Genomic DNA, 144179 nt, shown 5'->3' on the forward strand with positions numbered 1-144179 from the left:
AGCGGGCTCGAGCGTGATGCCGCTAGTTACTCTGAGGTGTCGGCTGTAACATACAGCTGACAACCGCATCGTATGGAGCGGGTTCACTCCGTGAGCCCGCTCCATATTTCCCCTACCCGACTTTGGCGTATGGATAGGTCAAATGTCGGGAAGGGGTTAATAGGCTGCAGCGGTGGTGTACGGTCAACATGATGTCACCGCTATATAAAAACACAGAACAGATCTGACGGGAGCCCCCAGAGCAGGAACGTCTGGGAAGAGAGAGGTAAGTAGAAGTTATTTTTTTTTCATTTTAACTCCTCCTGCTGCTTCAACAAAATGTTTAATTTGTATTCCGGACAACCACTTTAAAGGCCTTTGAAATAGTTTTTTGTTTTTTTAAAATAAATCAGTGTGTTTTGTGCAACTTTCTAAATAAATATTTTTTATTAAAAACAATTTTTACTTTTTGAGATACAGCTGCTTTGTTTTCTGTATACAGAGCAGCCGTATCTAGCGCTGAGACCCGAATCCGTCAGGCCAGTGGGACTGACTGGTTCAGTGTCAGCAGGTCCAGTGTCTCTGACATGCAGGATCCACCTGTTATTGATCACATCTAAGTTATGAACCGTCGACACGCAGGACCCGCTGACACTGAACCCGTCAGTCCCACTGACCTGACGGACTCAGGTCTCAGTGCGAGATACGGCTGCAATGTATACAGAATACAGAACAGCTGTATCTCAAAAAGTAAAAATAGTTTAATAAGGCTCCGGAACCCTTGCACAACGGAGGCAAACGCAAACCATTTGCACCGGATCCATGACCATTGAAATCAATGGTGATACGAACGTAAACCTATGGTTTCTGTTTGTTTCAGTCAGGGCCGTTCTGACGGAAAGCTCAGATGGAACGCCTGATCGGAGCCCTGACGCAGATGTGAATGAAGCCTTAAATGTAATTACAAAGTTGCACCAAACACACTAATTTTTATTAAAAAAAATTTTTTTTTTTCAAAGGTGTACTTGGCTTTTCACGTAATCTGAACAGGGTTTAAAAGGGCAACAAATGGTAAATGTGCACTATGAAGACACGGAATTCTGTGCCCATTTGACATTTATTAACACTTCAGTGCCACCATGGTGCCCATTTGCCACTTATCGCCCCTTTAGCGTCCTTCTGTTTGGTGGCCTCTTGATGCCGATTTGCCATTTATTGCCCCTGTAGCCTTTAGAAACTTTTGTTACAGAAGAACAATAACGGGGCAACAAAATGGCAAATGGGCATCAAGGGGGCACTGAATAGAAGGACACTAAAGGGGCAATAAATGGCAAATGGGCACCAAGGTGGCACTGAATCCTCTGTCCATTTGCCATTATTGCCCTGTTTAGAACCCCATCAGTTCCCACATTCAAACAAAGTTCAGTCAGCGACTTACCTGCTGGGCTTCTGGCAAACACTGCCTGCTGGAGCCGCCCTGGAGAAATGTTCCCTCGTGTCTCCACCAGCCCTCGAAACGCACAGGAAGCACGGTATCTCCTCCCTGTCTTGCGTCCTGAATGATGTCATCACGCCTGTCTCGTAATTCAGGACGCAGGACAGGGTGAGCGGTGGCCAGGGCGCGGTGCAGCCAGTATGAGATCGCTGCACCTGACCCGCTTGCGCCCAGAGTAGTGGCCATGGCGTGGGGCTTGTACTCCCAGTGGCGCCCCCTTAGAGTGCGGCGGGCGGCGCCATGTGCGACCGCACTGGTCGCACGTACCGAAGGCCGGCCATGCCAGAGAGTTGAAGATTGTAATATTGAATCACACGTTTCTCTGACCTGCCTCATCACCCACCCGAGTAGCTCATTTTCGCTGGTAGTAGTTACTGTTCTACACGTATTGATTTTATTTATTTCTTTATGCTACTGACGATATGTTTTGCTTACCGTTTGTCTCTTTCCCCGTGTCTCCCCCTCTCCTTAATCCACCTTTCGCACTAATGTATGAGATGACCTTATTTATCCTGTGGACGCCATTAGTGGATGAGTATCTAGAAGATCTACTGATCATGACACCTGACACTTTCATCAGTACTTACTCACCCCCCTACATATACAACCAGGGTTAAATTTGTTACACTTAGGCTGGGTTCACACGAGCATGTTACGTCCGTAAAGGACGGAACGTATTTCAGACGCAAGTCCCGGACAGAACACACTGCAGGGAGCCGGGCTCCTAGCATCATACTTATGTACGACGCTAGGAGTCCCTGCCTCGCTGCGGGACAACTGTCCCGTACAGTAATCATGTTTTCAGTACGGGACAGTAGTTCCACGGAGAGGCAGGGACTCCTAGTGTCGTACATAATTATGATGCTAGGAGCCTGGCTCCCTGCAGTGTTTGGTCCGGGACTTGCGGCCGAAATACGTTCCGTCCTTTACGGACGTAACATGCTCGTGTGAACCCAGCCTTAATGTAAAGGGCCTCAACTCCAATGTGAAATGTCATATAGTCCTTAGACAATTGAAATCTCTTGGGGCGGATGTTGCCTTATTGCAGGAAACTCATCTAGACTCCACCGGCTCATTGCATTTTGCTCAGGGGACTTATCCTGTTGTGTATTCTGCCTCCTCAGGCCGTAAAAAAGGCAGGGGTTGCCATTCTAATATCCCGTACATGTCCACTCCAGATCCATACATCACAGCTGGACCCTTATGGTAGATATATTATTTTGGAGGGGACTCTATCTGGCCAACTTATTGTCCTCTGTAATGTTTACTCCCCTAACAGATCCCAACCAGCCTTTCCACACAAGGTCCTCTCCAAACTACACCTCTCTGTCTTTCGAGGGACGTGTCTCACGCAGTAGCCCATCCCCCACTCTTACTGGACTCTCTACCGGCAAATGATTAGAGAGCATCACCTTTATGACCTGTGGCGAGTTGCTCATCCAGACGATAAGTCCTACACCTTCTCACACACTCACAACACCCATACTCGCCTGGACTATTTTTCTGGTAATATCCCTGTCATCCGCATACTCCACTCAGCAATTATTGGCCCTATATCCTTGTCAGACCATGCACTTGTCTCAGTAAACTTGCAAGTCGGTAGGCCCCCAACAAGATCATGTCACTGGCTTCTAATGAATTATTAGTTAAAACCCCCATCCTCAGAGATGAACTGGGCACTCATCTATGAGACTTCTACGAACACGACGACGGTTCGGTCAAATCTATCTCCATCCTCTGGGAAGCCCATAAGGCTGTACTACGAGGATATTGCATGGCTATGGGCTCCGGATTAAAAAAAGGACTCCAAGGCAAAACGGGATGCACTTAAAAGAATTTCCAAACTGGAAAGGGCAATTGGGGGATCGCCCGGCTGTGGTGACCCTGTGGAGGCTCATTGGAGCTCGGGCCCAGCTTAAAGATATCGACAGAGTGGAAAAATCACCCATCCCTCAAACTTTCTTACATTCTCACATCACATTGATTCCTAAACCAGGCAAGGACCACGCAGATTATGCTAATTATAGACCCATAGCTGTCTTGAACTTGAACCTTAAAATCTTCACTCGCCTCCTAGCAAATAGACTTAATGTCTGGCTTACCTCTTTGATACAGAAGACCAGGTGGGTTTTGTCCCCCTTAGGCAGGGAGGAGACAGCACGAGGAGGATTCTTGATCTTATGGACACCCTGAACAAGCAGGAAGAATCAGCGATCCTTCTCAGCCTTGACGCTGAGAAGGCGTTTGATCGCCTGGGGTGGTCATTCCTGTTTGAAACTATGAGTACATATGAGATTTCCGGTCCCTTCCTGGCAGCTCTGCGTGGTCTTTACTCTAACCCGATGGCGGCTATTAAGCTCCCACATTCCACCTCTCCTCCCTTCCAGATATGGAATGGTACGCATCAAGGCTGCCCATAATCACCACTCCTATTTGTGCTCTGTATTGAGCCTCTTGCAGCTCAGATACGTCAATCCTTAGATATTGCAGGGAGTTCGATACACGAAAGTTTAACCCCTTAGTGACCAGCCCATTTTAGGCCTTAATGACCAAGCTATTTTATTAGTTTTTCTATAGTCGCATTCAAAGAGCTATAACGTTCTTATTTTTTCGTCTACATAGCTGTATGAGGACTTGTTTTTTGCGGGATTAGTTGTGCTTTTTAATGGCACCATTTTTGGGTACATATAATATTTATATTAACTTTTATTAACCTTTTTGGGGGGGATTATAAAAAAAACCTGAAATTCCGCCATTGTTCTATGCGTTTTTAAATTGACGCCGTTCACTATTCGACGTAAATAACATGTTACCTTTATTCTATGGGTCGGTACGATTACGGCGATACCACATATGTAGAGGTTTTTTTATGTTTTACGACTTTTGCACAATAAAAACACTTTTGAACTAAAATTATTTGCTTTTGCATCGTCGCTTTCCAAGAGCCGTCATTTTTTTATTTTTCCATCAATGTAGTGATTTTTTGGGCTTGTTTTCTGCGGGACAAGACGTAGTTTTGAATGGTACTGTTTTGGGGTGCATGGGACTTATTGATTCATTTTTATTATGACTTTTTTGGGGGGCAATGGAAAAAAAATTGCAATTTCGCCATGGTTTTTTGCGTTTTTTTTTTATGGTGTTCACTTTGCGGTTTAAATTACATATTAACTTTATTAATGGAGTCATTACGGTCGTGGCGATACCACATATGTGTACATTTTTTATTTTTTTACACTTTTACTAAATAAAACCACTTTTTATGGAAAAAAATGGTTTTATTTATTTTTTTACTGTACTTTTTATTAATAATATTTATTTCACTTTGATAACTGATTTTATTAGTCCCACTAGGGGACTTTACTGTGCGATGTTCCGATCGCTGCTATAATGCTCTGGTATACTTCGTATACCAGAGCATTATTGCCTGTCAGTGTAAATCTGACAGGCAATCTGTTAGGACGTGCCTCCGGCGCGTCCTAACAGGAATATGTCCAGGGCAGACCTGGGGGCTTTTATCAAGCCCCCGGCTGCCATGACACCCCATCGGAGACCCGCAATTAAATTCGCGGGCCGCCGATGGGTGACAGAGGGAGCGCACTCCCTCTGTAAACAAAGTTAAATGCCGCGGTCGCTATTGACGGCGGCATTTAACGGGCTAAACGGCCGCGATCGAAGTAAACTTCGATCGCGGGCGTTGGAGCAGGAGCTCAGCTGTCATCAGACAGCAGAGCCCCGGCTCCTGCCTGCACGGGAGACCCGTGCAGGACTTAGACTAGGCTGACGTGAAAAGGCGTCAGCCTTGCCTAAAGCCCATTAGTGACCGACGTAAAAAGGCGTATTAGTGGTCACTAAGGGGTTAAAGGTCTCACTATTTGCAGATGATGTCCTCCTGACTATTACAAAACTTCACATCTCTTTACCTACCCTCACTGACGTCCTCCATAAGTATGGGAAACTATCGGACTATAAAACAAACAGAGCCAAAACTGATGCACTCCCTATTAATGTCCCTCCAGCTTCTCAAACAAAACTACAATTATCACTGGAAAGACATATCCTTGACCTATCTAGGGGTCCAACTCACCTCCTCATACACTTCAGCTTACAAGGCCAACTTTCCTCCTCTTTTTGCAGAATTACGTAGACATATGGCCAGGTGGGGCTCTCTCCCAGTGTCCTTCTTTGCGAGCATCACGGCAGTCAAGATTCCCCTGCTTCCTAAACTGCTGTACTTCTTTAATATGCTGCCTGAGGTGGTACCCATGAGGGAATTGAGGGCATTGCAGTCTTCCATCCTCAGACTCATATGGCACTCTGGTAGGCACAGAATCCCTAAATCTGTATTACTCTCTAGTAAATCTACTGGAGGGCTATCGGTCCCTGATATTGTGAAGTATTACTAGGCTGCTCATCTCCATCGCATCCATTTTTGGGCGTCCCTTTGGGCATACAACAAGTGGACTGAAATAAAGAAGCTATGGATGGCCCCGATTCATCCTATGTTATGGGGTGACCCCCTATTCCTGCCTTCATCTACTCTTTTGGGTCCCATGCGCTTTCAGAGGGAAATTTGGAAGGTGTGCAAGAAATGCTTCCACTTGGCGTGGAATGTCCGCAATGGACTTCCATGTTATATACCCTTACTATACCAGGGGGTACCACCACACAGATGGTCTAACTTTGGGCTGGGGCAGATATCTTCCACCTGGCTGATATGGTTTATCCCCTTACACTAGATATACACCCATTTTCTTACCTCCAACAGCACCATAATGTCCCTTTTTCTGCATTTTTTCACGATCTGCAAATTAGACACTACATGCAACAAACCTTCGGACCCACTCGGTTCACTGTGCCTACTAGCTTTGAAAAATTATGTCGCCGCAAGAACACAACTAGGGTTCTTAGATCCATCCCTTATCATTGTGGCAGATAATCTGGTCAAAAGAAGCTAAAACTTCTCTTTATACAACGTACAAAGACAATCAATATAAAATCCTTATGTTCTGGTATCACACCCCTGCCCTTTTACATAGCTTCAACCCGAATATCCCATCAGATTGTTGGCGATCCCGAAGTCAGTTTCATATTTTTTGGGACTGCCCCCTTGTGCAGCAGTTCTTGTTGGAGGTTAGGAATCTGACTCCCCTGGATACTCTACATTATTTACTAAATGTCCCTCCCCGGTCAATGGGGAAACAGTTAGCTTGACTATTCCAACGCTTTCGCACAGCAGCTAAAACCATGATTGCGTGGAAATGGAGACAAATTACACCTCCCTCCAACACTAATTTGCTGACTAAGATTAGAGAGATCAGCACTATGGAACATATGACTGCCTCACTTTAACTCTTTGGACCAATTGAAATTAAATTTGGGACCCTTTGGACATATACTGGCTACCATTATCCTCGGGATAGTCCCTTGACTGACAACTTGGAGGCCTCTGTCCACATTTAGCCCATCATTCCCCCTTTCCCTTCCTATTGTCTCCCCCCCCCCCCCTTGTCTGGTTTGATTTTCCGGATGTGATCTGATCGAATACCGTTTGTTATGCATTTTTACTCACTTGTAGCATGTGTATTTTGTATTGAGAGTCCGATTTGATTTTCACGTCTGCCGATTTGGCATTTCTGTACGGTTTGCATGCCCGTACAACTTTATGTTTTGTATGTGTCTTCAATAAAAACAGTTGAAACCAAAGTGCTTTATTAGAAAAAAGTTAAACATTTTTAGCCCTCATACAGCTGCATCGGCAGATAAATAAAAAAGTTATGTTGACGAAAAGACAAATTATTTTGAAAAACAAATAAATTTGTTTTTACCGTGTAAAAGTAGTAAAACATAAAAAAAAAAAAAACAAAACTAAATAAATTTGGAATTGCCGCAATTGTAAAGACCCGCTGAATATAGTTGTTATTTATACCACACGGTAAACAGCAAAGATTTAGGACGCAAAAAATGTATGACGAGATAGACGTTTTTTTTTTATTCCCCCAGCACAAACAGTTAATAAAAGTTAATCAAATTATATGTACCCCAAAACGGTGCTATTAAAAAATAGAATATAAAATAAAAAGTCCTCATACATCTATGTCATTGCAAAAATAAAAAAGTTATAGCTCTTTGAATGCGACGTAATGTGAAAAACGTCAAAAATAGCTTGGTCGTTAAAGAGGCTCTGTCACTAGATTATAAGTGCCCTATCTCCTACATAATGTGATTGGCGCTGTAATGTAGATAACAGCAGTGGTTTTTATTTTGAAAAACGATCATTTTTGAGCAAGTTATGAGCTAGTTTAGATTTATGCTAACTAGTGATTGGTCAGCGTCATACACTTCTCATTGTTCCAGCCCAGCTTCTTTCACTGCACAACACAATCACACTGGGCTGGAACAATGAGAAGAGTATGACACTGATTGGTCAGCGTCATACACTCCTCTCAACAACGCCCAGTTGGTCATTAAGAAACTAATTAGCATAAATCTAAAATTGCTTATAACTTGCTCAAAAATGTTTTTCAAAATAAAAACCACTGCTATTATCTACATTACAGCGCCGATCAGATTATGTAGGAGAGAGGGCATTTATAATCTGGTGACAGAGCCTCTTTAAAGGGGTTGCTCAGTAGTTTAAGCCTACAGTACGTTCACATCTGTGCTAAGTTTTCCATACCTTTGTTTCGTCATAGGAATAGGAGAACGGAAGAATTGAAGTGCCATTGCATCACAGACATGAACGGTTGCCTGACGGAACTTATTGACTTTAACCCCTTAGTGACCAGCCTATTTTAGAGCCTCTGTCACCAGATTATAAGTGCCCTATCTCCTACATAATCTGATCGGCGCTGTAATGTAGATAATAGCAGTGGTTTTTATTTTGAAAAACTATTTTTTAGCAAGTTATGAGCAATTTTAAATTTATGCTAATTCGTTTCTTAATGACCAACTGGGCGTTGTAGAGAGGAGTGTATGAAGCTCACCAATCAGTGACCAATTAGTGTCATACTCTTCTCATTGTTCCATCCCATTGTTACAGCGTGATTGTGCAGTGAAAGAAGCTGGGCTGGAACAATGAGAAGTGTATGACACTGATTGGTCAGCCTCATACACTTCTCTCCACAACGCCCAGTTGGTCAAAAGTAAAAACACGCCCAGCTGTCTATTAAGAAACAAATTAGCATAAATCTAAAATTGCTCATAACTTGCTCAAAAATTATCGTTTTTCAAAATAAAAACCACTGTTCTCTACATTACAGCGCCGATCAGATTATGTAGGAGATAGGGCATTTATAATCTGGTGACAGAGCCTCTTTAGCTAGAAGTTTTTGATACATTTTGGGAAATACCATGCTTGCCCACTAGATGTCACTGTAAAGCCAAACAGGTTTTACTTAGGCTAAATTCACACTTGTCATGTATAACCTGTTACTCATAACAATCCATTTTACATTGACACCAATGATATATATATATAACCCATCCATTACACGTTTGGTTTTTTTGAACGGAGTAAAAGTTCTGTACTCTGCACTTTTATCTCAGTCAAAAAAATGGATGACTAACATAATGGACGCAAATAAAAATCCCACTAATTTCAATGAGGTTTAACGGATTCACATGTATTCTTATTCTGATCTAAAAACGGATCAGAGTAACGGGTTATAGAATGCAAGTGTGAACTTAGCCTAAATAGGGAAAAAAAAAAAAAGAAGTCGGTAACAAAAAAAGATTGATTACTTACCGGTGATCGGTTTTTCAAGAACCTATGACAGCACCCCTGGAGAGACGTCCCATCCGCTGGACAGGAAACCGGAGTATATAAAAAGAGACACACCTTTCCACACACCCAGTCTTTAGAAAGAACTCAGGATGAGAAATAGATTAGTTTATATTGTTGTTTGTTTTTTTTTGCACCACCCTAGTGAAATTCCCTTGCACCTTTATATATACAATATTTACAATGAATCCCTTTGAATTTAGGTTAGCGATCTACCTTATCAGGGCTCATCTGCCACAAACCATAGGGAGGGTAACAGCGGGGTGCTGTCATAGGTTCTTGAAAAACCGATTACCGGTAAGTAATCGATCTTTTACCCTTTCCCCTATGACAGCACCCCTGGAGATGTAAAATAGAAATCAGTATTTTTAGGGTGGGACCACAGCTTGTAGCACCTTTCTGCCAAAGGCCAAGTCAGAGGCTGTATGCAGTTGTAATCGGTAGTGCTTGAAAAAGGTGTGAGGAGAACTCCATGTGGCCGCCTTACATATTTGGTCTAAAGATGCCTCTGCTCTCCCTGCCCACGAAGTGGACACAGCCCTGGTGGAGTGAGTTCCGAAAAACTCTGGGGGTTTGAGCTTCTGATTTATGTAGGCTAATTGTATGGCCTGCTTAATCCACCTCGCTATAGTGGCTTTACTGGCTGCCGAACCCTTGTTATGACCCTGAAAATAAACAAACAAATTTCCTGAGAATCTTAGATCCTGGGTAATCTTTAGGTACCGGACTGCCTAGTCTTCTTACGTCTAGGCAGTTAAACTGTTCGCTCTGATTTTTTGGGGAATCACAAAAGGAGGGAAGAACAATTTCTTGGTCTAAGTGAAAAGGAGAGACCACTTTAGGAAGGAATGCTGGTAAGGTTTTTAGGATGACTATCATCTAGCAGTAGAGTATGTGGAGGAAAGGCAGAGAGGGCATGAATCTCGCTCACTCTACGGGCTGATGTAATGGCTAACAAGAATGCCATTTTGAGTGTCAGCATTTTCAAGGAGAGTGTCTATTGGTTCAAATGGTGGATTTATCATAGCCTAGAGAACGAGATTTAAGTCCCAGGGAGGAACTGGGGATCTTATCTGGGGTTTAAGTCTGCAGGAAGCAGTTAGGAATCTTTTGATCCAGGGGTGTTCTGCTAATTTAGAATTAAAAAAGGAACTTAAAGCAGAAATCTGAACCTTTAATGTACTAGGCCGAAGGTTTTTATTTAATCCTGCCTGGAGGAAATCCAATATTAAAGGAATATCTGGTTTGGTTAAAGGATTAATATCCTTGCCTGCAAAATTAAAGAATGCTTTCCATGACCTCAGATATATTTTTGAGGTAATCGGTTTCCTACTAGCTAGTAGGGTGGAGATGACCGATTCTGAGAATCCTCTTTGCCTAAGGATTACCCTTTCAGTTTCCAGGCTGTCAGATGGAGTTTCTGAATGTCGGGGTGTATTACTGGGCCCTGATATGTTCGGGAGAACCCATGGTTGGTCTGAAGACATTTTCCTCAACCACGTGTACAATGGTCTCTTTGGCCAGAAGGGGGGCTATTAATATCACACTGGCCTTGTCTTCAGACTCTTCAGAGATAATGTTGTCTAAACATTTCTGACAGAGCCTTTTATTATAGGCTGATGCTAGTTTCTTTTTACATATAGCACATTCCTGGTTGTGGGCCTTAGCCTGTTTTTTTCTAGGACAATCCCTGGCCTAAACATATGTACAGAAGAAAGGGGAACAGTATTTAGTAAGGAAGAGTTTTTTTTTTAATCTTACCGCATATTCCTGGCGTCCTCAAGTACCGGACTGGAGGATTTGGCATCCAAGCGGTCAGTGCGTCCTGGTGCTTCTCCTGCCGTTTGCATAATGAAGGAAGAAGACTGGAGACCGAAGCTCCTGCTGTTTCAGGCCTAAATAGGACATGGATTGGCTGGGAGGCCCTCAGCTCCGGACGCTGGAGCACCTCCTCCCCGCATGGGTCACCGGAACCAACGCCTCCTGGAGTGTTGGACGCCTCACCCTGCCGGAAGGGACGCGTCGCGACGACCGGAAGTCTCCGCAAATGCGCTGGAAGCCGCCAACACTGGGCATCGTCCAGCCCAGAGAGCCGAACGTGACCCCGGGAAACCGCTCCCCGCCAGAGGAAGGAGCACAGTGTGGACCTTAAACCACCTCCAAGGAGACTTACACCTTCCAGAGCACACCTAGTGAAGATAAGGTAAGACCTTGCTAGGGGGTCTACAACCCCGGGAGAAGTGTTTTTCCTCAGGACAATCCTTCCATCCGGAGGACAGGAAACCTGACTGGGTGTGTGGACAGGTGTGTCCCTTTTTATTTTCTCAGGTTTCCTGTCCAGCGTATGGGACGTCTCTCCAGGGGTGCTGTCATAGGTGAAAGGGTAAATGAAAATACATCTAATTGCTTAAAAAGTAAAGTATATTCAAAACACCATTATTTTCGGTCACGACTGTGGGGTATGTAGACCCACTGGGCCGCTCTGCCGTAGCGGAGTAGCAGCTGAGCAAAGAAGAGTCAAAGATAGTCTATAAGACAGGAGTACCTGTATAGAAGTCTTGGCAGACACCTGACACAGATGTAGTGTAGTTGTCTGGACCCTCAGGCCGGCACTTGTACCGATGGTGAACCCGACTCCGGCACTAGACTTCGCACTGGAACTAAACACAATTACTGGATATGGGAAAACAGGACACAGCTAAGGAACCATTTGCAGAACAAACATGGGAAGACACAACATCGCTCAGGCAAGGAGGAAGTGGGCAGTCATTTTTAAAGCCCAGGGTGAGTTGGGATTGGAGAGAGACAATATTGCTGTTGCGCGTGCTGGCCCTTTAAGACCGAGAACGAGCGCACCCTAGGGGAAACAGTGGTGAGATACAGTCGCGTGTGCCGGCGTATCCAGGGAGGGATACGCCGGCAAGCTGAGTGTCCTGCAGTCGGGGATGCTGGCGGTCAGCGACCGTGGGCATTACATTTTCATTGTTCGGTCCTCCTGGCTGAACAGCCTGGAATAATTCAATAACTAGAGAGTCATAGCAGGGTATACTTTTATTTAACATTTTCATCATATCACATTCAAACATAAAGCTAGTTATGTTACAAACCTAATTTGAAATTATGTCCTTGTGTAGTGTTAGAAAAAAAATGAAGAAAGCTGAAAGGAGTTTACCAGTCAGTATGTGAAGAAAGCTTAAACAGGCTCTGTCACCACATTATAAGTGCCCTATCTCATACATAAGGAGATCGGTGCTGTAATGTAGGTGACAGCAGTGCATTTTTAAAAAAAAAAACGATTTTTACTTTATTAGCGATTTTCGATTTATGCCAATGAGTTGCTTAATGCCCAAGTGGGCGTATTTTTACTTTAGACCAAGTGGGCGTTGTACAGGGGAGTGTATGACGCTGACCAATCAGCGTCATTCACACCTCTCCATTCATTTACTCAGCACATAGGGATCCTGCTAGATCCTTATGTGCGGTCTTATACTAACACATTAACAATACTGAAGTGTTTAGACAGTGAATAGACATTCCACGGGATGTCTATTCACAATCTCTGCACTTCGTTACTGTTTCTATGGTAGTTACAGCAGAGGAAGCGTGATCTCGTTGTAACCTGTCATTGCATAATGAAAAGTTAAGCAACTCTCTAGTATAATTTGTGTTCCAATGACTTGCTATTTTTAAGATTTCTGCTTTCTGCCAATAACTAGAACCCTTGCTTCCATTCATTTAGTGGCTGAAAAATGGTTCTGATCATGTACTGCTCACACCAGTTGCATGCATGAGCGTATCCTGTTGTGTCAGTTGGACATGATCAGGACAGGTCTTAAATCTCTGGATTTAAACAAAATGGATTCCAATCTTTGACAATATGAGGAATGTAAACAAAGGATTTCAGAACTTTTACAATAATTGAAGTGCAAATTTACATTTCAGAAAACTTGGGGCCAATAGCTATAAACTATAATATACAGTCTGTAATATAGCTTCATTACCTATTTTACCTTATTTCACTACTGGACAGATGTGCTACAAAATGCTGTGATTAGATAGTGGATACTGACCACATACAGTATTCTGAAATCAGGTTCAGTACATGCTTCCCCTAGGCTGCCCAGGAGATCAATTGATCCTAAAGCTGCATCCTTTGTCAGATATCACATAGCAAGCTGCCGTGACAGAGGAACCATCTCAACAGCACCAGGGAGAAATGGAAAAGAGCCTAAAGTGGTGATAGGGTAGGAAGAAGTGGACTTCTTCAGTGTGAGCAGGGGTTGCGGCTTGCATGACTGAAAGGAAATATCCATTGGGCTCATTTATTTTCCTGAGCTGCCATGAAAAAGCAGACTTCAGAGCCACATGAAAAATAAAGAGTTTATTTTATTATTATTTTTTGGTGTGTCCAGGTTCTCTATACCCTATCTAAAAGTTTTAGGCCTCTTGCACACGAACGTGCTTTTGCGGCCGCAATTCCCCCGAAAATCCACGGGAGAATTGCGGCCCCATCCATTCCTATGGGGCCATGCATACGACCGTGGTTTTCACGGTCCGTGCATGGCCCAGGAGCCCGCACCGCAGAAAGAACGGACATGTCTTATTACAGCCGTGTTCTGCGGTCCGGGCTCACTGAAAATACCGGCAGCGGCCATGTGCAAGGCCCACAATTTGCGGGCGGCTCGCGGCTGTCACTCCGTTGTCGGCCGACCCGAAAATCACGGCCGTGCACATGGCTACGGTCGTGTGCATGAGGCCTTAGAGTGGAATGCTGAACCTTTATTTACATAAACAAAAAAAACTGACTGCACTTTTATCTTCTAAAATATCATATCAGTGGCTCTTTCAGAATGGCAAATTACACAAGAAGTAAAAATAATCACTTAAAAAAACAAAGCTCGATATTGCAACACTTCAAACCACTGCAGTAGCTCTGCAATGTTCTACAGTATATATTGCTATACGTTTAATTTGTAAACAAAAAAACCCCAAAGCTTATTCACGTTGGATTTCCAAACCCACCCATCGTTAGTTCCAAAGTGAGTACTCACAGGCCAATACCAACTGCACATAAAACAAAATACAGCAATGCATTAAAGTAAAAGTGGGTTAAGTGCAAATACGGTAATGTCGGAAAAAAAACCCACCAACTGTCCATATGAGATCGTAGGAGGAAAAAAAAAAAACCAAAAAAAAACCCTTCAGTAGTGTTTTTGCTGCAGACATAGATCATGAACCCACTTTATACAGCACCATATTAATGAAATAAAAACGTTGGCTCTTTATATCCAAAAAGCTTGAAATCTCCTTCAAATCGGTCATAAAGACGTTTGATGTCCCTCTTGGATACTTTGGAAAAGTAATATTCCACCTTTGACTGGTTGTATTTTGTGATTCCTGGCGGTATAGTGGGGTAAGACACCAGTTTATCAATCCTGGCTTCCCTTAAGATGTATGGTGCATCCTCTTCAAGAGTCTCATGATGCCCAATGACATTGTAATCAATTTCACAAGGGGCACAAAGTTCCACATAAGTTACCCAGTGAATTATATGGTCCCCAAACTGGAGATCTAGAAACTTGTGGTTTGGATCACCAAGGTATCGTACAAAGTCTTGGAACTGCAGACCTCCCTGGGTTTCTGTGCGATTTTTCCTGTACTTGCGGATAATAACTGGAGCAATGTTATGCTTGTACCACGGCTCAAAACGGGGGTTGTGCATAAACTTATCTTTATAGGCAGAAATTAGTCTCTCAAAGGGATCTCGGACAATAAAAAACTTGAAATAAGAATTCAGCCTGAGAACAAATGGAATAAAAAAAACAAAAAACAGTTAATGATATCATTGAAGACAAGTGACGAGATACATTTTATCTTGTACAGAAAACACCATTTCTAGCGGTGTGTGTTAGACAATGCCAGAGTAAGTTTTGATGGCTGCCTAGTAACAAGTGCCAATAGCAGCAGGTGACAACATTATCTATTTTCTGTAAAGATTGAGTAGTGACACCTAGTATAGAATAGAATTTCTAGTAGAGTGTATTCAATCGCACAAGTAGCACTTCCAGAGCTGAACTGTGGATAGTCAGATAAGTAACTTTTTTTTTTTTTTACAAGAACCCTGAAAGGCCCGGAGTCAGGAAACACACAGTATAATATAGCTTGTAATGTCCATGAGATATTACTAGTTTTACTCGATGCTACCATGCAGGGGTGAATCTAGCCCGTCTGCCGCCTGAGGCGAACTATAAAAAGGCGCCCCCCCCTAAATCTATCGGAGTTTTCTCATTCCTAGCTTTACACATCGAACACGCAATATATACATTTTTTAAATAGGAAAACATTTGATGTTTATTTGTTAGGCCCTGTTTACACCGAGTATTTTGACGAGTTTTTGGGCACGGAAACCGCTCCACAAAACTCGTCAAAAACCGGCCGAAAATGCCTCCCGAGAAAGAAGGGACAAGCCCTATCTTCGCACGTTTACACCTCTGACCTCCTATTGACATCAATGGGAGGCAGAGAAAGGGTATTTTGCTGAGTTTTTTGCCCGTAGCACTCAATGGCCGTGAGTGAAAAACGCGGTAATCGCTGCAAACGAAGTGCAGGAAGGACAAAATCTGCCTCAAAATCCCAAACAGAATTTTGAGGCAGAATTTTCCTCTTGCAAAAAACTCAGTGTGAACATAGCCTTAAAGTGCTGTTTGAAGTATGGAAAATATTTAACGAATTATTCTTACTGCCAATCAGTGCAGTGCAAATAGTCCGGTCTGCCCTGCACTGCCCCATATCTTTCCTCGGCAGCCAGTCTCATTTGCGGCGTCACTCTCTGCAATTACATTGAGGCCAGACCAGGACGGATCGCGCTTAGCGCCGTTTTGAAGCGGCACGTCCTGGGCTGGTTTCTTTGCTCTACCTGCTGTATTGTAGTGGTCTGCCTGTGCTGACTTGATGCCAGTGGTGGATTAATATGATCTTAGGCCTTGGGCTGTACACAGGTTATGGGCCCACATCTCACACGTAAGTATCACCTACATGTCAAAGTACATCAAATGCCACTCTGCAGACTGTCTCTTAGCCTGATCATCTGCTGCCACACTAACACTTCCCCACAGCCCCCACCACAGTAATTTACATAGATTGTAACACCAACATTACCAATAATACCCGATACTGTTACTGAATAATACCCCCAAACTGTTACTGAATAATAACCCCATACTGTTACTGAATAATACCTCCATACTGTTACTGAATAATACCCCCATACTGTTACTGAATAATACCCCCATACTGTTACTGAATAATACGCCCATACTGTTACTGAATAATATCCACATACTGTTACTGAATAATACCCCCATACTGTTACTGAATAATACCCCCATACTGTTACTGAATAATACCCCCATACTGTTACTGAATAATACATTTATACTGTTACTGAATAATACCCCCATACTGTTACTGAATAATACCCCCATACTGTCACTGAATAATACCCCCATACTGTTACTGAATAATACCCCCATACTGTTACTGAATAATACCCCCATACTGTCACTGAATAATACCCCCATACTGTCACTGAATAATACCCCCATACTGTTACTGAATAATACCCCCATACTGTTACTGAATAATACCCCCATACTGTTACTGAATAATACCCCCATACTGTCACTGAATAATACCCCCATACTGTTACTGAATAATACCTCCATACAGTTACTGAATAATACCTCCATACTGTTACTGAATAATACCCCCATACTGTTACTGAATTATACCCCCATACTTTTACTGAATACCCCCATACTGTTACTGAATAATACCCCATACTGTTACTAATACCCCCATACTGTTACTGAATAATACCCCCATACTGTTACTGAATACCACCCCCATAATGTTACTGAATAATACCCCCATACGGTTACTGAATAATACATTTATACTGTTACTGAATAATACCTCCATACAGTTACTGAATAATACCCCCATACTGTTACTAATACATTTATACTGTTACTGAATAATACCCCCATACTGTTACTGAATAATATCTCCATACGGTTACTGAATAATACCTCCATACTGTTACTAAATAATACCCCCATACGGTTACTGAATAATACCTCCATACTGTTACTGAATAATTCCCCCATACTGTTACTGAATAATACCCCATACAGTTACTGAATAATACCCCCATACTGTTACTGAATAATACCCCCATACTGTTACTGAATAATACCCCCATACTGTTACTGAATAATACCCCCATAATGTTACTGAATAATACATTTATACTGTTACTGAATACCTCCATACTGTTACTGAATAATACCCCCATACTGTTACTGAATACCCCCATAATGTTACTGAATAATACATTTATACTGTTACTGAATAATACCCCCATACTGTTACTGAATTATACCCCCATACTGTTACTGAATAATACCCCCATACTGTTACTGAATAATACCTCCATACTGTTACTGAATAATACCCCCATACTGTTACTGAATAATACCCCATACTGTTACTAATACCCCCATACTGTTACTGAATAATACCCCCATACTGTTACTGAATAATACCCCCATAATGTTACTGAATAATACCCCCATACGGTTACTGAATAATACATTTATACGGTTACTGAATAATACCTCCATACAGTTACTGAATACCCCCCCCCCATACTGTTACTGAATAATACCCCCATAATGTTACTGAATAATACATTTATACTGTTACTGAATAATACCTCCATACTGTTACTGAATAATACCCCCATACTGTTACTGAATAATACCTCCATACTGTTACTGAATAATACCCCCATACTGTTACTGAATAATACCCCCATAATGTTACTGAATAATACATTTATACTGTTACTGAATAATACCTCCATACGGTTACTGAATAATACCTCCATACTGTTACTGAATAATACATTTATACTGTTACTGAATAATACCCCCATACTGTTACTGAATAATACCCCCATACTGTCACTGAATAATACCCCCATATTGTTACTGAATAATACCCCCATACTGTTACTGAATAATACCCCCATACTGTCACTGAATAATACCCCCATACTGTTACTGAATAATACCCCCATACTGTTACTGAATAATACCCCCATACTGTTACTGAATAATACCCCCATACTGTTACTGAATAATACCCCCATACGGTCACTGAATAATACCCCCATACTGTTACTGAATAATACCTCCATACAGTTACTGAATAATACCTCCATACTGTTACTGAATAATACCCCCATACTGTTACTGAATAATACCCCCATACTGTTACTGAATTATACCCCCATACTGTTACTGAATTATACCCCCATACTTTTACTGAATACCCCCATACTGTTACTGAATAATACCCCATACTGTTACTAATACCCCATACTGTTACTGAATAATACCCCCATACTGTTACTGAATACCACCCCCATAATGTTACTGAATAATACCCCCATACGGTTACTGAATAATACATTTATACTGTTACTGAATAATACCTCCATACAGTTACTGAATAATACCCCCATACTGTTACTAATACATTTATACTGTTACTGAATAATATCTCCATACTGTTACTGAATAATACCTCCATACTGTTACTAAATAATACCCCCATACGGTTACTGAATAATACCTCCATACTGTTACTGAATAATTCCCCCATACTGTTACTGAATAATACCCCATACAGTTACTGAATAATACCCCCATACTGTTACTGAATAATACCCCCATACTGTTACTGAATAATACCCCCATACAGTTACTGAATAATACCCCCATACTGTTACTGAATAATACCCCCATAATGTTACTGAATAATACATTTATACTGTTACTGAATACCTCCATACTGTTACTGAATAATACCCCCATACTGTTACTGAATACCCCCATAATGTTACTGAATAATACATTTATACTGTTACTGAATAATACCCCCATACGGTTACTGAATTATACCCCCATACTGTTACTGAATAATACCCCCATACTGTTACTGAATAATACCTCCATACTGTTACTGAATAATACCCCCATACTGTTACTGAATAATACCCCATACTGTTACTAATACCCCCATACTGTTACTGAATAATACCCCCATACTGTTACTGAATAATACCCCCATAATGTTACTGAATAATACATTTATACGGTTACTGAATAATACCTCCATACAGTTACTGAATACCCCCCCCATACTGTTACTGAATAATACATTTATACTGTTACTGAATAATACCTCCATACTGTTACTGAATAATACCCCCATACTGTTACTGAATAATACCTCCATACTGTTACTGAATAATACCCCCATACTGTTACTGAATAATACCCCCATAATGTTACTGAATAATACATTTATACTGTTACTGAATAATACCTCCATACGGTTACTGAATAAAACTACCAAACCATGATCACATATTACTACAACATTGTGTCAGAAAAAAGTTATATCGAGTGACTATTGTGGCAAATTTAAGTTTTTTTAATTTTTATACTGCTTTTTTTTGGTAGGTTCCGCTGGAGCGTTTGGACTACGTCGTAGATTCATTGGACTACTCCGATGATCTACTTTTTAAAAAAAAATTAAATGGTGAAAGAGGGTTGCATGGGGGAGTTTAGATTTCAATAAAAGCTTTTCTTGTCTGTTTTTTTTAATACTTTATTATGGCTTTAGTAATGGCTGCTGTCTGATTGAGAGCGTCCATTACTAAGAAGGGGCTTAGTGTTAGCCAGTAAAAAGGCTATCACTAACCCCTATTATTACCCCGGTTCTCACTGCCGCGAGGGGAGTACGATCCAGTACCCGACCATCTGAAGCGACAGTAAGGCAGCAGGGCGGTCACAGGCTGGTTTTACCAGGCTGGGAAGGGATAAAAAATAAATAAATAACGTGGCCCTTCCCACGCTGGTGATGCTAGGCTGCAACTGCTTTATTGTATCTGGCTGGTTGTGAAAAATAGCGGGAACCCCACGTCTTTTAAAAAAAATAAATAGAAAATAAAATTACGTGAGACCCCCTCCATTTTTCATAACCAGCCAGATACAATAAAGCAGCAGCAGCAGCCTAGCATTACCAGGGTGGGACGGGCCATGGTTTTTGGCCATTCCGAGCCTGATAGTACCAGCCTGCAGCCACGCCAGTACCCGCCCTTCTCTTCAGACGGTCAGGTGCTGGATCGTACCCAGCTCTTCCCGGTACTCCTGGTGGCGGTGGGTACCGGGGTAATAATAGGGGTTAGTGCTAGCCTTATTACTGGCTAACACTAAGCCCCTTCTTAGTAATGGACGCTCTCAGACAGCTGCCATTACTAAGGCGGTAATGAAGTATTAAAAAACAGAGACATAAAGAAATGTATTTTATTGAAATGACAACTCTTCCACACAATCCACTTTAACCATTTTATTAAAAAAAAAAAAAAAAGAAATAAAGCACAAAGCTTAAATCAGCGAAGTAGTCCAACGAATCTACGACGTAGTCCAAATGGTCCAGCGGAACCTGCAAAACAAAAATTAGCAGTATGAAAAATAAAGTTGGCTGCCCCCACAATAGTACAAACATATGAATAAATAGTTACCTTCGGGAACATATTCAAATAATTAGAAAAATTAGGCCCATAAAATAAAACATATCAAATATAAAAAAAAAAAAATTAGAACACCTTTCTTTTAAAGAGAACCTTTCACGTCCCCATACTTGTGCAGCATGTAATGGGGAGGGCTGCACAAACTCTGGGGCACTTTACATTTTTTTCTTAGCCTCCTTCGTTATTTAGACATCAGTGCTGTAATATTTGGCGCCCGATATTTAAATAACCCCATGAACTGTCAATGGGAAGGTAATTGGCAAGGGGGCGTGTAACATCGCTGTGACACTGTCCAGTCAGCTACGTTCAGCGTTACAGCAAGAGCTGGAGAGCGCATGCACGTGCAGCTCCGCCACCACTAAGGAACACAAGAGGAGAAGAAGAGTGTGAATTCTTCTGTTCCATGGCATCGGAGCTGTGCACGCACGCACGCTCTCACTCTTTAGCTCTCGGCAGACAAGGACGACAAGACTGATCTCTCACCTGAGATCACAGTCTTGTACTTGCCTGCCGAGAGCTGAAGAGTGAGAGCGTGCGTGCGCACATGATCTCCTGTCTCCAGCTCATGCTGTTGATATTGTCCATAGCGGATTGGGCAGTGTCACAGCGATGTTACACGTCCCCTTGCCAATTACCGCCCGGGTTATTTAAATATCGGGCACCAAATATTACAGCACCGATATCTAAGTAAGTAAAGAGGGTAGGAAAAAATATATAAAGTGCCCCAGAGTTTGTGCAGCCCTCCCCATTACATGCTGCACTCAAATGCAAATCTGTGGGCAGGTGAAAGATTCTCTTTTAAAAGTGTAACAACTTTTTAAAAAACTTTTGACATGTCAGAAATTTTGATCATTGGGGTCCGAGCACTGAGACCCTCCACTAGTCGCTAAAACGAAGCAGCAGAAGTGCTCGGGTGAGCGGTGTGCCGCTTCAATTCTGTTTGGCTTTCCTTGGAGTAGTGTACGGGCTCAATAGAAAGTCTAGGAGTCCGTACACCGCTCACTCGGCTGAAAGTCGATCATAAATGAAGCGGCACAGCGCTCACCCGAGCACTTCTGCTGCTTCGTTTTAGCGATCGGTGGGGGCCTCAGTGCTCGGTCCCCCACCAATGAAAACTTCTGACAGGTCAGTATGATATATAAAGATATCTATTAATGCGATTGGTGCAAGTTTTAATTACTTTTTATTGAAAATGATTTGCACTTTTTGAGATACAGCTGCTTTGTATCCTGTATACAGAGCAGCTGTATATAGCGCTGAGACCTGAATCCATTAGGTCGCCCATTACCAATCACATCTAAGTTATGAACTTAGATGTGATCAGTAACAGCTCGATCCTGCAGAACTCGCCGACACTGAATCAGTCAGTCCCGCTGACCTGACGGATACAGGATACAGCGCTATATACATTATATAATATATTTATTTTAATTAGCGGGGGCAGGTTTATGGGGAAGGATTAGGGCCTGTTCACATCAGCGTTGGCTTTCCGTTCCGGGGTTCGTGGGAGGTTTCCGTCGGGTGAACCCCGCAACGGAAAGTCAAACAAACCACAGCTTCCGTTTCAGTCACCATTGAAATCAATGGTGACGGAAACATTGCTAATGGTTTCCGTTCGTCACCATTCCGGCAGGTTTCCGTTTTTGTGACGGAATCAATAGCGCAGTCGACTGCGCTAATGGTGACGGAAACGGAATCTGTGGTTTCAGTTTGACTTTCCGTTGCGGGGGTACCTCCGACAGAACCCCAGAACAGAAAACCAACGCTGATGTGAACAGGCCATAAGGCTTCTTTCACACTAGCATTAACCCGTTAGTGACCGGCCCATAGTCCTTTTACGTCGGTCACTAACGGGCCTTATTCCGATGCCATAGACTTTTTACGTTGCGGCATCGGAATAAGTAAACAGAGCAGGGAGCTGTCAAATCTCCCTGCTCTCAGCTGCCAGAGGTAGCTGAGGGCTGGGGGCGTCCCTGCTCTGCAGTGTGAGATCGATATTAGTATCGATCTCACACGTTTAACCGCTCAGATGCGGTGCACAATAGCGAGCACCGCATCTGAGTGGTTTTGGAGAGAGGGAGGGAGCTCCCTTTCTCTCCCACCGATACGATCGCCGAGTGTCTGTGTCTCCCATGGCAGCCGGGGGCCTATTAAAGGCCCCCAGATCTGCCGGTGGTGAATGCCTGCTAGATCATGCCGCAGGCATGACCTAGCAGATGCCTGTCCGTTTTAAACGGACAGGCAGTAATACACTGCAATACGAAAGTATTGCAGTGTATTATAAATGTGATCGCAGAATCGCATATTAAAAGTCCCCTAGTGGGACTAGTAAAAAAGTAAAAGAAAAGTTTAATAAAGTTAATTAAAAAAAAGTTTGAAAAAAAAAAAGAAAAACCCAGCTTTTCCCCTTACAAAATGCTTTACTATTAAAAAAAACAAAATAAAAAGTTAAAAAATTACACACATTTGGTATCGCCGCATCCGTAACGACCCAGACTATAAATCTATTACATGATTTAACCCGCACGGTGAACGCCGTAAAAAAAAATAAAAAACTATGGAAAAATTGCTGTTTTCTGTGAATCCTGACTTTAAAAAAATGTGATAAAAAGTGATCAAAAAGTCGCATCTACTCCAAAATGGTACCAATAAAAACTACAAGTCTTCCCGCAAAAAAAAAGGCCTCATACAACCGCATCGGCGAAAAAAATAAAAACGTTACGGCTCTTCAAATATGGAGACACAAAAACAAATAATTTTGAAAAAAAAGCGTTTTTACTGTGTAAAAGTAGTAAAACATACAAAACTATACAAAATTTGGTATCGTTGCAATCGTAACAACCCGCTGAATAAATTTATTGTGTTATTTATATCACATGGTAAACGGCGTAGATTTAAGACGCGAAAAAGAGTGGCGAAATTTCAGGTTTTTTTCTATTTCCCCCCCAAAAAAAGTTAATCAATAAATAATATGTACCTCAAAATGGTGCTATTAAAAAATACAACTTGTCCCGCAAAAAACAAGACCTTATACAGCTATGTCGACCCAAAAATAAAAAGAAGGTTATAGCTCTTGGAATGAGACGATGGAAAAACCTAAAATTTTTTAAAATAGGCAGGTCATTAAGGGGTTAATATACGTTTACCTCTCTTCCGTCAGAGGAAGAGAGGATTGATACGTTAAACGGAAAGCAACGGTTCCATTAGAATTACCATTGCTTTCAATGGTAATTCTTTTGTATCAGTTGCTTTCCGTTTGTCTCCGTTCGCTAAGTTTCCGTTTTTTTTAAAGGAAACAAAAGTGCAGTCTGCAGAACTTTTATTTCCGTTCAAAAGAACGGAAACCTAGCGAACGGAGACAAATGGAAAGCAACTGATACAAAAGAATTACCATTGAAAGCAATGGTAATTCTAATGGAGCCGTTGCTTTCCGTTTAACGTATCGATCCTCTCTTCCTCTGACGGAAGAGAGGTAAACTTATATTAATGCTAGTGTGAACAAAGCCCAATATAAGTAAGATAATAGTTTAAAAAAAAAAAAAAAAACCCCAGCTGGGATTTGAACCAGCAACCTTCTATACGTAAGGAAGACAAGCTGACCACTACACTATAGAAGCCGTCATAATCAATGCCTGTGAAACTGTAGTAGTTGAGGGTTTATCAGTCTATCCTGTCTGTCTGCTGCGTGTGGGTGGTGACTGGTCAGAGATTGTCAGATTGGCTGCCGCAGCTGCTGCATGCAGTGTGTACTGGGAGTGACTGTGAGACCCAGTCACAGCCTCGCTTGTAGCTTTCCCACGCTAATTATGCACAGGAGAGCTACAAAGCCCTTATACTGCGCTCAGCTTCCTGCCCCTGCCAGGAGTATACTGCAAGGGGGGGGGGGTCTGGGAGTTTTACTGGACAGCAGAGGGCTCTATAGGGGGGAATTATCCCCCCACCATAGGGCCATGACTAGTTACTATACTGAAAGGTTAGGGGGGGGTCTGAGCATCTGATTGACTGCTCTAAAGGGTGGGGGGGCAAAATCCCCCCTATAGAGCACTCTGCAGTAAGTCAGACGCTCCCCCACCCACACTAATCCTTCCATTATAGTGATGTGAGGGCTCTATGGGGTGGATTATTCCAGCCCCATAGAGCCCTTTGCTGTCGGTAAAATGCCCAGACTCCCCCTTGCAGTATACTCACGTCACGGGTCCCGGTCCCAGCAAGGCAGGAACTTACCTTGTGCTTCTCGTCGCTCGACCGCTCCTCCTGCAGACTTGCTCCTCTCTGGCTGCATGTGCTGTGTACAGCGTCAGATAGGAGGAGTGTTGCAGACGTTTGGCACGTCTGCTATGTGCGTCTGCATGGCCCCTCCCCCAGGTCCAGTCCGTCCCGGGCTGAAAATGCCGCCCCCCAAGTTTGGGTAGGTGGTGCCGCCTGAGGCTGTCGGCTCACCTAGCCTCATGGCAGGTGCGGCACTGCTACCATCAGAGGGTAGCATCACTCATTACACAATGCAGGACAATCCATGATGTGTATGGGGGCATTCTGACCACTCAACCACAGCAGCGTAGCTACAGGGGGTCGCAGCAGTCGCAATTGCACCCGGGCCCCCCCCTCACCACATCTACCCACAGTTACTGTAGTAACTGCGGCCTATGTAATAGACTACACGGTAGAGCTGGGCAATTATGACCTAACTCAAAACCACGATTAACGGAACATGTAACCTCGATTAAGTTCATGAACAATTTAGGCCACACCCCCTATTTGCATGCTACGCCATTGAATTAATATTTATCCCGAGCCTGCTGTATACTACTGTATGTATATATATATATATATATATATATATATATATATATATGTCCCCTGACACTGCCCCTCACAGTATAATGCCCCTATAGCTGCCCTCCACAGTATTAAGCCCCCCAGAGCTTCCCCCACACCATATAATTCCCCCCATAACTCCCATCCACACTATATAATGCCCCCATAACTGCCCTCCACACAGTACAATGCCGCCCATAACTGCCCTCCACAGTACAATGCCCCCCATAACTGCCCTCCATACAGTATAATGCGCCCATAACTCCCATCCACACTGTATAATGCCCCCATAACCGACTTCCACGCAGTATAATGCCCCTATAGCTGCCCTCACACAGTAGAATACCCCTCATAGCGGACCCCACAACTGTACCATAGCTGCCCTCCACACAGTATAAAGCCCCCCATAGCTGCCCCCACGTTGTATAATGCCCCTATAGCTGCCCCACACAGCCCCAATAGTGCCTGATAAAAAAAATAATAATATACATACTCACCTAAGGCCGTTCCAACAAGTGGAGGAGATCCCTCTGGTCTGTGCTGCTCGGCGTAGATAGGCACGATGACGTCACTGCCACGCACCCAGCGATACATAGTGAATGGAAGACCAGGGACCTTACGGTTCCCTGCTCTAATTTTGCTTTCAACTGTACCTGCATGCTGAAGATGCAGATACAGTTTAAACCGGGAAAAAATTATTAATAAACCCGAAATTCGCAAGACGACAATTAGTTGCGTTGAATTTCGGTTTGTTTTTTTATCGATTAGTTGAGCAGTGCTACTACACAGTCCCGTTACTACAGTAATAGTATAGTGAACCACCGTACTCCTGAGTCAAGTCCAGGCGCATCGCTTAGTCCTGACACTTTTCAGCGTCACGACATTATGTGGACCACGCACGCCGTGACGCTGATTGACGTCATGACCCGCACTGCGCCTGTAGCCGAAGAGGACCCGATTCAGGAGCGAGGAGGTTAAGTATAAGAATACTGTCTGTTGGGGCCCTGTATCTAAGCCTATCGTGTATGATATGGTCAGCTGCGGAGCTATAGGGGCAGGAGTCGAAGATATACGGTCTCGTGTATGTATGTGACATATATATATATATATATATATATATATATATGTCACATAAATATACAAACACCTCTCATATATATATATATATATATATATATATATATATATAATTAATTTGTTGTATTTTGTATGTTCTTTATGCATGGCCAAACGATTGGACCAATCTGCACCAAATTTGGCACATAAGTAAATCACCCGCTTCCGAAGGTTAACACCGGGTTTCAGCTCTCTAGGACCTACCGTTCTCTACATAGTCACAAAATCTAATATGACACCACTGGCTTCCACAGCAAGGACCTTCCTCCATATCAGGTGATCTATATTAGCCAATAGAACCTTGCAGTTCCTTTATTCTTAGCCTCACTCACACACCGTTTTAGACCAGGTTTCCATAACAACCAAACCATTTTTTCATTACTCTACGTGTTACTTGCTGTAAATGAACTACACCTATACTGGATTTGAGCATTCTCATGAATTGAAACACTTTCAGACCAGTCATGCCTCCAAAAAGGAACCCTGCACTTGGACTTTATTGGATATGTAGGCTTCATATCAGTAGGAAGTTTTTAACCACACACACAAACAGCAAATAGACCAGTGTAAAGCCGTGTAACTCTGCTATTCTATATTATAAAAGTGAATGTCTGTCTGTCTGTCCTCTATAGGCATAATTTGGCACATAGGTATATTGTGTTTTCGTAAATGTCCCAACTTGCCGTTGTTCTCGGTTACCAGCAATTATAGCAAATGTCTGCTTGTTGTCCTCTATAGGCAGCCGAACATCTGAACTATTTGACCCCAAATTTGTCACATAGGTACATCGGATGTTCAGGAAGGTTTTCGCAAAGGTCCCAACCTTGCTGTTGTTCTCGGTTATTAGCCATTATCACATGATCACGATCCAATACTATAAAAGCGAACACAGACATTCGCTTTTATAGTAAAGATGTTTTTATCTGGCAGTAGCAGGTAGTGAACTTTAAAAGATAATCCTAGATGGGAAGGTACAGGGGAGCGGTTACCCATAGCAATCAGATTACTGATGGCTGGGAGGAAAGCTGCAGAGATTCCTCTTGCCCAACTGATCAAATGAGTTATACTGCTGCTCGAGCTGCTGAAACTCCTCAGCAAACACTGGCTCTCTCAGCAACAGATCAGACAGGTGGCTCTCTGAAGCGCAGAGACTCCTGCCCGACCCAGGCGAGAAAAAAAGCTGATGGAGCATATCATGTTCAGCGTGCTAAAGAGTAGGCTTTCATGCATGATGCGGTTTTCAATTATGATCCAACCATAGTCTATGGCCAACTGGTAATAAAACTGCCAATGCTATTAATCGACAGGCTCTGTCACAGTCTTAGGACTCCATTTCCTACCAGTTGTTGGGTAGCTGTTCGGTATTTAGGAAGATAAAATTGAAATAAACAGTGTGTAACTGCCAGAGTATATCGGGCTACAAATTTCCCTGTAAACCAAGAAAATATGAGGGCATGGATTGGTCTCCTGGGCACCCTTGTAACAAATCCAATGAAGACACAGGCAGACATCACGCAGTGGAAAATGATTCTAATAATAAAACAACAAAATTACAAATACACCCTATATTAAAGTTGACTCTAAATAAAGAAATACCCTGTCCAGAATGTTTTAGTGTGGATTTCCACACTATGTATATAGTTACATAAGCGTACATACCTACCTACCGACGCTCATTATATTAAACTCACCCATTACGTATAGACCTATATGCGCGCATTCAGTATACTAAGCGTGCTCAGCCCATTTAGTTAGGCTGTCGACTGTGAGAAGGGTGTTAGAACCAAACTCAGTACATAAATACAACACCAGAACCAAGCTCGGTACATATATACAGCCCCAGAACCAAGCTCAGTACATATATACTCACCAGAACTAAGCTCAGTACATATATACAACACCAGAACCAAGCTCGGTTCTGGTGTTGTATATATGTACTGAGCTCGGTTCTGGTGAGTATATATGTACTGAGCTTTGTTCTGGTGCAGTATATATGTAATGAGCTTGGTTCTGGTGAGTATTTATGTAGAGAGCTTTGTTCTGGTGCTGTATATATGTACCGAGTTTGGTTCTGGTGCTGTATAGAAGTACTGAGCTTGGTTCTAGTGCTGTATTTATGTAATGAGCTTGGTTCTGGTGTTGTATATATGTACGGAGCTTGGTTCTGGAGTTATATACATCATAACAACCAATCTCAATACGTATAAAAACCACCAAAGAGAAGCTCATAACATATATATATATATATATATGTTATGAGCTTCTCTTTGGTGGTGTTTATACGTATTGAGATTGGTTGTTATGATGTATATAATTCCAGAATCAAACTCAGTACAGAGATCATTTGCAAATTCAGTTTAACCCCTGTCATAAGTTTGTACAGCATAAAACTACAGCTCCCAGTATAGCCAGAATGATGGTAAGGATATGCTGCGAGTTGTTGTTTTACAAAAAAAGAACCATAGTACTGATCAGTCACAAGGAGAATAATCATTTAGATTTAGTGACTCACCGGTGACTACTTCTCAGATTGGAGTCTCTCTTTCTCTTTTCTTTGGTCCTCTATGATAACTTCTCTCGGCCACAACCCATTTGACCAGCTCCTGCGGTAGACTATTCCATAGATTCACAGTAAAGAAGGCTTGTCGCCTCTGCAGGTTGAACCTTTCTTTTCCCAGACGGAGGGAGTGTCCCATTGTTTTTTGAGGGGGTTTTACATGGAACAGGATTTCACCATATTTTTTGTATGTGCCATTCATATATTTATATAAGTTAATCATGTCCCCCCTTAGGTTAAGGCAAAAAAAATAAGTTTACTCCTGATCCCAAGTGGTGGTCAGACTGGATCCAAAGAATTATATACATTAACATTCAATGATACAGTTCTAAGAAATTATCTAATCATTTCTTGAAGCCATTAACGGTTTCTGCTAAAACCAGTTCCTGAGGTGACCATTCCACAGCTTCGTTTTTCTTAGTTACGCTGGATTCACCCAGTGTTTTGAGAGGCGTTATTTTGTGCAGCAGACATTATAATAAATTCTATATTTAAATATACAAAAAACGACACACTCTGAAAGTATAGTTTTTTTTAACCCTTTAGGCGTTTCATCAATCTTAACTCATTTTTTTCATTAACACCGCATGTGTTAACAGAAAAAAACTCAATATTTATTTCCCAAATTCTGCAGTTTTCAAAAGTATCCCATATAGGGCCCCAGTGTGCACGACAAACACAGGCCTCAGAAACGAAGGAGCACTTTGTGGTGTTCGGTGCCTCCTTTTTAACCCCTTCAGGGCTGAGCCTGTTTTGGCCTTGAGGACGAAGCCGATTTTTTCAAATCTGACATGTGTTACCTTATGTAGTAATAACTTGGGAATGCTTTTACCTATCCAAGTGATTCTGGGATGGTTTTCTCGTGACATATTGTACTTTAGGTTAGTAAAAAAATTTGGTCGATAAATTCAGTATTTATTTGTGAAAAACACCAACATTTTGAGAAAATTAGCATTTTTCTAAATTTAAATGTATCTGCTTGTAAAACAGATAGTAATACCACACAAAATAGTTACTAGTTAACATTTCCCATACGTCTACTTTACGTTTGCATAGTTTTTTTAAACATTATTTTATTTTTCTAGGACGTTACAAGGCTTAGAACTTTAGCAGCAAAAGGCTATTTCCAGTTCAGTTCTGAAGTGGCTTTGAGGGCCTTATATATTAGATGGACCCCATAAGTCACCCCATTTTAAAAACTGCACCCCCCGCAAAGTATTCAAAACGGCATTCAGAAAGTTTAAGGCTATGTTCACACGGGGTCTTTTGCCGAGTTTTTTGACGCGGAAACCGCGTCGCAAAACTCGGCAGAAACGGCCCGAGAACGCCTCCCATTGATTTCAATGGGAGGCGTCGGCGTCTTTTTCCCGCGAGCAGTAAAACTGCCTCGCGGGAAAAAGAAGCGACATGCCCTATCTTCGGGCGCTTCCGCCTCCGACCTCCCATTGACTTCAATGGGAGGCAGGAGAAAGCGTATATCTCGCTGTTTTATGCCCGCGGCGCTCAATGGCCGCGGGCGAAAAACGGCGCGATAATTGCTGTTCACACGGAGTATTTTGGGGGAGGAATATCTGCCTCAAAATTCCGTTTGGAACTTTGAGGCAGATATTCCTCCCCCAAAATACTCCGTGTGAACATAGCCTAACCCTTTAGGCGTTTCACAGGAATTAAAGCAACGTAGAAGGGATATTACATTTTTTTTTTTGCCAAAATTAATTTGTAATGCATTTTTTTCTGTAATAAAGTTTTACCAGAGAAACGCAACTCTATTTATTGCCCAGATTCTGCAGTTTTTCTAAAATAACCCACGTGGCCCTAGTGGGCTAATGGACTGAAACACGAGCCTCAGAAGCACCTAGTGGATTTTGGCGCCTCCTTTTTCTAGAATAGAACGGTGAACGCCAAAAAGAACGTTTTAACATTTTTACGGCGTTCCCCGTGCAAGTTAAATAATGGTATATTGTAATAGTTCGGACTTTTACGGGACGTAGCGATACCAACTTTGTTTATTTTATACATCACTCTAGAGGAAAAATGGGAAAAGGTTTTTTTTTGGACTTTAAAACTTTTTTTACTATTTCAAATTGTTTTTACACCTTTGATTAGTCCCCCTAGGAGTCGTGAACCAGCTGGTACACTACACTGCAATACAAATGTATTTCAGTATATTGTCATTTTTACAGGTTCCTGTTGATTAGTCCCGGGTATCAGCTGTAATACAAAGCTGACAGCCGCAGCATATGGAGCTTCTTAGCGCATGAGCCTGTTCCATACATCACCACCTGCACCACGACATGCTATTAAGTTGCGGTGCGCGAAAGGGTTAATGCGCAGCAGATGGTGCAAAGAGAAAATTACAATTTTCCACTGATATGCCATTTTAGTGCACAATATGTTGTGCCCAGTTTGTGCCACTGAAGACAAATACCTCATAAAATGTTAACTGGATTCTCCTGGGTATGGCGATGACATATATGTGGACGTAAACTGGTGTTTGGGCACACTGCAGGGCTTAGAAGGGAGGAAGCGCTAGTTCGCTTTTGGAGCACAGATTTAGCTTGCCAGTTGTTCGGTTTGGAGTTTTACTGGTTATTCAGTTTATAACATGGGGGCATATGTAACCTGTGCAGAATACATTGGCACAATAAAATGTAACCTGTGCAGAGTACATTGGCACAATAAAATCACTTTTTTATTTTATTATTTTTTGTGTCACCATATTCTGTGAGCCATAACTTATTTTTCAGACAAAAAAAAAGCTGTTTTTTGCAGCACGGGTTGTAGTTTTTATTGGTACTATTTTGGGGTACATCACTTTTTATTCTATATTTTGGGAGGGGTGGTGACCAAAAATAGTGATTCTGGCATTGTTTTTTTAGTAATTATTTATTTGCAGTGTCCACTGTGCGGAAAATAATATAGTTTGGGTCATTACGAATGCGGGGATACCAAATATGTATACTTTTTCATTATAATAAAAGACTTATTATAGGAAAAAAATAATTTTTTGTTTTTGTAACTTTTATAAAATATATTTTTATGAACTTTTTTTAAGCTTTTTTTTTGTCCCGCTAGGGGACTTGAAGACTTGCAGCACGGATTACACTACCTACGCAGTGTAATGTATTCCAACTGTCAGTTTGACACCGACAGTGACACTGCCGATATGCTACAATCGGTCACCGTGTCTAAGGGGTTAATTTCCAAAATCAGCAGCGATGGGCCGCTGATCGGCAAGTGGGAGAGCAGGGCAGACACCCTGCACAGTTAGCCACCGGTGCGGTGTAGTGTCATGCGGCGGTTAACTGTAAAGCTCCAGACGTAACTGCACGTCAAAGTGCCCGAACTAAGTGCTCACCTTGATGTGCAGTTACGCTAAGGTGCAGAAAAGGGTTAAGAATTTTTTTCAATAAAATGTAGATTTTTATCTTTTTCGCAAGGAATAAATGAGAAAAAGCACCCCAAAACAATTTTTCCTGAGTACAGCAATACCCCATATGTTGTCATAAACAGCTTTTAGAAAAAACACCACAGGTATCGGAAGGGAAGGAGCGACATTTGACTTTTGAAGTTCAAATTTTGCTGGATTGGTTTTTGGGTGCCATGTTACATTTGAAAAGAACTTAAAAGGGACCAAAACAGTGGAAACCCCCCAAAAGAGACTCCACCCCTCAAAGAAATTATTTAGGAGTGTAGTGAGCATTTTGACCCCACAGCTCTTTTGCTGAATGTGAATTGGGACAAAAATGAAAATCCAGATATTTCCTCCAAAAATTGTAGGCTTTCATTCCCACAGGGCATAAAAAAAAAAAGGAGAAAAAGCACTACAACATTTGTAAAGCAATTGCTCCTGAGTACATAAATACTCCATATGTGTTTATAAACTGCTGTTTGGTCACAAGGCAGGGCTAAGAAGGGAAGGAGCACCATTTGGCATGCAGATTTTGCAGGATTTGTTTTTGAGTGCCAGGTCGCATTTGCAGAGCCCCTGAGGTACCAGTACAGAGAAAACCCGGAGAAGTGACTCAAGTTTGGAAACTACACACCTCAAGGCAGTCAGTGTTTTGAGCCCACAGGTGTTTAATGTTTTTTATTAAAATTAGGCAGTGAAAAAAAATATATATTTTTTTTATATATATTTTTTTTTTATCAAACATGTAGTTTTAGCTCCCAATTTTTCATTTTCATAATGGTTAATAGGAGAACCCCCCCCACCCCCGATACTCTTACCTAATTTCTCTCTAATACGGCAATGCCTGACATCTGGCTCTAAACTGCAATTTAGGCACTGGCCAGGGCTCAGAAGGAAAAGAGTGCCATTTGGCGCAGATGTTGCTAGATTGGTGATGGGTGTTATTGTCGCATTTGCACGGCTCCCTAATGTAACAGTGTACAGTGCAAACCCTCGAGATGTGACCCCATTTTGGAAGGCATTTATGAAGAGATGCAGTGAGAATTTTGACCCCAAGGGTTTATTTTTATTTTTTTTACTAGAAATGAATGTGCAGCAGATGGTGCAAAGTGAAAATTTTTCCACAGATCTGTTCTTTCAGTGCCCAACTTGCGCCACTATGAAAAGACCGCTCCATAATTATTATGCTGTTTCTCCTGGTTTTAGATACACGTGGCCCTAATGTTTTGCCTTGACATACAACAGGCCTCCAGAGTGAAAGAGCACGATACGCATTTGAGGCCCAATTCGGCCATTTACACAGCATTGTCCCACAATTGCAGGACACAGAGGTCAAATAGTAAAACAATCCCCCAAAGAAGTGACCCCATATTGGAAACTACACCCCATAAAGCATTTATCAAGGGTTGTAGTGAGCATTTTGACTCCACAGGTGTTTTGCAGAAATTAATGTGCAGCGGATGGTGAAAAATGAAAACTGCAATTTTCGCCTGATAATGCAGTTTTAGTGCACAATTTGTCGTGCCAGGCTTGCACCACTGGAGATAAATACCTCACACTGTTAAGTAGCTTCTCCCGGGTATGACAATGCCATATATGTGGACATATCTGCTGCTTGATCACACTGTAGGGCTTAGAAGGGAGGGAGTGTATTTGGCTTTTAAAGCACGGAGTTTGCTTGGCAGTACTTTTGTTTTGGGTTTTACTGGTATTTCAGTTTATAATGTAGGGGCAAAGGTAAGTTCATGAGTACATCAGGGCATAATAAGAAGGTATAATAATGTGGTAAATAAAAAATAATCCATAGATGTGTGGCCAGTGTCGCTATGATAAATGGTGTCCAATCTCATCCCCGTTTTGGAACACACTTTGCACCTTATATGTTGCCATATTCTGAGAGCCATAACCTCCCTCCCAATCCACTTGTCTCCGTCATTTCTCTATATTAAAAAAAAACAAAAAAGACACATTTTGTTTTTAAACTAATTTTTTAAATGTAGTTTTAAAAATATATAAAATACACAACAAACATGCAGCACCAACAAATACCCCCAAAAAATAATTCATCAAGACATAATATGGTGAAAATTGTATATACGTATATTGTACAATAAAAAGAAATGTGAGAGAGGGGAATCGGAGCTGCGCCCCAGCATATGGCTGTTGACCAGATGATGGTCAGAGGGTGGTGGTGCTGCTGTAGCCGATGGTGGAGTAAGACCATAATATTGCCCTTGATGGCGGTGGGAAGCGTAGCCCCTGTATATTTTCCGCGTCAAAAAAAACACACCAAGAAACTCTGAACACGTCCTTAGCGTGCTCGGTTAGGCCACTTATGATTCCACAGAGCCACCACTGTTCCAAGGCAGTGAAGACCGCTGTCTCATCATTTGGCAGTGTTACCACCTCGATGACAGTACAAAGTGCTGCATGCGTCCACAGAACCCTTTCTTTTGACACCTGTCAGACAAGGTGCCAAACTCTGCAGATATCAGTAGATTCCTCCTGCCATTTCAGGTACTCTAGTACCCTAGAGTACACTTCTTCTGTCCTAGTGAGGGTGGTCATATTCCTTCTGCAATTGGGGACACGGACACAGACACAGTTCAGAGGATAAGCAGGGTCGTCTGTCCCTACTATTTCAATGGGTGTGTCTGCAGAGGTAAAAATACCTGCCCCTCTATGGTCTGCTTCTCCCATTCTTCTACGTTGTCTGTCATTCTAAAAAAAGAGAAATATTAATTATAATTCTCTTTATGATAATATAGCAAATCATAAAGAAATATTATTGTGTATTGTGCCTGTAACATCTTCCCATTAGATTCACAAAGCCCCAGGCTGCCATGACAACCCTATCGAGTCGTCTAAGGGATACTATGTCGGCTAAGGGATACGATCAGGGGCCTCAGGGAGCAGCCGCTGTCTAGCACCACAGATAGCACGCTCTCTCTCGGATCATGGGCACTACCGGTGGGTGTCGGCTGTAGCAGCCGGCACCAGACGTGTATTACACTCCTGTGCTCGCGCTATATTCCCCCTCCCGGCTTGAAACGTTCATTTGTGGTGGATGTTGGAAATGGGTTTAACATTTTAGTGACCAGCCTATTTTGTGGCTTAACCCTTTCACACACCCATAGATGCTATTATGGCCGGGTGCGGGGGGTGATGTATGGAGCGCACTCCATAGGCTGTGGGTGTCAGCTGTGTTACAGCTGACACCCGGGACTAACTGCCAGCAAAAGTGATCGCGCTGTTCCTGGCTGTTTAACCCCTCAAATATTGCAGTCAATCGCGACCGCAGCATCTGAGGAATTTAAAAGAGGGGGGCGGCCCCCGACAGCTCATCACCCCCTCGCAACAAGATGGGGGGGTGACAATTGTTGTCATGACAGCCCAGGGGCCTAATGAAGGCCCCCAGGACTGCCTTCACTCTGCCTGTTAAAAAAAAAAAAAAAAAAAAAAAGTTCAAAATACCCCCCTATTCCCATTTTTCACGGAATGTAATGTAAAAAAAAAAAAAAGTAAAACAAAATTGGTATTGCTGCGTCCATAAAAGTCTGAACTACTACAATATAGCGTTATTTAATATAAAACGCCAAAATCTTTTTTTTGTCAACTTCGCTTTAAAAAAAAAAAAAAAAAAAAAAAATTGATAAAAAGTGACCGAAAAGTTGTACCAGAAAATGGTACCAATAAAAACTACAGCTCGTCACGCAAAAAATAAGCCGTCACACCGCTCAACAAAACAAAAAATTACGAAAATTAAAAATCAAAAATGGCTCAGTCCTGAAGCGGTTAATGATCAAGCAATTGTTTTTATTTATTTTTTACTTTTTCAGTATTACATTCTAAGAGTCATAACTTATTTATACATAGCTGTACCAGGGGTTTTCTTTTTTGGTGGGGTGAATTACAATCTCTGTAAAAATACAATTATAGAAATACAAAATGTATCTAGTTTAGTTACGTTTGATTCATTTTTTCCAATAAAAAAAATAAAATAAAAAAGGTGCAGGACTTTACACTTGGTCGACATAAAAAGGTTATGTACTAAGGCCCGTCAGTGACCGCCATGATTTGCGTTTTGGTGGTCAATAATGAGTAAGAACTAAAGATAAAAACTACTTACAGGTGCAGAGCGAAGACATCTTTCTGGATCATCATCCGTTAGGTACAGATGTATTGCCTTTTTTGCTGGCCCTTCCCCTTATACGTCAGTTCATTCTGGAACTAATCCCGGCAGCTCCTCTAATGGGTCTCGACGTCATCCACTGGAACAAAAAAACATTGCAAGAATGACATATCGCAGCATAGGGAAAAGTGGCTATTTATATTATCTACATGATATTATGGACCACATAGCAGCATTTGGTAAAGGGGCTCTTTGGGGGCAGTGGCAGCTCTATTAGGGCTACATGGCAGCAATACGTAAAGGGACAGTTTCTGCTACCATCATCTCTGAGGGTCACAGTGACGAGTGCGAATACAGGAGCCAGTTCCATCTCTATCAGAGACTCATGGCAGCAATAGGGATTACTTTTGCTATTTTAAAACATATAGCTAATGTTGAACTTACCAATTTTTGATCACTCCCTTGACCTCCTTTTGTCCCACAAAGCAGGGAACATGCCATGAGCCATTTCTTCCAATGCATAGTCTTTTGTTGCCCAGTCATGGTAGGAATTGGCCCTATTGTTCCATAACTCCGGCTTCTCTTGAACCAGGAATAGGAGTCTTTCCACGTCCATCGCGCGGGGCATGCCTGGCTGGCACTTTTTAGAGCAAGGGGCTGGAGATCTCTTCCTCTGGCAGTACTTACAGCTTTTCTTTCAGCATCTCATAGCGAACCCATCATTAAAAAAACGTCTGATTCTTTTCACAGACCCATTGACCTGAATGGACGAGCCGAATGCAAGAATCGGTCCAAAATAGTGCATGAAAAATCGGACGTAAACATCACTCATCTGAATAGGGCATTACATGAGGCAATTAGTAATTCTCTGTAGATATGCATAAATATTTCTAAAATGCTACAATAACTATTATGTCATGGTAACTGCATCGTTCGCGCTCCATGACATAATAGTATGTCATGGATGAAACACTGCGCCGTTCGCGCCAGGCGCGTTCATGAGCTGTGATAGCTGCTGTTTCCGACAGCAGGCTATCACAGCTCAGTGTGCAGGGACCGATCGCGGTGGTCCCCTCCGATTAACCAGTCAGAAGCCGCGTTCAATAGCGATCGCGGCTTCTCAGGGGTTAAACCGCCATAGACGGCCCGCCACATAATAGTGGGCGGCGATGGCTACTATGGCAACCAGAGTCCTAACAATGGACTCAGGCTACGCCATCTACGGAAGCCTAGTGGGTCCTGACAGAGTCAGGACCTACTATGCTTGCTGTCAGTGAGTAGCTGACAGCTCTAATACACTGCACTATGCATGTAGTGCAGTGTATTAGAATTGCGACCAGGGCCTCCTGCTCTCAAGTTCCCTAGTGGGACAAAGTAAAAAAAAGTTACAAAAAAAGTTGTGTAAAAATAAGAAAATAAAAGGTTTTAAGAGTAACAAAAGTAAAAATCCCCCTTTTTCCCTTATCAGTTCTTTATGATTATTAAAAAAGTATAAAACAAATAAACTATACATAATTGGTCTCGCTGCGTCCGTAACTGCCTGAACTACAAAATTATTTTTATCCCACACTGTGAAGCCATAAAAGAACATTCTAATAATCCATACCAGAATCACAATTTTTTGGTCACTTCATCTCCCAAAAAATAGAATAAAAAGAGATCAAAAAGTCACATGTACCTAAAAATGGTATTGATCGCACGTCTTTCTTGATGGAAAAAAAAAAAAAAAAAGTTATGGCTCTTAGAATAAGGCAACTTCAAAAGTAAATGATTTTTTTTATAAATAGTATTTTATCGTGCAAACATTAAACGTGTAAGACATTTAAAAAAACTATAAACATATGGTATCGCCGTAATCGTATCGCCTCGCAAAATAAAGTGAATATGTAATTTATAGCGCACGGTGATCACTGTAAAAAAATAATAATAATAGAATCTGTTTTTTTAGTCACTATGCCTCTTAAAAATAAAATAAAAACCGATCAAAAAGTCGCATGCACCCCCATGAAAACTATAATGAATTCCTCAAGGGGTCTAGTTTCCAAAATGTTCAAGGAAAGACCGCATGTGCAAAAGCATACAAATACCAAGCTATCAATGAATGTGTAGGAATAAAATGTAACTTTTATTAGGTCTAACTATAAGGACAATAATGGGACATACGTGTAATTTAAAAAGTAGCCAAAGAAGATCAGCAAGGAATAGTATACGGAGGAACGTAAACGAGATGAGTGAAACGAGTGCAACTAAGCACAGGTGTAACAGACCAGCGGCAGTCGTACATTTGAACGCTGACAGTTGCAGTAAAATTGCTGGCCTAACATTGAATTAAAAGCACTAAAGCCCCCCCCCCCCCGACATGTTTCGCTACACACGTAGCGTCCTCAGGGGTATAATTATACGTGTGTAGCGAAACATGTCGGGAGGGCTTTAGTGCTTTTAATTTAATGTTAGGCCAGCAATTTAACTGCAACCGTCAGCGTTTGAATGTACGACTGCCGCTGGTCTGTTATACCTGTGCTTAGTTGCACTCGTTTACGTTTCTCCATATACTATTCCTTGCTGGTCTACTTTTAAATTACACGTATGTCCCATTATTGTCCTTTTAGTTAGACCTAATAAAAGTTACATTTTATTCCTACACATTCATTGATAGCTTGGAAAGCTGGGTATTTGTATGCTTTTGCACATGTGGTCTTTCCTTGAATGTTTAATGCCCGCCAACTATCAGGGTCACTTCGGAGTTTATATAGTTTCCAAAATGGGGTCACTTTTAAGGGGTTTCCCCTATACTGGTACCTCAGAAGCTCTGCAAATGTGACATGGCGCCCAGAAACCAATCCAGCAAAATTTACACGTCAAATAGCACTCCTGCCATTCTGAGCCCTGCCGTTTGTCCAACCAGCAGTTTATGACACATATGGGGTATTGCCGTTATCGGGAGAAATTGCTTTACAAATGTTGGGGTGCTTTTTCTCCTTTATGCCTTGTCAAAATTAAAAACTTGTACCTTTTATCAAAAAAATTAGATTTTCAAATGCACAGCCTAATTCCACAAATTGCAGCAAAAAACCTGCGGGATCGAAATACTCACTATACCCCTCGATAAGTTCCCCGAGGGGTGTAGTTTGCCAAATAGGGTAACTTTTGGGGGGTTTCCACTGTTTTGGCACCACACGTCCTCTTCAAACCGGACATGGTGCCTAATAAAAAGGAGGCCTCAAAATCCACTAGGTGCACCTTTGCTTCGGTGGCCGGTGCTTCAGTCCATTACTGCACTAAGGCCACATGTGAGATATTTCTCAAAACTGCAGAATCTGGGCAATAAATATGGAGTTGCGTTTTTCTGGTAAAACCTTCTGTTTTACAGAAAAAAACAACTGGAATAAAATGGATTTTCTGACAAAAAATTTAATTTGTAAATTTCACCTCTGATTTGCTTTAAATTCCTGTGAAACATCTAAAAGGTTAATAAACTTTATAAATGCTACTTTGAATACTTTGAGGGGTCTAGTTTCTAAAATGGGGTATTTTATGGGTGTTTCTAATATATAAGCCCCTCAAAGCCACTTCAGATCTGAACAGGTACCTAAAAAAAAAAAAAAAGTGGCTTTTGACATTTTAGTCAAAATATAAGAAATTGCTGCTTATGTTCTAAGCCATGTAACGTCCTAGAAAAATAAAAGAATGTTCAAAAAACCATGCAAATATAAAAGTAGACATATGGGAAATGTGAACTAGTAACTATTTTGGGTGGTATAACCATCTGTTTTACAAGCAGATGCATTTGAATTCAGAAAAATGATATTTTTATCACATTTTCTCAAAATTTTGCAATTTTTCACAAATAAACACTGAATATATCGACCAAATTTTACCACTATCACAAAAAGCCCAATGTCTCACGAAAAAACCATCTCAGAATCGCTTGGATAGGTATAAGCAGTCTGAAGTTATTGCCACATAAATTGAAATAGGTCAGATTTGAAAAATGGGCTCTGAGCCTTAAAGGGAACCTGTCACCAGCATTTCACCTATTAAACCAGCAATACCAGGTGGTAGTGGGTGAAAAATCATTTCTATATAACCTATAATTCTCTTCTTAGACGGCTCTGTAGCTTTAGTATTCAGTTTTTTAGTGTTCCCACACTGTATGCTAATGAGCATAAAAGAGTCAAATCTTCGTTTGAAAAGAGTCATATCTTCATTCCTCAAGTCTTTCAGAGTTTGCCCCGCCTCCTTACTTTTGATTGGCAGCTCCTCGCCTTCCCCCAGCACACAACATCCCACGCTTGTGCATTGATGTCCTCTTCTGGGGTGTGCGCACAATGGGACACCGGATTATTACGATAAAAGGTGCGAAATGTTTGCGGACCGTTATTTACAGTCGGAGGAGGAGTTTAGGAGAGGGGATAACGGTAAAGAACTTTTGATAGCAGCGGCCAGTGAGGGATAAGTAAAGTTCAATAGGTGAAATGTTGGTGACAGGTTCCCTTTAAGGCCCAAACTAGGCTGCGTCCTTAAGGGGTTAATTTTAAGGAATTGCACACACATCAATTCCCAAATATATATTGGAGTGTAGCTGCCAAAATAAAAGCTTTGATTTTTTTCTTTAATTTAAAAAAATTTTGAACAATTTTGCATGCTTGAAATGGCTGTCAATGTATTGCCTGTGCAGTTGCCATACCTCTCCTGCACATCTGCCATACTGTATGAAGATAGCCTAGGAAGACCATTCTTATCATGGTCATGAACCACATTTTCTGGAATATCCTCAATCGATGAAAATGCCCCTGCAAAAACAATGTAAATTTAATAGCATATTGAGGAATGAAAATTGCGAGTAGTATTTAATTATTTTTCTTATTTTATTGCAAGATCAGGCACATGGCCAGGTTTAAAAAGCAAAAATTATATTTCATCACGAGGCCGCTTAGATTCTAATTATTGAGATTTCAGAATGTAAATTTTTTTTTTATTAAAAAGGAAAATTACAATCTTAACATTTCGCAGGTTCCAATAGGTCACCAGTGAGAAGCCTTAAAAAATAATAATAAAAGGAGGCCATTAGGGTACCCATGAAAGTCTAAGACCATACCACACCACTGTGCGCCTCCATATTTTTCATATGGAGGCACAGTTTTCCTTTTGTCGAGTTCCATTCCATCACATCCTGTATTACATGGCTACTCCCTCCTAGAAGCATTTTCTCTATGATGAACTAGCGTAAAACTAAGGTGAGGTAAGTAGGCACACAGAGTACCTACAACTACATGGTACGATGAAGTAAAGACTCCGCACAGACTGTGCATACGGCTCTGCCGTGTGCATGAAGCCATAAAGTGTCTTACTCGCTTTTTATTTTAGTTGGGCCTACGACATTTTGGGGCAGATTTATTAAACTGGAGCAGGGGTATTAGTGAAGATTAATCAAACTCCAGCTTTTATTTTTCTAATACACTTTGAAAAATGAAAAGCAGTGAACTAATTTGCTGCTATAGTCAACTGCCCCATTTTCGCTACCAGTAGTTGTGATAATATCCCCCATTGTTTCCAGATACTGTATTTTCCACTCTGGAAGGAGTTGCAGGGAGAGGTAATCAGCATTTGACAATTTCTTACCCAGGAAGATTTGTGTCATGGCGTTTTACGGTTACATTGCAGTTACCTTAAATAACAGGAAGTACAAAGCCCTTACAATGTAAAAGTAACGGACATCTATATTGCAATTTTATTTTTTTTTCATTCAAATCAACTGATTAAAATAGTGAAGATGCTGATCTTGGATGTATGAATATAGAAAAGTATTCAAATGTGTATGAATTACCGTTTAAAACAATGAGAACCTTTTTCCACTGGGTATTTCCTACTTTGGGGGTCTGACAAAACAAGATCTTGCGCTTATCAGAGACAAAGATTCGATCCAGCACAAACTTGGAAATGACAGAATGAGTAAAGTTCCCGCGTGACCCATTCCTGCATAAACTTCCGAGTAGCTCCAGTCGCTCCTTGTGGATGAGATCGATGTGGCTCAAATTTTTAAACGTTTCCATTGTTGGCTGAAATGAAAGATTATACATACAAATTTTAAGTATACGCCAACAAGAATTACATTATTTTGGTGCAGTGGCAGGGCGATTAATCAGATCACTTTGCCCTTAAGGCCTCTGACAATTCTGTTTTTTAACAAAATCGTTGAATCTATTTTATTTTTGTGGCGCCGTCGCGACATGCTGCAGGAAGAAGTTCCTCTCAGCCGCCTCGTCATCTGCCTGGTCTGACAAGCTGCACCATTTTGCCCCTGCTTCTCCACGGAACTGCTGTTCTGTACTGAACTAAATGATAGAGCACAGAACAGCAGTTCGATGGGGAAGCAGGGACTCCTCGTATAAAGCCACACCGCCCCGTAGATACTACCCCTTTGTATCTCTTGTATAGATCGCAACCACCCCACTTCACAGAGCAACCACCCTTGCAGATCACACCACCCCCCCCCCCCCCTCCACACACAGATCGCGCCACTGTAGTTCCCAATAGGAGCTGTATCCCCGGTCAAAGCATCGGCAAACTCTGGCCAGGGATTCAACTCCTAGTGGCAACTACAGTGGCTCCATCTACAAGAAGGATGGGGGGGGTTCTGCGAACTGCGAGGGAGTGGGGGTGCATGGCACTATATGGGGGTGGCATTGTGTCATTTTGTGGGCACTGCGTCACTTTCTACATGGGCAGCGTGGTGTTTTCAGGGGTATGGGACATAAAAAAATACCCCTGACAAAGAGATTCCATTTGGAGACACTGATGCAAAATGGACATGAAAAACTGACAATTGATGGGTCTTTAACGGCCATTTTTTTTCACAGTCGTGTGACTGCAGCCTAAATTATTATGATGGCAGGAGTCCCTTTCACATATACCATGGTCAGTAAGGGAAATCCGTCTGAGACAAGGAACGTTTTTCACAGTCGTGTGAATCCAGCCTTAATGTGATTTATTTAACAACCCATTGTGGAGCTGGTACTGCACAGGGTCCTGCTCAGACACTATAATGTAATCTATCCCCCAAGTGCTCGATGCCGTCTGCCTGGCCCTGATGAAATTTACACGGTCTCGTCTGCAATGACGGAGACCGGCAGGGGTGGTGACGGGCAGAGGGGGATGTTAGTGCACGCAGTGCATAATTAATTATAGATCCTGTTCCCAGCCGGGGAACCTAGAAGTTCTAATCAATTAGATAGACATTTTTCTGATAAAAAAAAAGTATTCGCAGAAGTTAAAAGTTGTTACGTACAATTATAGCAGTATATGTTTAAAAAAAATAAAAAAATATTATATATATATATATATATATATATATATATATATATATATATATATATATATATATACACACATACAAAAGAAAATAAATTTATTAAATTAATCTCTTGGTATTACTGTTAAGTAAAACAGAAAAAAAAATAAAAAAATCAAATTTTATACACACACACACACACATTTATTTTCGCTCTATACACACACACACAGTTTTGTGTAAAAGTTTTAGGCAGTTGTGGACAAATGCTGCAAAGTAAAAATGCTTTCAAAAATAGAAGTGTTAAGTTTTGATTTTTTCAATTAAAAGAATGCAAATTGAATGAACAGAAGGAGAAATCTAAATTAGATCAATATTTGGTGTGATCACCCTTTGCCTTCAAAACAGCATCAATCCTTCTAGCTACACTTGCAAAGTCATGAGATTTGTAGGATTATAGTCAGATGTATGAATAACCAATTATACCAAATAGGTGAGAATGATCATCGTTTCCATTTGTAGGTTGAAACAGTCACTAACTGTAACAGAAACAGCTGTGCAGGAGGCTTTAAACTGAGTGAGGAACAGCCGGACTCTGCTACAAAGGTGAGGTTGTGAAAGATAGTTTCACGTCACAGGCCCACCATGGCAAGACTGAGCACTGCAACAAGACAACACTGCATCAGCAAGGTCTCTCCCAGGCAAAGATTTCAAAGCAGACTGGGGTTTTAAGATGTGCTGTTCAAGCGCTTTTGTACAAGCACAAAGAAACAAGCAATGTTGAGTACTGAAGACGCAGTGGTCGGCCAAGGAAACAGTGCAGCAGATCAAAGACACATCATGCTTACCTTCCTTCAAAATCGGAAGATGTCCAGCAGTGCCATCAGCTGAGAACTGGCAGAAACAAGTGGGACCCAAGTACACCCATCTACTGTTCAGAGAAGACTGGCCAGAAGTGGCCTTCATGGAAGAATTGCGCCCAAAAAGCCATACCTTAGACATAGAAACAAAGCCAAGCGACTCAACTATGCACGAAAACATAGGAACTGGGCTGCAGAAAAATGGCAGCAGGTGCTCTGGACTGAGTCGTCAAAATTTGAAATATTTGGCTGTAACAGAAGACAGTTTGTTCGCCGAAGAGCAGTACAATAATGAGTGTCTGCAGGCAACAGTGAAGCATGGTGGAGGTTCCTTGCAAGTTTAGGGCTGCATTTCAGCAAATGGAGTTGGGGGATTTGGTCAGAATTAATGGTGTCCTCAATGCTGAGAAATACAGGCAAATACTTATTCATCACGCAATACCATCAGAGAGGCATCTGATCGGCTGCAAATTTATTCTGAAGGAGGACAGCGACCCCAAACATACAATCATTGTCATTCGGAACGATCTTCAGCATAAAGAAAAAGGAGCCCTGAGAGTGAGGATATGCCCCCCCCCCCCCCATCTCAACATCATCGAGTCTGTCTGGGATTGCATGAAGAGACAGAAGGATTTAAAAAAAACCTACATCCACAGAAGATCTGTGGCTAGATGTTTGGAACATCCTCCCTGCCAAGTTCCTTCAAAAATGGCATACAAGTCTACCTAGAGGAATTGATGCGGTTTTGAAGGCATACGGTGGTCACATCAAATATTGATTTGATTTCGATTCCTCTTCTGTTCACCTTTTTTTTTTTAATCAAATAAAATACAAACTATTGACAATTCTATTTTTGAAGCATTTAAAAAGTCCAAATCTCAATTCAGTATAACATATTAATTTGTTGCATGAGATCTCAACAAATAAGTAAGATGCGTTCACAGAAACACACTGGGGAAGATTTATTAAGACTAGTTTCATACGCCAGTCTTAATAAAAAAAGATTGCTGAAGTAAGATGCACCTGATTTATTGCAACAGACACCTTATTAAATTAGGCACATCTCTGGTGGTCTGTGCGTAGCTTTCCGATATAATCTATAGTAAATTTGTCATGTCACACACCCCTTTACTAAGCCACAGCCACTTTCTGGGAAAGTGGTGTGCGCGGCACAAGTGCCACAACAGTAATATTTTTTTTGCGCAAATTGACTATTCTAAGCTTGAAAACTGGTGTAAGACGTATGGTAAATTCCTCCTTCTGAATCAGCTCAATCCGGTCTCCTTTATACAGCCAGAGTTAAAAAGAGACCTCCGAGAGGAAAATAGAACAAGCATGAATGCACATTAAAAAAAGTGTTATTAGTTATATGGCTAGATGTTATAATGGCATGGTCTGTCAGGTGCAGTGTCGTCATGGAGTCCTTGTGCAGATGTGTCTCTTTCTATAAAATAAGTCTGATCAATTGAACGTTAAATGGTCACTAACTTTTCAACAAACTTTGCATAAATCAGCGAATATCTTATGAAAAATTACTCTCTCCACTTATCAGGCTTCTTTCTTCTCTCACTCCCCCCCCCCCCCACCCCACCCCACCTCCTAACTGTTCACTCACTCGGAAAAAGCAGTAAATTCAATCTCCTCGAGACAAAACAGACTATCGACTCACTCGTAATGTCCTCCATGCTGCTGCTTCTATATATGCAATAAATAGAGATTGAAGAGCAGGATTCTCCTCTTCTATATTTATGTAGTGTATAGAAGACATGATAGCACTTAGGCTTCACCCACTAGCTCAGAGAAAATTGAGAATTACAGATCGAGCCTGCAGAGGGGAAAACTGCTAAATAATGCAGTTACAAGTCATATAAAGAAATCGTGTTATTCTTCACGCAAACACATGTGACAACTTATTCGGAAAAGTCACCTGAAAAGGATCTACATCCGGTTTAAAAAAAAAAGAAAAAAAAAAAGGCTTAAAACAGTTTTTTTTATTTCTTTATCTTTTACGACTAATATTTCCTCAGCTTTCCATTTGCCTTACCAGTTGGCTGCGCTATGGACTAAAAAAAAAAAAATATAAAAAATTAAACCTTATGGAACAGAGACAAACTGAAACCATTAGCAACAGAGGCATTACCATTGAAGACAATGGTAATACAAACAGAAAGCTATGGTTTTCGGTTCATGGGTTCCCCCGACGGAAAAGTCTGACGGGACCCGCGAACGTAGCGCAGACGCAGATGTGAACAAAGCCTTATCAATGTTTAATTTTTTCCCCCATAAATCAAGTAAATATAAGAAACTTAGTAATAGATCATATTAGAAAAAAAAAAAATGCCTCCCCTACACTGATCATTTCAATGGAGAATTCACTTGTAAAATTCCTATTCAGTGAGGCAAATTCGGCGATTGTTTTTTGCATTTTTTAAACTTACACCTTCACTAAGCGGCGTAAATAATGTATTACCTTTATTCTATTGGTTAGTACAATTATAGCAATACCAAATATGTATATATTTATTTATTTTTTTACTTTAGTTGGACTACTTTTGCACATTAAAAACAATTATGTTTTTGTCAAAAGCCATGACTTCTGTATTTTTCTGTCGATGTAGCCGCATGTGGGCTTGTTTTTTTTTTACGAGATAAGATGTCGTTTTGACTTCCGGTTCCGGCGCTTGCATGTGAGGACACACGAGTGTGAGCGCTCCTGCCTTAGATCCACTTAGCACTTGCTCAGACCTTACCAATTAACGCAGGGACACCAGATTCTACTCTCCTGTAGCACGGAAGTATATCCTGTGGGTATATGGACAGATTAGTTCATATCATGGGAAAATCCAGTGCACAGAACAAGTCCAGCCGCGCGGCCCACCAGACAGCCATCACGGTGGATGAATCTTCTCTGCAAACTACTCCGGATAAGTCTGAAGCTCCTCAACCTTCACCGGCCTCAACGTCTGGTGAGTCTACACTGAATATAGACTATAAACAATTGGCGATTCAAGTAGCACAGCTAATCTCCCCGGATCTACAAGAATCCCTGTCTAAAACGGTTACCACTTTCCTGTCTCAATTGCATGACACGGTAACGAAGCAGGGGGAGCGTATAGATACACTCGAGGTAGCCATGCACCACGTGGATACAGCTTTTATGGATCTCTGCCAATTAGTCCAAGACACGAGACTAGACAATCAAAAACTCTGGGATAGAGTAGAAGACCTAGAAAATAGGTCGCGCAGAAATAATCTACGTATAGTAGGTTTGCCAGAGACAGTGTTTTGGCGAAGGATCTCCGGCGTTTTTGCGAGTCAGACTTACCGGAAGCTCTGGGAATCCGCCAAACCTGCAAAGTGGAACGGGCTCATAGAGTCGGTCCTGACCTGCGATCCGCAGAAAAGGGGTACACAGGTGACGAGACCTCGCCCTCGCCAAGTCATTGTTCAGTATTTAGACTACTCTGACAGAACGGCCTTGCTGAAGGCCTTTAAAAGTAGACGTGACGGTCTGGATTATAAAAGGGCACCGCATTTTGGTCTTCGGTGATTTCTCAGCGGAAGTCACGAAAAAACGTCGAGCTCGCTCACAAATTTGCTCAGCACTATACAAGCGCCGTGTCAAATTTGCCTTATTGTACCCGGCAGTTCTCAAGGTCGCTAATACAGATGGTTCATACGACACCTTTTCTTCCCCGGAAGCGGTGGCTGCCATCTTGAAATCCGCACCTCCTGAATGCTCTTCTCCGCATGATCCGACTGATGACCCGCGCGAACTGTCCAGAGATGACACTTCCCAGTCAGATGGATTTTCTTTCTCGGCTCCTAAGCCACAGAGGATTAAGAATCTCCAGCAGCAACTCACTTGAAAGACTCTCCTATTCTGAGGCTCAAGAAATCAGAAGCGACCAGGACTTCTACATGATATCCTTTTTGATTATATGGGTCCATATTGCTCTGTATTTCAAGATATTTGTTCGTGCTATATTTGCTTTGCTTCCTGGTTGTTGTGACATCTTAGGTGACATTTGATGGATGATTTCTCCTTTGTTATCACCTTCCGTGCTTGATCACTCACCATTGCATTCATACCAGTGACTCAGTTGGGAGCTGCTTTTCTACGGCGATGTTGAGATAGTTGTGTCTTTACATGTGGGAAAAAAGTGAAGTCGCACGACACAAATACATGGTTGGTACAATTGTACATCAATTGTGCTATATTTCTGCTGTTGGTTGCAAATTTGGGTATGTATTATTGGTTAAGGGGAGGGGGGTTTGCTTTTAGACATTCACATTGATAAGCTACTTATGTCAACTGTTTATGAGAATTGTATCATGGAATGTTAAGGGACTCAAGTCACCCCATAAGCGTATGATGGTACTGCGCCATCTTAAAAGATTAAAGACAGACATTGCGCTTCTACAGGAAAAGCATCTCACAGAGTTAGAATATCACCGTATGCAAAAACTGTGGGTAGGCCAGGTGTATGGATCCCCTGCCCAGCACTCTAAGGCGGGAGTTCTGATACTCCTTGGTAAGAATCTTCCCTATTCAGTCACGGGTACTACATCTGATTCAGACGGGAGATGGGTAAATATACGCCTCACCGACCCATCAGACTCTATTAGTCTATATAACGTGTATGGCCCTAATGTCCATAGTCCCCCCTTTTTCCAGACGTTAAAGGGAATGTGTTGCCAGAAAAACATGTTTTTTAAAAAAAAAATTAAACATTTAGTGTGTGGGTGATTAAACATTGTTCAAATTTTTTTTATTTTTTTCACGAGTCAGGAAATATTATAAATTAATTCTAATTTATAACATTTCCCATTTCTGGTCACTAGATGGAGCTATTCCCAAAATTGCAGCATTGCAAAATTGGGTAAAAAGCCCTCGCTCTAGTGAGCTCTCAGCATCCCCCCCCCCCTCCTTTATCCTGGCTAGTGCCGGGATAAACGAGGGGTTTGAACGGTCAAACCTCCTACACTGTGTGTCGCCATTTTTTGAGCTAACACACAGTGTAGTAGGTTTACATACAGTAGTAAACACACACAAACACGAACATACATTGAAATCTCTTACCTGCTCCTGCCGCCGCGGCTCCCTCCGGCCCGTCCGCTCCGTCTGCTGCCGCTGGTCCAAGTGCACAAGTCCGGAAGCCGCGACCGGAAGTAGTAATATTACGGTCCGGCCGCGACTTCCGGTCCACAGGAAAATGGCGCCGGACGGCGCCAATTTCAAATTGGACTGTGTGGGAGCGGCGCATGCGCAGTTCCCACACAGATGCCGTACACACAAGTGAATGGGACGTGAGCCGTTCGCAGTCCCTATGGGACTGTGGCTGCCGTATTCCATGTCTGTATGTGTCGTTAATCGACACATACAGAAATTGAACAAAAAAATGGCAGCCCCCATAGGGAAGAAAAAGTGTAAAAATAAGAAAAAGTAAAACACAAACACACAAATAAATATAAACGTTTTTAATAAAGCACTAACATCTTTAACATATAAAAAAAATAATTTGTGATGACACTGTTCCTTTAAGTGCTGTGCTTACAGCTGATTCTGTACCATCTAAACTCTTGGGCGGAGACTTGAATGTAGTCTTACAACCTGCAGAAGATAGGAGTAATCCTCACAAACCATCTCTTCTCACAGGGCTAACTAAGGAAACCACACTACAATCTTTCCTCTCAGACACCGGTTTAGATGATTCCTGGCAGTTACATCATCCTGATGGCAGGGAATATTCGCACTATTCACACTCTCAGCAATCATGGTCACGCATTGACTATACTTTAGTATCAACCCCTCTCCTTCAGCGGGTGCATCAGTGCGATATTGAGCCTATGGTTATTTCAGACCATTCCCCGGAGTTGCTTGATATACACGACTGCTTTCCAAGGGGCACGGATATTTTGTGGCTGTTCCCTAGTAATTTGGCATCGGATGAAGCGTTCCAAGCTTTACTCAAAGACTGGTGGTTGGACTTTGAGTCTACCAATGGAGCTCATTCACAAGATTCTCAGTTATTTTGGGACACCTCAAAAGTGGTCATGAGAGGGCAGCTTATCGCATATGTCTCAAAAGTCAAAAATCAGACTAAAAAGAAAATTGAGGAGTTTGGTCTTGCTCTAAGACGAACCTACACCCGTTTTCAAGTTAATCCAACTCCTTCATACAAAGAAGCCTGGCAGAAAGCAAAGGGGGATTATGAACTGTGGTTGGACAAAAGGGGAAAAACTGAAACGGTCTGCTTTTGAAGCTAAAATGGTTCGATATGGTAATAAAGCGGGGAGGTTACTGGCACGTTTGTCCAAACCTACGGGATCACAGTTTCATATTACCACTTTGAAGGATAAAACTGGAACCTCACAGTCACACCCAAAGCAAGTTAACTCCATCTTAAGACAATTTTATGAGGATTTATATGCTAGACAAAACGTACAGTCCGACATCGCTACCTACCGCCATAGAGTCCCTGCATCTTCCCAAACTCACAGGAGGAGGAACAGATACTCCTAAATTCTCCAATTACGGAGCTAAAGCTGAAATCTTGCATAAATTCCCTGAAACTACAGAAAGCCTCAGGCCCGGATGGATACGCTAGCGAATATTTCAAGGTCCTGAGGGATCAGATTACACCTTGCTTACTCCGTTTATATAATGGATATTTGTCAGGACAAACAATTCCCGCAGCCTCCAATGTTGCATACATAAAAGGTCATTCCAAAGCCTGGAAAAGACCCAGAACTAGCTTCCTCATATCGCCCGATTTCTTTAATTAACTCCGACTTAAAATTAAATTTCTAAACTTATGGCGGATAGATTAGCCACTATACTACCTAGATTAATCTCACCAAGTCAAGTTTGTTTTGTAAAAGGCCGCTTCGCGGTGTCCAATATTCGGAAAATACTTAATGTCCTTGATGACATTAAGGTCAATCCTTCTGCACACTCAAACCCAGCTATCCTTACTATTGATGCTGAAAAAGCTTTTGACATGGTTAATTGGGATTGGCTGGGAAGAACGCTGGACTCTATGTTCATACTGGGACCCTTTCGATCCTTTATTGGTGCCCTATATTCGGCTCCGTCCGCAAAAATATATACTCCAGGATTTCTTTCCTCGTCCATCTCATTGTCTAGAGTTAATATTCCTGACCTTCGCAGCTACAATTTAGCACGTCATGGCCTTGGTTGGCTACAAGGTTCGAATTTCTACTCCAACTACGCCCTTGAGGAGGGGGTGGTGGCTCCACTGCATTTGTCTTCTATAATACATACTTCTATTGGGAACATAGCTCCGGCAGTTAAACACTGTATATTATTTAGAGATACCATTATGGCTTGGAAGTCTATTGGATCCCTTCTTGGCCTCCCTCAACACATCTCGAAACATATGAATCTATGGGGGCATCCAGAGTTCCCTCAGGGGAGGGAGAACTCACTTCCGTGAAATGAACTTGCTGGGGATCTCCAAGCTTAGCCACTTACTGCACTCTACTGAAAACCACTATACGACTTTCCAAGAGTTGCAAGCCTTAAAAAAATCTTTCCTCACGACATCACCTAGCCTATTGCCAATTAATGTCTTTTTTTAGGTCGAAGTTGCACAATGTAGTTCCTGAATGTTCTAAGAATCTCTTAGATACCTTGATTATGACTCCCCCAGTTAAATCCTCTTTATCCTTTCTATACTACACTCTGCGAGAAACAATGGCCAGAGCTAACCACTTCCACAATGTTCAAAACGTGGAGTAAGGAGATTCCTCAACAAGATCTTACCCAACAGATTTTAGGGGGGTGGGCACGGGTACGTAAAGCAGTTGTTTGTGAACATTGGAGAGAGCGACACTAAGTTCATTCACAGGGCTATATATGGTTTTGACATTCCCCCTCATCCAGACTTTCCTGATAGACTTGTGGCGTGTCCACGTTGTCACACACCCAAGACTAATCTGTTTCATGGTTTGTGGACTTGACCCAAACTGTTTACATATTGGAGTGAGATTTCGGGGGTTATTATGGAGACATGGGGGATATCACTTGCGGTGCAGCCGTTACCTCTTTTGTTTCAGGTCTTCCCTGCTGCTCAGCACGTTCCTGACGTACTTCATGCCTTTCTTCTGGTGCCAAAAGATCCCTGCTTGCTCTTTGGCTTAAGCCACAGCTACCCTCAATCCTTGGTTATTTCTCAGTTGAAAAAAAATAGGAATTAGACCTACCGGTAATAGTATTTCCAGGAATCCATCATGACAGCACCACAGGAGGTTGCCCTATTGACCTCTGTAGGGACAGGAAGACAGAGGTTAAAAGGCCCCTCCCACCACCCACTTGCCAGTGTTTTTCAATTACTACACCAGGATGGATGCAACCCTATTTTATTTCTAGGGATAATAACTGACATGTTAATTGCACAAATCAGAATTTCAATAAAGGGAGGGAATGTAAGGGTGCGGTCATGATGGATTCCTGGAAATACAATTACCGGTAGGTCTAATTCCTATTTTCCAGTACATCCCTCATGACAGCACCACAGGAGCAATACCAAATTATAATGCTCAGGGCGGGACTACGGATTGGAGGACTTTCCGTCCAAAACTTAAATCCGTATCCGACAGAACATCTAGCCTATAATGTTTGCAAAACGTATGATGGCTTGACCAAGTGGCAGCTCTGCAGATTTGGTCCATAAAGGCTTCTCTTCTTTCTGCCCAGGATGCCGAAACTGCCCTCGTTGAATGGGCTCTGATGCCTTGTGGGGCACATAGTCCTTGGGACTTTATAGGCTTCTTGTATGGTAGTTTTTACCCATTTCGCTAGAGAGCCTTTTGAGGCTTTCTTTCCTCTATTCTTTCCCCCAAACAGGACAAATACATTTTTATCTAGTCTCCAGGAGGAGGTTCTATCCAGATACTGAAGAATTGTTCGCCTGACATCCAGGCAATGGAATTTTTCTTCTTGTTGGTTTTTTGGATCTGGATAAAAGGAAGGTAGAATTATTTCTGGTTCTCTATGGAAAGCAGTAGATACCTTTGGAATAAATGAAGGATCCAGCTTTAGAATGATCTTATTCTCTTGTACTTTTAGGTAGGGTTCTATGACCGACAGAGATTGGATTTCTCCAATCCTTCTTGCTGAAGTAATAGCGACTAAGAATGCAGCTTTTAGAGTTAAAAAATGCATACTAATGGTGTCGAGTGGCTCAAAGGGGGGATCACAAAGAGTGGTTAACACTACATGCAAATCCCAGGTAGGAACGGATTTCTTTAGGGAAGGTTTCAGTTTAGAGACCGCTTGAGTGAATCTTCTGATCCACCGATGTTCAGCCAAGGGAGTGTTAAAAAAAATTACCTAAGGCTGAAATCTGCACTTTTAAAAAAGGTACTAGGGCTAAGCCCTTTTTTGAATCCCGATTGTAAAAAATCTAGGATTTTCGCGATGTTGGGAGAAAAGGGGTCTGGTCCTGGGTCTCCATACCAGGAATAGAATGTCTTCCAAATTTTTTGAGGCAACTTCTTTATGACTTGATAAGATAGTTGAAATTACCTCATCTGACAGACCGTGGTTTCTCAAGATCTGCCTTTCAGGATCCAGGCTGACAATTTCAGAGTTTCTAGTCCCTGAAAGAATAAGGGACCCTGGGAGAGAAGATTCTCCTTGACTGGGAGCATGATAAGGTCTTCCAATGCTAGGTATTTTAAGATTGGAAAACCAGCTTCTTTTTGGCCAATAGGGAAGAATAATGATGAGCTTTGTCAAATCTTCCTGGATTTTTCTTAATACCATTGGTATTAGAGGAAACGGAGGAAAGGCATAGGCCAGATCCATGTCCCAGGGTTGGGACAATGCATCTACTCCCAATGGGTTGTCTCTGAGATTTAGGGAGAAGAATGTCTCTACTTGTGAGTTTTTCCTTGTGGCAAACAGGTCTATTTGTGGATAACCCCATCTTCGGGTTAAGGACAGAAAGACTTCCCTGTTTAGGGACCATTCTCCAGACTCCATCTTGAATTTTCGATATTTCACCCACTTGTTCAGGACCTTCAGGTTGATTATTGTCCTGTAGGAACCGTTTGGTTTTTTGACTAAGAAGATTTTTGAATAGTGGCCTTTGAATTTTTCGTTGTGGGGAACTGGAGTAATGGCTCTCAATTTGAGTAGTTTCTGGACGTCCCGGATAAGGATCTGATGAAGGTCTTTTGCTTGGTACTGGGTTATTAGAAATTTCTCTGGAGGAATATTCTATTTTGTACCCTTCTTCTATGATCTTTAGAACCCAGGGGTTCTGGGTTATTCCCGTCCATTTGGGATAAAATTGTAGGAGTCTTCCCCCCACGCTCTTGGCATCATTGCTTTGAGGGCTGAAATGAATTATTGGGGTTAAGGAGATATCCTCGACCTCTTCTTCCTTTGGGGTAACTCCAGCGACCGGACTTCCCTTTCCCGCCGTAGTTCTGCAAGATAGGTTCCCTCTGTTGGCGAAACCTTGCAAACTGAGGGGGTTTTTTTGGTTTCTCTTCAGGAAACCCCTTTTTCCTATCTGCTGCATCCTCCAGCATGTTATCCAGGAGAGGAACGAACATCAGAGACCCTGTAAACGGGATAGAACATAATTTGTTCTTGGACTTCGTATCTCCTGACCACATTTTGAGCCATAATGCTCTTCTAGAAGCATTTGACAGAGCCCCATTCCTGGCAGGAAATCGAATAGATTCCGCTGAAGCGTCTACCAAGAATCCGGTTGCCATCTTTAGTAAGGGTAGAGATTCTAATAGGTCTTGTCGTGATGTCTTCATCATCAAATGGGTCTCCAGCTGGTTTAACCATATAAACATTGCTCTTGCTACTGATGTGGCCGCGATATTAGTCGAGATCAAAGCAGAGGAAGATTCTCACGCTCTTTTCAGTAGCCCGTCTGCCTTTCAGTCCATGGCATCCTTCAACTGAGAGGAATCTTCAAATGGGATTGCGCTTTATTTTAGCAACCCTGGCTACTGGGACATCTACTTTTGGGATGTCATCCCAAGGTTTAGTGTCTTCTGGATCAGAGAGAAGTCTGTTTTTAAACTCTCTTGAAATGAACAGTCATTTTTCTGAATCTTCCCATTCAGTTGTCACCATTCTTTTGAGATTTTCGTTTACCGGAAAAACCTTTGTTTTCTTTTCCGTTAGACCTCCAAACATCTCATCCTGGATGGTATGTGGTTGGTCTTCTTCGGGAATATCCATGGTTTCCCGTATTGCCTGGATTAAAGGTATCAGACATCTTGGAAGAGAAGAATTTTTTTTTCTCTTGAGTGGATGAAGTTGAAGGCAAGAGTTCCTCTCCTTCTTGTAACTCACCCTCCGATAGGTAATAACACTCCTGCTCCGAGTCAGACCCCTGAGAAGGAGGACACTATTTTTGATCCACTTCAATCCGTGGTCTTTTTTCCCGGGAGTGTGAGCGAGTTTCTTGAGGAGGGGCGAGGGAGGCTACTGACTGACTCACTTCTTCACGAATCATAGCCCTAAGTTCAGACAAACGTTGGTTGTTCCTCTTTTAGTATTTTTGCAATACAATCCAGACACAATTGTTTCCTATGTGACTCTGGCAATTTTTTTTCACAAGTCGCACATTTTTTAACCTTCTTTTTATCAGTTTGTCTCTGAGAGGAATCTTTATCCTAGAGAAAACAGAAGGTAGGTAAAGTATGGTGTGCATACATAAGGAGTCATAACCCTTACCCCAAGGGTGAGACTCACGTGACCCTGGGACATATCTGGAGTTCCGTCAGGACGAGGAAGTTCCATACCGCGACAGGTAGCAGGCAATGCAATATTCAATCCACAAAATCAATCCAAGTTAGAGGTAACAGCTCTAACTACATACCTGTGCGTGTCCCTTTAAATGCAGGCGTTTTGAATTTCCCGCCTTCCAAGATGGCCGCGGACCGGAAGTAGCTAGACGTCATTTCCGGTCGCGGCTATTCGTTGAGGTGCAGCCGCACATAGCCGGCGACTGAGGCTTGCTATGCGGCGCAGCGAGGATACCCTGACGGTGCGTCCAAACCTATGGAGCTGCCGGTCCCCGTCTGGTCACGCAGCCCGGCCGAAGCCTGCTTGGGAATCCCGATCCCCACACCCTACCGGAACCCTGCCTAGGATTCCTCCGGTAGGTGTCTTAGGTTGGGAGCTAAGGGACCTCTCGTTAGAGGGGTGTTAGTCTAGGCTTTAGGGGGGAAGAGAAGGGGGGAGTACACAGACCCCCGATCTTGCCCCCTGCCCGAGTTTTTTTTCCCCTACAGCAACACAGGAGCGACGTATCTCTGCTCCTGACCCTGTAGGGACAGGAAGAACACTGGCAAGTGGATGGTGGGAGGGGCCTTTTAACACCTCTGTCTTCCTGTCCCTACAGAGGTCAATAGGGCAACCTCCTGTGGTGCTGTCATGAGGGATGTACTGGAAATATATATATATATATATATATATATATATATATATATATATATATGGATCGGCTAGATATTGAACGAACAGCGGAATCCTGTTCCTCGAAGTTTTTAAAAAAAATGGAAAGTTTTTATATGTAAACATTTCCAGCCCAATGAAATTAAAGATCTGATGACACCGTTCTACTATACTTCTTGGTACTTGACGAGGGCTGTGGCGGGGACGTTGGGAGTACTGAAGAGATGACTCAGTCAGTATTTGAGGGCTGAGCTGCCTCGGGGGCGATTTGGATTTGGGTTAATTTTGCTTCTATGTACCTGAATTTTTCTTTATGTCCATTTTGATCTATATATATCTCGATATTGCATTTATCGGATGTCAGGGGGGGAGAGGGGGGTTTCAAGTTGTTAACTATGTCAAACTATTCTGTATGGTTTCCGCGAAATTCTATTGCCGCTTTGACGTTTTTGACTAACCCAATTGTAATGTCCAATATAATGTCATGCATTTGGTTTTGTTTTTCTATGTTGGAAAATAAATAAAAAATAAAAAAATCGTCGTTTTTATTGGTACCATTTTGGGGCACATGGGACTTACCGATTCATTTCATTTTTTACTTCATCCCGTTAAAAAATAAATACAATTTTATATATCCCCTTAGTGTCTAAGCCTGTTTTGGCCTTGTGGACACAGCCGATTTTTGCAAATCTGACATGTGTCACTTTATGTGGTAATAACTCCAGAATGCTTTTGCCTATCCAAGCGATTCTGAGATTGTTTTCTCGTGACATGTTGCACTTTATGATACTGAAAAAATGTAGTCGTTAAATTCAATATTTATTTGTCAAAAACACCAAAATTTAGAGAAAATTTGCACAAATCTGCATTTTTCTAAATTGTAATGTATCTTCTTGTAAAACAGATCGTAATACCACACAAAATATTTACTAGTTAACATTTCCTATGTCTACTTTATGTTTGCATCGTTTTATGAACGTGCTTTTATTTTTCTAGGACGTTACAAGGCTTAGAACTTTAGCTGAAATTTCTCGCATTTTCAAGAAAATTTCAAAAGGCTATTTTTTCAGGGACCAGTTCAGTTCTGAAGTGGCTTTGAGGGCCTTATATATTAGAAACCCCCAATAAACCACCCCATTTTAAAAACTGCACCCCTCAAAGTATTCAAAACAGCATTCAGAAATTATTTTAACCCTTTAGGCATTTCACAGGAAATAAAGCAAAGTAGAGGTTTACGAAATTCATTTGTAATACAGTTTTGTCTGTAACACAGAAGGTTTTACCAGAGAAATGCAACTCAATATTTATTGCCCAGATTCTGCAATTTTTAGAAATATCCCACATGTGGCCCTAGTGTGGTAATAGACTAAAGCACCGGCCTGAGAAGCAAAGAAGCACCTGGTGGATTTTGGGGCCTCCTTTTTTTAGGAATATATTTTAGGCACCATGTCAGGTTTGAGGAGGTCTTGTGGTGCCAAAACAGTGGAAACCCCCCAAAAGTGACCCCATTTTGGAAACTACATCCCTCAAGGAATTTTTTAAGAGGTATAGTTAGCATTTTTAGCCCACAGATTTTTGCTAAATTTATTGGAACTGGTCTGTGAAAATGAAACTCTACTTTTTTTCTGAAAAAACATACGATGTTTTAGTTTTTACAAGGAATAAAAGGAGAAAAAGCACCCCAACATTTGTAAAGCAATGTCTCCCGATTACGGAAATACCCCATATGTGGTAATAAACTGCTGTTTGGACCCACGGCAGGGCTCAGAAGGGAACGAGGGCCATTTGGATTTTGGAGCGCAGATTTTGCTGGATTGGTTTTCGGTGCCATGTCGTGTTTGCAAAGCCCTGGAGGGACCATAACAGTGGAAACTCCCCAAAAGTGACCCCATTTTGGAAACTACACCCTCAAGGAATTTTTCTAGGGGTATAGTTAGCATTTTGACCCTACACGGTTTTTGCTGAATTTATGGGAATTATGCCATGAAATTGAAAATCAAAATTTTTTCTAATAAGATGTAGTTTTAGCTCAGATTTTTTCCATTTTTACAACAGACAAAGGAGAAAAAACACCCCAATATTTGTAAAGCAAACTCTTCTGAGCACAGCAATACTCCATATGTGGTAATAAACTGCTGTTTGGACACATGGCGGAAGTTAGAAAAGACGGAGCGCCATTTGACTTTTGGAGCTCAAGTTTTGCTGGAATGGTTTGCGGCCCCATGTCACATTTGCAAAGCCACTGAGGGGCCAAAATAGTGCAAACCCGGCAAAAGTGACACCATTTGGGAAACTATACCCCTCGTGGAATTTATCTAGCGGTATAGTGAGAATTTTGACCCCACAGTTTTTTTGCTGAATTATTGGGATTATGCAGTGAAAATGAAAATCTACATTCTTTCCACTAAAATGTTGAATTGTTTTCATTTTCACAAGGAATAAAGGAGAAAAAGCACCCCAACAATTGTAAAGCAATGTCTCCCGAGTCTGGCAATACCCCATATGTGGTCATAAACTGCTGCTTGGATACACCGCAGGGCTCAGAATGGCAGGAGTGCTACTTGGCATGTAGATTTTGGTTGATTGTTTTTTGGGCGCCATGTCGCATTTGCAGAGCCCCTGAGGTACCCGTACAGTAGAAACCCTTGAGAAGTGACTCCATTTTGGAAACTTTACCCCTCAGGGTAATCATCTAGGGGTGTACTGAGCATTTTGATCCCACAGGTGTTTCATAGATTGTATTAGAATGAGGCAGTGAAAATGAAAAATTATTTTTTTTCCCAAAAATATGTAGTTTTGCACCCATTTTTTTTTCCCACAAGGGGTAATAGGAGAAAAAACAACACATAATTTGTTACCCAATTTCTCCAGAGTACAGCAATACCCCATGTGTGGCCCTAAACTGCTGTTTGGGCACATTGCAGAGCTCAAAATGGAAGGAGTGCAATTGGGCTTTTAGAGTGCAGATTTTGCTGGACTGGTGTACAGGCGCCATGTCGCATTTGCAGAGCTCCCTTAGGTACCAGAGTAGAGAGTAAAACCATGAGAAGTGACCCCATTTGGTAAACTACACCCCTCAAGGCATTTATCATTTGCCTGGACACATGACAGGGTTTAGGAGTGAAAGGCGCATGTGAGGCCTATTTTGGTGATTTTTGCAGCATTAGCCCACAATGGCAGAGCTCTGGGGTCAAATAGTAAAACAAACCCCCAAGTAGTGACCCCCATTTTGGAAACTGCACCCCTGAAGGCATTTTGACCACACAGGTTTTTTTTTCTATTAGAAATGAATGCTCAGTGGACGGTGTAAAGTGAAAATTGCAATTTACGGCGTTCGCCATGCGCTATTAATGACAATTTTAATTTATTCTGCGGGTTGGTACGATTACGGCGATACCATATGTATATAGTTTTTCTTACGCTTTGCAGCGTCTGCACGATAAAATCACTTGTTTAAAATAATTTATTTTTGGTGTCACCATATTCTGAGAGCGATAACTTTTTTATTTTTCCGTCAAAAAAGCGGTGGGAGGGCTTGTTTCTTGCGGGACGGGCTGCAGTTTTTAATGGTATAATTTTGGGGCACATGCAAATTTTAGATCCCTTTTTTTATTCTGTTTTGCGAGGGGTAGCGACTAACAAACAGATTCTGGAATAGTTTTTTTTATTTACGATGTTCACCGTACGGGTAAAATAGCGTGATATTTTTATAGTTTGGGTCGTTACGGATGCGGGGATACCACATATGTGTACTTTTTTTTATGTTTTTTGGTTTTTCCTATAATAAAAGACTTATAGGAAAAAAGGCTGTTAGTGTTTTTTAACATGAAACGTATTTTTTTTAACTTTTTTACAACATTTTTATTAACTTGTTTTAACTTTTTCTTTTGTCCCACTAGGGAACTTGAAGGCATGAAGCCCTGATCGCTATTCTAATACACTGCACTACCTACATAGTGCAGTGTATTAGAGCCGTCAGCTATTCACTGACAGCGAGACTATTAGGCTTCGCCTCCCGACAGGGCCTAATAGCCTTCCGTACTAGGAAGCGATTGTTAGGCTACGGTTGCCATAGCAACCATCGGAACACCCGCGGGTGCCAATGGTTGTCATTAGCAACCATAGGGTACGATCTAATCACTTAGATGAAGCCAAAGCTGCATCTAAGCGGTTAATCGGCCGGATCGGAGCCTAGCTCCGGTCCTGGCCGTTAGGGCACGATGTCAGCTGTGACCAACAGCTGACACCCGCGCCCGTGGCAACCATCGTGGTTGCCGACAGGCTACAAGACACTTCGATGCATCGATCGCGTTACAGCGGGTTGTTGCACAGCCGATACCCGGCGGTGATAGCCCTGCTCAGCTTCTGAGCCAGCGCCATCACATACACTACGTCATGGAACTGTGATTGGTCAGTCTGCTTTGACTGACCAATCACAGCGATCGCCGGCAGGAGACCGCTGTGAATGGTCCCCTGCAGTCTTACTGTGCCGATCAACTGTCATAAACAGTTGACAGCACAGTTCTGTCACCTTGTCCTTTGACAGGTTGACAGTTTTTAGCCAGGACGCACCGGTACGTCCCGGTGCGTTAAGGGGATATATATATTATATATATATCCGCCATTTTTTTTGTTTGAATAATGTGTTAACTTTATTGTTCGGGACATTACAATCACGGCGATACCATATATGTATACTTTTAATTGTAACCCTTTTACTAAATAAAACCCCTTGATGGCGATTGGACAACCCCATTACACAATCATAAGAAATTGATCTATCCTCAGGATAGGCTATGAATATCTGGCGCTTATGCGAGTGCTTCTTCACCTTCATTTATTACCTGCTTGTAATATTGTGTATCGTCACTACAAGTGTCGGCGACTCACCGTACGGTCTTCTCTTATTCAAGTAAATGGGAGAAGGCTGTAAAACTGAACCGCCGCTACATGTGTGTCGGCGATTCACAGCACAAGCAGTGACAGTATCCTGAGGATATGCCATCAATTTCTTATGACTGGATAACCCCTTCGATCGCTGATATAATGCTTTGGTATATACAGAATAGCGAAGCATTATTGCCTATCAGTGTAAGGCTTTATTTATACTAACGAGAGTAAACTCTGACGTGAAAAACCCTCACCCACACTCGTAGACTAGAGTCGATTGAAGAATTCGTGAAATCGGACAAAAATAGGACGTCCTATTTTTTTTATGGGTTGTTCACATGGTCCGTTAAAATAACGGCCGGTAGAACAGCCCCATTGAAGTACATGAAGCCGTGTGACCGCCATTAAAAAAAACGGACGATACTTAGTTTTGTCTAAATAAAGCCTAAAACTGACAGGTAATCTATGAAGACCTTACTCACATAATCGTGTCCAATTTGCGTCTGCAAAAAAACAGACCGTGTTTCCAGACCGTGTCATCCATTTTTCTCCTGTGCAAGCACTTATTGGTTCACTTTTTCCTGCTTTTCTTTAGCAACTGATCCATAGACTTCAATGGGTGGGTCTGGACTGCAAAAATGGACCAGAATAGGGCAGGCTGTGAATTTTTTTGCAATGGACACAAGATTGGTTGAAAAACAAAGGGGGTGAATAGCCCCGTTGACACGCATGGGTCAGTATGCTGTCCGTTGTTAAAACAGACAGCATACGAACTAGAAATACGTTTGTATGAATAAGGGCCTGTTCACATCACCGTTCGCCTTCCGTTTCGGGGGGTTCTGTCGGGTGAACCCCGCAACGGAGAGTGAAAGCACAGCTTCCGTTTCAGTCACCATAGATCTCAATGGTGACGGAAACATCGCTAATGGTTTCCGTTCGTCACCATTCTGGCAGGTTTCCGGTTTTCCGACGGAATAGCGGAGTACGCCATCGATTCCGTCGCAAACCGGAAACCTGCCAGAATGGTGACGAACGGAAACCATTGGCGATGTTTCCGTCACCATTGAGATCAATGGTGACTGAAACGGAAGCGGTGCTTTCACTTTCACTTTCCGTTGCGGGGTTCACCCGACAGAAACCTCCAACAGAACCCCCCAGAACGGAAAGCGAACGGTGATGTGAACAGGCCCTAAGGCTTTAGGCCATATCTCTGTAGGGCGTAATAGACATACAGCCATGGTAGGCCTTGATGGGGGGGTTTGCGGCCGCTAATAGACGGCCAGCTACCTATGGGCAACAGAGTGAGCCTCCTTGTTTTGTCAAACAACTTAAATGCCGCGTTTGCTATTGCCCGACGAACTTGAAGGGTTATACGGCTAGGATTGAATTTATCTGTTGGTCAATGAACATAAGGAAGTATTTATTAAAATACACTATCAATTTATTCTTATGTCGATTTAGCCGCTTGTCCTCCTGGGGTTTATGCTGCACTCTAAGGAGTAACTTGAGCAATGCATCCAGGTGCCCTGCAGCAGGGTTGTCTTTACTGAATACAATTATTAGTGATGCAGAGCACACTTGGCAAATATTTCAGATGATTCATAGGGTGCTACCAAAGATATTTTATGAAAGTGCAGCAAAGGAAAATTTCTGTGTATCTCATTTTTGCTTGTCTTATATTTTATACAATATAATTTAGCAAAATGTATTAAGATCATTTATTTCTTAAAAGGAAAAAAAAACACATTCTTCCCATGTTAGTAAATGTTTACAGTCTTGTCTCAGCTGCAGAGGCACACCATCTGCCAGACGATATGATAAGATTAAGTCTGATCTTATTGAGGGGAAAAAAAGCCACAGACATGTAGCAAGCAGAACATATTGCTGAGCCTCCGAAGATTTGCTGCAGCGCTGACCTCTTATTGGATCCACATGTTCTCAGCACTAGCTGTTCAAATGGTACCAGCCATATGTATCAGGAAAATATGAATGAGCTTCAGTGTTAAGACTATAATCCCCTGAGAGTTTGGTCCCCTCCGTCTAAATACTGACCATAGACATTAGAATAACTAACAAATTGACATTAACACCTTAGCGGACAGAAGAGGTCAGGAGTTAGATATGCATGTTGAAAAACAATAGAATAAAAAAAAACAAAAAACCTGTATTTCTAGATCTGTCAAACTGAACCTACAGTCCTTAATTGTCAGTCCATAGTGTTTCTAGAGTCCTTGGTATTCATCAGCTGCAGGCTCCCCCTGCAGGTCATGAATACAGAGGACTCCTAGCTCATAGCATGATGCAACTAATAAAGTGTACATTTCACAAAAAGTACACCCCAGGCACATATAACAGACATCACAAAAGTCAGCTTGTCTGCCACTACTTGATTCTGCTGTCACAACATTAAAAAGACTTTAAAAAAAAAAGGCTAGTTTAAAAAATGTAGACATGAACTACATGACTTAATTTGTAATTTAGATGCGTTTTCTGGTTTGGGCAATCTCCGCTCATATTTGCCACCTCAAAAGAAACTGACAATGGAAGATCTTGCTGCTGAAAACCTCCATGATCAGCTAATATTGGCTGCAAGAAAAATAAAACAGAGACATTTATGACATATCCGCAGGATATAGACAGAAGATATCAGCAGCACATCCAGCAATAGAACAAGATGGACCAAGTTTTAATCCCAACTTTGGGGGGGGGGGGGGGTTTGCTCGCAGTAGGTAATCCTAGTCATGGGGAAATAGTAGATCCAAATAAAGAAACGGAAACCGCAGCACTCCAATAGAAAAATAAGAATCCTTTATTCACCAAAGCATCACCTGCAACATTTCAACCCTCACATGAGCACTTCTATTGGAGTGATGCGGGTTCCATCTCTGGCTTTTGAGCTCACCCTACCTCTGGCCACTTACTGATAAATGTCCCTTATGGGAAAACCCATTTAACCTCTTTGCGCACCACGACATAACACGTCGTGGTGTGGGGGGTGAAGTATGGGGAGGGCTGATGCGCTGAGCCCGCTCCATACGCTGCGGGTGTCAGCCGTTTCTGGTTGTTTAACGCCTTAGATGCTGCGGCCCCCTCTGACAGCCCATCGCCCGCCTGAGACGCGATTGCGGGGTGCCGATGAAGGCACCCAGATCTGCCAATTTTTTGCCGCTCTTAAGAGAAGCCTGTATAAATGACAATATACTGCAATACATTAGTCTATGGAGAAAGATGTGATCACAGCGCAACACAGCAAGCCAGCTGATAGAAGCTTGGGGGATGGTGCGGATAAGTGCTCCATCGTCACCCCCCAGCCATCATGGCCGCATACACTCGATACCTACCTGACCCGGGATGGCTGCGCTGCCTCATATACCACTGTTGTGCCCACAACATGGCTTCTTGCCTCAGGCACCTTTGTCTATAGACGGCTATTCACCTATTCTCAGCTTCACGCCTGTACATCCCAGGTCCCTGGGCTCTCCTGGCCCTCTCCACATTCTCCATGAGTTGAACGCATGTCCTTGTCGAACGGGCGACAGGGCTGCGGCTCCTACCAGTAATCTTCACCATTAAGCCTCGCCCACTGATCGTGGATCCAGCTATGACCCAATTCTACAGGCCTCCTTACTACAGCTTCATATGCTGCACTTCACATCAGTTTCTTCCTCCTAGGAAAACCGCCATTTTGCCACCTTCATCCCTACCCCAATGTCCTCCTAACCCACCTTGGGCTTCCCTAGGCGCTCCTGCATGGTTGCCACGCTCCACCAGAAGATTGTCTACCACCTCAAACTGCTCAGATTATGGACCTCCACCAGGGGATTTTTCGACTTATGTTAAATAGTTATTTACCAAAGATGACTTTCATCTTCGCATCTCTGAAGTTAAAAAGGCATGCAGGGCCGAAATAACGATTCTCCGCTTGCATGTTATACATGTTGTGAAAAAGGGAGGAACCTCAAGGAGAAGGACCACAAAGAGCCAGATCTGTAATTCACCACCTACAATCGACTATGGCCTCTCAAACTGTTATGATAAATGATCTTCAACGCAACGTTGAGGACTTGGACAATAGGGGGAAACTACAAAACATCAGAGTATTTGAGATACACAAAGCACCAGGAGATGAGAATGTTAATCTGATCCTACAGACAATCTTGCATCGTGCAGTGTGCAGTATAAAACTATGGGAGGCCATCCCAGGGACATAGTATGCTGTGTAATATAATTTTTGCTAAAAGAGCAAATTATGATGAAAATTTGACCTTTGCAACATATCGACTACCAAGAAACACAGGTACAACTCTTACAGGACCTTTCTTGGCTCACACTCCAGCGACAGACCACGAGACACTGTAATATTTCCTACACCTGGACTTGCCTTAACCCTGACAGCACAGGAGGAGGGCAGATTGTTTTGCCTCCATTCACCTGCAGATCTTGCTCCGTTCTGTGATTTCTTCCATTAGACTCTTCTACAACTCGCACAGCCTCCACTTCTGGATTCAACATGGATCCTGATCTGCTCACCCAAGCGTAGACTACTCCCCTTCGACTGGGTCCAGGACCTTCCACCATCAAGCTCTACTGAGGTGACTAATATTGGTTGGTACACACGGGAGTTTATAATATAGGCCTCATCTCGCCTTCTAATTGTGCCAACCTCCCGACAGCGTTAGAGCCCTTTTACACTGGCCAAACGAGCGTTAACAGAACTCTCGTTCCCGATAAGTGCCGTGTAAACAGGGAAATGATCGGCCGATGAACAAGCACATGCTGGCGACATGATAGAAATGTATGGGGACGAGTGATCTTAGTAACGAGCGCTCGCCCAAGAACTAGCTCCTTCTGAAAGAAGCAAACGAGCGGGACGATCAACGAGCCGTCTCGTTGATCGCCGCTCGTTTACACTGCTCGTGTCGGGAAGTGTAAAAGTACCCTATGTTTCATTCCCCCAGGTGTTAGCCTCACCTGCGCGCACGCACGCACCCCTGCAACCACCATCACACCCTACTCTTCATAAGGTATTCACTTTGCTGGTTCTTTCCCATCACCTCTGGCCATGGTTAGGTTTTTATCCCTTAATGTTAAAGAACTTGTGACGATTGCCGATCTCAGGTCACGTCACAAGGGTGAACTACACTACTGAGTTTATTAATTTACCTCATAAATCCACGCCCACCTACTCTAGATGACAGGATTATGCTAAATTACTCCCGTAGTTTCCAACACCCCAATAATTTATACCACAGTATGCTACCACCACCTATACTTATCTAGGCAATAGGGGCCTATGTCTCTATGTTCCCTTAACACCAGTTCCTATAACACAGGTTATCTAAATGGAACATAAAATACAGGTAACGTTCCTCACCTTCGGAAGATTAAGTTCTGTAAGACTACAAGGAAGAGACTTATAAATATTTCAAATTTAATACACAATAGTGCAGTGAAATACAAAAAAAATAGGTGGCAGATTAAAGGATGAAAAATATACATACAGTTACAATGCAATCAAACAGTTTATGAAAATAAAAAAGGGATAAAAGAAACAGAACAAAACCTTACTGATGTACAGCGGCGATATCCTGGCTGTGGGGACAGCTGAAAATACGGGCAGTCACTCCAACCGAGATATGGATCCCCAAGGACTGACACCGACCCTCACTTCTCATGGCATTTTAAACTCAGTTTTTCCCTCCAGTTCACTGGCTGGTGATGTCACTGAGAGGAGGCTGTTCATATGATAATGAAGCTTACTCCTCCCATTACACAGTTGTATTTCTATAGAGAAACATAAAAGTGGTCATGTGTCCTTGCAGGAATCCCTTAGAAATATAATATTACCTGCATTCACCTGTGCAGGCATTTACCAGCCAGGAAATATCAAACACCACTATAATAGGCCCATGTTTTTAGCCAATAGCCAATCCCAGGTAGTTCCTCTGAGTGTAGGGAATCTGAATTTGACGTATGTGTGAGGGCTATTTCCCCTGATCATAGATAGCTATGTGGGTTACTAAAAATATCAATTATGATGGGGTTTGCCTTGATGTATCATACTTTCTTTGAACATAAGCCATTGTCACATGTTTCTCCTGGTCCACAGGCAGACACACCACAGGCATCCATTTGCATAGCTTTAGATGTTGGGTCAGGACGTTTGGGCAATTACCTCCAGCCCTGGTGACAAATTCTTAATCAGCACATCTTGCACCTTGGTGAGGAAAGGGCCAATTAAACATTTGTCAGACAGTGGACATCCTTTGATGGCCAAAGATCTGCATTTCTTATGTAAATCAGAAGTATCTTCTGGTCAGAAGGAGTTATGAACGGACCTCCTAATAACCTACTTTTGATGATATTACCTATAACACAACAGAACTCAACTCCAGTACGGAGCGGTTTGGCTCTCCAGGAGTTCCACCTGTTGAAGCTGGATAAAGTCTATCTTTAAGAAACCTACATAAATAACAACGGCTCTTTCATGTTTACCAAACTTTGGAATCCCCACCGCTTATATGGCCAATGCAAATAACAAAACTTCAAGGATGGCTATACATATTGCTAGGTCTTGCCCTTTTCAGATGTTTCGTAATGAAACCGATATACAGGATCGCTTTATTGTATCTACAGGGTACCCTTGATAGACTTTCCATTGACATGTGTAATATGTATGCCCCCAATTCCTGTCAGCGCACCTTCTTAAAAGTCGTTCTTCATAAATAGTCTACCCTACAAAGTCCCGCGTTTTTGATTAAGGAGGGAATTTTAATATGCACTTTTCTGAAGTCAGAATCGGACTCCTTCACATTGGCCTCTGCCTCACAATCCCTTTCCGAGCCCTGGTACACACACCCTTTATGATCTCTGTTGAGTCGATAACCCGATTGCCAGAGCATACTCTTTCTTCTCCCATCCCCACTCTCGCATAGACTACTTCTTCGGTAACATCCCTACACTACAAGCCCTTGCTTAGGCAGATTTTAGGCGGGATTCACACGACCGGGTCGCGTCCGAGCCCGAGTGCCGGCCGGTAAAATCGGCCATTCTGCCCGGCCGGTTTGCATAAAGTTATGCATCCGTGCCGGGCCGGGCAGATCCGGACAGTGACATCAGCAGCAACTCCTGAAGGGGAATCCCCATGTGTTCGGGGATTCCGCTTCAGGAGTTTCCCCTGATGTCACTGCCCAGATATGGACAGAGACATCAAGCGCTCTGTCCAGGAGCGGAATCCCCGAACACACGGGGATTCCGCTCCTTCAAGGAGCTAAAGTGCGACTAGCACATAGCAGAGCGGGGAGATACCTCCCCGCTCTGCTATAGTGGCGTCGCTACAGTAGTAGTAGCAGCAGCTGCTAGCGGCGCCATCAAAGGTGTCGCCGGGCCAGGGCGCTTTTAAAACAAGCAGGAGAAGGGAGCCAGCGCAGCGCTCCCTCCACCTGCTGTACAGCCCGGCCCTGCCACACCGTGTACAGCGATGCCATTCGTCAGAATGGCATCAACTCCTCCTCCTCACATGCACTCTGCGCTGTGAGGAGGAGATAGAGCGCAAGAGCCGGAAAACCCGGCCGTCACTCGGGACACATCCCGGTGATGGCCGGGTATTACCCGGCCCCATAGACTTCTATGGGAGCCGGGCGGCCGGGTACCCGGGCGAAAATAGAGCATGTCCTATTTTTTGACGGGCGGTTTTCCCGGCCGTCAAAAAATCGGTCGTGTGAATAGCCCCATTAGGGGTCTATTATTCCTAATGCAGCCGGGTGCCGGCCGATTTATGAACGGCCGGCACCCGGCCGGGAAACCCTGTCGTGTGAATGAGGCCTTAGTCTTATCACTGATGTCCTCCTAACTCTCACAAATCCCCTGATCTTACTACCTAGTCTTCACCAAAGCCTTGACGGATACAGCATCCACTAATGATTCTGAAACGGAGGCCCTGCCTTTTAACATCTCTAGACCTCTTTTGTTCCTTAGACTCTGTTCACCTCTGTGTTAAATTTTTCCATTGAAAAACCGGAGTGGCTGGGTTTGCGTTATTCTTCTAGTGAAAATAGACTGAATCTGTGATGGAAAGCCCTAACAGAGCCTCCGATACCGATGGGAATAGAGCCTTACAAACATTGTTCTGCTATGCATGTAAACTCTCCTCAAATACCTTGGGGGTAAGAATTACTTCTTCCTATTCCTCCCTTTTCCCTGCAAATATTTTCCTCATTCCAGAGAGGTACAATCACTGTTAGAGAAGTGAAAATGCCTCCCACTATCCCTTCTAGCAGCACTTAAAATGTCTATTCTCTCTAAGTACCTATACGGGTATGTTCACACGGCAGCGTCCGATACGGCTGAAATTACGGAGCTGTTTTCAGGAGAAAACAGCTCCTGCATTTCAGACGTAATTGCTCGTACTCGCGTTTTGCGAGGCGTCAATTACGGGCGTAATTTGGAGCTGTTCTTCATTGGATTCAATGAAAAACGGCTCAAATTACGCCCCAAGAAGTGTCCTGCACTTCTTTGCCGAGGCAGTCATTTTACGCGTCGTCTTTTGACAGCGACGTGTAAAATTAAAGGTCGTCGGCACAGTACATCGGCAAACCCATTGAAAGCAATGGGCAGATGTTTGCCGACATATTGAAGCCGTCTTTTCAGGCGTAATTCGAGGCGTAAAACGCCTGAAAATAAGTCGTGTGAACCCAGCCTACCTGTTCAAAATACTCCTGATTAAAGTCTCACAGACGCACCTGCATGCTAACCAGTCTACCTTCATTTTTTTTCTTTCTACTAAAGAGGTGAGAAGATGAGCCGTCTATTTTTTTTTGTCCCTTCAATTTTGCTGATTATGTAGATATATGCATGTTGACATAGGCCTAAGTGGATTGCATGAATGGCCTGAACTTTTATCTCTAAGGAGAAGGGACACATGGGGAAAACACAGTTGTGCCACAGCAAAAAAAAAAAAACTACACATTTGCCATTTGTTGGGTGATTTTCATTTCCCCATTGAAGTCAATGGTGGAAAATCTGCAACAAATGCGTAACTATGACGCAGAATAAATTGACATGCTGCAAATTTTCGTATCTGCACCGCAGGTCAATTTCTCCAGCATGTGGGTTGACATTTCTTAAACGTCATCCACTTTTCTGCTACTGTAATATGCTGTGCATAATAGGGCCGCAAATCCGAACGGAAAATCCATATCAATTACGCTACGTGTTAACTTAGTCTTACAGGCAAGATTCTACCAAGCGAGAAACAAAACTAAAAATAAAAAAAACTTTCAACAGGCTGCAAAAATGTGGTGTGAACCAAGCCTTAATCCAATTTGTCATGACTTATGAGATTCTGCTCGTTTCAGCGTTTTTTTTTGCATTAGATTCAACAGCAGTGAAAAATACATAAAGAGCGTTAAATCAACAAACAGCAGTTCAAAGGAATTTTGAGGCCCAGTTCACACAGTTTTTTGAGGCAGAAACTGCGACATAATCAGCGCCAGAAAAGCCCGAAACCGCCTCCCATTTCAAATAGCCAATAACAAGACCTGAAACACACAGGATTGGGAGCAAGAATTACCTGAACAAGTCATGCTCTGGTCAAAAATGGCATCTCTAGCAAAGCCAGAAAATCCAGATTTGACTGAAGATGAAGTAGAGTTATAGGAATAAAATTATGAAAGCCCGAAATGACTAACTTTATTTTTTTACCTGTACATACCTGGCTATTGATCTGGAACTTTCCTACTTCCGTCACTGTAATCTTCTCCAGTTCAGGTAAAATGGTCAGCGATCCCTGCCTTATTCCATACCCTTGTTATTACAGGCAAGTGTGAAGAAAAAAAACAAAGAAAAAAAAACACCATAGATTATCAAGGCAAATGGTAAAAAAAAAAAAAAAAAAAAAAAAAAGACTATGCAAAAAACGTTCTAAGATCCTGCCTAATAAGTTTTATAGGTTAAAAAAAAATTAGAACAAAAAACAAAACGCTTCGGTAAATGCTCCTACTGAAGTAAACTAAACGGCAAAGTAAGAATTGGAGATATATACTTTAGGAAATAGTAGTCTGTAATGATTAAAATAGTAGTAGAAGTAATAATTAAAAAAAGTAACAAATAGCAAATGATGGTACATTTAACCCCTTCCCACTTTGGCCACTTTTGACCTTCCTGACAGAGCCTCATTTTTCAAATCTGACATGTTTCAATTTGTGATAACTTCGGAATGCTTTTTCCTGTCCAAGCGATTCTGAGATTGTTTTCTCGTGACACATTGGACTTTGTTACTGGCAAAATTAGTAGTTTTCTAAATTTAAATGTATCTGCTTGTAAGATAGGCAGTTATACCACACAAAATTGTTGCTAATTAACATCCCCCTCATGTCTACTTTAGATTGGCATAGTTTTTTGAACATCCTTTTTTTTCTAGGACGTTACGAGGCTTTGAACTTTAGTAGCAATTTCTCACATTTTCAAGAAAATTTCAAAAGGCTATTTTTACAGGGGCCAGTTCAGTTCTGAAGTGGTTTTGAGGGCCTTATATATTAGAAACCCCGAATAAGTCACCCCATTTTAAAAACGTCACCTCTCAAAGTATTCAGAACAGCATTTAGAAAATTTCTTAACCCTTTTAGATGTTTCACAGGATTTATAGCAAAGTAGAGGTGAAATTTACAAATCTTTTTTTTTGGTAGAAGTTCATTTTTAATCCATTTTTTTTGTAACACAAGGTATTACCAGAAAAATGCCACTCAATATTCATTGTCCATGTTCTGCAGATTTAGGAAATATCCCACATGTTGCCCTAATGTGGTAATAGATTTTGGGGTCTTCTTTTTATTAGAAGAGAGGGAGGGGAAGGGGAAGGGGAGCAAGAGAGGGAGGGAGAGAGGGAGGGGAAGGGGAAGGGGAGAAAGAGAGGGAGGGAGAGAGGGAGGGGAAGGGGAGCGAGAGGGAGGGGAAGGGGAAGGGGAGAAAGAGAGGGAGGGGAAGGGGAAGGGGAGAAAGAGAGGGAGGGGAAGGGGAAGGGGAGAAAGAGAGGGAGGGGAAGGGGAAGGGGAGAAAGAGAGGGAGGGGAAGGGGAAGGGGAAGGGGAGAAAGAGAGGGAGGGGAAGGGGAAGGGGAGAAAGAGAGGGAGGGGAAGGGGAAGGGGAGAAAGAGAGGGAGGGGAAGGGGAAGGGGAGAAAGAGAGGGAGGGGAAGGGGAAGGGGAGAAAGAGAGGGAGGGGAAGGGGAAGGGGAGAAAGAGAGGGAGGGGAAGGGGAAGGGGAGAAAGAGAGGGAGGGGAAGGGGAAGGGGAGAAAGAGAGGGAGGGGAAGGGGAAGGGGAGAAAGAGAGGGAGGGGAAGGGGAAGGGGAGAAAGAGAGGGAGGGGAAGGGGAAGGGGAGAAAGAGAGGGAGGGGAAGGGGAAGGGGAGAAAGAGAGGGAGGGGAAGGGGAAGGGGAGAAAGAGAGGGAGGGGAAGGGGAAGGGGAAGGGGAGAAAGAGAGGGAGGGGAAGGGGAAGGGGAAGGGGAGAAAGAGAGGGAGGGGAAGGGGAAGGGGAGAAAGAGAGGGAGGGGAAGGGGAAGGGGAGAAAGAGAGGGAGGGGAAGGGGAGAAAGAGAGGGAGGGGAAGGGGAGAAAGAGAGGGAGGGGAAGGGGAGAAAGAGAGGGAGGGGAAGGGGAGAAAGAGAGGGAGGGGAAGGGGAGAAAGAGAGGGAGGGGAAGGGGAGAAAGAGAGGGAGGGGAAGGGGAGAAAGAGAGGGAGGGGAAGGGGAGAAAGAGAGGGAGGGGAAGAGAGACTACTGCTGCATCTAGTAAGGGTTTGAAGCTCACCATATTGCTGGATTCACAGCTACACTGATCATTAAGGCCTTATTCACATGGACGTGTCCCTTTTGCGCCGCACAAAAGGTCCGTGTCATCAGCATATGATGCGTGGCTGCGTGATTTTTTGCGCAGCCGGCATCATTATGACACTCTGGTTTTATGTTTACAAACAGAAAAGCACGTGGTGCTTCTCTGTTTTCATTCATTTATTTATTTTACTGCTGTTGCGCGAATCACGCGCGGCACCCGGAAGTGCTTCCGTGTGCTGAGCGCGATTTGCACTAACCCATTGACTTCAATGGGTGCGTGCAGCGCGAAACACGGGCAAATATAGGACGTCATGAGTTTTACGCAGCGCACATACGCTGCGTGAAATTCACTGACAGTCTGAACGCCCACATTCATTAAAGGTCCGTGCGACGCGCGCACGGAAGTATAACACGTTCGTGTGAATAAGGCCTAATGCTGTATCATTTCCTCCATCCTGCTGAATCTAAAGGGTGTGCTAGAGAGATAGAGCTGGATCTTCTCTCTTCTCTGTGTGCAGTGTATGGAATACATCATAGCAGTTAGGCCCCCCTCTGAAGCAGAGCTCAGGCAAAACGGACAAATACCGATGAAGCCTGCAGAGGGGAAAACTGCTTATAAATGCAGGATATAAGGCATATAAATGCCAGATATAGTCATGTACACACACACACACACGATAGCTTATTCAGAAGTTTCACCTGAAACGATAGGTACGCTTTAAAGGAACAGTGTCATCACAAAAAAATTTTTAATATGTTAAAGATGTTAGTGCTTTATTAAAAACGTTTGGATTAATTTGTGTGTTTGTGTGTTACTTTTTCTTATTTTTACACTTTTTCTTCCCTATGGGGGCTGCCATTTTTTTTTCCATTTCTGTATGTGTCGATTAACGACACATACAGACATGGAATACGGCAGCCACAGTCCCATAGGGACTGCGAACGGGTCCCGTCCCATCCACTTCTGTGTACGCCGTCTGTGTGGGAACTGCACATGCGCCGCTCCCACACAGTCCAATTTGAAATGCGCGCCGTCCGGCGCCATTTTCCTGTGGACCGGAAGTCGCGGCCGGACAGTAATATTACTACTTCCGGTCGCGGCTTCCGGACTTGTGCACTTGGACCAGCGGCAGCAGACGGAGCGGACGGGCCGGAGGGAGCCGCGGCGGCAGGAGCAGGTAAGAGATTTCTATGTATGTTCGTGTTTGTGTGTGTTTACTACTGTATGTAAACCTACTACACTGTGTGTTAGCTCAAAAAATGGCGACACACAGTGTAGGAGGTTAGACCGTTCAATCCCCTCGTTTATCCCGGCACTAGCCAGGATAAAGGAGGGGGGGGGATGCTGAGAGCTCACTAGAGCGAGGGATTTTTTCCCAATTTTGCAGCAAAAAGCAATGTGGTTGCTTTACCACATGCAAAGCTGCAATTTTGGGAATAGCTCCATCTAGTGACCAGCACTGGGAAATATTATAAATTAGAATCTAATTTATAATATTTCCTGACTCGTGAAAAAAATTTGAACAATGTTTAATCACCTACACACTAAATGTTTAATTAAAAAAAAAAAAAAAAAAACATGTTTTGCTGGCAACACATTCCCTTTAACTACCTCAGCCGTCCTGAGTATTGTTGCTGACAATATGCATCCCTTTGTGGCCAGTGTCTTCTACTTACCCTCGGGGCTTCTCATTGTGACGTTGATGAACTTGCTTGCAACCATAAGCATAAACAGGACCCAGAAGCATGCAAGAAGCATCAGCCAACGATGGTGCATGATGTCAAGTGACAGCCATAAATCCACTACAGATTCCTGAAAAACATTGATATGTCACTTTTAGAACATCAGCCGTATGGTTAGGTCCTTTAACTTAAAATTAGAATCTAGTTACAGTTGAACCTAGCTAGGCTTGACGAACGTCTAAACATATCCCAAAGAAAACACCTTTGTGCAGAAAAAAAAAAAGTGCTACTCTCGCTACCAGTACATTTAGGCTTCATTCACAGTTTGGCGTTTTACACTGTATTAATAAATGCACTTTTAAAAGCGTTCTTTTTAAATATTACTGCGTTTATGGTATTTATTGTGGCATTTTTCATTTACTACATGCTTCCCCAACCCCCTCGTGGATACTGTATATGAACAGACTTTGTTTAAGACCACAAAACTTATCTTTAAGAATATCTGCATGTTCAGAAAACTTGATTTTTTATAAAGACATATCAAAGGTTTTAAACGGTGGGGGCCCTGAAATGAAGGTGCAGAAGATCTCAGCTAAGTGCCCTGCATCTCTGGCTGTGATTGGTGCTCCCCGTCGGGGTATGTTCACACGGCAGCGTCCGTAACGGCTGAAATTACGGGGCTGTTTTCAGGAGAAAACAGCACCGTAATTTCAGCCGTATTGGCATGTTGAGGTGCTTTTTGCTGCGTCCATTACGGACGTTAAATGGAGCTGTTTTTCTATGGAGTCCATGGAAAACTGCTCCATTTACGTCTGAAGAAGTGACAGGCACTTCTTTGACGCAGGTGTCTTTTTTACGCCCCGCCTTTTGAAAGCGGGGCGTAAAAAAAAAGACCGTCTGCACAGCACATCGTAAGACCCATTCTAATGAATGGGCAGATGTTTGCCGACGCTATTGAGCCGAAATTTTGCACGTAATTCGGGACAAAAACGCCCGAATTACGTCCGTAAATAGTGTGTGTGCGCACATACCCTCAGTCTTAAAACTGCTCACAGGAACATTCTAGGCGAGCCATCTTCAGCCTAACCAGGAGCGGGGATGAATAATAAACCTTAATAGGGGTATTCCCATCTTGGACATTTATGCCATATCCACAGGACATGCCATAAATGTCCGAAAGATGCGGGTCCCACCCCTGTAACCAACACCTACCTCTAGAACGTCTGGCCCCCGACCCCTGTCCTACCATCTCTCGCTGTTGATGGGCTTCGGCCACTGGGTACGAGGTAGCTGGGTTTCGCTACACTGTTTCAGGAACTTCCATAGAAGTGACTAGAAATTACAGAAACAGCATAGCACATTGAGCTACGCTGTTTCCGTAACCCAGGAGCTACAGAAACAGTGTTCTCTTCTTTGGAAGTTCCAGAAATAGCGTACAAAAACGCCCTCGGCTGTTTTTTGAAAAAATGGCCACATTGTAACTCCGTGGCAGGAGCCCAGCAACAGTGGGAGAAGGTAGGACAAGGACCAGGGGGACCCACGCTAGAGGTAGGTGCAGTTCCCAGAGGTGCGATCCACATCTATTGGACATTTACGGCATATCCTGGTGTGAAACACCTTTAAGAAACTAAAGAATACAACGAACAGGGATGAAAGGGCTGTTCATACCTTGATTTTCTTGAAAATCACAGCAAAACAGGATATCACCATGCTGTGTGAATACACCCTTAGGCTGGGTTCAGAAAGGCTTTTTCTCTACGTTTTAAATCACATGTAAGAAAAGACTGCAATTTAAGGCTACCGTCACACCTGCATTGTGACATTCCACTGTTCTGCTCCATCAGAGGAGTGAAATAAGGGAGTAACGAAAGCAACAGTCAACAACGGACACCGCCGGCGGAACCCATTGACTTTAATAGGTTCCATTGGGGTGTCCGTGATTTTACCGGACACAATAGCGAAGCATGCTGTGCTATTGTCTCCGGTAATCCCTGCCGGATCTGTGACGGAGACCCTTAACGGAGCTTCCAACGCAGATGTGAACGAAGCCCAAACCGGTTTTTTTTTTTCTAACTTTGTGTTTTTAATGGCTTTTTTTTGTTGTTTTTTCTTACTTGTGACATTTTATTCAAGCGTTACAAAGCAAAAAACTGCAAAACACTGTGTAGACATTTTCATATTAGACTACGAACTTTCAATTATCTGGCCATGGCCTTTTAGTGAAAAAAACAAACAACGTTGTGAAAGTTATTTGTTTTGTCATTTGAAACAAATTAGTATTAACGAACAAAAGAATATCATGGTATGTCGTGCTATTTCTCCCCTACCTCCTTTTATTTATTTTTTAATTCAGTGTATCAACAGGAGTAGTTTTTGTTCTGGTTCTTTACATGATTTTGGCAATCATGGCAAAGAAGAATCTTTTTTGTAAGGAAAAACAACAATAAAAACACTCATAGAAATATACCCTAAACCTAATCACATCTGCGTTGTGGCTTCCGTTCTCACGTATCCGTCAGAGGACCGAAAGAACGGAAGTTAACGTTTCCGTACTACGGTATTGCTTCCGTCAAAACAACAGAACCCTTGCACAACGGAGACGGAAACAGTACACAGCAAATACGCAAAAGCTGCATGTTTTACTGCGGGCCAATCCGCCGCATAAAATTACGCATACGCGATTCCTCCATGAGCATCCATTATGGTTTCCGACACTTTCGACTATAAGAAGAGCCTGACTACACATTTAATTCAGAGATATACAGGGTTAAACCTACACCTCATAAATATAAAATTAATCAGGGCAGGTGCCGAGCAGCCATTATATTAGTTAGAAAGGTGTAACACCCTGTGATCCAGGGCTTAGTCTTGTACCTGACACAGGCTCGCACTAAAATCACGACATACCTAAGAACACATCCACATAGGAAAGCTTTTCGCATTTTACCTACTGCTGTCAACGCTCTCACCTACCTTACAGCTGTGCCCACATGTAGCATCATGATAAGGCAGCGGGCAGGAGGTTCCCTCACGGACAGAACATGTAACTAGCTGAGATGAAAGATAGCTGTGGTTTGATGATGTCACGGTCATGTGACCAGGCTCAGACGTAGCATCACGGTATCATGTGACCGCTCCGTATTACGAGCCAAGAGAATGTGGCGGGAGAATCAAGTGAAGTGATTCGTGTGGCGTCATTATTGCTATCTGCTATCTGTAATGTGGAAAGCGGGTGCGGATGAAAAGCTTCGTATTGCAGGGTTCGCTGGTCCAGTTATGTGCTTGAGAAAAGAAAACTTTCTTGCACTCATATTTCTAAATGTCATTGTAGCTGCACTCAAGTTCGTCTATTCAATGTATGCGATTCTCATACATATCACATAGGGGCTTTCTCCGTTGTGTGCGTGTCACATACTGACCTGAGCAGGGAGAGTCTCTGTCCGGTACATTGCACAGTGAGGCCAGGGCATATACCAACTTGTTCAATTCACTAAATGTTGTAGAAAAAGAGGGAGGGGATTTAAAAAAAAAAAATAATAATAATCTTTATGAATGAGGGCTAAATTAAAAAAAAGGTAGGTTCTGGAAAATCCCTTGAAATGTCTTCCTCAGTTGCTACTTGTTGCAGCAGTGCATTATAACAAAGCGCCAATTCATAGTTTGTTGCCAAGGAGCAACTGAGAGAATTTGAAATGGCTTTGGAAATCTATCGGAAATGCAGCCTAAAATTTTTGCATTACATTTAGGTGCTCATGCACACTTGCAGAGTCCGCACGGCTCCTTTACTACCAAGCCTAACAGCATCCGACAAACTCTGAGTGTAGGTGATATTCTCCCCTAGAAGCCATGCCAACGATTTTCTCCTGTCGGATTTGTACGGGATCCACATGTACCTCTATTAACCCCTTCCCGCCGCAGCCACTTTAGGATCAAACGACAGAGCCTCATTTTTAAAATCTGACGTGTCACTTTATGTGGTAATATCTTCGGAATGCTTTTACCTATCCAAGCGATTCTGAGATTGTTTTCTCGTGACATATTGTACTTTATTTAGTGAAAAAATTTGGTCGATAAATTCAATATTTTTTTTTTGAGAAAATTTGCATTTTTCTAAATTCAAATGTATCTGCCTGTAAGACAGATAGTAATACCAAACAAAATAGTGACTAGTTTATGTCTACTTTATATTGGCATAATTTTTTTTGAACATCCTTTTATTTTTCTAGGATGTTACAAGGCTTATAAGTTTAGCAGCAGTTTCTCATATTTTCAAGAAAATTTCAAAAGCCTATTTTTTTTAGGGAACAGTTCAGATCTGAAGTGGTTTTGAGGGCCTTATATATTAGGAACCCCCACAAATCACCCCATTTTAAAAACTGCACCCCTTAAAGTTTTTAATACAGCATTTAGAAAGTTTCTTAACCCTTTATGCATTTCACAGGAATTAAAGCAAAGTGGAAGGGAAATTTGCAAATTTTTTTTTTTTTTTTTTACAGAAATTCCATTTTAATCCATTTTTCCTGTAATACTGAAGGTTTTTACCAGAGAAACACAACTGAATATTTATTGCTCGGATTCTGCAGTTTTTAGAAATATCCCACATGCGGCCCTAGTGCGCTAATGGACCGAAACAAAAGCCCCTTAAAAAGGGTCTATCACCAGATTTTGCAACCCCTATCTCCTATTGCAGCAGATCGGCGCTGCAATGGAGATAAGAGTAATGTGTTTTGTTTTTTTTTTAAAACGAGCATTTTTGGTCAAGTTATGACCATTTTTATATTTATGCAAATGAGGCTTTCTAAAGTACAACTGGGCGTGTTTAACGTTAAAGTACAACTGGGCGTGTTTAACCCCTTAATGACCGGGCCATTTTGCACGTTAATGACCAAGGATTATTTTTTGTTTTTTCACGGTTGCATTCCAAGAGTCTTAACTTTTTTTTTATTCCGTCGACATAGCCGTATAAGGGCTTGTTTTTTGCGGGACGAGTTGTATTTTGTAATTGCACCATTTTTAGATGCTTACAATATATTGATTAACTTTTATTAACTTTATTTTAGGAGAGAATTGAAAATAAGCAGCTATTCCAGCATTGATTTTCACGTTATAAATTTTTACGCCGTGTACTATGCAGCGTAAATAACATGTTAACTTTATTCTATGGGTCGGCACGATTACGGGGATACCAAATATGTAAGGGTTTTATATGTTTTCCTACGTTTGCACAATAAAAACCCTTTTAGAAAAAAATGACTTGTTTTTGCATCGCCGCATTCCAAGAGCCGTAACGTTTTTATTTTTCCGTCGATGTGGTCGTATGTGGGCTTGATTTTTGCGGGCCAATGTGTAGTTTTCATTAGTACTATTTTTAGGGTACATAGGACTTATAGATTAACTTTTATTTTATTTTTTATGGGGGGAATGGGAGAAAAGAGAGAATTTTGCCGTTGTTTTTTGCGGTTTTTTTGGACGTGTTAATTTTATTGGTCAAGTTGTTACGATCGCGGGGATACCATATATGTGTATGTGTGATTTGTTTTGACACTTTTACTGAATAAAACCACTTTTTGGGCAAAAAAAGTAGTTTTATTTGATTTTGACTGTAATTATTATTATTTTTTTCTACAAACTTTATTTAACTGATTGACATTTTTTTTTTTAAAGTCCCATCAGGGGACTTCACTATGCGATGTGCCGATCGCATATATAATGCTTTGGTATACTTAGTATACCAAAGCATTATTGCCTGTCAGTGTAAGGGTATGTGCACACACACTAATTACGTCCGTAATTGACGGACGTATTTCGGCCGCAAGTACCGGACCGAACACACTGCAGGGAGCCGGGCTCCTAGCATCATACTTATGTACGACGCTAGGAGTCCCTGCCTCGCTGCAGGACAACTGTCCCGTACTGTAATAATGTTTTCAGTATGGGACAGTTGTCCTGCAGTGAGGCAGGGACTTCTAGCATCGTACATAAGTATGATTCTAGGAGCCCGGCTCCCTGCACTGTGTTCGGTCCGGGACTTGCGGCCGAAATACGTCCGTCAATTACGGACGTAATTAGTGTGTGTGCACATACCCTAAAACTGACAGGCAATCTGTTAGGTCATGCCTCCGACATCGCCTAACAGGCAGATGCTGAAGGCAGACCTGGGGGTCTTTGTTAGACCCCCGGCTGTCATGGAAACCCGACGGCGACCCGCGATTTGTTTGTGGAGGCGCCGATCGGGTGACAGAGGGAGCTCCCTCCCTCTGTCAAACACATTAGATGCCGCTGTCACCATTGACAGCGGCATTTAATGGGTTAAACTGCCGGAATCGAAGCGCGCTTCGATTCCGGCAGTTGCAGCAGGAGCCAGGCTGAGTATAACAGCCGTGCTCCTGCCGCTGATCGTATGGGTACAGTCTCAGTACCCGCGCCATCACAGGACGGATATATCCGTCCTCCTGCGCGAACTAGCAGCTGCTGAGGACGGATATATCCGTCCTTCGGCGTTAAGGAGTTAAAGTAAAAGTACAACTGGGCGTGTATTGTGTATGTACATCTGGGCATTTTTACTTCTTTTACTAGCTGGGCGTTGTGAATGGGAGTGTATGATGCTGACGAATCAGCATCATCCACTTCTCTTCACAACGCCCAGCTTCTGGCAGTGCAGACACACAGCGTGTTCTCGAGAGATCATGCTGTGACGTCACTCACTTCCTGCCCCAGGTCCTGCATCGTGTCGGACGAGCGAGGACACATCGGCACCAGAGGCTACAGTTGATTCTGCAGCAGCATCAGCGTTTGCAGGTAAGTAGCTACATCGACTTACCTGCAAACGCCGATACTGCTGCAGAATCAACTGTAGCCTCTGGTGCCGATGTGTCCTCGCTCGTCCGACACGATGCAGGACCTGGGGCAGGAAGTGAGTGACGTCACAGCGTGATCTCTCGAGAACACGTTGTGTGTCTGCACTGCCAGAAGCTGGGCGTTCTGAAGAGAAGTGGATGATACTTCTCATCAGAAAGCCCAGCTAGTAAAAGTAGTAAAAACGCCCCGATGTACGCACATAATACACGCCCAGTTGGACTTTTACTTTAAACACGCCCAGTTGGACTTTTGCAAGCCTCATTTGCATAAATACAAAACTGGTCATAACTTGGCCAAAAATGCTCGTTTTTTAAAAATAAAAACGTTACTGTAATCTACATTGCAGCGCCTATCTGCTGCAATAGCAGATAGGGGTTGCAAAATCTGGTGACAGTGCCTCTTTAAGCAAAGGAGCACATAGAGGATTTTAGGGCTTTCCTTTTCATAAATTATATTTCAGGCACCATGTCAGGTAAGAAGAGGTCTTGTGGTGCAAAAACAATGGAAACCCCCCAAAAGTGACTCCATTTGGTAAACTACACCCCTTGAGGAATTAATCTAGGGGTGTAGTGAGCATTTTGACCACACAGTTTTTTGCTGAATTTATTAGAATTGGGATGGGAATATTAAAAAAAAAAAAAAAAAAAATTAACATTTTTTTTGCAAAAAGCTGAAGTTCTAGCCCAAAATTTAGCATTTTCACAAGGACTATAGGAGAAAAGAACCTCAATATTCGTAAAGCATTCTCTCCAGAGTAAGGCAATACCCCACATGTGGTCATAAACTGCTATTTGGACACACAGCAAGGCTCTAAAGGGAAGGAGCGTCATTTAGTATTTGAGTGGAGATTTTACAAGATTCGTTTTTTGACACCATGTTGCATTGAGCTAAGGTACCAGTACAGTCGAACCCCCAAAAAATTACCCCATTTTGGAAACTAGATCCCTCAAGGAATTTATCTAGGGGTGTAGTGAGCATTTTGACCCCACAAGTGTTTTGCAAAAATGAGTACACAATAGATGTTGCAGATTGAAAATTGCAGTTTTCCACAGATGTGCCATTTCAGTTCCCAATGTGTTGTACCCCGCATGTACCACCATAGACACACACCCCATAAATTGTTAAGCAGGTTCTCCAGAATACAGTAATACCCCATAAGTGGTCATAAATTGCCGTTTGGGCACACTGCCAGGCTCAGTTGGACCACCATTTGGCTTTTGAAGGGCAGATTTTGCTTGGTGTTTTAGTGGTATTTCAGCTTATAATGTGGGGGCATATGTAAGCTGGGCGGAGTACATCAGGGTATATGTAAGCTGGGCGGAGTACATCAGGGTATATGTAAGCTGGGCGGAGTACATTAGGGTATATGTAAGCTGGGCGGAGTACATCAGGGTATATGTAAACTGCGTAGTACATCAGGATATTTGTAAACTGGGCGGAGTAAATCAGGGCATATTTAAGCTGGGTGGGGTACATCAGGGTATATGTAAGCTGGGCAGAGTACATCAGGGTATATGTAAGCTGGGCGGAGTACATCAGGGTATATGTAAGCTGGGCGGAGTACATCAGGATATATGTAAGCTGGGTGGGGTACATCAGGGTATATGTAAGCTGTGCGTAGTACATCAGGATATATGTAAACTGAGGAGTACATCAGGGTATATGTAAGCTGGGCGGAGTACATCAGGGTATATGTAAGCTGGGCGGAGTACATCAGGATATATGTAAGCTGTGCGGAGTACATCAGGGTATATGTAAGCTGGGCGGAGTACATCAGGGTATATGTAAACTGAGGAGTACATCAGGGTATATGTAAGCTGGGCGGAGTACATCAGGGTATATGTAAGCTGGGCGGAGTACATCAGGGTATATGTAAACTGTGGGTAGTACATCAGGGTATATGTAAGCTGGGCGGAGTACATCAGGGTATATGTAAGCTGGGCGGAGTACATCAGGGTATATGTAAACTGAGGAGTACATCAGGGTATATGTAAGCTGGGCGGAGTACATCAGGATATATGTAAGCTGTGCGGAGTACATCAGGATATATGTAAGCTGTGCGTAGTACATCAGGGTATATGTAAGCTGGGCGGAGTACATCAGGGTATATGTAAACTGGGTAGTACATCAGGGTATATGTAAGCTGGGCGGAGTACATCAGGGCATATGTAAGCTGGGTGGAGTACATCAGGGTATATGTAAGCTGGGCGGAGTACATCAGGGTATATGTAAGCTGGGCGGAGTACATCAGGGTATATGTAAGCTGGGCGGAGTACATCAGGGTATATGTAAACTGTGAGGAGTACATCAGGGTATATGTAAGCTGGGCGGAGTACATCAGGATATATGTAAACTGTGCGGAGTACATCAGGATATATGTAAGCTGTGCGTAGTACATCAGGGTATATGTAAACTGTGGGTAGTACATCAGGGTATATGTAAGCTGGGCGGAGTACATCAGGGTATATGTAAGCTGGGCGGAGTACATCAGGGTATATGTAAACTGAGGAGTACATCAGGGTATATGTAAGCTGGGCGGAGTACATCAGGATATATGTAAGCTGTGCGGAGTACATCAGGATATATGTAAGCTGTGCGTAGTACATCAGGGTATATGTAAGCTGGGCGGAGTACATCAGGGTATATGTAAGCTGGGCGGAGTACATCAGGATATATGTAAGCTGTGCGGAGTACATCAGGGTATATGTAAGCTGGGCGGAGTACATCGGTATATGTAAGCTGGGCGGAGTACATCAGGGTATATGTAAACTGTGGGTAGTACATCAGGGTATATGTAAGCTAGGCGGAGTACATCAGGGCATATGTAAGCTGGGTGGAGTACATCAGGGTATATGTAAGCTGGGCGGAGTACATCAGGGTATATGTAAGCTGGGCGGAGTACATCAGGGTATATGTAAGCTGGGCGGAGTACATCAGGGTATATGTAAGCTGGGCGGAGTACATCAGGATATATGTAAACTGCGTAGTACATCAGGATATTTGTAAACTGGGCGGAGTAAATCAGGGCATATTTAAGCTGGGTAGGGTACATCAGGGTATATGTAAGCTGGGCAGAGTACATCAGGGTATATGTAAGCTGGGCGGAGTACATCAGGGTATATGTAAGCTGGGCGGAGTACATCAGGATATATGTAAGCTGGGTGGGGTACATCAGGGTATATGTAAGCTGTGCGTAGTACATCAGGATATATGTAAACTGAGGAGTACATCAGGGTATATGTAAGCTGGGCGGAGTACATCAGGGTATATGTAAGCTGGGCGGAGTACATCAGGATATATGTAAGCTGTGCGGAGTACATCAGGGTATATGTAAGCTGGGCGGAGTACATCAGGGTATATGTAAACTGAGGAGTACATCAGGGTATATGTAAGCTGGGCGGAGTACATCAGGGTATATGTAAGCTGGGCGGAGTACATCAGGGTATATGTAAACTGTGGGTAGTACATCAGGGTATATGTAAGCTGGGCGGAGTACATCAGGGTATATGTAAGCTGGGCGGAGTACATCAGGGTATATGTAAACTGAGGAGTACATCAGGGTATATGTAAGCTGGGCGGAGTACATCAGGATATATGTAAGCTGTGCGGAGTACATCAGGATATATGTAAGCTGTGCGTAGTACATCAGGGTATATGTAAGCTGGGCGGAGTACATCAGGGTATATGTAAACTGGGTAGTACATCAGGGTATATGTAAGCTGGGCGGAGTACATCAGGGCATATGTAAGCTGGGCGGAGTACATCAGGGTATATGTAAGCTGGGCGGAGTACATCAGGGTATATGTAAGCTGGGCGGAGTACATCAGGGTATATGTAAACTGTGAGGAGTACATCAGGGTATATGTAAGCTGGGCGGAGTACATCAGGATATATGTAAGCTGGGTGGGGTACATCAGGGTATATGTAAGCTGTGCGTAGTACATCAGGATATATGTAAACTGAGGAGTACATCAGGGTATATGTAAGCTGGGCGGAGTACATCAGGGTATATGTAAGCTGGGCGGAGTACATCAGGGTATATGTAAGCTGGGCGGAGTACATCAGGATATATGTAAGCTGTGCGGAGTACATCAGGGTATATGTAAGCTGGGCGGAGTACATCAGGGTATATGTAAACTGAGGAGTACATCAGGGTATATGTAAGCTGGGCGGAGTACATCAGGGTATATGTAAGCTGGGCGGAGTACATCAGGGTATATGTAAACTGTGGGTAGTACATCAGGGTATATGTAAGCTGGGCGGAGTACATCAGGGTATATGTAAGCTGGGCGGAGTACATCAGGGTATATGTAAACTGAGGAGTACATCAGGGTATATGTAAGCTGGGCGGAGTACATCAGGATATATGTAAGCTGTGCGGAGTACATCAGGATATATGTAAGCTGTGCGTAGTACATCAGGGTATATGTAAGCTGGGCGGAGTACATCAGGGTATATGTAAACTGGGTAGTACATCAGGGTATATGTAAGCTGGGCGGAGTACATCAGGGCATATGTAAGCTGGGTGGAGTACATCAGGGTATATGTAAGCTGGGCGGAGTACATCAGGGTATATGTAAGCTGGGCGGAGTACATCAGGGTATATGTAAGCTGGGCGGAGTACATCAGGGTATATGTAAACTGTGAGGAGTACATCAGGGTATATGTAAGCTGGGCGGAGTACATCAGGATATATGTAAACTGTGCGGAGTACATCAGGATATATGTAAGCTGTGCGTAGTACATCAGGGTATATGTAAACTGTGGGTAGTACATCAGGGTATATGTAAGCTGGGCGGAGTACATCAGGGTATATGTAAGCTGGGCGGAGTACATCAGGGTATATGTAAACTGAGGAGTACATCAGGGTATATGTAAGCTGGGCGGAGTACATCAGGATATATGTAAGCTGTGCGGAGTACATCAGGATATATGTAAGCTGTGCGTAGTACATCAGGGTATATGTAAGCTGGGCGGAGTACATCAGGGTATATGTAAGCTGGGCGGAGTACATCAGGATATATGTAAGCTGTGCGGAGTACATCAGGGTATATGTAAGCTGGGCGGAGTACATCAGGGTATATGTAAGCTGGGCGGAGTACATCAGGGTATATGTAAACTGTGGGTAGTACATCAGGGTATATGTAAGCTAGGCGGAGTACATCAGGGCATATGTAAGCTGGGTGGAGTACATCAGGGTATATGTAAGCTGGGCGGAGTACATCAGGGTATATGTAAGCTGGGCGGAGTACATCAGGGTATATGTAAGCTGGGCGGAGTACATCAGGGTATATGTAAGCTGGGCGGAGTACATCAGGATATATGTAAACTGCGTAGTACATCAGGATATTTGTAAACTGGGCGGAGTAAATCAGGGCATATTTAAGCTGGGTAGGGTACATCAGGGTATATGTAAGCTGGGCAGAGTACATCAGGGTATATGTAAGCTGGGCGGAGTACATCAGGGTATATGTAAGCTGGGCGGAGTACATCAGGATATATGTAAGCTGGGTGGGGTACATCAGGGTATATGTAAGCTGTGCGTAGTACATCAGGATATATGTAAACTGAGGAGTACATCAGGGTATATGTAAGCTGGGCGGAGTACATCAGGGTATATGTAAGCTGGGCGGAGTACATCAGGATATATGTAAGCTGTGCGGAGTACATCAGGGTATATGTAAGCTGGGCGGAGTACATCAGGGTATATGTAAACTGAGGAGTACATCAGGGTATATGTAAGCTGGGCGGAGTACATCAGGGTATATGTAAGCTGGGCGGAGTACATCAGGGTATATGTAAACTGTGGGTAGTACATCAGGGTATATGTAAGCTGGGCGGAGTACATCAGGGTATATGTAAGCTGGGCGGAGTACATCAGGGTATATGTAAACTGAGGAGTACATCAGGGTATATGTAAGCTGGGCGGAGTACATCAGGATATATGTAAGCTGTGCGGAGTACATCAGGATATATGTAAGCTGTGCGTAGTACATCAGGGTATATGTAAGCTGGGCGGAGTACATCAGGGTATATGTAAACTGGGTAGTACATCAGGGTATATGTAAGCTGGGCGGAGTACATCAGGGCATATGTAAGCTGGGTGGAGTACATCAGGGTATATGTAAGCTGGGCGGAGTACATCAGGGTATATGTAAGCTGGGCGGAGTACATCAGGGTATATGTAAGCTGGGCGGAGTACATCAGGGTATATGTAAACTGTGAGGAGTACATCAGGGTATATGTAAGCTGGGCGGAGTACATCAGGATATATGTAAACTGTGCGGAGTACATCAGGATATATGTAAGCTGTGCGTAGTACATCAGGGTATATGTAAACTGTGGGTAGTACATCAGGGTATATGTAAGCTGGGCGGAGTACATCAGGGTATATGTAAGCTGGGCGGAGTACATCAGGGTATATGTAAACTGAGGAGTACATCAGGGTATATGTAAGCTGGGCGGAGTACATCAGGATATATGTAAGCTGTGCGGAGTACATCAGGATATATGTAAGCTGTGCGTAGTACATCAGGGTATATGTAAGCTGGGCGGAGTACATCAGGGTATATGTAAACTGGGTAGTACATCAGGGTATATGTAAGCTGGGCGGAGTACATCAGGATATATGTAAGCTGTGCGGAGTACATCAGGATATATGTAAGCTGTGCGTAGTACATCAGGGTATATGTAAGCTGGGCGGAGTACATCAGGGTATATGTAAACTGTGGGTAGTACATCAGGGTATATGTAAGCTAGGCGGAGTACATCAGGGCATATGTAAGCTGGGTGGAGTACATCAGGGTATATGTAAGCTGGGCGGAGTACATCAGGGTATATGTAAGCTGGGCGGAGTACATCAGGGTATATGTAAGCTGGGCGGAGTACATCAGGATATATGTAAGCTGGGCGGAGTACATCAGGGTATATGTAAGCTGGGCAGAGTACATCAGGGTATATGTAAGCTGGGCGGAGTACATCAGGATATATGTAAGCTGGGTGGGGTACATCAGGGTATATGTAAGCTGGGCGGAGTACATCAGGGTATATGTAAGCTGGGCGGAGTACATCAGGGTATATGTAAGCTGGGCGGAGTACATCAGGGTATATGTAAACTGGGTAGTACATCAGGGTATATGTAAGCTGGGCGGAGTACATCAGGGTATATGTAAGCTGGGCGGAGTACATCAGGGTATATGTAAACTGAGGAGTACATCAGGGTATATGTAAGCTGGGCGGAGTACATCAGGATATATGTAAGCTGTGCGGAGTACATCAGGATATATGTAAACTGTGAGGAGTACATCGGTATATGTAAGCTGGGCGGAGTACATCAGGGTATATGTAAGCTGGGCGGAGTACATCAGGGTATATGTAAACTGTGGGTAGTACATCAGGGTATATGTAAGCTGGGCGGAGTACATCAGGGTATATGTAAGCTGGGCGGAGTACATCAGGGTATATGTAAACTGTGAGGAGTACATCAGGGTATATGTAAGCTGGGCGGAGTACATCAGGATATATGTAAGCTGTGCGGAGTACATCAGGATATATGTAAGCTGTGCGTAGTACATCAGGGTATATGTAAGCTGGGCGGAGTACATCAGGGTATATGTAAGCTGGGCGGAGTACATCAGGGTATATGTAAGCTGGGCGGAGTACATCAGGGTATATGTAAACTGAGGAGTACATCAGGGTATATGTAAGCTGGGCGGAGTACATCAGGATATATGTAAGCTGTGCGGAGTACATCAGGATATATGTAAACTGTGAGGAGTACATCGGTATATGTAAGCTGGGCGGAGTACATCAGGGTATATGTAAGCTGGGCGGAGTACATCAGGGTATATGTAAACTGTGGGTAGTACATCAGGGTATATGTAAGCTGGGCGGAGTACATCAGGGTATATGTAAGCTGGGCGGAGTACATCAGGGTATATGTAAACTGTGAGGAGTACATCAGGGTATATGTAAGCTGGGCGGAGTACATCAGGATATATGTAAGCTGTGCGGAGTACATCAGGATATATATATGTAAGCTGTGCGTAGTACATCAGGGTATATGTAAGCTGGGCGGAGTACATCAGGGTATATGTAAGCTGGGCGGAGTACATCAGGGTATATGTAAACTGTGGGTAGTACATCAGGGTATATGTAAGCTGGGCGGAGTACATCAGGATATATGTAAGCTGGGCGGAGTACATCAGGGTATATGTAAGCTGGGCAGAGTACATCAGGGTATATGTAAGCTGGGCGGAGTACATCAGGATATATGTAAGCTGGGTGGGGTACATCAGGGTATATGTAAGATGGGCGGAGTACATCAGGGTATATGTAAGCTGGGCGGAGTACATCAGGGTATATGTAAACTGTGAGGAGTACATCAGGGTATATGTAAGCTGGGCGGAGTACATCAGGATATATGTAAGCTGTGCGGAGTACATCAGGATATATATATGTAAGCTGTGCGTAGTACATCAGGGTATATGTAAGCTGGGCGGAGTACATCAGGGTATATGTAAGCTGGGCGGAGTACATCAGGGTATATGTAAACTGTGGGTAGTACATCAGGGTATATGTAAGCTGGGCGGAGTACATCAGGATATATGTAAGCTGGGCGGAGTACATCAGGGTATATGTAAGCTGGGCAGAGTACATCAGGGTATATGTAAGCTGGGCGGAGTACATCAGGATATATGTAAGCTGGGTGGGGTACATCAGGGTATATGTAAGATGGGCGGAGTACATCAGGGTATATGTAAGCTGGGCGGAGTACATCAGGGTATATGTAAGCTGGGCGGAGTACATCAGGGTATATGTAAACTGTGGGTAGTACATCAGGGTATATGTAAGCTGGGCGGAGTACATCAGGGTATATGTAAGCTGGGCGGAGTACATCAGGGTATATGTAAACTGAGGAGTACATCAGGGTATATGTAAGCTGGGCGGAGTACATCAGGATATATGTAAGCTGTGCGGAGTACATCAGGATATATGTAAGCTGTGCGTAGTACATCAGGGTATATGTAAGCTGGGCGGAGTACATCAGGGTATATGTAAACTGGGTAGTACATCAGGGTATATGTAAGCTGGGCGGAGTACATCAGGGCATATGTAAGCTGGGTGGAGTACATCAGGGTATATGTAAGCTGGGCGGAGTACATCAGGGTATATGTAAGCTGGGCGGAGTACATCAGGGTATATGTAAGCTGGGCGGAGTACATCAGGGTATATGTAAACTGTGAGGAGTACATCAGGGTATATGTAAGCTGGGCGGAGTACATCAGGATATATGTAAACTGTGCGGAGTACATCAGGATATATGTAAGCTGTGCGTAGTACATCAGGGTATATGTAAACTGTGGGTAGTACATCAGGGTATATGTAAGCTGGGCGGAGTACATCAGGGTATATGTAAGCTGGGCGGAGTACATCAGGGTATATGTAAACTGAGGAGTACATCAGGGTATATGTAAGCTGGGCGGAGTACATCAGGATATATGTAAGCTGTGCGGAGTACATCAGGATATATGTAAGCTGTGCGTAGTACATCAGGGTATATGTAAGCTGGGCGGAGTACATCAGGGTATATGTAAGCTGGGCGGAGTACATCAGGATATATGTAAGCTGTGCGGAGTACATCAGGGTATATGTAAGCTGGGCGGAGTACATCAGGGTATATGTAAGCTGGGCGGAGTACATCAGGGTATATGTAAACTGTGGGTAGTACATCAGGGTATATGTAAGCTAGGCGGAGTACATCAGGGCATATGTAAGCTGGGTGGAGTACATCAGGGTATATGTAAGCTGGGCGGAGTACATCAGGGTATATGTAAGCTGGGCGGAGTACATCAGGGTATATGTAAGCTGGGCGGAGTACATCAGGGTATATGTAAGCTGGGCGGAGTACATCAGGATATATGTAAACTGCGTAGTACATCAGGATATTTGTAAACTGGGCGGAGTAAATCAGGGCATATTTAAGCTGGGTAGGGTACATCAGGGTATATGTAAGCTGGGCAGAGTACATCAGGGTATATGTAAGCTGGGCGGAGTACATCAGGGTATATGTAAGCTGGGCGGAGTACATCAGGATATATGTAAGCTGGGTGGGGTACATCAGGGTATATGTAAGCTGTGCGTAGTACATCAGGATATATGTAAACTGAGGAGTACATCAGGGTATATGTAAGCTGGGCGGAGTACATCAGGGTATATGTAAGCTGGGCGGAGTACATCAGGATATATGTAAGCTGTGCGGAGTACATCAGGGTATATGTAAGCTGGGCGGAGTACATCAGGGTATATGTAAACTGAGGAGTACATCAGGGTATATGTAAGCTGGGCGGAGTACATCAGGGTATATGTAAGCTGGGCGGAGTACATCAGGGTATATGTAAACTGTGGGTAGTACATCAGGGTATATGTAAGCTGGGCGGAGTACATCAGGGTATATGTAAGCTGGGCGGAGTACATCAGGGTATATGTAAACTGAGGAGTACATCAGGGTATATGTAAGCTGGGCGGAGTACATCAGGATATATGTAAGCTGTGCGGAGTACATCAGGATATATGTAAGCTGTGCGTAGTACATCAGGGTATATGTAAGCTGGGCGGAGTACATCAGGGTATATGTAAACTGGGTAGTACATCAGGGTATATGTAAGCTGGGCGGAGTACATCAGGGCATATGTAAGCTGGGTGGAGTACATCAGGGTATATGTAAGCTGGGCGGAGTACATCAGGGTATATGTAAGCTGGGCGGAGTACATCAGGGTATATGTAAGCTGGGCGGAGTACATCAGGGTATATGTAAACTGTGAGGAGTACATCAGGGTATATGTAAGCTGGGCGGAGTACATCAGGATATATGTAAACTGTGCGGAGTACATCAGGATATATGTAAGCTGTGCGTAGTACATCAGGGTATATGTAAACTGTGGGTAGTACATCAGGGTATATGTAAGCTGGGCGGAGTACATCAGGGTATATGTAAGCTGGGCGGAGTACATCAGGGTATATGTAAACTGAGGAGTACATCAGGGTATATGTAAGCTGGGCGGAGTACATCAGGATATATGTAAGCTGTGCGGAGTACATCAGGATATATGTAAGCTGTGCGTAGTACATCAGGGTATATGTAAGCTGGGCGGAGTACATCAGGGTATATGTAAACTGGGTGGTACATCAGGGTATATGTAAGCTGGGCGGAGTACATCAGGATATATGTAAGCTGTGCGGAGTACATCAGGATATATGTAAGCTGTGCGTAGTACATCAGGGTATATGTAAGCTGGGCGGAGTACATCAGGGTATATGTAAACTGTGGGTAGTACATCAGGGTATATGTAAGCTAGGCGGAGTACATCAGGGCATATGTAAGCTGGGTGGAGTACATCAGGGTATATGTAAGCTGGGCGGAGTACATCAGGGTATATGTAAGCTGGGCGGAGTACATCAGGATATATGTAAGCTGTGCGTAGTACATCAGGGTATATGTAAGCTGGGCGGAGTACATCAGGGTATATGTAAACTGTGGGTAGTACATCAGGGTATATGTAAGCTAGGCGGAGTACATCAGGGCATATGTAAGCTGGGTGGAGTACATCAGGGTATATGTAAGCTGGGCGGAGTACATCAGGATATATGTAAGCTGGGTGGGGTACATCAGGGTATATGTAAGCTGGGCGGAGTACATCAGGGTATATGTAAGCTGGGCGGAGTACATCAGGGTATATGTAAGCTGGGCGGAGTACATCAGGGTATATGTAAACTGTGGGTAGTACATCAGGGTATATGTAAGCTGGGCGGAGTACATCAGGGTATATGTAAGCTGGGCGGAGTACATCAGGGTATATGTAAACTGAGGAGTACATCAGGGTATATGTAAGCTGGGCGGAGTACATCAGGATATATGTAAGCTGTGCGGAGTACATCAGGATATATGTAAACTGTGAGGAGTACATCGGTATATGTAAGCTGGGCGGAGTACATCAGGGTATATGTAAGCTGGGCGGAGTACATCAGGGTATATGTAAACTGTGGGTAGTACATCAGGGTATATGTAAGCTGGGCGGAGTACATCAGGGTATATGTAAGCTGGGCGGAGTACATCAGGGTATATGTAAACTGTGAGGAGTACATCAGGGTATATGTAAGCTGGGCGGAGTACATCAGGATATATGTAAGCTGTGCGGAGTACATCAGGATATATGTAAGCTGTGCGTAGTACATCAGGGTATATGTAAGCTGGGCGGAGTACATCAGGGTATATGTAAGCTGGGCGGAGTACATCAGGGTATATGTAAGCTGGGCGGAGTACATCAGGGTATATGTAAACTGAGGAGTACATCAGGGTATATGTAAGCTGGGCGGAGTACATCAGGATATATGTAAGCTGTGCGGAGTACATCAGGATATATGTAAACTGTGAGGAGTACATCGGTATATGTAAGCTGGGCGGAGTACATCAGGGTATATGTAAGCTGGGCGGAGTACATCAGGGTATATGTAAACTGTGGGTAGTACATCAGGGTATATGTAAGCTGGGCGGAGTACATCAGGGTATATGTAAGCTGGGCGGAGTACATCAGGGTATATGTAAACTGTGAGGAGTACATCAGGGTATATGTAAGCTGGGCGGAGTACATCAGGATATATGTAAGCTGTGCGGAGTACATCAGGATATATATATGTAAGCTGTGCGTAGTACATCAGGGTATATGTAAGCTGGGCGGAGTACATCAGGGTATATGTAAGCTGGGCGGAGTACATCAGGGTATATGTAAACTGTGGGTAGTACATCAGGGTATATGTAAGCTGGGCGGAGTACATCAGGATATATGTAAGCTGGGCGGAGTACATCAGGGTATATGTAAGCTGGGCAGAGTACATCAGGGTATATGTAAGCTGGGCGGAGTACATCAGGATATATGTAAGCTGGGTGGGGTACATCAGGGTATATGTAAGATGGGCGGAGTACATCAGGGTATATGTAAGCTGGGCGGAGTACATCAGGGTATATGTAAACTGTGAGGAGTACATCAGGGTATATGTAAGCTGGGCGGAGTACATCAGGATATATGTAAGCTGTGCGGAGTACATCAGGATATATATATGTAAGCTGTGCGTAGTACATCAGGGTATATGTAAGCTGGGCGGAGTACATCAGGGTATATGTAAGCTGGGCGGAGTACATCAGGGTATATGTAAACTGTGGGTAGTACATCAGGGTATATGTAAGCTGGGCGGAGTACATCAGGATATATGTAAGCTGGGCGGAGTACATCAGGGTATATGTAAGCTGGGCAGAGTACATCAGGGTATATGTAAGCTGGGCGGAGTACATCAGGATATATGTAAGCTGGGTGGGGTACATCAGGGTATATGTAAGATGGGCGGAGTACATCAGGGTATATGTAAGCTGGGCGGAGTACATCAGGATATATGTAAGCTGTGCGGAGTACATCAGGATATATATATGTAAGCTGTGCGTAGTACATCAGGGTATATGTAAGCTGGGCGGAGTACATCAGGGTATATGTAAGCTGGGCGGAGTACATCAGGGTATATGTAAACTGTGGGTAGTACATCAGGGTATATGTAAGCTGGGCGGAGTACATCAGGATATATGTAAGCTGGGCGGAGTACATCAGGGTATATGTAAGCTGGGCAGAGTACATCAGGGTATATGTAAGCTGGGCGGAGTACATCAGGATATATGTAAGCTGGGTGGGGTACATCAGGGTATATGTAAGATGGGCGGAGTACATCAGGGTATATGTAAGCTGGGCGGAGTACATCAGGGTATATGTAAACTGTGAGGAGTACATCAGGGTATATGTAAGCTGGGCGGAGTACATCAGGATATATGTAAGCTGTGCGGAGTACATCAGGATATATATATGTAAGCTGTGCGTAGTACATCAGGGTATATGTAAGCTGGGCGGAGTACATCAGGGTATATGTAAGCTGGGCGGAGTACATCAGGGTATATGTAAACTGTGGGTAGTACATCAGGGTATATGTAAGCTGGGCGGAGTACATCAGGATATATGTAAGCTGGGCGGAGTACATCAGGGTATATGTAAGCTGGGCAGAGTACATCAGGGTATATGTAAGCTGGGCGGAGTACATCAGGATATATGTAAGCTGGGCGGGGTACATCAGGGTATATGTAAGATGGGCGGAGTACATCAGGGTATATGTAAGCTGGGCGGAGTACATCAGGGTATATGTAAACTGGGCGGAGTACATCAGGGCATATGTAAGCTGGGTGGAGTACATCAGGGTATATGTAAGCTGGGCGGAGTACATCAGGGCATAATAGGATGATGTAATAATGGGGTGAATGAATAATCCATGGATTGGTGTGGTACGCTTTGAACCAATCCTTTATTCACAGGCTGGGTTTGTGGGGTGTTATACAAAATATCTGCGCTCCAGTATTGCCTAATCTTTGACTTCTTCACTAGCCCTATAAGCCGCACAAGGCCCTAAAGTTTCCTCATCTCCGCTGCATCTACAGGGTCCACCTGTGGGGTCCAGCAAATGATGATGTGGGATATTTAGTGAAATTCTACTGGACCTAAAAAATTAGTCTGGGCCGTCATTTAGCATAATTTTGCATCATTGTGTTTTGAGAGTCATAACGTGTTATTTTTCCGTTGACGGAGCTGTGTGAGGGCTTTTTTTTTGTTTAACGAGCTGTAATTTTTATTGGTTCCATTTTGGGGTACATGCAATTTTTTTTATCACTATTTATTATAATTTTTGGGAGATGAGGAAACCAAAAAAAACAGCAATTCTAGCACGGTTTTGTTTTTTTAATTTTTTACAGTGTCCACCGTGCAGTATAAACAACATGTTAATTTTATTCTGTGGGTCGATACGCTTACAGCGACACCAAATTTATATTGTTTTTTTACGTTTCACTATGTTTCCACAATAAAAATAATCTTTTCTAAAAAAAATCATGTTTTAGGGTATGTTCACACGCAGTGAGCAAAAACGTCTGAAAATACGGAGCTGTTTTCAGGCGAAAACAGCTCCTGATTTTCAGAAGTTTTTTTAACAACTCACGTTTTTCGCAGCGTTTTTTTATGCCCGTTTTTGGAGCTGTTTTTCAATGGAGTCAATGAAAAACGCCTCCAAAAACGTCCCAAGAAGTGTCCTGCACTTCTTTGGACGAGCCGTCATTTTAGACGCCGTATTTTGACAGCGACCCGTAAAATAAAGGCTCGTGGGAACAGAACATCGTAAAACCCATTGCAAGCAATGGGAAGATGTTTGTAGGCGTATTAGGGACGTTTTTTCAGGCGTAATCCGATAGGCCGTGTGAACATACCCTAAGTGTTGCCATTTTCTGACAGCCATAACTTTTTTATTTTTTAGTTGATATCGCTGCGGGAGGTCTTGTTTTATGCATGATGAACTGTAGTTTCTATTGGTACCATTTTGCGTTACTTGCAACTTTTTGATCACTTTTTATAAAAAAAATTTTGAGACAAGATGACCAAAAAATGAAATGCTATTATTGTTTTTTATTAAAAAAAATTTACGGTGTTCACCGTGCGGTAAAATTTTTTGATATTTTCATAGATCAGGCCGTTCCGAACGCGATACCTATTATGTATAGTTTTTTTTTCATGTTTTCATTTTTTTTCTAGTAAAGCAGTTGATCAGGGAAACAGGGCGATTATTGTTTTTATTAGTTAAAACTTTTATTTATTTATTTTTCTTTAACATATTTTTTTACTTTTTTCACTTTTTTTTTTACACTTACCTGAGGACTTGAAGGTCTGGTCTTCTGATCCCCGGTACAATACACTGCACTACTTGTGTGGTGCAGTGTATTGTAACTGGCATTCTTCATCTGACAGTTAGCCTATTAGGCAGGACCTAATAGGCTTCCGTACCTGGGCAACCAGGAAGCCTAGCAATGCCATAGCAACCATAGCCACCTGAGATCTCTCGCGGGGGGGGGGGGGGGTACAAAGGTCGCTCCCTCCCTCTGTCAACCACTTCAATGCGGCGGACGCCATTGACAGCCACATTGAAGGGGTTAAACGGCGGCGATCGGGAGTAACTGCCATCGCCGCCATTGCTCCTGTGCCGATTCATCTACAGGGCGTCACTGTACGCCCTTGTGCGGGAATGCACTGTAAATCAGGACGTACAGTCACGCCCAAATGCGGGAAGGGGTTAAGAGCCCTAATATGTTATTGTTATGTTGTAAGTCTGCTACATGATGATCACTGACAGCCGGGTTCTCCCTGCAATGGCCGGGATCAGGGATTACTACGATCCCAGCCGTTTAACCGCTTAAATTCATTGGTCAATAGCGACTGCGGCATTTAAGTGGTTTGACAGAGGGGGGGGCTCCCTCTGTCACATCGGTGGCCTGCAAACACGATTGCTGGCCTCCAATGCGTTGCCATGGCAGCAGGGGGCCTAATCTCAAAGGCACAGCCTAATAGAATGCCTGTCAGTTTTACACTGATAGGCAGTAATGCTTTGGTATACTTAGTATACCAAAACGTTATATTAGCGTTTAGACGTTCGTTTCGTGAAGTCCCCCGGTGGGACTTTAAAAAAAAAATTAAATATAGTTTAAATTGAAGTTTAAAAAAAAAAAAAAAAAAGTTGACAGTAAAAAAGTAAAAAATGTTTTTTCCATAAAAAGTAGTTTAACCCCTTCCCCCGATTGCATTCTGGGCCCTAATGACCAAGCCATTTTTTAAGTTTTTCCAACGTTACATTCGAAGAGCTATAACTTTTTTATTTTTGCGTCGCCATAGTTGTATAAGGTTTTGTTTTTTGCTGGACAAGTTGTATTTTTTAATAGCACCATTTTGGGGTGCATATAATTTATTGATTAACTTCTATTAACTTTTTTTTGGGGGTAGAAGAAAACCTGAAATTTCGCCCCTCTTTTTTACGTCCTAAATCTACGCCGTTTACCGTGTGATATAAATAACACAATAACTTTATTCAGCGGGATGTTACGATTGCAACGATACCAAATTTATATAGATTTTGTATGTTTTACTACTTTTACACAGTAAAAACACTTTTTTTTCAAAATTATTTGTTTTTGTGTCTCCATATTTGAAGAGCCATAACTTTTTTTATTGTTCATCCGATGTAGTTGTATGAGGGCTTGTTTTTTTGCGGGACGACTTGTAGTTTTTATTGGTACCATTTTAGAGTAGATGCGACTTTTTGATCACTTTTTATCACTTTTTTTTAAGTCGGCATTCACGGAAAACAGCAATTTTTCCATAGTTTTTTTATTTTATTTTTTCCGGCGTTCACCGTGCGGGTTAAATTATGTAATCACTTTATAGTCGGGGTCGTTACGGACGCGGCGATACTAAATATGTGTAACTATTTTGCTTTATTTTGGGGTTCTTTTAATAGTAAAGCAGTTTGTAAGGGGAAAAAGTGGGTTTATCATTTTTTTTTCACTTTTTTTTAAATTAACTTTATTCAACTTTTTAGACTTGTCCTATTAGGTGACTTTAATATGCGATCATCCGATCGCTTTTATAATACACTGCAATACTTTTGTATTGCAGTGTATTACTGCCTGTTCGTTTAAAACGGACAGGCATCTGCTAGGTCATACCTCTGGCATAGCCTAGCAGGCATTCACCACAGGCAGACCTGGGGGCCTTTATTAGGCTCCCCGGCTGCCATAGAAGACACAGACATTCGGCGATCTTATCGCCGTGTGCCGGTGGGAGAGAGAGGGAGCTCCCTCCCTCTCTCCAAAACCACTCAGATGCGGCGCACGCTATTTAGCGCCACATCTGAGAGGTTAAACGGGTGAGATCGATACTAATATCGATCTCACACGTTTAAGCAGGGATGCCCCCAGCCCTCAGCTACCTCTGGTAGCTGAGAGCAGGGACATTTAACAGCTCCCTTCTCTGTTTATTTTTCCTGATGCAGCGCTGTGAAAAGGCGCATGCATCAGAATAAAGCCCATTAGTGGCCGCCGTGAAAAGGCTAATCGGCGGTCATTAAGAGGTTAATGCTGTGAAAGTGTAAAAAATTAAATTAAAAAAAATACACATATATGGTAGCGCTGCGATTGTAAGAACAATAAAGTTAACATGTCATTTAAACCGCATGGTGAACGCCGTTAAAAAAAAAGCAAAGAAAAACAGCGGAATTGCATTTTATTTCCACCCCACCCACAAAAAAAATAATACAAGTAAAGTAATAATGCCCAATGGTACCAATGAAAACTACATCTTGTCCTGCAAAAAACAAACCCACAGACGATTACATTGTCGGAAAAATACAAATGTTATTACTCTTGAAATTCAGCAACAAAAAATTAATTATTTTTGTTTAAAAGTGTTTTGATTGTGCAAAGTAGAACAACATAAAAAAAAAATTAGATATATTGTTATCGCCATAATCATACCAATCCATAACCCATACAATAAAGATAAAACTTTATTTATGACGCACGTTAAACGATATTAAGTTAAAAAGCTATAAACTATGGTGGAATTTCAGGTTTTTTTCAATAAATTATTAATAAAGATGATTAATAAATTATAAGTACCCCAAAATGGTGCCATTGAATAAAACAACTCGTTCCGCAAAACACAAGACCTCATACGACTATGTCGATGGAAAAAAAAAAGGTTATGAGTCATAGAATGCGGCGATTAAAAAATAATGCTTGATCCTTAAAGAGGCTCTGTCACCAGATTTTGAAACCCCTATCTCCTATTGCAGCAGATCGGCGCTGCATAGTAGATTACAGTAATGTTTTTTTTTTAAATAACGAGCATTTATGACCATTTTTATATTTATGCAAATGAGGCTTTCTAAAGTACAACTGGGCGTGTTTAAAGTTAAAGTACAACTGGGCGTGTATTGTGTATGTACATCTGGGCGTTTTTACTTGTTTTACTAGCTGGGCGTTGTGAATAGAAGTGTATGATGCTGACGAATCAGCATCATCCACTTCTCTTCACAACGCCCAGCTTCTGGCAGTGCACAGACACACAGCGTGTTCTCCAGAGATCACGCTGTGACGTCACTCACTTCCTGCCCCAGGTCCTGCATCGTGTCGGACCAGCGAGGACACATCGGCACCAGAGGCTACATTTGATTCTGCAGCAGCATCGGCGTTTGCAGGTAAGTCGATGTAGCTACTTACCTGCAAACGCTGATGCTGCTGAAAAATCAACTGTAGCCTCTGGTGCCGATGTGTCCTCGCTCGTCCGACACGATGCAGGACCTGGGGCAGGAAGTGAGTGACGTCACAGCGTGATCTCTCGAGCTGGGCGTTGTGAAGAGAAGTGGATGATGCCGATTCGTAAAAACGCCCAGATGTACATACACAATACACGCCCAGTTGTACTTTAACGTTAAACACGCCCAGTTGTACTTTAGAAAGCCTCATTTGCATAAATATAAAAATGGTCATAACTTGGCCAAAAATGCTCGTTTTAAAAAAACAAAAAACGTTACTCTTATCTCCATTGCAGCGCCGATCTGCTGCAATAGGAGATTGGGGTTGCAAAATCTGGTGACAGAGCCTCTTTAAGGTAAAAATAGGCCTGTCGTTAAGGGGTTAAATTACATTGTACATTTTATTGTTATCATTGTGAAAACACAGATCATATTATTAATAAAGTCTAATGTATTATTTCTGAAAGAACCAATGCAGAAATTGTTCCTTTTCAGCAAGTGATTGTCTCTGAAACAATTTAAAATGGGGATGTCTTATGCTGGACTTTTTTGTTATTGTAGAGCTCCTTATTTGGTCAGAACTTGGGCCCATCAGAAGAGGCCAGTCTGACCTTATCTATGCCCCTTTAGGTTCATTGACATATTGCTCCAGCTCCATTCTTCTGTCCCCTCTCGTGAACCAATCCAGCTGTGTCTACACCCCTCTAAATTAAAGAATACGTAAACCTTTGAATGGCATTTTTTTTAATATATAAAAAGGTCAGTCAGTGTGATTAGTGCAACTTTCTAAATAGTTTTTATTAAAAATTTGTTTTACTTTTTGAGATACAACTGCTCTGTATTCTCTATACATAGCAGCTGTGTCTTTTGCTATGACTTGAATCTGTCAGTCCCACGGACCTGAAGGGAGCAGTATTTAGTGAACAATACAGCTGCTCTGTATAGAGAATACAGAGCAGCTGTATCTCAAAGTTTAATAAAAACTATTTATAAAGTTGCACTAATCACACTGACTGACCTTTTTATATATAAAAAAAATGCCATTCAAAGGTTTACGTATTCTTTAACTTAGAGGGGTGTAGACACAGTTGGATCGGTCCACGAGAGGGGACAGAAGATTGGAGCTGGAGCAATATGTCAATGAACCTAAAGGGGCATAGATAAGGTCAGACTGGCCTCTTCAGAAAAGCTTTTAAATTTGCACTAATCACACCGACTGAGCTTTATATATATATATATATATATATATATATATATATATATATAGAGAGAGATATATATATATATCTATCTCTCTCTATATATAGATAGATAGATAGATAGATAGATAGATAGATAGATAGATAGATAGATAGATAGATAGATAGATAGATAGATAGATATAATTCAATGGTTTACATAGCCTTAAATGGACACAATGCCCTGTAATGGTGACAAAAGCTTATTGATCTCATTGAGATACAGTTCCAAGAGGAGCATATTTGGCTCGCAGAAGAAAAAAACCACAGCATATAGTGATAGAGTCCTCAGTACACAGTTTACAAATCTCATCCACATGCTGCAGAAAATTTCTGCGTGGAGATATTTCCTATTGAGTTCAATAAGGAAATCAAAATCGGCAACAAATGGCAATATTTGCTGATTTTGCTGCGGATTACCTGCCGATCTGCAGCAGCAAGTTAAAACAACAACATTATTTTCAAAGTTTAAAATAAAAAAAGACTATACTCGCTTCTCTTTGCATTCCCATACCAACATGTCCCTCGTTCCCCGGGTGGTCTTTTTACAGCCTGTGATGATGTTTTGTCATAGGTGACCGTGCAGCCAATCATCAACCAATCCAAAAAATATGTTTTCCACAGAAAATACTCACCAAAATAAGCATGATTTCATGCAGATTTTTCTGGCGGATATCGCTGCAAATGTTCTGTCCCATGTGCATGTACCCATAGGGTCCATCAGGTTTCTGTCACAGATATAGATTTTGTGACAGCAAGGATAGCATTGCAGACTGACTACTGGTACTGTAAAAAATATCGGAAAGTCCTAATGGACCCTCATTAATGCATAGTGCACGCAAGTTAGTTTAGAATAACCTAACACACATTTTTTTTTTTTTTTAAACTGAAGTGGTTGCAGTTTATTATTTGTATGTTTGATTGTTGCGGATGAAAATCTTTTCCCTCCTGGCTGTTGCACATTAAGTTGACACGGGTCAGATTTGCTGTTGAAAATTTTGCAGCTAATCCTTCCCAGATTCGGCAGGGAATTCAGGACAAAAGTTCGCTCCAAAACGTGTTTCATTTGATGCAGATTTTCGGTTAGATTTACCACTGCGAAGAGCAGAAGGGATAAAAAAAATGAATAGGACCATACTCCCCCAGCTTTACACCAGTTTCTGGTGTAAATTATAGTAAATGTGTTGGGCGGAGGGTAAACACGCCCCTTGCTAAGCTCTGACCACTTTTTTTGAAAAGTTTAGAGAGCAGAGGAAACGTAAAGATGACAATAGGATGTATGGTGCCCTCCAGCAAATCTCTCCATTCCTCCAAGTCCAACTTGATGGCCAGTAACACCTGATCCCAAATGGAGTAATTGCACTCTGCAGGAGAGAATAGTCTCGAAGTAGCCACACACCACTGCCTTACCCTTAGAGTTTTTCTGAAATAGAAGTGCACCTGCACCAACAGAATAAGCGTCAACCTCTAAAGAGAACTGTTGAGATATGTCAGAATGATGAAGAATCGAGGCTGAAGTGAAGGCACTTTTGAGACTGATAAATTCTGACTCTGCCTCCAGGGCCACACTTTGGCGTTCACCCCCTTCTTAGTAAGGGCATAGATTGGAGCAGTAAGCGATGAGAAGTTTGGGATAAACTGGCGGTAGAAATTTGCGAATCCCAGAAATCGCTGTCTGGCCCGAAGACCCTGAGGACGCCCACTCTAAAACTGACTTCACCTTCTTGGGATCCATTTTGAGTGCACGATCGGAGACAATGTAGCCCAGGTAAGGCAGAGAATTCTTCTCAAATAGGCACTTTTCTAGTTTAGCATTCAGGCAATTCTCCCTTAGCTGCAACAGGACTTGGCGGACATGCCTCCGAATCATTGTCAGATCTGGTGAGAAAATCAGGATGTCATCCAAATACACTACCACGCAGACATAGAGGAGATCCCGGAAGATGTCGTTCACAAATTCCTGAAACACAGCTGAAAGGTTACATAGGCCAAAGGGCATCACAAGATACTCGTAGTGTCCGTCTTGAGTGTTGAATGCGGTCTTCCACTCGTCACCCTAACGGATCCAGATCAAGTTGTAAGCCCGATGTAAGTCCAGCTTGGTAAAAATCTTGGCTCCACGAATGCGATCAAAGAGCTCCAAGATTAGCGGCAAGGGATACTTGTTCTTAAAGGTGATTTGGTTAAGACCACGGTAATCGATACAGGGTCGAAGAGATCCATGTTTTTTTTTTTCACAAAAAATAACCCGGCTGCGGCCGGAGAAGACTTCCGAATGAATCACCTCCCAAGGTTCTCCTTGACATAGGCCGACATGGTCTGGGTCTCTGACAAGGAGAGAGGATATACCAGTCCACGAGGAGGTGAGGCGTCTGGGAACAGTTCTATAGGGCAATTGTAGGGACGATGAGGGGGAAGGAACTCTACTTCCTTTTTACTGAAGTCCGCAAAGCCGGCATAGTATGTGGGTAGTCCAGAGAACGACTGAGGCAGAGGAGACTGGATGAACCTGTGGTAGGCAGTGGTGGAGACACTTTGGGCCCCATTGGAGGACCTCTCCGGAGTCCAGTCGAGAACCAGAGCATGTAAACGAAGCCAAGGCAGGCCCAGCAAAATAGGGTTGACCGCTTTAGGCAGGACGAAGAAGACAATGTTCCGCATACTGGATTCCAACTTGAAGTTTCAGCAGTTTTGTCATGAACAATATAGGATCGAGCAGAGGTTGTCCATTCACAGAGATGACTGCCAGGGGTCTCTATATAGGAACCGTGGGCAATTGGAGATGATCTACTAGATCCTGCTGAATAAAGTTTCCAGCGGCTCTGGAATCCAGATAAGCAGAGGCTTTCACGGCTGTGGAGTATGTGGACAATTAGACTGCTCTGCCGTGGCAGAGAAGAAGCTGGCCAAATAATAGTCTATAACAGTCACAGTGCAGAAGTCCTTGGAGGGCTATACAGGCAGATGCTTTGAAGTAGGAGTTGACACCCGACGGTGCAGATTACCTCAGACGTGGTAGATGGCCAAGGATGTGGCAGATGAGGCAACACGACTCCAAAAACTAGTTTAAGCAGAGAATCAAATGTAACAACAGGATACAGGAAGCGGAATATGGGAGCACTTGGAGCAGGATACAACTAAGGGACCATTTGCATGACGATCATGGATAGACACAACAGGAGCGAAAGGGCAGAGCCATTTTTAAAGTTTCAGCCTCACTGGATTGTTAACTGGATTGGTGGGACACTTTTACTACCGTAGGTGCGTGTGCTCAGTCCGGGCCTTAAAGGGCCAGCGTGCGCACCTAGTGACACGCTGGCCCTTTAAGGTCGGGAGTTAGCGCGCGCGCACCTTACGGGTACGACCAGCAGAGAGAGGCAGTATTTGCTGGCATCTCCGAGGAGGAGGAGGAGAATGCTAACAGAGTGGTGAGTTAAGATGGCAGCCACAATGTGAAGCTGGGTAGCGATGAATGGCAGCCGCCATCTCTACGGAGACGTTATGTGGAAACAATCGTCACTGGAATGGACAGTTTGGGAGAGGGTTTGACTGTTGGCATAGTTCCATCTAGGGTTGTATCTCCAACCAACCCTAGGCGCTGGAGTTTGTTGGCTTTTTTGGACATTGACGCAAAAAATGGCCTCCTAGGCCGCAATACAAACACAGTTTAGAAGTGTATCTACACTTTTTTTCCGGGACGAACAATTTGAGTTGGTCCACTTGCATGGGTTCCTCTGGTGGGACAACAGAAGTGTTGCTGGAACTTAGGTGCCAGTTTAGGGTACTTTCTGTCATGTCAAGCCTCTTGGGCCTGTTCCTGGATTCTCATGTTGATCCGGGTCGCAAACAGAATGAGGGCATACAGGGAGGATGGGAAGGCACGAGCGTCAATCTCGTTTTTAATTTGCGGAGACAGTCACTGCCAGAAGGTAGCAACTAAGGCCTTATTGTTCCAGGCAAGTGCCACTGCCAGGGTGCAGAACTGGACAGCATATTCGCCTTGACGGAGGGTCAGAAGAGATGCAGCTGCGGAAGATGACCGACCAGGTTCCTCGAAAACTGTACGGAAAGTCTGTAGAACCAACTGCAAATTGGAAATCTCTGGAAGCTCACGTTCCCAGATACGATTAGCTCATGCCAGGGCCTTGCCTGTAAGGAGAGAGATGATGTATTGCAGCTGTGGAGTTACACGTATAAACAATGAGGTTCATAGAAAAGAAAGTGTATTCAGTATTTATACATTCCTCAAATATTTATAAATGTGGATGTAAAGCGGATCTCGGCCTAAGGCAAATGGCAAAATGCAAAGAATTCACTGGTTAACTAAAACAAACAGTTTCCACAAGTACAAGTGAAGAATGAGACTAACAGGTAACATTCAGCAAAAGGTCTGGGACAGAACCTATAGAGCATTATAGATGAAAATATACACACACACATATATATATATATATATATATATATATATATATATATATATATATATATATATATATATTAGTGCATTTGTAAATTTATACATGGAATGATAAAGGGGTGAACAGAATAAGGTTTAAGTAGAAGCCACTTTTGTAGTAAACAGGTCTGAGGCTCGGGGGAAGAGACTATATTGGGAAGAAGGGACAGTGGCAGAGGACTGCAGCCACCTGGCCCAAATTTTAGTGAACTTGAGCGTGCAACATTTAGGCTGGGTTCACACGACCTATTTTCAGGCGTAAACGAGGCGTATTATGCCTCGATTTATGCCTGAAAATACGGCTCCAATACGTCGGCAAACATCTGCCCATTCATTTGAATGGGTTTGCCGACGTACTGTGCAGACGACAGCTGTCAAACGACGACGCGTAAAATGACTGCCTCGGCAAAGAAGTGCAGGGCACTTCTTTGTAACGTAATTTGAGCCGTTCTTCATTGAAGTCAATGAAGAACAGCTCAAGATTTACGAGCGTCAAAGACGCCTCGCATAATGCGAGGAGGAGCTTTTACGTCTGAAACGAGGCAGCTGTTTTCTCCTGAAAACAGACTGTCTTTTCAGACGTAAAAGACACTTATCGTGTGCACATACCCTTAGGGCATTCGTCCGGCTGTTCAGGACAGAATTTATGCAGTCTGGAGGTTGTATAATATGCCCTATGTATTATATAAAATTGTGTGAGTCGCTCATTGTGATTGGAAGATACAGCTTTAGGGGAGGAGAGGGCCCTATTCCACTCATCAGTCAGTGGACCCACATCACCTTCCCTATTTTTCCCTTCAGTGGAGCAAGCAGAGATTCTCTGGACTTACTGGATAGTAAGCTATAAAGTCTGGAATTCAGGTGTTTAACAGGGGGAGAAAGTATAAAATTGGGAAGTGGAAAGCTTTGGAACGTTATCTCACCTATGTCCCAAGAGCATACTTGAGTCTTAGGCCTCATGCACACGACCGTGGGCTGTGCACATGGCCGCTGCCATTATTTTCAATGAGCTCGGACTCCGGGGCCATGCACGGAACGTGAAAACCACGGTCGTGTGCATGGCCCCATAGGAATGAATGGGGCCGTGTGGATTTTTGGGGGAATTGCGGCTACAAAAGCACGTTCGTGTGCATGGAGCCTTAAATATGAGTACATTTTTGATGGTATTGTTTTGGAAGCCCACCACCCGGGCTTAGCGTTGTCAGTTCTCCGTATAATTATAAAGAGAAAAAAATGTAGATCCGGAGTTTTTAATATAAAATATAACTTTTACTGTATTTCTTTTTAAAATTTAAAATACAAACATATATAAAATTGGTTGTACTCATGCAATATCATCGCCTGGTGTAGCTTATAAATGAAACATTTCTTTCTGAGATTTTTTCATAAAAATAGACAGTGTAGTATTCACCCAATTTGTGGGTTATGCAGGTGTATTCATTTGTTTTCTAAGAGAGGGGTTCACATATATAACCCTAATGTAGTTGGTTATTTTAATCGTAGAATATGAGGATTACTACCCTCCCTACCCGTTCAGAAGCAGGATATTCTGTGGTTTAAGGGGATAGGGGAACCTCTCTCCGTCATAAATTCCTTGTGGCCGAGCTATTCCTCAGGGGAAATAGGCCAGAACTAACTTTACCCGAGTTTCTTCGGTGCTGGCAAAGATTACTGATAGCTGTAGTTTTAGTTAAAGGAGTGGGAACTGCCCGCAGTGGCAAGAGATCAGTTACCCACGTTGTCCACGTTTCAAAAGCAGGCGCCTGTTTCCGGAATCTGACGTCAGAGACGTGGAAAGCTTTGGAACGTCATCTCACCTATGCCCAATTGAGTTTCAAGAGCATGCTTGAGTCTTAAATATGAGAACAGTTGGGAGGAGGGCAGTGCGAATTCCTCTTGCAGCTCTGGTAATGTCTTAATACCAGAGTCAGTATACATATGTGAAAGATAACAAATACCATTCCTGTGCCAGGGGGTGTCAAAGGAGAGTTGTAAAAGTTCTGGGAGAGCTTTACAGTGCCATAAGGGTGTGTGCCTAGAGACGTCATTGGAGTAGAATGCACGTTGAGACATATCCCACACCAGTAAGGCCTGGTTCAGGATCGGGTGATCACGCAAGTTTCCACCTGTATTTAGTCGACCACAGAACAGAATATGCAAAGGGTGGGAGTAATGTGTACTGAACGGGGAAATAAGCAGGGTCTGAACATGTTCACATTCAACCATACCCCACTTTGCTAGATGGGACAACTGACTAGCTATATAGTACCATTTAACACTTGGAGGGATACACCACCCTCATCCCATGGGGCATGTAGACGACAGCTAATTACCCGGGACCTGCCACTGTTCCACACAAATGAGGTGAGGATACTTTCAATATGTTGTACTAGACGGGCTGGGCCGTACACAGGAGATTGCTAGAGCATATACAGTAGATAAGAGCAGTTGGTTCCATCTGGCAATTTTGGTTTCTTAAAAAAAACAATTAAAGGAGAGATATTTAGTGCTTCAAATTCAAACAGTGTTCGTATACCAAGATATGATATAGAAGTTGACCATAGGAGTGGGGTAGAAATTGCCGCAGCTACAGGAGCCGATATATCTAACAATAGAATATGGGACTTAGACCAATTGATAGACAATCCGGACATTGAACCAAAACATGTCATTATGGAAAGTACTACATGTAAGGACACCCCAGGGTCAGCAGAGTATAGCAGAGTATCGTCTGCGTACACACCCGACAATATCTGCTGCCTAGTCCCAGCCGAGCCTGCCTTACTGCTGTCCGAGCTGCCACCGGTACCTATATGAACTGTAGACTTTGTCCTGTGCCCTGTTGGCCAGCTGCCATACCGCCAAGGCAGTACCGCCCAGTGGGTCCACAGACCCTTTGTGACAGTACGCTCAGGACATGGACCCCGCTGGTCGATTCAAGACTATGACGACATCTCAAGAGATGCGAACGGATATGCTAGACCTCCGGTCTCGACAGGACCAACTCCTCCAGGCGTTGAACATTCTTGCACGACGGCAGGAGGCACAAGCTGCCGTTCCTCCTACTACATCTCCTGGCAGCATTGATCCTCAGACTACACCTCATGGCAGTGTCTATGGCACAAGGGTCGCTTTCATCATCTCTCTCCTCACTGGCAAGGCTCTTGCATGGGCGAACCTTATCTGGGAGAGACAAGGACCAGAGACCCGTGACTTCCAAGCCTTACTCCGGACTTTTCGTATGGTGTTTGTGGAGCCTGGTTGGGTCTCTTCTGCAGCGGCTTCTTTGATTAACCTACGCCAAGGAGTCACCTCTGTGAGTGAGTATGCCATCCACTTCCGCACCCTGGCGGGAGAGCTGTTATGGAACAATGAGGTACTGGTGGCTGCATTCTGGCATGGACTGGCACCTAAAATTAAGGACGAACTTGCCGCTTGGGATCTGCCGTCTACGCTGGATGACCTCATCCTTCTGTCTGCCCGGATTGATATACGGATCAGAGAACGCCTCCAAGAGGTTCTATGGGAGGGAGCACTTCCCAGTCTGGCTCCTACTTTGCAGCAACCACTGCTGTCCTCAGATGTCGATCCTCCTAAGGAGTCGGTGATAATGGACCAGTGTAAGTTATCCACCCATGAGAGACAACGCAGCCGCACGTCTGGACTCTGTCTTTATTGCGGCCTCGGTGGCCATCTTGTGCGCCTGTGTCCCCAAAGATCCCAAAACCTAGGGTTGCTAGGAGTGACAACCTTGGGTAAGAATGGACTTACGTCTAAATTGTCCATACCTGTGACCATAGTGTCTGGTGAGTGAACGCATCAGGTTTCTGCGTATCTGGACTCTGGATCCGCTGCTAATTTCATCCGTAGAGACCTGATGGACCTTCTGCAATTACCCACCACCCCTCTGGAGAACCCGTTGACAGTTGCTTCAGTAAATGGACTACCTCTGCCAGATCCAGTTATTGCTGTGACCAATCCGCTGAGGCTCCAAGTGGGAGCCCTTTACTCCGAACTCCTGCCTTTCTATGTGCTATCCAAAGCTGTTAACCCTGTGTTGCTGGGCCTGCCTTGGCTCCGACTGCATGCCCCAGTTCTGGACTGGAATTCCGGAGAGGTTCGCAAATGGGGCCCTGAGTGTCAAGGCAGTTGCCTGGTGCAGATTCGTTCGGCTCAGCCTTCACTGCCTCGGTCATTGGCAGGATTGCTGAGTTAATATGCTTCATTTTCGGACGTCTTCAGCAAGAGGGAGGCGGAGACATTGCCTCCACATCGTACGCAAGACTGTCCTATCGAGCTGATTCCTGGTGCATCCCTTCCCCGTGGTAGGGTATATCCACTCTCCTTGCCAGAGACTATGACCATGTCCGCCTATGTGAAAGAGAACTTGTAGAGGGGCTTCATACGAAAGTTTTCCTCCATGGCAGGAGCTGGGTTCTTCTTTGTCAAAAAGAAAGATGGCTCTCTTCGTCCTTGTATCGACTACCGAGGTCTCAACCAGATCACGGTGAAGAATAAATATCCGTTGCCACTGATCTCTGAACTATTTGATCGTATACGTGGTGCCAATGTTTTTTCTAAACTAGACCTGCGTGGGGCTTACAACCTAGTCTGGATTCGCCAAGGTGATGAATGGAAGACTGCATTTAACACCCGTGATGGACACTATGAGAATCTAGTAATGCCCTTCGGCCTGTGTAATGCTCCCCCGGTCTTCCAGGAGTTTGTGAATGACATTTTCCGTGACCTCCTCTATATTTGTCTAGTAGTCTTGATTTTTACTCCAGATCCTATGACACACCAGAGACATGTCCGTCAAGTTAAGGGAGAATCGTCTGTACGCCAAGTTGGAGAAGTGTGTGTTTGACAGAGATACTCTACCCTTCCTGGGCTACATCGTTTCGAATCGAGGACTCGAGATGGATCCTGAGAAGGTAAAGTCTGTTCTGGAATGGCCACGTCCTATAGGCTTGAGGGCCATACAGCGCATTTTGGGATTCGCTAATTTTTACAGGCAGTTTATTCCAAACTTCTCCTTACTGACTTCTCCCATCTCTAACCTCACTAAGAAGGGTATGAACGCCAAGGTGTGGACTCCCGAGGCAGAGTCCGCATTCATAAGCCTGAAGAGTGCCTTTACGTCAGCCTCTATCCTCCATCATCCGGATGTCTCTCTGCAGGTCTCGTTGGAGGTGGACGCATCCTCTGTCGGTGCTGGTGCACTCCTGTTCCACAGAGGTCCCATGGGCAAGTCAAGGGTATGAGCATATATCTCTAAGCTCTTCTCTTCCGCAGAACGCAACTACTCGATTGGGGATCGGGAGTTACTGGCCATCAAATTGGCCCTGGAAGAGTGGCGACATCTACTAGAGGGCGCAGCTCATCCGATCCTAATTTTTACAGACCACAAGAATCTGACCTACCTCCAGACGGCCTAACGGCTGAACCCTCGTCAGGCCAGGTGGTCACTGTTCTTTACAAGGTTCCAGTTTGAGCTCGATTATCGCCCGGCCGACAAGAATGCGAGGGCCGATGCCTTGTCCAGGTCTTTCGAGACGGCAGACACCTTGGAGAGTCCATAGAATTTTATTGATCCGTTTTGCATTATCTCTGTCAATCCCCTGCAAGTTGGGGACATTCCTCCAGGGAGGACTTTTGTGCGCCTGGCTGATCATGGAAGAATCCTCCGCTGGGGACACTCCTCTAGACTGGCAGGTCACGCGGGGGTCCGTAATACACGGGATCTGATTGCTCATCATTTCTGGTGGCCCACGCTGCCCAAGGACATTATGGACTTTGTTTCTTCCTGTTCTATATGTGCAGCCAACAAGGCCGCTCACTCCAGACCAGCTGGTCTGCTCCAGCCATTGCCTGTGCCCAATGCTCCCTGGCAGCATATAACTATGGACTTTATTACGGACTTGCCTCTCTCTGCTGGATGCAGTGCTGTCTGGGTGGTGGTGGATCAATTTTCGAAGATGGCCCACTTCGTTCCTCTGACCGGTCATCCTTCTGCTTCTTAGCTGGCCAAACTGTTCATCCAACACATCTTTCGCCTGCACGGCTTGCCGCAGCATATTGTGTCTGATTGGGGGGTTCAGTTTACCTCAAAGTTCTGGAGAGCCCTCTGTGGACTCCTCGGTGTGAAGTTGGACTTTTCATCATCCTACCATCCTCAGTCCAATGGTCAGTTCGAGAGGTGCAATGGTCAGATCTTGGAGAACTACCTACGCCACTTCATTTCCAAGCAGCATGATGACTGGGTGCAGTTGCTCCCATGGGCTAAATTCTTCCACAATAATCATGTCAGCGAGTCCACAAGGAATACACCGTTCTTCATTGTTTACGGCCAGCACCCACAAATTCCTCTCCTGGTGCCCGATACTTTCAAGGTACCAGCGGCTGATTCCGCTTTTAGAGACTTCCTACAAATCTGGCAGCAGACTCAATCCTCCATCCTAATGGCAGTAGACTGCATGAAACGGAAGGCTGACACAAGAGGAAGAGAACCTCCTCAGTTTCTTCCTGGCGCGAGGGTCTGGCTGTCTTCCAGGAATATCCGACTAAGAGTGCCATCATGCAAATTTGCTCCCAGGTTCCTCCTTTGAGATCCTATAGCAGATCATCCCTGTCGCCTATAAGCTTCAGCTGCCTCCTACCCTCAAGATTCCCAACTCCTTCCATGTCTCCCTCCGGAAGCCGGTGGTTCTGAACCGCTACACCAAGACTCCTAGCCGTGTGGTTGCCTCCAGCAGCCCTTCAGACACCTTTGAGGTTCAGGAGATCCTGGACACCAAAAAAGTGAGAGGAAAAACCTTTTATTTGGTGGATTCGAGGGGGTTTGGTCCTGAAGAAAGGTCTTGGGAGCCAGAGGAGAACCTCAATGCTCCTACTCTTCTGAAGAAGTTTCTCTCTCGCTCTGGTCCCAAGAAGACGGAACGTAAGGGGGGGGGGGATACTGTAATGTCCGTGGCTGCGGGCCGTCAGCTCCAATCCCCTCCTGACAGCCGCAGCCATGAGTCGGCAAGCGCTGGCCCCAGCCTCCTCCTCAGGAGACGCCAGCTCCCGCTTCCACTCACGTCAGCCAAGTCCCGTAAGGTGCGCGCGCACACGCTCATGCTCGCACTTAAAGGGGCAGCGTGCGTACCAGACTTTTGATGATCTTTGACCCGTGAGTACCCTGGACTATAAGAGGGGTCCAGCCCCCTGCTTCTATGCCTGAGCGTTGTTGATGTTCCCTAAGTTTGTCTATGTGATAGCCTCCTAGTGTGTTCTCTTTTCCTGTTCCTGTTCCTTGTATTCCATACCATCCTGGTCGAGCACTGTGCTGTGCCAAAGTCGTGTCGTGCTGTATCCCACGTCTGACCTGCTCACCTCGCCTGACGTCTACCTGCTGCCTAGTCCCAGCCGAGCCTGCCTTACTGCTGTCCGAGTTGCCACAGGTACCTATATGAACTATAGACTTTGTCCTGCGCCGTGTTGGCCAGCTGCCATACAGCCAAAGCGGTACGGCCCTGTGGGTCCACAGACCCTTCGTGACAGTGGGCTAAAGAGAAAGAGAAGCATGGTATGCATTGTGGAAACAAATTTGTAAAACAACAGGAAAAAACAAATCCCCTCCCCCGCACTCTACTATCATGCTCGCAGGCATGAAGTTGTGGATCCCAAAAAAGAGTCGTAACAATAGCAGTACAAACCATATGCTAAGATTATGCATTTTGAAACGGGGATGCAAGGTGCTACCCCCCCCCCCCCCACAGGAAAAGGATACTGAATGGAGAAAATGAAGGTGTCCATACAATAAACCAGTATATCGCAGTTCCAACATAAAATGACAGAAACTATAAATGTACGGTAGACTTGAAACTGCGAGGTAGTGGAAATATACAGCTACATGTGTCTAAAATCAATCATCCGGATGGCGAAGAGAACCAGCTTGACCACGAGGACGAGTCTCCAGCCAGTCTAATACCTCCTGCGGCGTGGTGAAGAAATGCGATCTGCCACCTGCCAATACTTTTAGCCGCGCAGGATACATCATAGCGTATTTGAGATCAAGTTCCCTAAGTTTCTCCTTAGCAGTAAGGAACAGAGCTTTCTTTCTCTGAACTTCAATGGAGAAATCGAATAAACCGATATTTGCGTGTTGGCATGATGAATTGATCCTTTTTCTCTAGTAAGTTTGAGGATAGCATCCCTGTCTCGGTAATTGAAGAGTTTAGCAATGAATTTGCGCGTTGGAGCCCCTGGTGGTGGCAGTTTGGACAGGATATGGTGCGCCCTTTCCACTGCAAACAAAACAGAGAATTTTTCTCTGCCGAAGGTGGTGATGAGCAAATGTTCTAGAAAAGACTCAGGAGAGGAGCGTTCCGTACCTTCCGGTAAGCCGATAAATCGAAGGTTACAGTGCCACAACCTGTTCTCTTGATCATCCAGATGCTGATGTAATTTGGTGAGGCCTTGTTCTATGTCTCCAAGACGTCTAGTGAGTGGAGGGGCTTGGTCCTCCAGCGTTCTGACTCAGGTTTTCAAGCTCCGTCACACTTTCCCCAGTATGTTGCGCATCTTAGCGTAAGAGGGAAATATCCACTTTAATCTCCCCAATGTGTGTGGTTAGTGTGGACTGGCACATATGTATAGCTGCCAGAACTTTCAATGAGTCCGGATTAGAGTCAGACGTGGTAGAAGCAGGCTGGTTGGAATCCACCGAAGACGGATCAATAGGCTGCACAGCGGAGGATGGAGCTGTCAGGGAGTCTGCTGTGCTGTATTGGTCTAGCTTGCCAGCCGATTTCGTTTGCAATTTCGGAGGCGCCATGGCTGGATTTAAAGTAGCTGTAAATGTAGGCGTATGGGACACCACAATGAAGTGTGGCTCTGAGGGGGGATTAGGCAACACGGCAGTGTCAAAGTGTTGCATCATGCACAATGGAGTTTACTGCCTGTAGGAGCTGATCCTGCCGTGCCCGGCAGAAAAGTAAATAATAATAAACCAGAATCACAATTTTTTGGTCACTTCACCTCCCAAAAAATTGAATAAAAAGAGATCAAAAAGTACCTATGGTACTGATCGAAATTTCAGTTCATTACGCAAAAAAACAAGTCCTCACATGGCTTTTTTGATGGAAAAATAAAAAAAGTTATGGCTCTTAGAATAAGGCAACATAAAAAGTAAATGATTTTTTATTAAAAAAAAGTATTTTATTGTGCAAACGCCATAAGACATAAAAAAAACTATAAACATATGTTATCTGTAATGACGGGGTAGGGAGACAGACAGGTGAGCCCTAATCTACCCGCCACTCAGTCCCTGCCTACTTGCAACGACCCGTCCTAGGCGACGGGGTACAACTGGGCGACGGTCCCTACACTCAATAAGTGGACGACAGACAAGGGTACACATAAGCCAGGGAAATGGGCCAGTTGCCCACGGCAACACCGTGAGCAACAAGAGTAGTGAACGAGCTGAGTCAAAACCAAGAGTGAGCGAGGTACAAAACGCTGAGCAGGAGAGTAGTCAGTAAGCCAAGGTCAATAATAAGCAGAGGATCAGTAGTTCAAGCAGCTGCAGCAGAGCCAGGAAACCAACAGAGAAGAATCACAAGCAAGGAGGAACAGGAAAGGCAGGTATAAATAGACAGTGGGCGGGAGCTAGCTCCGTCTGGCCAGGCTGTGATAGGCTCTCCCACTCCTAAGCCTGCCATGCTGAGTGGTGGAAGATGGAGTCAGTCTCACAGACATAGGAGCAGGTGCAGACTGATTACCTACGGGCGTCGACACAGAAGCTGTGTCTGGCAGATCCTTTACAGTACCCCCCCCCCTCTTATGAGGGGCCACCGGACCCTTTCTAGGTGGACCTGGCTTATTGGGGAAACGAAGGTGGAACCTCCTGACCAATACCCCAGTGTGAACATCCCGAGCGGGTACCCAAGTCCTCTCCTCAGGCCCGTATCCTCTCCAATGGACCAGGTACTGGAGGGAGCCTTGGACCATCTTGCTGTCCACAATCTTGGCCACCTCGAATTCTACCCCCTCAGGGGTGAGAACGGGGACAGGAGGTTTCCTCGAGGGAGCCAAGGACGGGGAGCAGCGTTTAAGGAGGGAGGCATGAAAGACGTTGTGCACTCGAAAAGACGGGGGCAACTCCAGTCGGAAGGAGACAGGGTTAAGGACTTCAATGACCTTGTACGGCCCTATAAACCGGGGAGCAAACTTCTTGGACGGGACTTTAAGGCGCATGTTCTTAGACGATAGCCACACCAGATCCCTGACCATAAACAAGGGGTTAGCAGAACGTCTTCTATCTGCCTGAGTTTTTTGTATGCTCTGGGACGCCTCTAGGTTCTTCTGAACCTGGGCCCAGACTGTGCACAGTTCCCGATGAACGACCTCTACCTCGGGATTGTTGGAACTACCAGGTGAAACGGAGGAGAACCGTGGATTAAACCCAAAATTACAGAAAAAGGGGGAGACCCCTGACGAGTTACTGACCCGGTTATTAAGGGAAAATTCAGCAAGGGGAATGAATGAGACCCAATCATATTGACAGTCAGAGATAAAACACCTTAAATATTGTTCTAGAGACTGATTAGTCCTCTCGGTTTGGCCATTAGTTTCAGGATGGAAGGCAGAGGAGAAGGACAGATCAATCTCCAACTTTTTACAGAAGGCTCTCCAAAACAAAGAAACAAATTGTACCCCTCTGTCAGAAACAATATTGACAGGGACCCCATGGAGACGCAGGATGTGTTTGACAAACAAGGTAGCTAACGTCTTAGCATTGGGTAGTTTTTTGAGGGGCACAAAGTGGCACATCTTACTGAAGCGATCTACTACAACCCACACCACCGACTTGCCTTGAGATGGAGGCAAATCGGTGATAAAATCCATGGAGATATGGGTCCAAGGTCTCTGGGGAATGGGCAAAGAACGTAGTAAGCCCGCTGGTCGGGACCTGGGAGTCTTGGACCTAGCACAAACCTCACAAGCGGCGACGTAGGCCTTAACGTCTTTAGGCAACCCAGGCCACCAATAGTTTCTGGCAATGAGGTGCTTGGTACCCAGGATGCCTGGATGACCAGATAGTGCGGGGTCATGATTTTCCCTAAGTACCCTTAGCCGGAATTGCAGGTGAACAAACAGCTTGTTCTCAAGAAGGTTCCCGGGAGCTGAACCTTGATCAGCAGCAATTTCAGAGACTAAATCAGAATCAATAGAGGAAATGATTATACCTGGAGGCAAAATACAAGCAGGATCTTCCTCCGAAGGAGGGCTGGCCATGAAGCTACGCGACAGTGCATCAGCCTTAATATTTTTAGACCCAGCCCTATAGGTAACCAAAAAATTGAATCTGGTAAAAAATAACGCCCATCGAGCTTGTCTCGGATTTAGCCTCCGGGCCGATTCTAGGAAAACCAGATTCTTGTGGTCGGTTACCTGGTGCCTAGCCTCCTCCAGGAAGTGGCGCCACTCTTCAAATGCCCATTTAATGGCTAAGAGTTCGCGGTTGCCAATATCATAGTTACTCTCAGTGGGCGAAAACTTCCTGGAGAAGTAGGCACATGGACGGAGATGGGTGAGGGACCTGGTACCCTGGGACAAGACAGCCCCCACTCCCACCTCGGACGCGTCAACCTCCACGATAAATGGCTCCATTTGGTTGTGCTGAACCAACACCGGGGCCGAGATAAAGCACTTCTTAAGGGCCTCAGGAGGCCAGTGGAGGAGATCAGCACCCTTGCGAGTGAGGTCCGTAAGAGGCTTAGCGATGACCGAGAAGTTAGCAATAAATCTCCTGTAATAATTAGCAAACCCCAAGAAGCACTGTAACGCCTTCAGGGCGGCAGGTTGGACCCATTCCACCACAGCCTGGACCTTGGCAGGGTCCATGCGGAATTTATGAGGAGTGAGGATTTGACCCAAAAATGGTATCCCCTGCACCCCAAACACACATTTTTCGGTCTTCGCAAACAGTTTGTTTTCCCGAAGGACCTGGAGCACCCTCCTGACATGCTCAATGTGGGAGGACCAGTCCTTGGAAAACACAAGTATGTCATCAAGGTACACTACAAGAAATACCCCCAGGTAATCTCTTAAAATCTCATTTATGAAATTCTGGAAGACCGCAGGAGCATTACACAACCCAAAGGGCATGACGAGGTATTCGAAATGACCTTCGGGCGTGTTAAGCGCAGTCTTCCACTCATCCCCCTCTTTGATGCGGATAAGGTTATACACCCCCCGTAGATCAAACTTAGAGAACCATTGGGCCCTCTGAACCTGATTAAAGAGATCAGGAATCAAAGGAAGGGGATACTGGTTCCTTACAGTGACCTTATTCAAGTTACGGTAGTCAATGCATGGCCTAAGACCACCATCCTTCTCCCCTACGAAGAATAAGCCAGCACCTACTGGAGAAGTAGAAGGGCGAATGTAACCCTTGGCCAGGCATTCCTGGATATACTCTCTCATGGCTTCACGTTCGGGACAAGAGAGATTAAATATCCTACCCTTAGGGAGCTTAGCTCCTGGTACCAAATCGATAGCGCAATCGTATTCTCTATGAGGAGGTAACACTTCGGAGGCCTCCTTAGAGAAAACATCAGCAAAGTCCTGAACAAACTCAGGTAGCCTGTTCATCTCCTCAGGGGGAGAAATAGAATTAACAGAAAAACATGACGTCAAGCATTCATTACCCCATTTGGTAAGATCCCCAGTATTCCAGTCAAACGTGGGATTATGCAACTGAAACCAGGGAAGGCCTAAAACCAAATCGGACGATAATCCCTGCATCAACAGTACAGAGCACTGCTCCAAATGCATGGAGCCAACAAGGAGTTCAAAAACAGGGGTATGCTGTGTAAAATAACCATTAGCAAGAGGAGTGGAGTCGATACCCACTACCGGGACAGGTTTAGGCAAATCAATCAAAGGCATAGCTAGAGACATAGCAAATTCCACAGACATGATATTAGCAGACGACCCTGAATCCACGAAGGCACTGCCGGTAGCAGACCTACCACCAAAAGAGACGTGAAAGGGAAGCAAGATTTTATTACGTTTCATATTTATGGGAAATACCTGTGCGCCCTAGTGACCTCCCCGATGATCACTTAGGCGCAGAAGTTTTACGGTTGCTTATTCTTACGCCTAGGACAGGTGTTCACTTGATGCTTGTCATCCCCACAATAGAAGCAGAGACCATTCTTCCTGCGGAACTCTCTACGTTGTTGGGGGGACACGGAGGCGCCGAGTTGCATAGGTACCTCCGAGTCTTTCGTGGAAGAACGAAGCAACGGAACCTCGGGAGGCATCATCGGGGAGTCAGAGGAGAAAACACATAAACGTTCACGTTGTCGTTCCCTGAGACGTCGGTCAAGTCGTACCGCTAAAGCCATAACCTGGTCTAGGGAGTCAGAAGATGGATAACTAGTAGGTCTTTCAGGGCGTTCGACAGACCCAACCTAAACTGGCACCTTAAGGCAGGGTCATTCCACCGAGAAGCTACGCACCACTTCCTAAAGTCAGAGCAATACTCCTCAACAGGTCTCTTACCCTGACGTAAGGTCACCAGCTGACTCTCGGCAAAGGCAGTCCTGTCAGTCTCGTCATAAATGAGTCCGAGAGCAGAAAAGAAAAGATCAACGGAGGAAATTTCAGGGGCGTCCGGAGCCAAGGAGAAGGCCCATTCTTGGGGCCCTTCCTGGAGCCGGGACATAATTATACCCACCCGCTGGCTCTCAGAACCTGAGGAGTGGGGCTTTAGGCGAAAATAGAGCCTACAACTCTCCCGAAAGGAGAAAAAAGTCTTCCGGTCCCCTGAGAACCGGTCAGGCAACTTGAGGTGGGGTTCAAGAGGTGAGGGGCACTACCATGGTAGCATCAGGCTGGTTGACCCTCTGAGCCAGGGCCTGGACCTGTAGGGAGAGACCCTGCATTTGCTGAGCCAGAGTCTCAAGGGGGTCCATAGTAGTGTGAGGGACCAGGGTAGAGTAGGTATATGGGCTTGTGATTATGTAATGACAGGGATAGGGAAACAGACAAGTGAGCCCTAATCTACCTGCCACTCAGTCCCTGCCTACTTGCAACGACCCGCCTTAGGCGACGGGGTACAACTGGGCGACGGTCCCTACACTCAGTAAGTGCACGACAGACAACCAGACAAGGAAACACAGAACAAAGGGAAACGGGGCAGTTTCCCACGGCAATACCGTGAGCAACAAGAGTAGTAAAAGAGCCGAGTCAAACCAGGAGAGTACGAGGTGCCAAACGCAGAGCAGGAGAGTATTGAACAAGCTGAGTCAAACCAGGAGTGTACGAGGTACCAAACGCAGAGCAGAAGAGTAGTCAGTAAGCCAGGGTCAATACGAAGCAGGGACAAGTAATTCAAGAAGCTGCAGCAGGGCCAGGAAACCAACAGAGAAGAATCACAAGCAAGGAGGAACAGGAAAGGCAGGTATAAATAGAGAGAGGGCGGGAGCTAGCTCCGTCTGGCCAGGCTGTGATAGGCTCTCCCACTCCTAAGCCTGCCATCCTGAGTGGTGGAAGATGGAGTCAGTCTCACAGACATAGAAGCAGGTGCAGACTGATTACCTATGGGCGTGGATACAGAAGCTGTGCCTGGCAGATCCTTAACATCTACTTTGCTTTAAATTCCTGTGAAACACCTAAAGGGTTAATAAACTTTCTAAATGCTGTTTTGAATACTTTGAGAGGTCTAGTTTCTAAAATGGGGTGTTTGATAGGGGTTTCTAATATATAGGCCCCTCAAAGCCACTTCAGAACTAAACTGGTACTTAAAAAAAAAAAAGAGGCTTTTTAAATTAGAATTTTTTTTCAATTCAAAATTTTTTATTGGTTTTAATACAAACAATTACAAAGACATTCGGAGAAAATGTGTCCCCATAATAAAAAGAACATGACAAATAAGGGCACAGCCCAAACAGAACGGTAAGCATTACAACCCATGAAGAGCACACAGCACGACAGCTAGCTGAGCAGTCATAACAGGAAGGAGCATTGTTTAAAAGTAAAGGGAAAGAAATACACAATAATTCAACCTCCTACACATCCTAAAATGCAATGGCTATAGCATGTGAGCGCACTCACAGGCAGCAAATGACCTCTCAAAGTAGACACCAGAAAGAAAGGGAGAGATAGAATGGGAGACAAACAAAGGCAAGGGAGAGACAAGGAGAGTTCATGGTGAACCTGGACTCCAGTTCCGGAAAAACATGGGCAAATAAGAAAGAGCAGCTATGCACCTGATAAAAACCTGAGTGGAGCCAGCAAACCCCTCCACACCCGCATACAATCCCCTCTCAGATGAAGACTTTTGAAATTTTATTCAAGATATAAGAAATTGCTGCTTATGTTCTAAGACTTGTAATGTCCTAGAAAAAAAAAGAATGTTCAAAAAATTATGCCAACATATAGTAGACATTTGGGAAATGTGAACTATTAACTATTTTGGGTGGTATAACCATATGTCTTACAAGGAGATACATTTAAATTCCGAAAAATGCTATTTTTTTTAACATTTTCTCTAAATTTTGATATTTTTCACAAATAAACACTAAAAATATCGACCAAATTTTACCACTAACATAAAGCCCAATGTCTCCTCAGAATCGCTTGGATAGGTTTAAGCATTCCGAAGTTATTACCACATAAAGTGAAATAAGTCAGATTTGAAAAATGGGCTATGAGTCTTAAGGACCAAACTAGGCTGCGTCCTTAAGGGGTTAAAAACACACCGCCGGTCATCCAAGCCATGTCTGGGGAATAGACGCGTCACATGGGGGGATAGTCCAAAGACTTAATCAGCCACAATGACAAATGGTGCTGTATGTCCAGAAGACAGATTTCCTGGTTCAGGAAGGGCGAGCTGGTTGGACTGAAGCTGTTCACATATTCTGGAAGATGTCTAAAGATGCCTGCCTCAGCAGAGCTCCCATAGGCCCCTATAACTACAATTACAAACTGGTAGTTTTAGACAAGGCCAACAGCACCAGCGATAAATACTGCTTGTAAGTGATTATAGGGAGTTGAGTGAGGCGGCTTCTTCACACAAATGAGTTTACCATCCAGCTAGCCAACACAGTTGGGAAACTGCTTAATCCCTTAAGGACTGAGCTTGTTTTGGCCTTGTGGACACAGCCGATTTTTGAAAATCTGACATGTGTTACTTTATGTGGTAATTGCTCCGGAATGCTTTTACCTATCCAAGCGATTCTGAGATTGTTTTCTCGTGACATGTTGTACTTTATGATACTGAAAAAATGTGGTCGTTAATGCTTGTAAAACAGATAGTATTACCACACAAAATAGTTACTAGTTAACATTTCCCATATGTCTACTTTATGTTTGCATCGTTTTTTGAATGTCCTTTTATTTTTCTAGGACGTTACAAGGCTTAGAACTTTAGCTGCAATTTCTCACATTTTCAAGAAAATTTCAAAAGGCTATTTTTTCAGGGACCAGTTCAATTCTGAAGTGGCTTTGAGGGCCTTATATATTAGAAAAAGAAATAGCGCAGACCCTAGTAGCTGGCAGGGATGGATTATATACGGCCATCTATTTTGTATCTTATTAAATTAACTCACATATATCACACTACCATCTGTAGATACAACCTTCCATATGAGACAATTACTTCATTATCCATTAAGTATCGATATACTTTTCTCAGCAGAGTTAACGTTAGGTTTACTATAAACACATACACAAAAATCTCTTGCTACTGTACAACATCAAATAATATCATTTTCTCTCTTCCTCTTCTGCATGCCACCGTTTGGGGCACCTCTAACTAACTAACTAATTCAAAAAAACTAAGACGTGATAACAGCATGCCTTTACCTTAAACGCATCATCCGGCTCTTCTTCTCTGTGTCCTGATGGGGACTTTTGCCCTTCCTAAACATCCAAATTCCATCATTCGATCTGACAAGGGTGCGCATGCGCCAAAAGTGTGCCCTGACAGCGACAGCGGCACTCCGAGACATCAATTTCTATCACCCGATCTGACTACGGAGCGCATGCGCGCTAATCGACACTCCATTGGAGGAACGGCTACACCATGACATAGGCTACACATCATGTCAATCAAACACAATGAGGGCTCGTCCCTTTTTGTAATCACCATTGGCTGCTTTTTGGAGATGATGCACCTTAGTAGGTGGTCTCCCCTCTTATAACAGGAAGAGGAAAATGAACGCGCGGCTATTAGCCCCGAATTTATCCCCTGAGGACGCTGCTGAAGCAGCGAAACCTTTCGGGGGGGCTAGCGCTCTTTTAAATAATACAAGTCGGCACAAGCTATTGTATACTACTTAGTGTGACCAAAAGGCTCTCTAGCAGTCTGCAGCTGCTGACTGTGCCTGCCACACTACTCATATGAGATCCCAACACACATTGGATCTCAAACGTTACGCTAATCGACTTGGAAGCATTTTAACCTACTTCAATGTTGTACGTCCTTTTCACTCTCTGCTGCGCTTTATTTCTAAATTAAAATATTAAAAGTTACGTTTTAATCAATTCAACAATCTAATAGCAGCTGGGAAATTGGGATTAATTGTGCTCCTGCACATTATCTGTTTTATATATTAGAAAGTCCCCATAAATCGCCCAGTTTAAAAACGGCACCCCTCAAAGTATTCAAAACTTCTTTCAGAAATTATTTTAACCCTATAGGCATTTCACAGGGAATAAAGCAAAATAGAATTCAAATTTACAAACCTCCTTTTTTTTTTCGAAATTCATTTGTAATACAGTTTTTTCTGTAACACAGAAGGTTTTACCAGAGAAATTCAACTCAATACTTATTGCACAGATTCTGCAGTTTTTTTAAATACCCCACATTTGGCCCTAGTGTGGTAATGGACTGAAACACAGGCCTCAGAAGCAAAGGAGCACCTAGTGGATTTTAGGGCCTCTATTTTATTAGAATATATTTTAGGCACCATGTCAGGTTTGAAGAGGTCTTGTGGTGCCAAAACAGTGGAAACCCCCCAAAAGTGACTCATTTTTGGAAACTATACCCCTCAAGGAATTTTTCTAGTGGTATAGTTAGCATTTTGAGCCCACAGGTTTTTTGCTAAATTTATTGGAACTGGTCTGTGGATATGAAAATCTACTTTTTTCCTGAAAAAACATACAATGTTTTAGTTTTTACAAGGAATAAAGGAGAAAAAGCACCCCAACATTTGTAAAGCAACGTCTCCCGATTACGGCAATACCCCATATGTGGTAATAAATGGCGGTTTGGACCCATGGCAGGGCTCAGAACGGAACGAGCGCCATTTGGATTTTGGAGCGCAGATTTTGCTGGAATGGTTTTCGGTGTCATGTCGTGTTTGCAAAGCCCTGGAGGGACCATAACAGTGGAAACTCCCCAAAAGTGACCCCATTTTGGAAACTACACCCCTCAAGGAATTTTTCTAGGGGTATAGTTAGCATTTTGACACCACACGGTTTTTGCAGAATTTGTGGGAATTATGCTGTGAAATGGAAAATCTAAATTTTTTCTAATAAAATGTAGTTTTAGCTCAGATGTTTTCATTTTTACAATAGATAAAGGAGAAACACCACCCCAACATTCGTAAAACAAACTCTTCTGAGCACAGCAATACCCCATATGTGGTAATAAACTGCTGATTGGACACACGGCGGGGCTTAGAACCGACGGAGCACCATTTGACTTTTGGAGCTCAAGTTTTGCTGGAATGGTTTGCGGCCCCATGTCACATTTGCAAAGCCACTGAGGGGCCAAAATAGTGCAAACCCCGCAAAAGTGACGCCATTTGGGAAACTACACCCCTCGTGGAATTTATCTAGTGGTATAGTGAGCATTTTGACCCCACTGTTTTTTTTTGCTGTATTACTGGAATTATGCAGTGAAAATGAAAATCTACATTCTATCCACTAAAATGTTGCATTTTTTTCATTTTCACAAGGAATAAAGGAGAAAAAGCACCCCAACAATTGTAAAGCAATTTCTCCTGAGTACAGCAATACCCCATATGTGGTAATAAACTGCTGCTTGGACACACGGCAGGGCTCAGAATGGCAGGAGTGCTACTTGGCATGTCGATTTTGGTTGATTGTTTTTTGGGCGCCATGTCGCATTTGCAGAGCCCCTGAGGTACTAGTACAGTAGAAACCCCTGAGAAGTGACTCCATTTTGGAAACTATACCCGTCACGGTAAACTTCTAGGGGTGTAGTTAGCATTTTGATCCCTCAGGTGTTTCATAGATTGTATTAGAATGAGGCAGTGAAAATGAAGAAAAAAAAAAATTCCCAAAAATATGTAGTTTTGCAGCCGATTTTTTTTCCCACAACGAGTAATAAGAGAGAAAACAACACACAATTTGTTACCCAATTTCTCTCGAATACGGCAATTCCCTATGTGTGGCCCTAAACTGCTGTTTGGGCACATGGCGGGCTCAAAATGGAAGGAGCGCCATTTGGCTTTTAGAGCCCAGATTTTGCTGGACTGGTGTATGGGCGCCATGTCACATTTGCAGAGCTCCCTTAGGTACCAGAGTAGAGTGTAAAACACTGAGAAGTGACCCCATTTTGTAAACTACACCCCTCAAAGCATGTACCATTTACCTGGACATATGACAGGACATCATATGGGTTTCTATAGATGCGGGTCTCATCTGTGCAAAATATGGCTATTTGCTCAGCCAACTAAAATTCTCTATGATTCGGGGGGGGGGGGGGGGGGTGATGAATTTTCCTATCAAAACTTACATTAATTGTAATAGCGAGCATGTCACATATGTCATCGAGTGTACAGAATGTAAGCTAATGTATGTTGGCTGCACAACAAGAAAATTAAAAATCAGAATTTTAGAGCATCTTGGATATGTCAGGAATCCCAATATTCCTGCCAATCCCAATGCTGCTAGGCATTTTATTGTGTGCTATAATAGGTCAGTCAATTCATTTAAAACATATGCCATACAGAAAATAAAGGGTTCTATACGAGGCGGCAATATGAAACAGACTCTACTGGACAGGGAGGCCTTTTGGATTTATAGTCTCAAGACTAGGGTTCCAACAGGTCTCAATTTGAAAAGGGAATTAATGTTCCACAACTGATCAATGGTCGGTCCCCCGGGGTCACTTAAATTTCATCATTTAGTATATGCCACATATTGAATGCGGGCCATTCTGCAATTCATAAACCTGTTTCTGATAATTATTTGCCAGTGATTTCAAGTGATCATACAGGATCGTTTGAGAGTTCTAGTAATTATACCATGGTAATCAAGTGCTGCCGAAAAATGTACATATTACAAATAGCCACTAAATAACAAAATCCGATATACATTTCTGTTTGATATACTTCAACATTTTGCTTTTAAATTGTCTTTTTGAGAAATAGAGATAATATCCCTGTGTTTCTCAAAATATTTTATAATTATTTTAAACAGTTTCTCTTTCATTTCTTTATCTCATGTTGCACTGTTTGTTTTTGTCTCCCGATTCGTTTACATCCGGTTTTAAATTCCACAGATCTACAAATATCAGCAATTGTTATATTGTATATGCATCAAAGTATGACAATAAAGTGCCTCATTGAATGAGGGTACAGTTGCTAACATGATAAAATATTAAAAAAATGCATTTTAAATAAATAGTTGCTACATAATATATTGCTGTATTACGTGTTCCTTATTTCCGGGAGTCATAGGTACTTTGACATTTGTCTTAATCAGTTATACCGGATATTATCCTTGGGAGTCGACATTGACATTCACTCATGCCATGAGTGAAGAAGCACAAAGAATTGGGCAACGTTAAGGACCGTAGATGCAGTGGTTGACCAAGGAAACTTAGTGCAACAGATCAAAGACATATCATGTTTACTTGACTTCGAAATTAGAAGATGTCCTGGCAGAGCCATCACTTCAGAACTGGCAGAAACCAGGAGGATCCAGGTACACCAATCTTCTGTTCGGAGAAGTCCGTCCAAAAGTGGTCTTCATGGCATAATTGCGGACAAAAAGTCATACCTTCGACGTGGAAATAAGGCCAAGCGATTTAACTCTGCATGAAATCATAGGAATTGGGGTGCAAAAAACAGGCAGGAGGTGCTCTGGACTGATAAGTCAACATTTTTAATTACTGGCTGTAACAGAAGCAGTTTGTTCACCAAACTGTTGGAGAGCGGTACAATAATGAAAGTCTGCAGGCAACAGTGAGGCATGGTGGATGTTAATTGCAAGTTTGGTGCTGCATTTCAGAAGTTGAGGTGGTGATTTGGTCAGGTTTAATGGTGTTCTCAATCATGAGAAATACATCTAGATACTTATCTATCATGCAATACCATCAGGGAGGCATCTGATTGGCTCCAAATTTATTCTGCAGCAGGAAAACCACCCCAAACATACAGCCAATGTCATTAAGAACTGACTTCAGCGTAAAGAAGAACAAGGAACCCTAAAAGTGTTTATATGGCCCCACAGAGCCGTGATCTCAACATCATCGAATCTGACTGGGATTACATGAAGTGACAGAAGGATTTGAGGAAGCCTACATCCACAGAAGATCTGTGGTTAGTTCTCCAAGATGTTTAGAACAACCTCCCTGCCGAGTTCTGTAAAAAACTGTGTACAAGTCTACCTGGAAGAATTGATGCTGTTTTGAATGCAAAGGGTGGTCACACCAAATATTGATTTGATTTAGATTTCTGTTCATCTACTTTGCATTTTTTTAATTGATTAAAAAAAACTATTAACACTTCTATTTTTGAAAGCGTTCTTACTTTGCAGCATTTTTCTAAAACTGCCTACAACTTTTGCACGTTACTGTATATATATATATATGAGAAAAGAAAGAAATGTTTCGATCCAGCGCTGGTTTTAAAAGGAATACTTTCTGCTTTATTGAAAATTTGCTTGAAATTTAAGCGAGCACAGAGGCGTGGATGCACTGAGCCTACGTGTTTCAAACGATTCACTCGTTCTTATTCATGGCACTCCTCTTCTATGAGTGCATTGTATAGAAGACCTCACAGCATTTAGGCTTTACTAACTAGCTCAGAGAAAACGGATAATTAGAGATAGAGTCTGCAGAGGGGAAAACTAATTAAAAAAATGCAAAATACAAGTCATATAATGGCCAGAAATAGTGTTATTCCTCATGTACACACATATGACAACTTAGTCTGAATAGTCACCTGAACGGATAGGTACACTTTAACCCGTTAGTGACCGCCAATACGCCTTTTCACGGCGGCCACTAACGGGCTTTATTCTGATGCACATGCCTTTTTACGGCACTGCATCAGGATAAAGTAAACAGAGCAGGGAGCCGTCAAATCTCCCTGCTCTCAGCTGCCAGAGGCAGCTGAGGGCTGGGAGCGTCCCTGCTCTGCCGTGTGAGATCGATATAAGTATCGATCTCAACCGTTTAACCCCTCAGATGCAGTGCACAATAGTGTGCACCGCATCTGAGTGGTTTTGGAGAGAGGGAGGGAGCTCCCTCTCTCTCCCACCGACACCCGGCGATACGATCGCCAAGTGTCAGTGTCTCCAATGGCAGCCGAGGGCCTAATAACGGCCCCCAGGTCTGCCTGGAGCGAATGCCTGCTATATCATGCCAGAGGCATGACCTAGCAGATGCCTGTCCGTTTTAAACGGACAGGCAGTAATACACTGCAATACAAAAGTATTGCAGTGTATTATAATAGCGATCGGAGAATCGCATATTAAAGTCCCCTAGTGGGACTAGTAAAAAAGTTAAAAAAAAGTTTAATAAAGTTAATTTAAAAAAAAAATTGAAAAAAAATGAAAAACCCACCTTTTCCCCTTACAAACTGCTTTACTATTAAAAAAACAAAATAAAGTAAAAAAGTTACACAAATTTGGTATCGCCGCGTCCGTGACGACCCCGACTATAAATCTATTACATTATTTAACCCGCACGGTGAACGCCGTAAAAAATTAAATAAAACATTATGGAAAAATTGGTGTTTTCTGTGAATCCTGACTTTAAAAAAAATGTGATAAAAAGTGATCAAAAAGTCGCATCTACTCCAAAATGGTACCAATAAAAACTGCAAGTCTTCCCACAAAGAAAAAGCCCACTTACAACTGCATCTGCGGAACAATAAAAAACTTATGGCTCTTCAAATATGGAGACACAAAAACAAATAATTTTGAAAAAAAAAGCGTTTTTACTGTGTAAAAGTAGTAAAACATACAAAATCTATACAAATTTGGTATTGTTGCAATCGTAACAACCCGCTGAATAAAGTTATTGTGTTATTTATATCATACGGTAAACGGCGTAGATTTAAGACGCGAAAAAGAGTGGCGAAATTTCAGGTTTTTTTTCTATTCCCCCCAAAAAAAAGTTAATAAAAGTTAATCAATAAATAATATGTACCTCAAAATGGTGCTATTAAAAAATACAACTTGTCCCGCAAAAAACAAGACCTTATACAGCTATGTCGACACAAAAATAAAAAGATTATAGCTCTTGGAATGCGACGATGGAAAAACGTAAAAAATGGTTTGGTCATTAAGGTTTAAAATAGGCTGGTCATTAAGGGGTTAAAGTCAGATTTGAAAATGTTATTTAAAATAGTTGATTTTAGCAATGTTCTCCTTCTTTGTCTAGTAATTTTCCTTATCCATGAACTATTACATGAATCATTCCACCAACATAGGAGGATAATATATTTTTCACACTGCCCTGTGTTCCGTGTAGTCGCGTTTATTACTGGAGAAAACATTTTTCCGAAGGAGATTAAAACATGGTAAGAAAGATTGTTTTCCTGTACCTTTTAGGCCTTGTTCACATCTGCGTTGGATGCTCCAGTAGGGGCCTCCGTCGCAGATTCCACCAAGAATACCAGAAACACTAGCGCAGCATGCTTCGCTATTGTTTCCGGCAGAACCATGGACACTCCGACGGAAGCCAATGGAACCCATTAAAGTCAATAGGTTCCATTGGCCGCCACTGGTGTCCGTGGTGCAACGGATCCGGCGATTCCGGTTATTCCCTTATTTTGCTCGGAAAAAACAAACACAGATGTCAACTACGCCTTACTTATACACAACTGAGATCCACAACATGCATCCAAAATGTCATTAATTTCAAATACAGTATACTTACAGGTAGCATCATTTCATCTAATGCCTATGTCCAACTTTGCAACCATTTTTTTTTATTGCTCCAGTGCATCGTGAATAAAGTAACTGTGTGTGTACATTTCTCTAAAATGTTCAACCTGATATTGCTCTCTCTGCTCCCAATTGTTTCTTGCTTGAAAGGCAATTTTGGTCTTTTTGGGAAAATTCCAGTTTCCCACATATACCCCTATTTGGAAACAAATCTTAATTTTTAACATTACTAACCATATAATCTAATACTCTAATTTGTGCTTAAAGAAGTGCTCTGAATGGCTGTTGCGATGAACAAATCCATTTTTCTGAGGCTACATTATATATGTAGTCTTCATGGCATGGCCTACATTAATTACTACAGACAGGAATATCTGCATCACATTGTTATCACTTCGGTGACGATATCCCAATGCAGTAATTTCTGCATGCAATAGGAGGTCTGAACTATGGGTAGAACGCCACATAGTTTTTTTCTATTTAATTATTTTGTTTTTAAAATGACGTGGGGGCCCCCCATTTTTCATAACCAGACAGATACATAGCAGCAGCAGGCTAGCATTAGAGGGGGTGCGAAGGCCCACTGTTTTTGGGCTTCCCCAGCCTAAAAGTACCAGCCTGCGGCCGCTCCAGTGCCCTGCCATCACTGCAGATGGTTGGGTACTGGATCGCACCCGGCTCTTCCCGATACCTCTGGTGGCAGTGGGTACCGGGGTAAGAATGGGAGTTAGTGTTAGCCGACCTTAGTAATGGATGCTGTCAATCAGCCAGTGGCCATTACTAAGGCAGTGATATATTATTGAAATAACCCCCCCCACACACAACTCTCGTTAAGCATTTTATTGAAAATGAAAAAAGCAGTCATCGAAGTAGTCCTTGAATCCAAAGTAGTCCAACAAACGAACCTGTAAAAAAAGCACAAACACAAAAAAACAAAACATTAGTTACACATGTGGTAGGCTTAGATACAGGGCTCATGTGTGATACTGTCTGTCGGAACCTGTATCTAAGCCTACCACATGTTAGGCTTAGATACAGGGCCCCAGCAGACACTAATCTTATACAGTATAAGATTACTGTCTGCTGGGGCCCTGCATCTAAGACTACTATGTGGTAGGCTTAGATACAGGGCCCATCAAACAGGATCACACATGGGCCATGTATCTATGCCCAGTGGTGGAATCCGGCCAGTTCGCCCCGGTTCCCCCGAACCCGTTGTTAAAATTACAGCCAGTTTGCAGAACCGGTTGAAGCGGGAAGCTGGAGCCGGTCCCCTGCACTCAATTGTATTCGCAACCTTAGGATGCGGATACAATTGACTTCACTAGCGCTCTCCTGGCAAGGCACATGATGCCTCGCCATTCAGCGCTTTAGTGATAATGCAGTCGACGATGATGTCATCGCGCCGCTGCATTGTTCCGCTGGAGGAGTACTGGTGCCGCTGGACGACGGAACGGGACAGGTAAGAAATGTTTTTTTTTCCTTCTACTGTGGGCAGCGTTGTATATAGCCCCCAGTAGCTACAGGGGACTATATAGGGAACATAAACTACAGGGGGCAATACATAGGTAGCAGTAGCTACAGGGGACCATATAGGGAACATAAACTACAGGGGACAATGCATAGGTAGCAGTAGCTACAGGGGACTATATAGGCAACAGTAGCTACAGGGGTCTATATAGGGAACATAAACTACAGGGGACTATATAGGGAACAGTTGCTACAGGGGTCTATATAGGGAACAGTAGCTACAGGGGACTAGATAGGGAACAGTAGCTACAGGGGACTATATAGAGAACAATAACTACAGGGGACTATATATCGAACAGTAGCTACAGGAGACTTTATAGGGAACAGTAGCTACAGGGACTATATAGGGAACAGTAGCTACAGGGACTATATAGGGAACAGTAACTACAGGAGACTATATAGGGAACACTAACTACAGGGGACTATATAGGGAACAGTAACTACAGGGGACTATAGAGAACAGTAACTACAGGGGACAATACATAGGTAACAGTAACTACAGGGGACTATATAGGTAACACTAACTACAGGGGACTATATAGGGAACAGTAACTACAGGGACTATATAGGGAACACTAACTACAGGGGACTATATAGGGAACAGTAACTACAGGGGACTATAGAGAACAGTAACTACAGGGGACAATACATAGGTAACTAACTACAGGGGACTATATAGGGAACTAACTTCAGGGGACTATATAGGGAACAGTAGCTATAGGGGACTATATAGAGAACAGTAACTACAGGGGACTCTATAGGGAACAGTAGCTATGTAATGATGGAGATAGGGAAACAGACAAGTGAGCCCTAATCTACCCGCCACTCAGTCCCTGCCTACTTGCAACGACCCGCCCTAGGCGACGGGGTACAACTGGGCGACGGTCCCTACGCTGAGTAAGTGCACGACAGACAAACAGACAAGGGTACACAGAAGCTAAGGGAAATGGGGCAGTTGCCCACGGCAACACCGTGAGCAACAAGAGTGGTGAACGAGCTGAGTCAAACCAGGAGTGTACGAGGTACCAAACGCATAGCAGGAGAGTAGTGAACAAGCCGAGTCAAACAAGGAGTGTACGAGGTACCAAACGCAGAGCAGGAGAGTAGTCAGTAAGCCGGGGTCAGTATGAAGCAGGGTCAAATAGTTCAGAAGCCGCAGCAGGGCCAGGAAACCAAACGAGAAGAATCACAAGCAAGGAGGAACAGGAAAGGCAGGTATAAATAGACAGAGGGTGGGAGCTAGCTCCGTCTGGCCAGGCTGCAATAGGCTCTCCCACTCCTAAGCCTGCCATCCTGAGTGGTGGAAGATGGAGTCAGTCTCACAGACATGGAAGCAGGTGGACTGATTACCTATGGGCGTTGACACAGAAGCTGTGCTTGGCAGATCCTTTACAAGCTACAGGGGACTATATAGGGAACAGTAGCTACAGGGACTATATAGGGAACAGTAGCTGCAGGGACTATATAGGGAACAGTAGCTACAGGAACTATATAGGGAACAGTAACTACAGGGGACAATACATAGGTAACAGTAACTACAGGGGACTATATAGGGAACACTAACTACAGGGGACAATATAGGGAACACTAACTACAGGGGACTATATAGGTAACACTAACTACAGGGGACTATATAGGGAACAGTAACTACAGGGACTATATAGGGAACACTAACTATAGGAGACTATATAGGGAACACTAACTACAGGGGACTATATAGGGAACAGTAACTACAGGGGACTATAGAGAACAGTAACTACAGGGGACAATACATAGGTAACAGTAACTACAGGAGACTATATAGGGAACTAACTACAGGGGACTATATAGGGAACGCTAACTACAGGGGACTATATAGGGAACAGTAGCTACAGGGACTATATAAGGAACAGTAGCTACAGGGACTATATAGGGAACAGTAACTACAGGAGACTATATAGGGAACACTAACTACAGGGGACTATATAGGGAACAGTAACTACAGGGGACTGTAGAGAACAGTATTTACAGGGGACTATACATAGGTAACAGTAACTTCAGGGGACTATATAGGTAACTAACGACAGGGGACTATATAGGGAACAGTAGCTATAGGGGACTATATAGAGAACAGTAACTACAGGGGACTATATAGGGAACAGTAGCTACAGGGGACTATATGGGGAACAGTAGCTACAGGGACTATATAGGGAACAGTAGCTACAGGGACTATATAGGGAACAGTAGCTACAGGGACTATATAGGGAACAGTAACTACAGGAGACTATATAGGGAACACTAACTACAGGGGACTATATAGGGAACACTAACTACAGGGGACAATACATAGGTAAGAGTAACTACAGGGGACTATATAGGGAACTAACTACAGGGGACTATATAGGGAACGCTAACTACAGGGGACTATATAGGGAACACTAACTACAGGGGACTATATAGGGGCCCTTATCTGCAGGGAATGCCTCAGGGGGCCCTATCTACAGGGAACGCCAAAGGGGGCTCTATCTATAGGGAACGCCACAGGGGGCCCTGTCTGCAGGGAACGGTACATGGGGCACTATCTGCAGGGAACGCTACTACCTACAGAAGGTTCTATGGGGAGCACTATCTGCAGAGGGCTCTATGGGGAGAACTACCTACACAGGGCTCTACTGGGAGCACTATCTACAGAGGGCTCCATGAGGGGCACTATCTACAGAGGGCTCTATGAGGGGTACTATCTACAGGGGGCTCTATAAGGGGCACTATCTACAGGGGGCACTGTGTGTGGTGCATTACTTTACAGTGTTTGACACAATTTTATTCATGGGCACAGTGTATGGTACTATTATAATCAAGGGTACAGTGTATGGTACGATTATATTCAGGGGCACCATGTGTAGCACTATTATATTCGGGGACACAGTGTATGATACTATTATATTTAGTGGCATAGAGTGTGGCACCATAAGAATTTGCTCTTCGTTTATAGGTGCAGAAATGTTGAAAAAGTGAGCTTCTGAAGACATCTGATTCAGCAAATTGACCCATTTCCGCAGAAATGGATCATGGCCAGGAGACATCATAGAGTTCTGGACCATATGGAAAAGTAAAGAGAAAAAGAGCGAATCTGAGAAGTCGTCACCGGTGAGTCACTAAATGTAAATGTTTATTCTCCCTGTGACTGCTCAGTACTATAGTCACTGTATGATCTGCAGCGAGATGATGTGTGTATCGTTCTTTTTTGTGAAACCGCAACTACCAGCATATCCTTACAATCGTTCTGGCTATACTGGGAGCTGTAGTTTTATGCCGTACAAACTTATATGGCAGGGGTTTAAACTAAATTTGCAAATTATCTCTGTACTGAGCTGTATTCGTACTGGTGCTGTATATATGTACTGAGCTTGGTTCTGGTGCTGTATATATATGTACTGAGCATGGTACTGGAGTTAACAACCAAGCTCAATACATATATACAGCACCAAAGAGAAGCTCAGAACATATATACAACTCCAGAACCAAGCTCAATACATATTGTGCCAACTTGGGGACCACTTAGCTCACAGGATCGCCATCTCCCGGGTGAGATGGTTGGCACACATAGAAAGTTCACTCCAACTCATGGAATAAAAGTTTAAACCAGCCGCATCTAGCTTTACTGTCTTCACCACAGCAAGCAGTGTTACAACAAAAACATACAAAATAAACCCTAGGCCGTCCAGCCTCTAACTAACACATTCAGTGTCCCTCACTACGAGACACTGAGCCTTGTGCCCAATACCTCAAAACCTTCACAGCTTTACCTTACACGGTGGTGACTCTCACAGGCTAGCATGCCTGTCTTCCCCAGACTGAGAGCCCTGTGTGAACTGCACACACACCTGAATTAAAGAGCCGACTCAGGTGAAGCCTAACTAAGCTCATCAGACAGCCCAAGACATGGACTGTCTGTATGGAGTGGAAGCCGCCCTTCTTCACACTCCAGCAAACCAGGCCCTATTCTGGGTTTTACACCCAAGCAATAGCAGAGAAAACCCTCTCTGCTGTACATGTTCCCTGGTTGCTTGAAACTGGACAGTTTCTGCACTGTCCAGTAGCTGCACTACTTCAATATATACAGCACCAAAGAGAAGCTCAGAACATATCTACAGCACCAGAACCAAGCTTTGTACATGCAAATGAAAAGGAGAAGTTGGATCCAGCGCTGTGAGAGGTTAAAAGGAAACTATTTCCAAGATTTAATGGTATCGATTTTAAAACAGGATCAAGGGAGAAAGAATGAAGATGTCCTGGAATGCAGAGAGTTTTCAATGGGGTAGGTAGCCTACGCGTTTCGAACGCTAGCTGCGTCCTTACTCACAGGACATGGCCTGTGTAAGGACGCAGCTAGCTTTCGAAACACGTAGGCTACCTACCCCATTGAAAACTCTCTGCATTCCAGGACATCTTCATTCTTTCTCCCTTGATCCTGTTTTAAAATCGATACCATTAAATCTTGGAAATAGTTTTCTTTTAACCTCTCACAGCGCTGGATCCAACTTCTCATTTTCATTTGCAATTATCTATTCGTATGCCGACACGAGGACCCGTGCGCATTGACTACAAATTACAAGTCCACATACAAGGTGAGCTGGAGGCTTCCTCTTTGTTTCTCAAGCTTAGTACATATATACATCATCAGACCAAATCTCAGTACATATATACAGCATCACAACAAAGCTCATACACATATACAACACCAGAACCAAACTCAGCACATATATACAGCAACATAACCAAACTCATATACAACACCAGAACCAAACTCAGTACATATATACAACTCCAGAACCAAGCTCAGTACATAAATACAACACCGGAACAAAGCTCAGTACTTAAATACAGCATCAGAACCATGCTCAGTACATCTATACCCACCAGAACCAAGCTCAGTACATAAATACAGCACCAGAACAAAGCTCAGTACATATATATCAGAACAACCAAGCTCAAAACATATATAATTCAATTAAAAAGTGTCTCTCATATATTATATAGATTCATTACACACAGAGGGATCTATTTCCATCATTTTTTTCCTTTAATGTTGATGATTATGGGCTCCAACTCTGCATAAATTACTGCATCAATGGTGTGGCATGGAGGCGATCAGCCTGGGGCACTGCTGAGCTGTTATGGAAGCCCAGGTTGCTTCATCAGTGACTGTGGAAACTTCACAAAGTAAATTTTGCATTTCATTTGGAAATCTCGTCCCAGAATCTGGAGGAAGAGTGGAGAGGCATCAATCCAAGTGTCTTGCGGTCCAGTGTGAAGTTTCCACAGTCAGTGAGGTTTGGGGGCCATGTCATCTGCTGGTGTTGGTTCACTGTGTTATATCAAGTCCAGAGTCAGCGCAACGTTTACCAGGACATTTTCTAGCACTGCATGCTTCTCTCTGCTGACAAGCTTTATGGAGATGCGGATTTCATTTTCCAGCAGGACTCGGCACCTGCCCACCCTGCCAAAAGTACCAATACCTGGTGTAATAACCACAGTATCACTGTGCTTGATTGGCCAGCAAACTCATCTGACCTAAACCCCACAGAGAATCTATAGAGTATTGTCAAGAGGAAGATGAAAGACACCAGACCCAACAATGCAGACAATGCAGACAAGCTGAATGCCGCTATCAAAGCAACCTGGGCTTCCATAACTCCTCAGCAGTGCCACAGGCTAATTCATTGAGAAGGACTAGTATATATACAGTGAAGGAAATAAGTATTTGATCCCTTGCTGATTTTGTAAGTTTGCCCACTGTCAAAGTCATGAACAGTCTAGAATTTTTAGGCTAGGTTAATTTTACCAGTGAGAGATAGATTATATAAAAAAAAAAAAAGAAAATCACATAGTCAAAATTATATATATTTATTTGCATTGTGCACAGAGAAATAAGTATTTGATCCCCTACCAACCATTAAGAGTTCAGCCTCCTCCAGACCAGTTACACGCTCCAAATCAACTTGGTGCCTGCACTAAAGACAGCTGTCTTAAATGGTCACCTGTATAAAAGACTCCTGTCCACAGACTCAAATAATCAGTCTGACTCTAACCTCTACAACATGGGCAAGACCAAAGAGCTGTCTAAGGATGTCAGGGACAAGATCATAGACCAGCACAAGGCTGGAATGGGCTACAAAACCATAAGTAAGACGCTGGGTGAGAAGGAGACAACTGTTGGTGCAATAGTAAGAAAATGGAAGACATACAAAATGACTGTCAATCGACATCGGTCTGGGGCTCCATGCAAAATCTCATCTCGAGAGGTATCCTTGATCCTGAGGAAGGGGAGAGCTCAGCCGAAAACTACACGGGGGGAACTTGTTAATGATCTCAAGGCAGCTGGGACCACAGTCACCAAGAAAACCATTGGTAACACATTACGCCGTAATGGATTAAAATCCTGCAGTGCCAGCAAGGTCCCCCTGCTCAAGAAGGCACATGTACAGGCCCGTCTGAAGTTTGCAAATAAACATCTGGATGATTCTGAGAGTGATTGGGAGAAGGTGCTGTGGTCAGATTAGACTAAAATTGAGCTCTTTGGCGTTAACGCAACTCGCCGTGTTTGGAGGAAGAGAAATGCTGCCTATGACCCAAAGAACACCGTCCCCACTGTCAAGCATGGAGGTGGAAACATTATGTTTTGGGGGTGTTTCTCTGCTAAGGGCACAGGACTACTTCACAGCATCAATGGGAGAATGGATGGAGCCATGTACCGTCAAATCCTGAGTGACAACCTCCGTCCCTCCACCAGGACATTAAAAATGGCTCGTGGCTGGATCTTCCAGCACGACAATGACCCGAAACATACAGCCAAGGCAACAAAGGAGTGGCTCAAAAAGAAGCACATTAAGGTCATGGAGTGGCTTAGCCAGTCTCCAGACCTTAATCCCATCGAAAACTTATGGAGGGAGCTGAAGATCCGAGTTGCCAAGCGACAGCCTCGAAATCGTAATGATTTACAGATGATCTGCAAAGAGGAGTGGGCCAAAATTCCATCTAACGTGTGCAAACCGCATCATCAACTACAAAAAACGTCTGACTGCTGTGCTTGCCAACAAGGGTTTTGCCACCAAGTATTAAGTCTTGTTTGCCAAAGGGATCAAATACTTATTTCTCTGTGCACAATGCAAATAAATATATATAATTTTGACAATGTGATTTTCTGTTTTTTTTAAATATAATCTATCTCTCACTGGTAAAATTAACCTAGCCTAAAAATTCTAGACTGTACATGTCTTTGACAGTGGGCAAACTTACAATATCAGCAAGGGATCAAATACTTATTTCCTTCACTGTATATATATATATACTGAGCTTTGTTCTGGTGTTGTATATATGTACTGAGCTTGGTTCTGGTGCTGTATATATGTACTGAGCTTTGTTCTGGTGTTGTATTTATGTACTGAGCTTTGTTCTGGTGTTGTATATATGTACTGAGCTTTGTTCTGGTGCTGTATATATCTACTGTGCTTGTTCTGGTGCTGTATATATGTACTGAATGTGGTTCTGGTGTTGTATTTAGGTACTAAGCTTGGTTTTGGTGTTGTATATAATTACTGAGCTTGGTTTTGGTGCTGTATATATGTACTGAGCTTTGTTCTGGTTCTGTATTTATGTACTGAGCTTTGTTCTGGTGCTGTATTTATGTACTGAGCTGGGTTCTGGTGTTGTATATATGTACTGAGCTTTGTTCTGGTGTTGTATACATGTACTGAGCTTTGTTCTGGTGTTGTATAAATGTACTGAGCTTGGTTCTAGTGTATTTATGTACAGAGATTTGTTCTGGGACTGTATTGATGTACTGAGCTTTGTTTTGGTGTTGTACTTATGTACTGAGCTTTGATCTGGTGCTGTATATATGTACTGAGCTTGGTTTTGGTGCTGTATATATGTACTGAGCTTGTTCTGGTGCTGTCATATATGTACTGAGCTTGCTACTGGCAATTTATCTGTGCATTAGCCGGGAGAGAGGTCGCGTCTTACTGGGCACTCCGCACTGTCCTCCATCCTTCTCATATGCACAGCCTAACTAAATGGGCTGGGCACGCTTAGGATATTGAATGTGCCCATATAGGCCTATACATAATGGGTGAGTTTAATAGTAGGTCTGTACGCGTATGTAATTATATACATAGTGTGGCAATCCACAGTAAAGCATTTTGGACAGGGAATTTCTTATTTAGAGTCCACTTTAATGTAGGGGGTATTTGGAATATCGTAAATGTTTTATTTTATTATTAGAATAATTTTCAATGGCACGATACACCACAAAACACTGTGACACTCCCCCACCCCCCGCTGCGCGTTTGTCTTCATCCGAAAAACAGGGAACCTGTTGTTAAAAATTTGAATCCCACCCCTGTCTACGTCTACCATATGGTAGGCTTAGAAACCGGGCTTATGTGTGATACTGTCTGTTAGACTCTGTATCTGAGCCTGCCACAGGGTAGGCTTAGATACAGGGCCCCAGCACACAGTAACGTTAAACTTACCCTCCTATTCTTTATTCTAAGCTTTATGGAGATGCGGATTTCATTTTCCAGCAGGACTCGGCACCTGCCCACCCTGCCAAAAGTACCAATACCTGGTGTAATAACCACAGTATCACTGTGCTGGATTGGCCAACAAACTCACCTGACCTAAACCCCACAGAGAATCTATAGAGTATTGTCAAGAGGAAGATGAAAGACACCAGACCCAACAATGCAGACAAGCTGAATGCCGCTATCAAAGCAACCTGGGCTTCCATAACTCCTCAGCAGTGCCACAGGCTGATCGCCCCCCATGCCACACCATTGATGCAGTAATTCATGCAAAAGGAGCACCGACCAAGTATTGGGGGCAGATACTGGACATACTTTTTAGTAGGACAACATTTCGGTATTAAAAATAATTTTTGTGAAATTGGGCTTATATAATATTCACATTTTCTGAGTGACTTAAATTTTGGGTTTTCATTAACTGTTAACATAATCATCAACATTACAATAAAAAATGCTGGAAATAGATCCCTCTGTGTGTAATGAATCTATATAATATATGAGAGACACTTTTTGAATTGAATCACTGAAATCAATTAACTTTTGATGATATTCTAATTCATTGAGAAGGACTAGTATATATACTGAGCTTTGTTCTGGTGTTCTATATATTTACTGAGCTTTGTTCTGGTGCTGTATATATGTACTGAGCTTTGTTCTGGTGTTGTATTTATGTACTGAGCTTTGTTCTGGTGTTGTATATATGTACTGAGCTTTGTTCTGGTGCTGTATATATCTACTGTGCTTGGTTCTGGTGCTGTATATATGTACTGAGCTTTGTTCTGGTGCTGTCATATATGTACTGAGCTTGCTACTGGCAATTTATCTGTGCATTAGCCGGGAGAGAGTTTGCGTCTTACTGGGCACTCCGCACTGTCCTCCATCCTTCTCATATGCACAGCCTAACTAAATGGGCTGAGCACGCTTAGGATATTGAATGTGCCCATATAGGCCTATGCATAATGGGTGAGTTTAATAGTAGGTCTGTACGCTTATGTAATTATATACATAGTGTGGCAATCCACACTAAAGCATTTTGGACAGGGAATTTCTTTATTTAGAGTCCACTTTAATGTAGGGGGTATTTGGAATATCGTAAATGTTTTATTTTATTATTAGAATAATTTTCAATGGCGCGATACACCACAAAACACTGTGACATTCCCCCACCCCCCGCTGCGCGTTTGTCTTCATCCCAAAAACAGGGAACCTGTTGTTAAAAATTTGAATCCCCCCCCTGTCTACGCCTACCCAATGGCGGATTATAATATGGGCGTTTCGGGAGGTCGCCCGGGGCCCGAGGTTGCCAGGGGGCCCATCTGGGCCCGAGGCTGCCAGGGGGCCCATCGCGGCCCGAACCGCACACAAACTTCAAAAACTATGCAGCGCTGCCCGCTTCCAACTTAGGGTATGTTCACACGCTGAGAGGCAGTTACGTGTGAAAAGACAGACTGTTAACAGCTGCCTCGTTAACAGCATTCACTCTGCCGTGAGCGGCTCGGTGCAGGCAGGCGCGATGTAGTGACATCATCGCGCCTGTCTGCACGGAGTCACTCACAGCACAGTGCAGAGGAGGAGAAGCATCCCCCACCGTCGTGGGAACCGGGATAGGTAAGTAATTATGTTTTCTTTTTTATTAGGTACGCACATATGGGGCATTATGCTGTGTCAGCTATGGGGCATTATACTGTGTCAGCTATGGGGCATTATGCTGTGTCAGCTATGGGGCATTATACTGTGTCAGCTATGGGGCATTATACTGTGTCAGCTATGGGGCATTATACTGTGTCAGCTATGGGACATTATGCTGTGTCAGCTATGGGGCATTATGCTGTATCAGCTATGGGGCATTATACTGTGTCAGCTATGGGGCATTATACTGTGTCAGCTATGGGGCATTATACTGTGTCAGCTATGGGGCATTATGCTGTGTCATCTATGGGGCATTATGCTGTGTCAGCTATGGGGCATTATGCTGTGTCAGCTATGGGGCATTATACTGTGTCAGCTATGGGGCATTATACTGTGTCAGCTATGGGCCATTATACTGTGTCAGCTATGGGGCATTATACTGTGTCACCTCTATGGGGCATTATGCTGTGTCAGCTATGGGGCATTATACTGTGTCAGCTATGGGGCATTATGCTGTGTCAGCTATGGGGCATTATGCTGTGTCATCTATGGGGCATTATGCTGTGTCAGCTATCGGGCA

The 144179-nt window shown here is 43.3% G+C and overlaps 1 protein-coding gene across 1 annotated transcript; it reads right to left on the minus strand.

Annotated features, from left to right (window-relative positions):
- Nucleotides 1-12297: 12297 nt before the first annotated feature.
- On the minus strand, nucleotides 12298-79052 carry CHST10 (carbohydrate sulfotransferase 10). The gene is made up of 6 exons (XM_075852677.1): nucleotides 78933-79052; nucleotides 75954-76089; nucleotides 72162-72253; nucleotides 42779-43010; nucleotides 41639-41744; nucleotides 12298-15052 (listed from the first exon to the last, which is right to left on the minus strand). The coding sequence occupies exons 1-6, from the start codon at nucleotides 79050-79052 to the stop codon at nucleotides 14512-14514; spliced, it is 1227 nt and encodes a 408-aa protein (XP_075708792.1). The 3' UTR covers nucleotides 12298-14511.
- Nucleotides 79053-144179: the final 65127 nt, after the last annotated feature.

This window comes from Rhinoderma darwinii, chromosome 2, assembly GCF_050947455.1.
Source record: "Rhinoderma darwinii isolate aRhiDar2 chromosome 2, aRhiDar2.hap1, whole genome shotgun sequence".
Lineage (NCBI taxonomy): Eukaryota > Metazoa > Chordata > Amphibia > Anura > Rhinodermatidae > Rhinoderma > Rhinoderma darwinii.

Coding starts and splice junctions, on each gene's coding strand:
- CHST10 (XM_075852677.1), bottom strand. CDS start 79,052: ATGACCGTGACATCATCAAACCACAGCTATCTTTCATCTCAGCTAGTT. Junction 43,011..72,161: donor AGTTCCAGATCAATAGCCAG/GTATGTACAGGT, acceptor CTTTCATTTCAG/CCAACAATGGAAACGTTTAA. Junction 15,053..41,638: donor ATGGCAGATGTGCAGGAGAG/GTATGGCAACTG, acceptor ATTTGTTCTCAG/GCTGAATTCTTATTTCAAGT.